General features: G+C 40.2%; 2 protein-coding genes and 1 long non-coding RNA gene across 3 annotated transcripts; 1 reads left to right on the top strand and 2 right to left on the bottom strand.

Moving 5' to 3' along the window:
• Positions 1 to 1,531: 1,531 nt before the first annotated feature.
• LOC124290814 (sushi, von Willebrand factor type A, EGF and pentraxin domain-containing protein 1-like) lies at positions 1,532 to 10,599 on the bottom strand. The gene is made up of 6 exons (XM_046727640.1): positions 10,432 to 10,599; positions 8,734 to 8,907; positions 7,246 to 7,419; positions 5,709 to 5,882; positions 4,043 to 4,213; positions 1,532 to 2,472 (listed from the first exon to the last, which is right to left on the bottom strand). The coding sequence occupies exons 2-6, from the start codon at positions 8,747 to 8,749 to the stop codon at positions 2,156 to 2,158; spliced, it is 852 nt and encodes a 283-aa protein (XP_046583596.1). The 5' UTR covers positions 8,750 to 8,907; positions 10,432 to 10,599; the 3' UTR covers positions 1,532 to 2,155.
• Positions 10,516 to 60,632, bottom strand: LOC124290811. The gene is made up of 12 exons (XM_046727637.1): positions 60,530 to 60,632; positions 35,229 to 35,402; positions 34,307 to 34,474; positions 32,622 to 32,891; positions 30,310 to 30,549; positions 27,883 to 28,068; positions 27,023 to 27,205; positions 19,083 to 19,328; positions 17,070 to 17,327; positions 14,226 to 14,465; positions 11,959 to 12,237; positions 10,516 to 10,604 (listed from the first exon to the last, which is right to left on the bottom strand). Exons 1-12 carry the CDS (start codon positions 60,591 to 60,593, stop codon positions 10,516 to 10,518), a joined length of 2,397 nt encoding a protein of 798 aa, XP_046583593.1. The 5' UTR covers positions 60,594 to 60,632.
• Positions 60,633 to 112,606: 51,974 nt separating this feature from the next.
• On the top strand, positions 112,607 to 116,162 carry LOC124290816. The gene is made up of 3 exons (XR_006902041.1): positions 112,607 to 112,759; positions 114,951 to 114,955; positions 116,150 to 116,162. It is a non-coding gene; the product is annotated as an uncharacterized LOC124290816 (long non-coding RNA).
• Positions 116,163 to 117,211: the final 1,049 nt, after the last annotated feature.

The raw sequence follows: 117,211 nt of genomic DNA, 5'->3' as shown, positions 1-117,211 counted from the left end.
TAACGCATACAACTTTATGGATTACAACTTCTTGTTTATTCTTACACCGTTATGAGCTATCTGCACCAAAATGTCGCTCTGTGCAATAAAACAAAAGATTGTTATCCATAAAGTCGTATGTTTTATTTTTAACTAGAAAACTACTGTGTAGAATCTTTTCAAACTTGGTGAAAACATTTCTGAAAATGTACTAAGTCACAAAAACCTATTTTAGAGAAAATCGACCTGGAAGTTTAGGACAACAATATCTTGTAAACTATTCCATCGATTTCGTTGGAATTTTGCACATGCAACGTGACATGTCAAACATAATCAGAAAATAGCAAATTATATGCCCAATCTATTGAAATAAATGAAGGAATTCATGAAAAATGATTGGAGATTGACCAAAGAAACTCGTGATTTTTCTCAAAAGCAAAGTGTTCTAAGTGTCAGAAACACAGCTAAATATCAGCCTTATTATAATTATATGGATATTTGATTGTTACCAGGTTGTTTTGTTGTTGTTTAAACCTTTTTTACTTTCATAACGACTATATTTTTATGAAATAAAGCAGAAATGAGAACAGAGTTAAAATGTTCCATTTCCATGATGAAAATCACTTCAAAATTGGTAAATCGCAACGTCATGTGATCAAATTGTGCTTGCTCATTGGTCAATTGACAACTTAGAACACTCGAAAACTAGTACCATGTGATTTTTCATGGAGATAGAACAAAGTTTGTGTTTGAAAAACCACTTTCAAAGCTAGCACTGTAAAAAGTTGCTAGAGTAATAGATTATGCTCTAAAACCTACCCCGAGCATACTAACTCTAATTTTGTCAAAAGTGGACTAAGAACACTCTGGTTTTCAGGCGACGTTTTTATACCAATTGGAGATGTGCAGTCCGAAATGCATTTTCAATATTTTATTTTTTTTAAAGTACATATTTTATGCTTTGAACTGAAAATGTTTTTATACTTCAACGTTTGTGCGACCTAGATTTAGGTCCATAGCTTATTTTCAAAAGTAATTAGGAAACAGTTCAAATACTACTAAAGGGGTTCTGTGCGAAGTACAGCAAAAATATGATCTTGAACTCATAATAATCTTTTCCACTTCAACATTTATGCGATCTATAACAAGTTTTACAAGAATAGGAGAGGAGCAGTGCTAAGTATATTTAGATAAGTGTATTTTCTGTGAAATAAAACGCATTTTTCGGGTTTTTCAAATAGAAATATAATTCTTCCTCGACCTACCAGGGTACATAGTTATACCAAGGAATTCTGTCTGCCTTCTTATCATGTTGAGAATTATACAGTGACCTGTTAGTCTGGTGTATAAGAAAATGTCATTAGTGACAGCCTTTATTGTGAGTGAGTGAGTGAGTTTAGTTTTACGCCAGACTCGGTAATATTCCAGCTATATGGCGGCGGTCTGTAAATAATCGAGTCTGGACCAGACAATCCTGTGATTAACAGCATGAGCATCGATCTGCGCAATTGGGAACCGATGACATGTGTCAACCAAGCCAGCGAGCCTGACCACCCGATCCCGTTACGACAAGCATGGGTTACTGAAGTCTCATTCTAACCCGGACCTTCACGGGTCTTTATTGTGAGAGTTAAACTGAAACCTACTTATATAATCTATGAAAGGCCGCCATCTGTGACTTACTTCTAATTATTCTGGGGAGAGCTTAACAGTAATCTGCTTCAATGATGCATGAGAAACCCTCATCAGTGAAAGCTGCTTTGCCATTTGGTGAGATATACAGTGACCTCTTAAACATGTATGAGAAACGCTCATTGGTTAGAAGGTACACTTGAATCACTCAAAAGTCAGAGAAACGTGTTATCTAGAAGATGTCACAAAAGTACAAATACTTATACAAGTATTATAACCATGTACATTCTTCAAAATAGCAACAGACAAGTGTACCGTACGGATCCGGCAAAGCTTGCAGATGATGCACAAGTTCTAATGCGAACCATGTTTAATTACATAAATATTTTATTTTAAGTGATGCCAGCTCCAATGTTAAGCATGAATGTATCTCCATATCAAATTTTAGCTGCTGTAGGAGACGAGGTCGGGTGTATTAACCCTCCTCACCTCTCCCCTTGCTACATAGGTGAATCTGTTTTCTTTAACGACTTCTTATTCACCCTCATCCACGAACGCTAAGATGTCTTTTTATTCCGTTTATGACGTAATATATGTCCGAAAAGAATACAACTCCGAATAGAGTTCCAATTACTGACATTGCAACATAGGCCATGCCATGAGATGACTTCCTCTCGTCCGGAAGGCTTTCCTTTGTCATTACGTTGGACAGCAGGCTCTTCGTGTTCAAAGTCAGCTTTTTGGATATTTCGGCCACAATGTCTTCTTGTTTTCGTTGAATTCTGATGCATCGACAGATACATTTTTCAGTGCGTGTTCTTCCGTATTTATCAACTGGTAATTCCTTTGGTGGCTCAACTTCTGGAATGAGAATTGTATTTTGGTGGTTTTTGTTTGGTACAAGTGCCTTATACATTCGGCTGGAAGCGTGGTGATCAAAATGGAACATTGGTTGTGAAAGAATCTGTACAAATGTTTATTTTGAGGCTAAACTATATTATTTTTTATAGCGGTATTTTGGAAAAGCCATTTACATTTCGGAAGAATGTTTAATTTGAATTATCATGAAACGACATTTATTTTAAGCATATAATTATAATAGACACTCAGGGCTCCAGATAACTTTTCAACATCAATAGTACGTACTCCTTATATTTTCAACAGAGGAGTACTGGAAAACCATTTAGAGTACTAGTTGGACTTACAGGAGTATCAGTAATCTTGTGTTTCGTTTCTTATATGCACCACAACATTGCTACTCTTATCTAAACAGGTCAATAAACAATAAAACAATACTATAAAAAAAATACGTCAGTAAATTATTCTAAGACCGTACACCATTGATGTAGTGCGTATCTGCAACGTTTTCTAAAATTATTTCCTACCGTATCGTGCATATTTTATCTCCGTACATACGCCGATACGGCCCTTATCTGGAGCCCTGGACACGTTTAAGCTGTGTTTGAAGGAGTATACTGCATTGCATATTGTGTTATGTGGTTTTGATTAGAGAGTTTCTACATTGCATACTGATAATCAGCTGTATTAACTGGAACATTGGTAATTCAGACATTAGCAGAATAATGTTTTGAAACAGGTTCAAGGAGGATAGCATCTGAGTGTCAGAATAGTTATCGGCAGTCTGTTAAATTGCTATTATAGCTAAAATGGATAGAATTTTCATTAAAACGCCAGCATGTTATCAGAAATGAGCGGGCCACTGTAACTTGATAACGCCCCAAAATTGCTTAACAACGGGCCATTATCAGGCCCGTTGTTAGCTGACGTTATAAGGAGCTCAGCTCTTGATGTTCAATCACCTACGGCTCGTTTGAACTTAGGTTCAATATAGACGATTGTTCTGACTCACATTCGTCACATGTACCTCTGCCATTATGCACTTTCTTGCCGGTGCTAACCTTAACAATTGTACCATAAATTACTACATGTAGCAATGAAAACATCGACTGGAACTCTAACGTTGTTGAGCATCGAAAAAATGGCGGCGGGTAGTATGGGCAAAGGTCAAGGTCAAATGTCGTCACTCAATAGTGACGTCATCAGTTTTGTTCTATGACGTTTCCATATTTGCAAAAGGGTGTGTCTGTGACCTCTGTCGTTTGTTGTTAGCAGTAAATGCTTCAAAACCGATACCGTTGTTTGTTGTTAATTGTTTATTATTCTACCCGCTTTAGCTATAATAACAGTGACCCTTTTTCAGGGCATTATCTTTTGCAGAAGCCCTCGGTTTTTTAATGAAATACCTCGGGCTTCTGCAAATGATAATACCCTGAAAAATAGCGTTACCCTTATAATAGCAAATCACGTCAGGGCCAGTCAGCATTGGGAATGGCTACCATGCACATATCGGAAGTTAATACACACGGTTATCTATCGCCATGGTTAACTTAAATCAATGATGCTCGTCTACCTTCACACATGTAAGACGGAGATTCCCAACTGCCGTTCTGTAGGCAAGTGACGAATGCTGACCCCAGAGGCAGAAACCCAACATGGCATGTGTACTGTGCAACGTTGCTCTCCCACGTGCCGGAAACAGTCATCTCGGCGTGAAGGACAGGAGGTGGGGTTCCACAGTCAACTGGAAATACATAGTAATGATTATGTGGTTATTGATCTGTGTTGTATAATGCCGCATTCAGCAATAGTCCAACTATGTGTATATATTCAATAATCAGACAATCCAGTAACTACTGCAATCTCAGTATTTGCAGAATTCGCAATATTCCAGTTGTATGACGGCGGTCTGGCCCAGACAATCCAGTGATCAACAGCATGAGCATCGATCTACGCAGTTGGGATGCGATGACATGTGTCAACCAAGTGAGCCTGACCACCCGATCCCGTTAGTCGCCTCTTACGACAAGCATGGGTTACTGAAGACCAATTCTAACCATGATCATCACGGGTGATGAAGTATATGACAAGTAAATAATATAATAACAATATTAATCGTATTCATAACTGGGGAGTAACCATGGATGTCATATTTTTGTATTCGTAGATTGATCAACCTACAGAGGGAGTGAACGATAAAATCATGTATGTAACATGGTAGCTTGTGGGTATTAATAAATTATGCATTCTACAGTGACATTTAAGTATGTTGATTGGCTGTTACTAAAAAAATTGGAAGTGAAAATTTTCAATAACCACTTCTGAGAGCAGGCTCACTGCGCGTAGGAATATTTTGCGCTCATTAACCCTTACAAAGGTAAACAACACTACGCAAGGGTAATGAGTGCATATTTAAAACGCGTTTTATTCATGGTGCATATGTCATGGTAGAATGGAGATAATCCTATTGCGTTTACAACGTGAGGTTTTAAATGAAACATTTAGCAGCGTTCAACCAGATATAATCACTTTCAAAATTTAAACGCAATAGGATTATCTCCTAATTTGACTGTTCATGACTGTCGGTTCAGGTGAGTATGGACACAACAACCATATTGTGTGTCTGCCAATTTTGCCACATGGGACAACGTTACGTTTGAAGAAAAAAGAGTATTTGGCCGACATGGCCATCAGGAATATATATATATATATATATACATGTATATAAAAACGCAAGTGATTTCTGCAGGTGTATAAGCAATAAATATATAAATTATGAGTCCAGATATTTCTTCTTGTCTAATCTCCTTTATATCTGCACAAGATCTTTCGCCGTTCAACGGCTCTTCAGGTGTACAATGAAAAACATTTTCATGTTTCTTTCAAAAAAATGTTTTCATTGTACACCTGAAGAGCCGTTGAACGGCGAAACATCTTGTGCAGATGTAAAGGAGATTTGACAAGAAGAAAAATATGGACTCATATTTTATATGATCAATCCATTTCGAATATCCCTTGCAATACCGAGGTGTAACATTTCTCATACAAACCACATCAACTCCGCTCTTATTGTAAATAGACAAATAAAGAGAACTAGCATGGAGGGATGTATATGTGTAGTTGGGTTTGTTTGTAAAACGCAGCACTCAGCTATATCGTCCCGCACTCAGACGGCGGCCTTAAAATAATCCAGTCTGGGCCAATCATATATGTTGTTATATATTGTTTTCATTATTTACCTTCACATGTCATATTTGCGACATCCCAAGCGCCAGTCTCGAGACACGTGATCTGGTCCGATCCCGACGTATGAGCATAACCGTCATGGCAGGAGTAATTGACGATCTGACCCAGCCATGTGGCGTTGACGTACATGTCTGCGTGGTCTACTGGCGAGGGATCGCCACAGTCGACTGATGAATACATTGAAGGGAATGAAGACAAGAAAACAACAGGCTTCAGTCATGGAACATAATTTCAAATGGTGATGAAACTCGCCTACACCCCCTTGATCAAGATACTGAGACAAATTGTGGTGAGGTTTATTGTAAGTTAGTCATAATAACAATATATATGTGGTTTTCCTCAAGATGTTCAATGTTTTTATACATAAAACTAAGTAGATTAAAGGAACCAGCTGTAGATTGAAGGAGAAAATGCAATGGTATTGCGAGTAAGCAATAACACTACAATGGAAAATTGCTGGGATGATGATGATGATGATGATGATGATGATGATGTGGCTGTAATATGCACAGGTATTAAATTTGACAGATACAACACCGTTACTTTTTGATAAAAGAGCAGTAAAGCCCAAAATGATCCTATAATGATTCCCTTATTTGCTTTACTTTATATAATAAATACTCAAATTACACACCAATGGAATTAATCGTGTGGACAATTGGACATGAACATCGACAATTTGCTCGAAAATAGAACTTCCATTTTTGCATGCGACAACCTGTATCACAGACATCCACGGATGCGCATTAACAAACGTTTTATAATTATTGTCCACGTTTGGTAGCTAAAGCATCCCTGTAACAAAGCATGTATTTCATAGCCTCCTAACGAATGATCTGGACATCAGAAGGTCGACAATCTATATGCATATATCATATTTTGAATCGATCAAATTGGCATTTCTCTTGCAATATTGATGGGTAACAAATTACAATTATCCAGAATATATCTACTTCACTGTTATTGTAGATAGACAAATAGAGAACCCTAAATGTAGCTTTATGTATTTGTTTCTTTTTGTTTAAGGGCACAACCAGCAATATTTTATGCAATAGGACAGCGGCCTGTAAATGATCGTGTCTGGACCAGACAATCAGATGATTGTTACTATGAGCAGCAATTGATGCCGTTTGGGGTTTGAGCACCCGAGACCCGTGAAGGTCCGGGTTGGAATATTAGAATTGGCCTTCAGTAATCCATGCTTGTCGTAAGAGGCGACTAACGGGATCGGGTGGTCAGGCTCGCTGACTTGGTTGTCACATGTCATCGATTCCCAACTGCGCAGATCGATGCTCATGCTGTTGATTACTGGATTGTCTGGTCCAGACTCGATTATTTACAGACCGCCGCCATATAGCTGGAATATTGCTGAGTGCGGCGAAAAAATAAACTCACTCACTCCCTCATTGAGCGCCCGATCCTCTTTCAATCAGCATTGGTGGTTGGGGAACAGCTATAAATCCTGAGTCTCTCTGATATACGAGACATTCATATATCATGGACTAATTCATAAATGTTTTCATAACTTACCTTCACATGTCATATCTGCAACATCCCAAACGCCAGTCTCAAGACACGTGACCTGGTCGGACCCTGACGTATGCACATAACCGTCATGGCAGGTGTAATTGACGGTCTGACCCAGCCATGTGGCGTTGACGTACATGTCTGCGTGGTCTATTGGCGAGGGATCTCCACAGTCGACTGATAAATACATTGAAGGAAAAGGAGGAAAAGAAACAAAGGCTCTTAATCATGACACCTAATATCAAATGGTGATGCACGTCTTATGAGACTCGCCTAAACGCCCTTTATTTAAAGATATACTGACGTGACTACTACATATCTTTATATTGAAGTAGGTTCTTACAGTTCCATACATAAAAATCTACATTTATCATTTTAAAACCGTTTTGAAAGCCCCGTGTCAAAACCCGATCACTCACCATTTAAAGGATTTCAAATGATTTGTAAATTCTGATATGTGTATTTGATACGGGGCTTTTTAACTGACCAATAAATATGCTTTCTTGATCTCAAATCTGCGACATGCTTATAAGGCGAATTGTATGATGATAATGATACAAGAATATAACAACCCACAAAAATCGAACAACAACGTCATGGTCTGTTAGTGGAATCCGAAAAACGGAGTCTACGTTATTGCTTTCTATCGGAACATAAGAAGGAAATACCATTTCCAGTTAGCATGTGACCGTGTGTGCATGAATCTCAAAATTGCTGGTCCGGGAACCGATGTCACGTCATGTCACAAAAGCAGCTATTGTTGCCATCACATGAATTTGTGGCTCACAATGAGCGGATCTCCCCCAAACTGATAAAAAGATATGTCACTGTCTCTAGCCATCTCTTCTCCAGTCACAGGCATCAGTACAATACTGCTATTACGACTAGTCAATCTTTGAGCATCACCTTCGCCTTCAAGCCACGTTCCCACCCACCCTCGTCCCTTACCATCTCTACAAGAAATTCTTCAGAAGTTACTCATTGTCCTCACGCAAACACCTGCCAATCCATATCACATGTAACTTCTTCGAGGAGTGAGTGAGTGAGTGAGTGAGTTAATAGTTAACGTCACATCGGCAATATTTCAGCCATATCGTGACGAGAACATTTTACATTGAAATGGAATATGTGTATATTATAAAACCTGTCATCGAAGGACAGTAAAACAACTAGAATATCACAATTAGATTTAAAACTAGTGTGAAAGGTTAAAACTAATAGCACTATTAGGACAATACAAGATAAAAATAGGCTATAGATCGCCAACAACTGAAGGTAGGATCACCATACTAGGAACCATGGGGACTTACATTACTTTTGCTACCTGCATGGACCCTAGCTGGATTTACACCATCCCTTCAGCCGCTGGCGATTGTAGGAAAATTTAGCCGGCAGTTAAAAGAACAAAGATACTACGTTTAAAATATGGTAAATTTACATTTTACTTTGAAAGTTTTGGGTCTTACGGACCACTTCTTCGAGGACATGTACCTTCACAATGTATCATTAGTTCCTCCCATGCCCCTGTTTCTTGGCAGCTGATGACGGTTGATCCCGATAGGTGTGAATACCCAGGTTTACACGTGTACTCAACAGTCTCGTTGACGAATCCAGTGGTATTTGAAGCCTCGGTCCTGTTATTTTCTGGCGGGTCACCACAGTAAACTGCAAGATGCAAATCAATTTAAGATGTCATGGTAACAAGTATTGACGATAACAGCCTTAGTCAGTCATATACGACTCGAAAGTTCATGAAGAGACAGCTACCACAAGTAACTCTGGAAAAGAACCCCATGGCACCTCTCTTCTGGATAAGTACCTCTTATCTTCTTACTTTCATTCGTGTTACATCAGAAAGTTCCGAGAATGTTTGCCCCCTTTCACGCAGTTCACAAGTTGAAAAGAATAAATCAAGGGCAATAATTCGATAAAGACTATTTTCAAATACCAATTTTCTTGCATATTCAGATCGTGGTCAATGCATCGGAATTTCTACAGGGATATGCATAAAACACATCAGGAATTTGGACAAGAAGTTTAAAGTTTAATAATCGTAAGTGCTCATTTCCCTCCACTGACTTTCCCCAACCCATCCTCAACCAGGGAACACTGAAACAACCTCAACTGTTTCATCTTTACATCTGTACATTAGGATACAGAGTAACAAAATAATGTGCACTGATGGGTTTTTCAGAGTGTTCACTTTGTCCCCAGTAATATTCCAGCAGCTTTTGTCTTGGCAGACTGTCGTTTAACCATCATCAGTTTTTTCTTTACATAAATTCCACATTCAGTCACACTAATATTAAATTGTTTAGATCATTTGCAACCTCTTTTCGTATAGATGTCGCCGGAAGGTGGGGTAGCCTAGTGGTTAAAGCGTTCGCTCGTCACGCCGTAGGCCCGGGTTCGATTCCCCACATGGGTACAACTTGTGAAGCCCATTTCGGGTGTCCCCCGCCGTGATATTGTTGGAATATTGCTAAAAACGGCGTAAAACCATACTCAGCCAGTCATATAGATGTCGCCGGACGTATTTCCCAATTCATTGCGTATCTCTTGTTTCATTTCTCTCTGCTCATTTACGAGCGCTTCTTGTCTCACCCTTACGCTGGTTGTAATATTAGTAGTATCTCGTGCATTACCTGTTCTGTGACGTAGGCATCTTCAAATTTGCCACTTCATGTCTCGTCACGGCCGAGTTGTTACACCCCATCTTGTACTGATGTCTTCTAATGTTTTACAGGTATGTACTTTTCACAAATACTTTCTTCGCTAAGAAACGTAAATCATAAAGGTTCGCCATATCTTGATATATCTAATATATATCTACAGAATAAACATCATTTTAACCACTGCGCCTCAGTCCAATTTATCTGCGGCCAGGACCCGCGACATAGAAATGCTGGTTTGCTACATTTTAAAGAAAACACGCAAAGTATTAATGATTGATACAAAAAATACGTTTCTGTCAATAAAGTTATATACAATTTGTGTTTCAAAATGACAAATAATAAAGAATGCCTTTGCATTTTCGAGCATTTCATGCAGACATTTGTGAAGTGGAAGCCGAACAGGCGATAGGATAGGGGAACATCAACAACAAAACAAAGGAATGCAAGTTGTGGGCTCAAAGTAAAGCCAGAACAAAGGTTCATGGTCCCCTATGAAGATACAACCACAACGTACCTTTACAAACTAAATCAGGAACCTCCCACAGACCCGATGAGAGACATGTGAAGTTACTTGAACCGGAAGCGCGCTTGTACCCTGTTACACATGCATATGTGGCTTTTCCGTTCCGAAGACTAGAGGATATGGACACGGTAGCGTTGTCAACTTCAGGGGAGACCCACAGTCCACTGTGGGGAAAAAGAAAAAAATGGGAATACTTACATCTTATACAGTATATGACTTTTCAGGCGACACTCAGAAGCATTTTTGATGCCTTCAAGTCAGGCATTGAGAACCAGTTTGGAACGAGAGAGAGAGAGAGAGAGGCAATATTTCAGAGACATTTAAATAGAGTATATACACAGATATTATAAAAACCTGCCGACGAAGGACAGTAAAACAACTAGAATATCGCAGATATACATGTAAAACTAGTAATTAAATCTAAAACATTTTAACTTTAGGGGACAGCACAATATAAAAATAGGCAATAGATCGCCAACAACTGAAGGTAGATCACCATACTAGGGACGTTTGGAACGAGAAGGAAAGAGAGGAAGAGAAAGAGAGAGAGAGAGATGAAAGCTGTAAGGACTCGTATTGGAGGTTCAATATTTTGGTTGAACCGACGTAAATGGGGTTGACCGTCAAAACTACAAATGATAACATGTACAAATCACGAGATAGGGGATCAATGTTTCTCCACAAATCAAATATCTGTGCTGTACATGTACAGGTAGTCTCCATGGTACACAGTTCATTAAACAACTATTCCAGCCATGTCTCATTCTCAGCTGTAGGATTCCTTTTTTGGATAAGGTTTCTTTAACCTTAAATTCCCGAAACTATAATTTCTCTACAGGCTCCCTAAGTCTATCCAGTTTCTCATGGTCTCAGATCCCTGTCTATCCTCCTGAGTCAACCCTCATACCGCATTCATCATCGTGTCACACTATTCCTGCGTACTAGTCCTGCCCAAGTTTTATAATATCTCGTGGAACAAAATATGAAAATATTAGGACTCATCTATCTTTCTCTGCACAATAAATTGCTAGACATTGTAATTTGTAAAACATATTACTGATTAATATCCTATTCGATCCGTTTTGATCTTAAACACTGTCATTACTCCTGAAAAAATGCTGAAATAGACTAGGTATTTAGGGTGAGTTGGGTGATGCTGGAATAGATTAACCTTAACACAAATAGCATACCGTTGACTTGACATGGGTGATCTGAAAAATACCTGTGGAGAGGCGACTAATTAATGGTAGGTCCTCCCTTTACCTCCCTTAATTACCGAAGAACACTTGCGTCCAAAGCAGGGTCAATGATATGGTTTCTTCATCTCACCATCTACATTGTAAGAGGGGAACTAATAAAACCATTCATGGTGCTGACAATTCAATACTATAGACATATTGGAATAAAATGGTGCTGTATTACCACAACAGAACAGTAACTTTAATCGTCACTCATACTGGCGATGCTGTTGGGACCCTTTCAGGGATTGTCTTTTAACTGTTTCATCATAGGACATACCACACTCTAGAACACCAGCCGTCCATATTGTTCCAGACTCGGTGAACTTGTAGCATAGGATGGATGTATTGAACGCCTTTCCCGTAACGCAGAAATCTTCAACAGCGAAGTTTCCCTCATAAGAAGTAGGATTGTAAGCTGAATAGCTGCTACCACTGATGGTACCGTCAGATGCGAACAGATCGTTCCACACAAGGCATTCGGTGGACAGTAGGAGATCATTAACAGTCTGGTCAGCGTCCACGAACCAGCGACCTTGTGTCACATCAGAGGATGTAGCTGTGGAGGATTGATTAAATGTGCGACTCTATTGGTATTTAAAATTACTGAAGATAATGTTTAAGAGTTATATTTGTATGACGTTTGAGAGAGATAGATATAAAAAATATATACGCACACATATGAGTGAGTGAGTTAATATTTATCGTCACATCGGCATTATTTCAGCCATATCGTGACGAGAACAAATTATAATTACGCACACATATAAATACAAATGGATATATACGTTACAGTATATATAGCAAGATATATGCTACTGGAGTAAAGTAACTGTGCATTGTTTGATTTCCCATTTTTAATGCAAAAAGCTAAAATAACATGATTGTGGTGTTTTCCAATATTAAAATGTGTATGATTTGAGGCCAGCCATCCTGACACACCGTGTGAAGAGACGTGGTGTCAAAAGCAAGTTCACAGATTCAGTATCGTGTGTGTCTACCATTGGGGTTTACAACGGCGACGCATAGACGACACTAAGCGATTGAAGAAAGCTTGGGGAATGTTGTTCCACATCTGAACCAACGCCTGTCCCAATTCAGCTGAGGTCAATGGCTGATTCATGATTTGACGTAAACGTCGCTCCATTTCATTCCAAGCGTGCTATAGAGGGCAGGTCCGGAGAAACTGCTGGCCACGGGAGTACCGGAATGTTCTGCTCTCTGAGAAAATCTGTCACAACACGAGCGACATGTGGACGGGCATTATCTTGCTGAAGCGTGAAGCTGAAGCGTCTCTGTCCCAGAATGAACGTCATTGCATGAGGCCTAATGATCTCATCCCTGTATCACGGACCTGTCAGATTGCCATTGACAATGACAAGTTGTGCCCGACCTTGAAATATGATGCTTCCCCGTACCATAACGCCCTCGCCACCAAACAGTCAACGTTGAACATCGCACGCGTCAGCATACCGTTCACTTCGCTGTCTGCACAACCTTGCCCTGCCATCTGAACTGGTCAGATGAAATTTCGACTCGTCAGAGAACAAAACACCATCCCAATCTTGTCCCCTGTACCGTAGATGCTGTCTGCACCGGCCAGGACGTGCGCGACTGTGACGTTGGAGCAAAATTGGACGAACTGCAGGCCGTCGGGGTCGGATGTTGTGCTCCCTCAGTCGGTTCCGTACAGTCCTGGAACTGATTGGATGTAAGCCAGGAATGGTCCGGGCAGTCAAACATGCAGTCTGGAATCTATTCCTTAGATGGATCAGTCGAATGTAGTTGTCCTGCTGACGTCACGTCACGCGTGGACGGCCGGTCAGAGGCAAATCTCCCGTGTTCCAATTATATTGAAAACGTCTCCATAGAGATGAGATCGTATTTCGATGGAGACCAAAATATCTGGCCATTTCATTTTGGTCCATTCCAGTCTCCAGCATACCCACTACGCGTAATCCATGGCATGACGTACGGGTAATTTAGGTTGAAATTAACGTATTTTCCACAACACTCAGAGGATGGAGAATAATCAACTGTTCTTCAGTTTTCAATATTATCAGGTGTGTGAACTTCAGGTGTCAAAAAGCATGCAAAAAGTAAGTTCATTGTGCACGAAGTGCACATGCCACGTGCGATACGCGACATCAAATTTAATGGAAAGTGCTTTCCTACATGTTTATTTAGGGTTATTTTTATAACTCTTAAAAGAACTATGCAAATTTATGTTATGCGCAGCTAATTTCTCCAGTCAATTAGTACAACAATCAACTAGTAAATACCTTATCTATGAGGTATAACAATCACTTCACATTCATATAAAATTTCACCGTATATGATTTTTACTGGTAAAAGGTATATCTGTAAAGGACCTATAAGTATATATACACACACACGTACACACACACACACACACACATCACACTCTTCATTGAACACGTGTGTGTGTGTGTGTGTGTGCGTGTGTGTGTGTGCGTGCGTGTGTGTGTGTGTGTGTGTGTGTGTGTGAGAGAGACACTCTTCACTGAACTTAGACTGAGAACTTACGGCACATTTTGGGGATGTCACAAAGGCCGTACTGACTTCCGTCCGTAGACGTGTAGCACCAAGGGCGACTCTGGGACAATATCGGGTTCCGACAGTTTGTGGTTGTTCTACCATTGCTGATATGACTTGTCTTCTTAAAGTAGGTGGCATCACTCCAGTTAATACAGCTTTCACCTGAAGACGTTTTCTGCATTGACCCCCTGTATGTTGAACCCTTACCATCCAGCAAACAAACATAATCTGAAAATATGATATATGTCAGATGCCATAATGTGTAGACCTTTGATATGCTTGGTATCTAAATCAAAATCTTGCAAAGACAAGCTATAGCACATTAGGCATTGGTTTTTGTTCTCCATAGTAGATAGTAGCACAGGATATTGCAAATGCTTATCTAGAGCTAAAGTGGAATAATGTTTCTGATGTTGCCAAGGTTTCTTTAACTATATCCAACAGGATGCTCTCAGCCTTGTGTGTCCTCTTGTAACAGGACGGCTACAGGTCCAATGTTACTCCTGCCAGTCTGAAGTGTGTGGGGTTTTTTTCCAAAACATTGCTTTGAGAAGAAGATAAATCGTAAATATGGCTTTGGTTTTCTCGAAAGCAGCCTGACAAAACAAACAGCCAAAACTATTTCAGCCTTTAACCCAGAGAAAATATATGAAAGATCAGTACTTTTTATATTACGAAACTTGTAACTTTGATCATCTTGGCCTATACCTGTGACATGACCCTTACAATGAGTTTCTGACTTTGCCAAATTCACATTTCATCAGTCGTATCTGACTTCAGCGAGTCTCCCAAAGAGTGAGTGAATGAGGTAAGATTTAAAGTCAAATCGGCAATATTTCAGCCAAAGCGTGACTACCGTCTCCCAAAGAAAGCACTGGTGGTCTTCCAAAATCAAAATCCATGGAATGAATGATGTCATCATCAATGTAGGCTCCAATACTCAAACAACTAAACAATAGCTGCAATGTCATGTGTAAGTTGCGTCCTTATCAAAAGAGTAATTACGTTGTGTTAATTAAGTCAGTCACGAAAGGTGAGACTCACTCAGAATGGTCAGTCAGTGGAATTTGCAAGTACCCCAAGAAATGATCAAACTTGCTGAGGTACCTGAATAATTCTGCCGATGCAGTCAGTGATTCCTGGTACTGAGTAAGAGTATGATTTAGAAACATCGTTTCCTGTCTACAGAGCTTCTGTAACTAGCCTAAGTCTACATCGTAAGAACGCAGGATGATCTTTCACTTGTGTTTCATACCTACGTTTACATGATGACACGTTATATCTGTATGTTCAGGTGCATTTGAGAAACATGTAATTAAATGCACTTCGCCGACCTAACCTAATATTCTGACACACATTGAAAACGCAAAACCAAATTCAAATGAGGAAAAATTTACAAACAATAACATTTGGATCAAAATTGTAATACAATTATGTTGAGAATTTCATTGTGTTTCAATTTCATGATTACAAGAGTTCCGCCAGTATGGCTGACACGTCAAGCTTCACACACAGACCCCCTCACGTCCGCCAGTAGCGAATGTGACCTCCCTGAACCTGTACACATTCACGGAGTCGACGTGGTATTGATTCGCACAAACGTCGAACAGATTCTTGGGGGATGTTCTGCCACTCCTGTTGTAAAGCCAGGGTCAACCCAGCGACGTTATTTGGCTGACGTTGACGTTGAAGAATTCGGTGACTAAGCTGATCCCACAGGTGTTCTATCAGGTTCAGATCTGGCAAAAAATTCTGGCCAGGGAAGCACATGGATACCTGCTTGGTGGAGGAAGTCTCTGGTAAGGCGTGCCGTGTGTGGTCGGGCATTGTCCCACCAACAGCATCCTGATAGCTTGTTCCCTCTGCTGTTCTTTGAGCCGTGGCATTTTGTGACTGCTAGTGAAACGGTTAAACCATAGTGCCTTTCGTGCGTCCAACACTTGGCTTTACATGTGCATGTCATGATAATCATGCACCCCAACAGGTCCAAGGAATATGCTAAAGTTGTGTTTTTCATGAACTGTATCAATGCCAGAAACACGAAAATGGTTTGAACCAAGATGTGCATATGGTTTTATTCGGCAACCTCACATCCCTATATTTTCGTGTGATAAATGAAATTGCTACATAAAACTTTGTTGGAAATTGCTAAAATGTGTTTTGCGTTTTCAATGTGTGTCAGTATAGATAAGTTACCTAAATGTCCGAATTGTTAACTTGGGGCTAGAGCAGTCAGCAGTGCCATCAATATTTACAATGTAACAGTATCACAGTCATATACAATAGCCAAGGAAAAATAGTGGCAGTGATCTTTAAATGAACTTGTAAGCGTTATCAACTTAAATAGGTTCCCAAATCAGATACAGTGACAGAATACAATAGAATGGAACCTGTCCATGCGAAGTTCGTACCAAGCATTATTGAAATCAACATACACCTCTGGCTTTTCCATTGAAAGTTCAAGAAAGATTTGTAAAATCCAGGATAGATTCATGACTTTGCTTTACATTTAGCTTTCTACTTGCATACATGGCAGATTCTGTTTTCCGGTTAGGAATGCTTGACCTTAATACTGGCATCAAAGACGTTTGCAGCGTGAGGTTTTGTTGACCCAGCGTCATGCAGCATCTCACTTTATAGCCGAGAACAAAACACAGACGGGAGATTTCCGTTAGAGTTATGTAGTTGGTCATATTTCTACCCTACTTCTTGGCCTACATTGGTTTCCTATCACAAAAGCATCTCTGAGTTCTGGGGCGGTGCGCCTAAAGCATGAATTACAGGTCACAGGTGGCGTAATGTTCGTTAGAAATGGACTATTAAAATACTCACCACAGACTCTGATGGGGCAATACTGCCACTCAACTGCCGGGTCGTTGGTGTAGCACCAGGGCCTGGATTTTAGGCCAGGGTTCCTGCAGTAGTTCTCAGCGTCCTCAAGTTTATCATCGGGGAAATATGATATGTTCGTGTGAACATGAGCATGCGGGCTCTGGGAATCCCATCTTTGACAAGGGATGCCTGTTACGGTCACGTTTGTTTGTCCTTTATAATCTCTCACTGTCCAAGAGTTGCGTGCACACTCAAGAGCTGGAAAGATCCGAAATAAACTTAGTTTAATCTCTGGCTTACTAAATTTGGATGGCCTGATTCTCGATTGATCTATCTTAATTTCACTTAACATTGTTGTGGTATACCAGACTCAATTATCTACAGGATTTAAGTAGTCACATTATGCTGAGTGAAAACAAAACAATCTAATTCCCTGCAATAATTTAAACAGCAGTTTTTAGATTAATTATAGACCAGGGCCATGTTTCATAAAGCTCTCTACCGACACTATCATATGTCTTGGATCAAACTGTTATGTTCAGTGACTTTCACCGACCCACTTCACTTTACAGTTTCGAGCATATGGTTTCCGACATTATGCTATGGGTTGTTTATGATGCTAATGATCACTTTCTGTCATGAAGTTCCTGAAATGGTGTTAAACTGGCGTGGAAGTGAAACTGGAAATATGATCTGAAATACTAATCTACAGTTTAAGCTTTTAGCCATGTTAGAGGGGCGCAACTCCCAACACAGGAATAGGGAGCGTCTGAGGTTGTAACTTTCACACAATTGAAGAGCTCAAAGGTGGACTCTGAGGGCCGTTTGTGTTGTTGCCACATTATAAACTTAATCATAAATAGATTTCAATCATGTATTTGTGACCAATGGAGGTGCTTCCCAAAAATGTCAGAGTTCAATGGGATAATAATATACTTTTATTCATTTGGTAATGTCATAAATAATTTTAATATTAAATTCAAATCTATTCCTCTGTTTTTCATTTGGTTGATCATGGTGATGCAATAGCCATTAATCTTAAAGTATAACAAAATATAACACATGAATTTAAACACATGGCCATGATACATACATGTATATTGTTATTTCCGCTTTGTTTGAGACATTCAATAAGCATGTTCTGAAAGAGCCAGCTCATGGAAAGGAAAGGGTGTGTTGTCGGAAACACACACATACATACACACACTCCCCAGTGGGGCTAAAGTTTGTCAAAGACATGTAAAGAAGCAGTTAATAATGTTTCATAATTGTCCATTTTCCTGTTGTCATAATATAAAAACTGTAGCTAAATCTGGAGTAAGGGTAGGGTGGGGATTGGGGTACATTCATTTTTTTAATCTGTTAGTATCAACATCACAATAGTGAAATGGTCAACAAATTCGGAAACAAAACCATTTTCATTTTGTTTTGCAAACCGATTGAGACACTTACTGTGACAACATTCTGTGAAAAAAAACAGATTACAAATGACATGTGGCAAAGTAACTCAAGATAATGAATATATTTTTCTGTATTATTATCTCACTGAGAGTCGACAAGCACGCCAAGAGTGAAAAAACAATGGATTGAACTTGATCAATCATGTCCGCATTATGTATTATAAAACAGAGTGACAAAATGACAAATGCTGTCAATAACACCATTCATATGGATCTATAAGATTTCCCCAGTTATTTCACTAGGCGATCGAAACAACATTTTCATTAAACCCACCATGTTACGAAGGAAGATGACACGGGACATAATCGGGCTGCGATTGTGCAGACCTTACAGGGGTCAATTTGGCATAGCGTAGTGCAGCGCAGCAAAACCCGGGAACCAGGCTTTATCCGTGTGGGAAATACGCAAATGTCGCAAAGCGCACGTACAATGTCCAATTCGTCATCATCATGAGAGTTAACAATGAGGTAGGTGGGTAGGTAGGTAGGTATATAGGTATGTAGGTAGGGAGGGAGGGAGGGAGAACGGAGGTAGGTAGGTAGACACACATACCTTCGGTGTACGGTCTCCCATAGACCATGATCTCACAAACGTTTAGCGTGGCAATGTTGTCGTAGTAGAAGTAAATGCTGACGTGTCTGCCTACAGGAGCGGGATAGCACCCGATCCATATCGTGAACTGGTACGCGTACGTATAGTAACCATAAAGCGAATTACTGTTCGCGCTACAGAGCTGAACACGGTAGCCATCACGCCACACAGATATTTCGATGCGGAGGGTCCTAAGTGCTGATACATCTGGAAAATAAAAGATGGTATTTTGTGCATCCATACAAAGTTAATAATAATAATAATAATTTGTCCATTTATATAGCGCCAAATTCCACACTAGGTATGCTCACAGTGCTAACAGTAAATAGTACACCACATTATTGGGAATAAAGTTCGTATTCTTGAAAAATATATTTCATAATGCCCCCTGATGGATACTTTACACGTATAAAACGTACAATACGTGCTCTTTAATAAGCGGGGGAAGATGGAAGTTGATTAATTTCAATGTACCCAGTGATTCACATATGGAAAACGCATACTCGTCATCTTGGTAACAGAGATCCCGTTTATATGTTTCATCTCCGCGATTCCAGCTCCTTTGTCGAACGCGTGACGCTCAGAATCAAAGCATTAAAATATAATGTCGTCAAGCGTTCCAATCTGCGGTTTTTAATGTATGGATAATGAACAACATATTACCAGGGAGACTATATAAGGGGGAGTGGTCACTCCCCGGAAAGCCCCTTAGCGTATGCCTCGGCTCGTCACGTGACCAGTGTAGCCAATATGACGGAAGCGTAGTTTTTAAGATTGAGCCCGGTTTATTTTCAACACCTGATTACACACGCTGAGTGTTGTGACAATTGAAAACCTACATGTAGAAGATAAATTACCTATTCTGTCACTTCATTTTAAGTCAAATAATTGTTATTAGTGTCAGTATTAGTACAGTAGATTTGTAGTAAAGTTTCAAGTCGGCATGTTGTAGCTCACTGGCTTCAATTCTCAGTACACAGCGAAGAAAGACTAAATTCTATCGCTAAAAACTTCTTTCACATATTCGTTTAATTTTTAGAAGGGAAATATACCATCAGGTGAAAGGTGTTTGCAAGTAATAGTGATAGTTTCATAATTTTAAAAAAATTGTTAGGGTGTATTTGAGGTGTGTGAAAATATGACATATCGCCGATCTGTTCTGAAACGCCATTGATGCTTGTGATGCTTGAGTGTTACAGTTCTAAAACTTCTTTCTTTCTTGTTGGTCTTAGTATTTGATAGTGAGTGAGTGAGTGAGTTAAGATTTTAAGTCACATTGGCAATATTTCAGCCATATCGTGACTAAAGCAAGTTATAAATATATCGACAATTTAAGTGAAATTATAAAATTCTGCCGACGAAGGACAGTAAAATAACTAGATTATCACAGATATAGATATAAAACTAGTAACAATAATCTAAAACATTTGAACTATACAAGACGATACAATATAAAAAACAGGCTATTGATCGCCAACAACTGAAGGTAGATCACCATACTAGGGACCATGGGGACTTACAGTACATTTGCTTCCTGCATGGACCCTAGCTGGATTTACACCATCCCTTCAGCCATTGGCGACAGAAGAGAAAACCTAGCCATAAATTAAAAGTACACATATTCTACGATTAAAACCTGGTACACTTAAATTGACTAAATGTTTTGGGACTTACGTACCCTCTCAGGAGGACAATAATTTTACGCTTACTTCTAACCCCTTTGAGGGTACAGCCACTAACAATATCAGTTACTAATTTAAACTACCAATACTAAAATATATATATATTTACAAATCAGTCAACAAATCTAATTTTTTTTAAAAAATGCAATAATTAAATGAGAACTGACATTATTAAAAAGATCCTTCAGAGTTTTGATTTGAAATAGACATCCCTTGTGATGGAATATTCAATGCAGTCAAGCAAGACATGCTTGACTGTGATTCTTTCATCACAAGGGGATGCAAAACGGAGGATCTTCGCCTTTAAGCAAATATTCATGGGTATATCTAGTATGGCCAATGCGACATCGCCGCATAATGACCTCTTCAAATCTGGACTGACAACCCAAGTGAGTGTAACCAATGTAGGGTTTTATTGCATGTAATTTATTAATACCTACTTGGGTGTCCCACTTCTTCTGCATTAGATCGCGGATGTATGCTCTAATGCTGGCTTTGTAATCAGAGTAAGGAATAAGAAGTGGTGTCACAGATTTGTTGAGTGCTGCTCTTAGCAGCAAGATCGGCCATTGTATTCCCAGAAATGCCAACATGGCTGGGTAACCAACAAAAGACGATGTCGCATTGGCCAGTTGCAAGCTCATTATACAATTCAATAATTTCTAATAAAAGTGGATGTTTACAAGAAATATTTTTAATAGCCTGAAGGCAAGAAAGTGAGTCAGAAAAGATGATATATTGTTGATATTTAGGGTGTTTTTTAATATATTTTAAGGCTGTTAATATGGCGTTTGCTTCTGCTGTAAAAATAGAGCTGTTATCTGGTAAACGAGAAGAGATTGTTCTGGATCCAATGACAGTGGCACATGCCACCGCGCCACCATCCTTGGACCCATCTGTAAATAAGGATTTATATGTATTATATTTACTTTTGAATTGATTATATTCTTGTTTATATTGCAAGTCATTAGTTTCGGATTTTTTAAATTGAGTGAGTGTTAGGTCGACTTGTGGCCTAACCAATTGCCAGGGAGGAGAAGAAAGAAGACGGGAAGGAGCTATATGTTCTAGCTCAATGCCAGCAGCAGAAAGGAAAGGTTTCACTCTTATACCAAGAGGCGGAACAAGAGAAGGCTTCTTGTTATACACAGATCTTCATATAGTGGATTAAAGACACAGTTATATGCAGGGTTTGACTCATTTGAATAAAGTTTTGTAATATACTGTAAAGTTAATTTTATACGGCGTTGTGTAAGAGATGGCTCATCAGCCTCGACGTAGAGGCTGTCAACAGGTGAAGTTCTAAAGGAACCAAGACATAGTCTTAGACCTTGGTGGTGGACAGAATCTAAAAGTTTTAGATTATTGTTGCAGGCTCCACCATACACGATGGAGCCATAATCAATTTTGGAACGTACCAATGATCGATATAATTGTAGGAGTGTAGCTTGATCCCCTCCCCACTTAGAATTCGAAACGACTTTCAACAAGTCAAGTGCCTTCAAGCATTTAGTTTTTAGGGACTTGATATGGGGAAGAAAAAGTTAGATGCGAGTCAAAAATTAAACCCAAGAACTTGGCTTCCTTTAACGACTTTGATGGGAGAGCCATTTAGAGATAGTTCAGGGTCTTTATGCGGTTTATATTTTCTACAAAAATGGATACAATTGGTTTTGGATTTAGAAAATTTAAAACCGTTTTCAAGACACCATTTATCTATTTTGTTTAAACACAACTGCAGTTGCCGTTCAATAGTATGCATACTTTTACCGCGACAAGAAATATTAAAATCATCCACAAAAAGTGACCCATCGATTGAATCACTTAAGACCTTGGATAAACTGTTGATCTTAACACTAAACAATGTGACAGACAAAATACTACCTTGTGGGACACCCTGATCCTGGTTATAATGGTCAGACAGGTAGAACCCACGCGGACTTGAAATTGCCTATCAGTTAAAAATTCGGATATAAACTGAGGCAAACGGCCTCGTAAACCAAAATCATGTAAATCTTGTAAAATGCCATGCTTCCATGTCGTGTCATAGGCTTTCTCTAAATCGAAAAATATTGACACTGCATGCTGCTTGTTAAGAATGGCATTCTTAACGAATGACTCAATCGCACTAAATGGTCAATGGTACTGCGATTTTTTACGAGAAACCACATTGGATATTTGTGATTAAATTATTGGACTCTAAAAGTACCAAGTTAATCTGTTATTGACCATGCGCTCCATGGTTTTGCAAACGCAACTAGTCAAGGAAATGGGCCTATAATTTGAGGGATCTGTATGATCACGTCCAGGTTTAGGTATGGGTGCAACAATGGCATCACGCCAAGATGAAGGAAATTGACGAGATGTCCAAATGTCATCAAAAATATTTAATAGTGTTTCTAAACAGGATTCAGGTAAGTGTTTCAGGAGTTGATAATGAATGTTATCAGCTCCTGTTGCAGTATTGTGGGCTTGGTCAAGAGCCGTATGAAGCTCGTGGATAGAAAGATTTTAAATTATAGTCTTCCCCATTATCTGAATGAAAATTGATTTGTTTCTTTTCTTGCAATTGTTTGTATTTTGAAATTTAGGAACATAGTTTGACGAGGAAGAATGCTTTGCAAGTGTTTCACCCAGTTTATTTGCGATATCAGATGTATCTGTTAACAATTGGTCCCCAGTTTTGAGATGATTAATGCTTGATTTGGTACCCTTTACCTTTAATTCTCTGGATCATGTTCCATACCTTGGACACCGGCGTCCGTGAATTTATTTTCGAAACATAATTTTGCCAAGATTGGCGCTTATTTTGCTTAAATGTTCGACGTGCTTTAGCGTTTAAAATTTTAAATTTATCTAAATTATGCACCATTGGGTGGCGACGGAAATAGTGTTCAGCTTTTTTCCGTGCCTTTCTAGCTTGTTTGCAGTCATTATTAAACCATGGTTTACGTATATGTGGATTTGTAGAGGACCTAGGAATACACTCATCGGCTATTTTGTGTAGTTCATCAGAGAGAATAATTGTACTGAATCAAGAGCATCAATAAAACGAGCAGGGAGTTAGTTTGTCAATACAGAGTAATTCAAACAAAGGCCAGTTTGCTTTGTTGAAGTTCCATCTTGATGATGGAGCAACATCAGCAGGAGTGATTGTTTTAAGAATGGTCGGGAAATGATCACTGCCACACAAATCACTGTGGACAGACCATTCAAATTCATTAAGCAGACCAGAATCAGTAAGAGATAAATCTAGACAAGAGTACGTACCTGTACCAGGATGTAAGTATATTTTTCGAATTATCATTGAAAATACACAGATCGTTGTTAGAAATAAAATCTTCCAATATGTTCCCATTTCTGTTTGTATCAGAACTACCCCAAAGTGGATTATGACCGTTTAAATCACCCATGATGACACATGGCTTGGGGAGCTGGTCATAGAGAGTCTGAAGATCAGTCTGCTGAAGAGAAGAAGATGGTGGTACATACAGTGAGCATAATGTGAAAACGATGTTTAGAGTCAGTCTGACAGCAACAGCTTGAAGACATGTAGTTAGGGGAACAGGGCTATGTATAACACCCTGTCTAACCAAAACGGAAGAACCCCAGTAGCTCTAGGCCCTGGAGGAGAAAAAAAGTAGTTATATGAATTATATTGTCTTACATCAAATTGATCTGTATTTTTAAGATAGGTTTCCTGTAAACAAAATGCCGATGGTTTGAAATCTTGAATCAGTAACTGTAAATCATTATAATTGTTCCTTAGTCCTCTACAATTCCACTGAACAATATTATTTGAGCAGTTCATGGAGGCTCAATGAGAGGTCGTACATTGGAGTGGGGTTTCCTCCCATGGCTAGGGAGCGAAGAATCGACCTCTATCTCCAAAGGTTCAAACTGATTTTGAACCTTTACGGAAGGTGTCTGAGAGGAAGGCACCTCCAAATGCTGGAGAGTTCTGGTCTTATTTTTTGATTGCTTTTTCTCTTTTCTTCCAATTTTTGATATGTTTGATTGTGCAGGTGTTGATTCCGGCACAGATACTGGTTTAGATGAATGATCCATTGAAAGTTGTGATGCTACACGTTCTGTCTGGGAAACTGAAGAAGATATATTTGACGGAGATGGAGTGATCTGATCATCGATAATGATTTTTTCATGAACCCAAGATAGGGATGTTTGACAGGCTGTTGAAGTCAGGGAAGGTCTGGAGGCAGTGGTACGAGAGGACACTGCATCTGAGTGCACAATATAGTTGGAAGCAGTTGAGAGAGGAACAAGCTTTTCCGCTTCAACATAGGAAATATTGTTCGTGTGTTTGATTTTTGAATTCTTGTTTCACGATCATATAATGGGCAGGATTTTGATGAGGCCAGGTGGTCTCCGTCGCAGTTCGCACATTTGATGTTATTGAAGGTGCATTCAGAAGACTCATGAGCGCCTCCACAGCGGGAACAGACCGTGTTGTTCCGGCAGAACTTGGACCCATGGCCAAACTTTTGACATTTAAAACATCGGAGTGGAGTTGGTACATATACCTCCACCCCAATGTTAAAGTATCCGGCTTTATACACTTCGGAAGAGTCGAAAGTGCAAATGTAAACAGATAAGTAGTAAAGTTTAGTAATACTGCCATCATCTCTCTTCTTGGTAAATCGCTTTACAGCGATCACCCCTTGATTTTCAGCTCAGCTGCAATGTCCTCCTCACTCATATCAGAAAGACAATGAGCCCTGTCTCTGACTATACCTCGGCAAGAGTTTAAAGTTCTATGTACCGAGACAACAACGGGTGTATTGACGAACTGGTTTAATAGTAACAGATTATCCGATTGTTGCTTCCGCAGACATTCCACTAACAATGATCCGTTCGGAGACGTGTCACGCCCTTCACCTCCCCACAGACACCTTGAATGCCCTTGGAAATAGCGAATGGGTTCAGTTTCAAAGGATTGTCATCTATAGATGAAAGCACAATGAATCTTGGCCAAGAGTCAACTGAATCAGGAGATCCTTCATCTGATGATGTAGATACTACATGTCTACGTTTGTGTTTTGATGAACCAGATTGAATGGAAAAAGCCATGGTGTAGGAAAAGTGTTCAACATCCCTGCTCCCCACCCGCCATGGAGTGTCAACAAGGACGGTGTTACAGCGGAAGCCAGGCTGTTCCACCAGGGCTACAGGGATGTTATACTCCAGCAAATAAAAACATAAATAGCTGTAGAATCTGAAAGAAAAAATGTCCGGCTGGTTCGCCCATGACATCATTCTGGAGAAACACAGAATTCAGCGGTTTATATTGCCAGATTGGCCCATGAGCCACCGCCTTCTGGCATAGGACTCTAGGCATATTAATCTATTAATAATTTGTACATAATAATGCAAAATAGCCAAGACCAAAATAATAAAGTTTGTGCAAAAAGATGAACCATGCACAGGGCTCGGCGTGACCAGCCGATTGGTAGAACCGGGCCCATTCTACCACCCGTCTAGGTGAAATAAGGGTCGAAGTGGTGTATTGGGCAAAGGAACACTGTTCCTGGAGCCCTTGCCCTCAACCACCAGAATCCCGTCCTCCACCGACACAGGGGCGCAACCCACGGCAAACAGGTTGGTGGACCTAATGTCCCCCCGGGTCCACAACGGGGGTTTGAAGGGCGCTTAGCGTTACCCAGCACCCACCACGAGGAGGTGGCCCTTCATGGGTGCCTAGTATTTGATAAAACTGGAAAGGTGTTTACAACGATTTGTGATAGTTCTAAACTTTCTGTTTTTGAGGGGTCTGTGACAGTGGCAGTTAACATTCTGTTAATGCCCATGCAATTCCACACATGCAATAAGATATCTGAATTAGTTACTAATGTAAAAAAATGTCTCAAAGTAGATTTTTTTTTAAAAAGGACAGCTGATGTTAACAAATGTTTTTCTACTTCCGACTGATACAATACACTGGTTGAAGTACTGGTAAACGCAGCCGAAGTTGCGCTGGGAACGAACCAAGTCACTCTGTGCGTTGGAGCATGACGAGGCACACGCTAATTAGTACAAATGGTAAAGAAAGCAAGCGAGTGACCTATCCCTGTCGTAGAGTATCCCTGATATTACCAAAAGTACATCAAATTTTAATCCCGCTTCATATCCCAAACTGCAACTTGCAGGTGAAGTGTAATGCACCATGATGACAATCTTCTCCAAGTCAGTATGTTTGCTCACCAATAGTTGTGATGGAGACATCTGTCACCTCCGTATCTTTGCCCAGATCAATGACAAACGTAGCCCCTTTAACATCCTGTATGCTGGAACAGGAAGTCATGTTGCCGTCTGTCAACGGGGAGACGTCTTTGGCGCCGTTGTCAGACAGAGAGACAGATTTGTTATGCGCGCGGTTCTCTTCGGCTATAAAGGTAACGAAAAACGTTGATATCCTCTCAAATGTGAACCAAAACACATTCCGTCCGGCTAAAAGGGTGGAACAATATCTCACAGGACCACGCTCGACAGCTCGACAATGAATGAACATTGACAAAATAATCATTGATGTGTCTATAAGCGAAGAAACGAGTGATTTACATCTAAATTGAGTTTATCATTAAATCCACATATCGATACCGTTGCATTGTGCAGGTGCAAAAACATCACGAATGTGTGCGTGTAAGCTCAGCAATATTACTGTTTATGTGGCGTGACCTGTTGATAATTGAGTCTAAGCCTAACAACCAGGAGATTAATATTACGTCGTCAGGATGCCAATAGTACCAGGATACCATTAATCAAAGAAGGAACCAGGTCACAGCACCTGGGTGATGTTTGACCAAGATTCTGAGTCATCTTCATTTGTTAAAAAGCAAAAGAAATCCATAACCATTAGAACTATTTCATTGCATAATCCCTATAACATCTGGAGAACCACTATAACATCTGGAGGAATGGGTACAAAAAATGTGAGCATATGATAGAATTTCACTACGATCGCTGACAACCTTTAGGCACATTGAAAATGGGTTCATATCGAAAATGTGAGCATATCATAGAATTTCAAACGTGACTGACAGACAGTACTGACTTTCAATTACCTGTACAAGAAAAAGACACTGACCAAGTGCCATATATTGAACAATAGCCTCTCCCGTGACCATACTTGACCGTGTAACCATCTATGCATTCGTATGTCACCTCATGCTTATTATTTTGGTAGTACGTATTTGACGGCGGGCTGGTTACCACGGCGAACGGGCGTTCAGGTGGCTGACCACAATCAACTGAAATGTGAGACGGGCTAAATGTTAAATATTTCTTTGCGGTTGTGTTTTCAAGTGCTACGTGCATCCCATGCATCGTCTGCCGTCAATCAGCTGATCCGGGACCCTTATTCTCGAAACGTTCGTAGCCCTAAGACTATTCTTTTGATCGTAGCCAATGTGTTACGAATGGGCTTAAGAAGTTCGTAGGGCTTCGAACGTTTCAAGAATAAGGACCCAGGTTCAGCTGGATGTATGGCGAGAAAAAGAGGAAAATTTGATTTCTTCAACATTTATTAACCATCATACAAGCTTCTAAATGCCACTCAAAGATATTATTCGTTATCCGAAGTTACCCGTCCTCATATTGACGTGACAATTACATCAATTGTTTGATAACGGTGTCAGCATATACACTATATGACATAAAGCGAGGAAGGTATTGTCGACTGAGAGATGTAAACTCATGGGCAAAAGAAAGTATAGGTCATTTTGAAGATCAGTAAAACAGAAACAACACAAGATTTGAATTATGTAATAGATGTAATTTGTAGCAAATTCATTTGCACTTTGCTGTGTGTACAAATCATTACCTGGTTGAAAGAACTGAAAGGTGACATTGACATTCAAACAGTCAGGGAGTAAATACCAAAGTTACAATGATATTCCTTTGACAAATTGCGCACACAAAAGACAGAAAAGTTTGTTCCAGAACGATAACAACGTCAGTAGCGTGTGTGTCCGCCAGCAGCCTCGATGCACGCTCGTGCATGTCGTCGCATCGATGACGTCAAACGTCGGATGACGTCATTTGGCAGTCGCTGCCATTCGTCCCTCGGTGCCACTTCCAACTCTTGTCTTGTCTGTGGAGGGTGATGACGACCACAAATTTGTCTTCCCTAATGATCCCACAAATGCTCGATCGGATTCATATCTGGTGATCGAGAAGGCCAGGGTAGAACATTAACGTTATTCTGATTAAGAAAGTTTCTCGTCGCTATTGCTTTATGGTGAGTTGCTGGTTGATTGTTCAAGAAAGGTAAGACAACAGGCTGCAAGATTTATTTCGGTACTCGTTAGCTTTGAGATTCCCCTGCATAACGACCAAGGGTGTCGTTTGGTCGCCAATAATGCCACCCCATACCATCACACCACCTCCACCATAGGCATGGACTTCTTGAATGCATGCTGCTGCAAAACGTTCACGCCATCGCCTGTAAATTCTCTGTCGGCCGTCATTTCTGTGCAGACAAAACCGACTTTCATCAGTGAAGAGGACCCTGCGCAGTCACGCACTTGCCAGCGCTATACTCGTCTTGCCCACTGCAGTCTTTCAAGTCGATGTTGTTGTGTTAGTCTCATTCCACGGAATGGTCGATAGCAACGTATCCCACCTGCTCTCAAGCGTCTGAGGACAGTCCTTCGACTGATGCGACGTCCCAACGCTGTTTCGGCCGTTGACGTTGCCGTAACAAATCGATTTCGGAGGTGTATCAGGCGTATATGGTGATTTTCACGTGCGCTGGTTACACGTGGACGTACACTCCTCGGCCAGTCCTGTGTTCGACCTGTCTGTCTGAATCGTTGGAGGAGTCTTGCTATCGTCAGTGGCGTACAACCAAATCTTCTTGCAATTCTGACGTTTGTCGCTCCCATGTCGGACATCCCTATGGCCCTCTCTCTCTGTTCTGGCGTCAGTCGTGGCATACTTTTCATGTGTTTTCAGCAGCTGTGATATGACGGGACCGATGCATCGCATTTATACCGAAACTTTGCACGTTTGGCATGGGACATGCTTTCCACATTTGTGACGTCATCACTCTCACCGTTCGAACGTGTTGCGTTTTGGCGGTGTATTTCCCTTCCCAGTAGTGGGGCCAACATTGCCAGCATGTCTAATTCTCATAACCAGGTCAATGACAGTGAAAATATTTTTTTCCAGTCCTATACTTTCTTTAGCCCATGACTTAATATCAACAGATGCATGAAATGATGCGAAAAGCGTATTGTACATTAAGATATAATTTTATATGTTTTAAAATACGATAAGATCGCACAGAATATCAGCTGACACCATCAGAGGTGCACAAAACTAATTGTGTCACTTGCAATCGCGGGTTTAGTACTGACAAATCAAGCACAGCCTTAAGTGAGCATCCAGAATTAGAACCCAAAATCATATGATCCTGTCTCCAGGACACGACACTTTATCTAAACCACAACAAATTCTTCTGAGGCGTTGGTAGTAATAGAACAACATACCTAATGTACGTGGATGGGCATACACTTCAACCTTGCAGATCTGTAACATGCCATGTTCGTCTCCAAAGTCTACTTCAAGATGAATATACCTTCCACCATATGGGTACCGTGATCGTGAACAGTTTGCCAAGAACCTTGACCCTGCGGGTATGGAGTCTCTGTGACTCAAACAGGTCGAGGTGTACTTTTCAAAGAAGCTATTGCTGGAACTCGACACTCTCAGATTTGGTATGGAAGAGACTGAAATATCAGCATCAAACGTAATGTTACACAGTAGGATGTAAAACTTTGCATGTTTGGATGTAAAACAATATAGGGCGTATTCGATTGACCTTTAAAAACAAGCTTTAACTGGGCCTGGATGCTCCATGATTTGCAGTTTTATGTTTAAGCGCATACATGAATAAAAACATCATGTTGAAACGTTGAATGCATTCTGTACGTGTTTCTTATTAATCATAGCATTATTGGTTGGTTGGTTAGTTTGTTTGTTGTTTTACGCCGCATTCAGCAATATTCCAGCTATAAGGCGGCGGATTGTAAATAATCGGGTCTGGACCAGACAATCCAGCGATCAACAGCAAAAGCACCATGCAAGTGGGATACAATCACATGTGTCAACCAAGTCAGCGAGCCTGACCACCTGATCCCGTTTAGGCGCCTCTTACGACAAGCATGAGTTACTGAAGACCAATTCTAACCCGAATCTTCACGGGTCTATAGCATTAGTGGAAAACGTAATACAAATTGTAGTCGAGAGAAAAACGTCCAAATATGGGTATCTACCAAGTCACAGAGTCTTGAGAGATGATTAATAAGGGCGTCATTTGCGACAAGCATTGGATGCCTGGGACCAATTCTAACCACCATAGGAGCATTTGTAAATATAAGATCAACATCCCTGTTCGTGTCATTATGGAACCATAATGTGTTTTACTCATAAAACATATCCCTCTTATTGATGCAATAACTCACATTGCCAATATAAACAACACTTGTACAGGGCCCCGTTCCCTAAAGCAATCGTAACCTTAAGACGATCGTAACTCCCATACTTTAACATAGACTTACGACAGTCGTAGCGCTAAGGTGATCGTAACTCCCATACTTTAACATAGACTTACGACAGTCGTAGCACTTAGGTGATCGTAACTCCCATACTTTAACATAGACTTACGACAGTCGTAGCACTAAGATGATCGTAACTCCCATACTTTAACATAGACTTACGACAGTCGTAGAGCTAAGGTGATCGTAACTCCCATACTTTAACATAGACTTACGACAGTCGTAGCACTACGATCGCTTTAAGGAACGAGGCCCTGGGCCCTTATTCTCAAAACGTTCGGAGCCCTAAGAATTCTTACTTTGATCGTAGCCAACGTGTTAAGAATGGGCTTAAGAAGTTCGTGGGGCTACGAACGTTTCGAGAATAGCTAGCCTGATCCTGATTAGTGCACATATAAGCATATATATGCATACACATCTACTGTAGTGATGTGCCAAAATGGACAAAATCTTAATAAGGATAGTCATTTTAAAATTATGATTAGGTTGTAGTAAGAAATAACTTTATATTCACTCATATAATACTAAAAATCCGAAAAGAACCTAAAAACATGAAACAAGGGAAGTAACTCTGGAAACTAATTATGGCACTATAATTTTTGAACTCAGTTTTGAGTAGTATCTCTCAGGTAAGCTTACAAAGTTTCGTTTATGACATTTTAATAGTTTCTGAGAAAACCTGTGCCCATTGCAGGCACAAGCAAGTTCTGTGTAAAAAATAATTTATTGCAGCAATTTTCGAACTTAGTCTTGAGTAGCATCTCAGATAAGCATTCAAACTTTCACTCATGTAAGTTCAAGCCTTCTGTCCCAATATCACACAGTAGGCATTATGTTTAAATTCCTGCCTTATTAAAATCATGAAATAAGGCACATTCAACAAGTGGAGATCCAATTTTCGAACCCATTTCAGATCGCTACCCGTAAGATCGGTGTGTAAACATTCAGTTCTCTTACTTAAAGGTGTTTTTGAGAAGCCTTTTCCAAATTTCAATCTATATATTTCAACTACCTTGAACAGCATGAAGTAAGCACAAGACACCAATTGTCGAACTCGTCAGATGACCACCAGAATCGGAATATAGAATGTGTTCTCGCGAAGTCAAACATTATTTGATAAAAAAAAGTAATCCCCATTAAGAAGCAAACAGACTGACAGACGGACGGACGGAAGTACTAAGGAACAAGTCAGTACTAAAGAACATGGTGTCTAAATTACTCAGTGTACGTGACTATTGCCTCACCAAAGTCATCATTCGGTAGGGTCACAGCTACTTGATATATGGTGTAGTAGTCACCGAGGTAGATGCTCATTCGAGGACGTTCCTCATATTTGGTACTGCTGCAGCCGCCGGTGAGAAGACTCAATCCCTGCTTTGTTGGGTCCACGGCGTTAGGAGCTATAAATGTGGCGCTGGCTGGTATTGAGACGGATGACGTTATGTTCCTGAGGATGTCGTCTGCAGTCGCGGTAGTCGTCTGTTTCGCAGTGAACGATGCAGCATCTAGACTGGCTTGATAGAGAAATGGTTGATTGGTTAAGGAAAACATAGCTCCAATGGCCTTGTGATATTCTGTGTACGAGCCGGCTGATCATCTGTTACCTTTTACATTCTCTGTCGAATATCCAGCATGTCAAATCACAAATATTATTGGGGAATACATTGCATTTTAGATTGGGGACAAATGTAACATACGTCAATCACACTTTCCCACTAAAGAACATATTCTGGTATTTTAAGGGGTAGCGGAAGTCAAATCCGGGAATGGACCACACTCTCAGAGCAGAGAGAGGCAATTAGTCGTCAGTACAAAAAGTCAGCGAGCTATTCCAGTCAGCCACCGCGCCTTCCACAAAAATATCACTTACATCTTACAGGTTTAATCGCTACTTTCTAAAAGGCCTAACGCATTTACACACGAAGCTCCAGTCATGGGAGCAGTGCTTATTTATGCTTGTGGGGTACACAAACTATATGATCTTGACTACGTAACATCAGACGTTCATTTCAGTGAAAGACGCAATGGCTCCATCTGCATTGAGAAAACGTAATCGCAAATATAACATATGTTACATCATATTTTGGTTTTGTTGGGCATGTTTTGGTTTTCTCTGGTTAACCGTGAATTTTCTTGTGGAACCCCGTAATAACAAATGGTCCACAAAGAAATAGATGCATATTAATATGTAACAATATTCATGTCCTACAGTTCGTTGAATTGCATTGATTGGAAATGACATGAGACAGGAAGAGGTTCACTTCCAGACTTCCGGTAAGATTTTCAAAATCATCAGTATGACTTAAGAATAAAGATTTATACTGGACAAAAATAGTTAGGGATATATGTAAATTTTGAAATTATGAATAATGATCTATTTATTCATTGACACACTGATAAAATATCAATCATAAAAATACAAATATCCTTAACTTATTTTTTCCATTATATTATAGTACTGATTGATTTATGCAACCGACAATGTTGTGTAACTGACTATTTGTTAGTGACATTCCTAACTCTGCAAGTATAATAATATCCCGAAAAACGTCTTCTTGGAACTTCAGGTGGTTACAGACTGGAGTGGGATTATCATATTTTTCTGTAAGGCATTTATCAAATGAGACTGTGCAACACTAATATAGTTCCTGAAGCTCAGTTGGAAGTATTGACGCAAAGAATCTTGAAGATTGAAGATAGTAGGTTTATCTCGATAACTCATCAGTTACCATCGGTGAAGGGCATTCTTGACAGCAATTGATTACCACATTGCCATATCTGAACAGTATACTCATTTATTGTTGTGACCTTTCTGGAGATATTCACCACAGCTTATCTTTAGGTTCAGTCACTGGATTAACCCTTATCAACTGTCTCAATGCATCCGATGTAGAAGTCTGCGTGATGTAGTGAATTCTGTAATACATACCAGCGCAGCTGCTCCCTTCTTCCCAGTATCCTCTGGTAGCGCTGCACTCGGTGACTGTGGAGGATCCAAACGAACCCTGGACACAATTGTACGTCACGTTGTCGCCTTCGTAAGTTCCCGTGATGTCAAAACTGGCGTAAGTGCTATTCAACGGAGGGCCGCAGTTCACTGAATAATGAATGTTTTCGGTTATTGTACGAATAGTTATAAGCCAAAAGTTAGATTTTCATATCTTTTGTTTAATTGTGGCATTGCTTCTTATTTTAATGTTTTGCTTTAGGTTCAGTTTCACGGATTTAGTTTAATGCCAACAGAGGCATATTTAGATGTAATTAGTTGTCCGTCCATTAACACTTGCGCAGTTTCAGGCCGCCATCTTTCTCTCGTTTTGGTGTTTGTCTTTTGACAATAAACAGTAATGATATATCACTGGTTTGTGTCTCACCCTGGGGTAATGTTTGATTTAAGCTGCTGCATTTGTGTATGATCCTGTTTAGTGACGGGTATTGGTTGTAGAATCCATTCTATGGTTTACAGCCTAACATTACGTTAGGGGATGGTCTATGTACTGTCCAAAGCATAGGCCCCCCACAGCGGGTCAGAAATCGATAAACCAGGCCCCGGTTTAGTATCCACACCCCGTACTATGTAATATGTAAAGGTCCATCACAGAAATACGGTGACATGATCGAAAACCGGACAATTGAGCACACGTCAATAAATATATCGTATTTTAAAGGTCTCACAAGTATCAAAAGCTTTTGTCCATATCTCTGATGTGTGTAGGGGGCATATACATGCGCTTTCCGTGGGGATGCATTTGATGGTTTTTTATGAAATCGCCAAAGACCTAGTTACGTTGTATAAAATGAATTTGTAAAATTACTTCGATCTAAACAAAAGAGACCAGAGGAGAACCTACAGATGCACAGGGGTGTGACCCCGGTGTACTTTCCATTGACACAGTTCCGGACAAGGTCGCCTGATGATAGAAGGTAGGTGTCTATACACCGATATTCCACAGTGTTGTTGTCAGGGAATGTCCTGTAAGTATTGGCACTCGGCGGAGGCTCACCACAGTCGTTGATTGGTAGGTCTGAAATAATAACGGTGGAACACCTGAAACTAACTTCCACAAAAATAACGTTTTTAAAAAAAATGTTCACTCACAGTTCTAATTAAAAAATACCTGGTTTTTTATTGTTAGGATAAGTTGAACAAATTACCTCAGACAGGGACAGCCTGGGTTTATGCAATTTGCGAGAGCAATGGCTCCGTGAACAATCAAATTGCCAATGAGAAATGTCACGGTTAGTTCCAAGAAATGAATTGGTTGAGTGAGCTATATAATAGTGGGACCAAGTTCACACATAAACAAGGGACATTAAAATAGTATATACAAAATTTCACACTCAAAAGCGTTTTGTAATATACATGAACACATTTTATCATTGCAAGATTACTACTTAAAACACGGCGATAACAATTGTATTTTACAAATTAAAACACGGGCGATAAACGCAAACAACAATTAAAGGAATTATATTGTTATGAGGCAATGTTATACCTTGTGCAACAGTATTTCAAGCTTTGCTTGTAGATTCAATAATGGACAGTCATGTGCTATATTTAGACAGGGTTCAAGAGGCTTCCACTGTGTTCTTACCCACAGAATTTTATAGAATGATCCGGAAAGGGCTACAAAGACTTTATTCCATAATTATCTGCTCTGAGAGAGGTATATAAGGGGAGCTAGCTATTGTCTCTTATCTCACACTGCCCTCAAGCCACAAGATCACTCTATACTCAAGGATTGGGCATGAGTGAGTGAGTGAGTTAAGATTTAAAGTCACTTTGGCAATATTTCAGCCATATCGTGACTAAAACTAGTTCTAAAATCATAATACAGACATATAATATATAAAACCCTGTCAACAAAGGACAGTAAAATTACTAGATTATCACAAAATGAGTTGAAACTAGCTAGCATATATCTTTAAAAGTAGAAAACTATTTTGGACAATACAACGTAAATATGGGCTATAGATCGCCAGCAACTGAAGGTAGATCACCATGCTAGGGACAATGGGGATAGTGCCTTTACTACCTACACGGACCCTAGCAGGATTTACACATTCCATTAGCGATTGTAGTCAAATTTAGCCATAATTTAAAATTACGAAAATGCTATGTTTGAAAAACTGGTAAGTATAAATTTACCTTGAATGTTTTGGGACTTACGTACCCCCCCACAGGAGGACAATAATTTTACAATACTTCAACTCTGTTCACTCTGTACGCTTTGAACCCTTCCTACCTAGCCCTGTCTTCTAAGCTGGATTAATGAATAATCACTGCTCTTGTGTTATATTACCTCTGAATTTGAAACTATTTTATACTGCTATAGTGATACTTTTGTACTCATTTGAATTGATTTGTGAACTTAGTTCATTTGAGAAATGTTAGTTAATGCACATTTCTTGGTTATATTTTGGTTTCAAACTTAAATGTTATACGAACTGAATATTTTAGTTTTAAAATGTGATTCCATTTCACAGGGGTTCACAGATCGTGCATATTTACTGCTTGATAATATTAAACCCTTACATAAAGCAAAATATACATGATGCTGAACCTTTAGCGACAACAGCTACACTTAGTCCACAGCTGGGTATGTTATGTTGTTGATCTTTATGAGTTGTTGTTGATCTTTATGTTTTGTAGATAGTCGTGAATTTTCTTGATTCCATCCTGCATGCTCCACATTGTCCGCATGAGACCCCAACTCTTCGTGTTGGGTTTGAAATCATAATCCGGGATAAGCAGTCATCATATAGGCGGATCCAGGAATATTTATATTTACATGTATTTATATATGTTTTTTATTTTATTTATTTTTTTTTTTTTAATTTTATTATTTTGTTTTTGGGGGTGTTAGACCCCCCCTGGCTCCCCCAAGGCAAAACATTAACTGCAATATGGTCTTTAATTGTTTTCAAAAGAGGGGGGTTCGAACCCATTGAAACCCTACCCCCATCCCCTGGATCCGCCCCTGGTGATAATGGCGGTTTGGCTATGGCTGTTTCACCTGCATCATCAGCGTTTGAGTCACCTGATATGCCAACATTACAACATGACTCGGTAACCACAAGAGGTAGTGTCACATTGGCCAGTAGATAGACATAGAGTGTTGTAATGTTCTAAAATTAATATAAAACTTTTTTAGAAATACAGGATGATGCGAGAAGATGTACGATTGAATGTCAGAATATGTGTTCCAAAAAGGTGAAACGCATGAGACTAGGTTTCGTCACCCTCGTCGTGCTGAGGCCCTCGTTTATGTCTTGCGACATGTACACATTTCGTTTGCTGATTCGATTCGCCCATCATTACAATTTCATTTGTTTTACATATTTAATTTATTACGAACCCAATCTGTGCCAAAATATTACTTTCCATGAGCATACCTTATCACATTTACTATTGGCAAGTTACAAGCAAATAAATAGTGTGACCCATTAGTAAATTAACATTGGTTGCTAAATGTATTTGGTAATTATATTTAACATAGCATTACTCGCAAACTAAACCTTATCACCAGCGCTAGACAAAGGCTCAGGGCTCAATGCTCCTAATGTTTATCGATCTTTGTGCTTCCATTTCAAGTCGTATAATTTTTAACTTAAAACTTTACTAAATGACACTGCAATATCCGGTTATGACAATACATCTCCCCTTGAAAATACCAGCATAAGAACGTTGTCGTGTCATACATCAATGAAATGGTCACAAAAGAACTCGTCATGCCATGATACACTAGTTTTTTCAAATGATTCTCGAACGGCGTTCATTGCTTCGATGTAGAATATCTATATTGAAAGAAATCGTTATCAGGATGTAATATACTGAAACTTTAGAATCCACTGAAAAGGATTTGTAAAAGGATTTGTAAGTCTTAGAGATCAATGCATCTCAAACTGTGCAATCAGAACAACGCTGCATTCATACTATTATATCGCTTGTAAATAATCGATTACAGACCAGAAATGACAAGCTACAGACAAAATAAACCTGAACGCTTGATCGATATTGCCGTCTTTTGCTGCGCACCTATCCGGAATTGTTCTGTCCACACTAGAACATTGATTAGAGTTGCGCCCCTTATGCGTGATAGCCCTAGAATCGACACAAGTTATTCTCTGGCTTTGAAGTATTTCATTTTGTCCTCTGCGGATGTAGATTTGTTTGATTTATGATATGTGAGTTATGTGTGTTTTTCTTTTCCTTTTTCTTTTTTTCTCAAGGGCTCTAAATCCGCTGGTGATTGAACACAATGAGTTGATTCCTGTTTACATGTATGTAACAGTTAGTCGTATAGGCAACAGCAATAGCATAGAAAGGCTTTCTCCGTTTTAGTGAGTGAGTGAGTTAAGATTTAAAGTCACATCGGCAATATTTCAGCCATATCGTGACTAAAACTAGTTCTAAATTTATAATACATACATATAATATATAAAACTCTGTCAACGAAGGACAGTAAAACCACTAGATTATCACAGATTGAGTTAAAACTAGCTAGCATATATCTTTAAAAGTAGAAAATTATTTCTGGGCAATACAATGTAAAATGGGCTATAGATTGCCAACAACTGAAGGTAGATCACCATACTAGGGACTTCTCCGTTTTAGGTTTATAAAAAGCTCCATATCAAGTTATCAATTTAATAGTCTTGTTGATGTAACAGTGAGTGAGTTCATACTTGTCGTCATATCGGCAATATTTCAGCCATATCGTGAAGCCAATTAATTGATGCAGTCAATAACAATAGTAATTAATACCTGTTGTTGAAGAACAGTAAAAGTACTAGATTTACATCACAGATATTTAGGTAAAAATATCTTAAAACGGCATTATAAAAGAGAACTGCCAATATTAAAATATAGGTCCAACATTAACACTGCAAGGGACGTGGGGATATTTCGTCATAGATAACTTCAGTCATGGCGATCAAGCCATTTGTCTGCAATAAGAACTCAGAGACAAAAGTCCCCATTCAATATTTCGTCACAGCTTTGATCCAAGCCCTGCCCAAGAATAGAACAAAAGTTCAATAACCGTTGTAAAACATTTCATCCTCATTTCAGATTCACTTACGCACACAATAGTGCCTCCTTGAGTCATCCAATAATCATTGACATTTTAGACCTTTACAACCTCCTACTGGAGAATAAACGATAACGATCTCAATACTGGTCAAAGTAACACCTACTTTGGCTGGCTACCATGTTATGAAAGCATGGCAGTAAACGCAAAGGACGATGCTGCAGTTAAAGCAGCTCTTGGCAAACTATTATTTCCACTACTTACCTCGTACAGCGATTTCAATCCACTATCAAAGTCCTACCCGGGTTCTATGCAAAACGGTTGAATGTCCAGGAAGGAATCAATTAACTTCATTGATTTGATCAGAAGCGACCAAAACCTTTCCATATCCATAAAAAATCACTGCTGAAAGCAGAGCTGATTGTATCTGACTATGTCATGAATATGTACTTCTTTTAGCAGAATCACAATCTGTCAGTTTCTTCATGAGTTGTCAATCATGACATTATGAGGTTATTTCACGACGTTGACGTATTGGCCACAGACGGTTTTCTTACAAAAATCTACAAGAAAAGCCATCCAAATGATGTCCCTTTGATGAATGGTTACCATCATACTTTGGCTGACTGTGTGGACATACCAGTTGAAGGTATTCACATTCCCAAGCACTAAATCTGAAAGATTTCTTCTCATCTCATGTAAAACTACTTGATATAAACTGGTATGTATCATAAATGTGTATTAATTGTTTGTTCCTAAATTACATAGCGTCCCTGGTATGGTGATCTACTTTCAGTTATTGGCGAATTATAGCCCATTTTTATACTGTATGGGTTTTTTTTTGTAATATACATATATTTCATTTAAATATCAAATGTTCTCGTCACGATATGGCTGAAATATTGCCGATGTGACATTAAATATTAACTCACTCACTCACTAAATTACATAGCAATAAAACACTGTCTAGTGGTCAAAACGTTCGCTCTTTACACCGAAGACCCCGGTTCGATTCCCCCTCATGGTACAATGTATGAAGCCCATTACTGGTATCCCCCGAAGTGATATTGCTGGAATATTGCTAAAAGCGGCGTAAAACTAAAACATCACTCTAAAGGGACTATTAGATCCGAAAACAGGTATGTCTGTAATAGGCTTTGAGTATCATTACTGAAGTGTATCGCCTTTAATTATGGGCAATTCTATATACTTTTTGAAACGTGTATATTTCAGTTTGACCCAGGTTGTTCATTGTCAAACATATATACTCGCTGTCAGAAATTGCGGCATCGCTACTGCATTAACATCAGACGGCAATCAAGCTTGTGCATGGATCCAATAAACTAAGTGTCAGTTGATAAATAAGTATGAAAAATCCGTCGCACCCGGCCAAATTAGAACAATGTGATTTGGACCAGACAATTGAGTGACTGGAATGACGGACAAGTATCCACGAAGTCGGGTACGGTGACACACCATCAACCACGTCGCCCATCCGGCTCTCTGAATCTATTTTCCTTTTACGACCCTCATAATCTCCCGAAAATAAAATCTAGCCAAAAGCTGACATAACTAATCAGTTACGGCTCTATAGGTTGCTATCGAAACGTGATAAAGGTGTTCTGAAAAGTTCATGCCTCCAAATGAGATGCAAAAAAATGAATTTATAAATATTTAAGGTTCATTAATGTATCGTATCCCGTTCTCTATGTTCACCATTCCGTGTGATGCAATGCCATCCGTGAGAGTTGATAGTTTAGTCATTTCACACCCTCTGCAGTTACACAAAACGTGGGCGTCATAAACGACATTGTTGTAAACTTCGCAATTTACAGCTGTCAATTGGGAATAATTGAATTTCCCAATAATTGGGGAAAATAGATTATTAGTTAATATCCACGAGTTCCGAGTCCTGTCATGGTCAGCTTGAAGCTCCAAACAATGTCATAGCATTTTCTTCGACCATGAGCATTTATCTTCTAAAGTCCTATGTCAAAATATTCTGGCAATTTTGACTTCCGGGTATCTGTTAGGGTTAGCCAGCCTGACTAAAGTCCTATGTCAAAAGGCAATTCTGGCAATTTTGACTTCCGGGTATCTGTCTAGGGTGGAGCCAGCCTGACTTACCTGTTTACCTGTATCGAACTGTGTCCATTTTGCTGGAGCCCTAGTGTCTGTAGTTGGCTTCCACTAAAACATCGTCCCTGTTGACACTTCATGGTGGGTGGGAGCATGGCTGACGAAACTATTTTCTTTCATCATTGCCACCCAACAATTATGTATTCAAGTACTAAGAGAAGGCATGTTGATACAGGTACTGCTAATCTTCGGATGAAGAACCCGTACGCAATTCTGACCACAGGCCAGGATTTCTGGTTGTAGAAGTTGTTGATGGTGAACACATCACAATCAACCCCTTTTGTAATTTCAAAATCAGCTGAAGGCGTATGTGGAAACGTACTCTTCTCTGCTCTGGCTTCTTCCTGGTGGAACGTGCACGGAGATAACAGTCTCTAAATCTGCTCAAAGCAAATCATTCAGCAAATTCAAAGATTGTTGTCTGAGTCCGCAAAACTTTAATAACTGTAGAGGCATTTACGCGACCATGCAAAGTGACTCCCAGTGGAGGAGTTTCCAGCAAAGCTTACGAATCAGGATGTAACTTCTGTGAAAAGGTTCACTGGGGAAAATGGTGACCGAATTGTACACAGAAACACTTACATTTTCACATTTGCACTCTTACTCTCACAAAACCTTTCTTCAGTCATGGGTTTCTTATAATAACGTCTCAATTATTAACATGACAATTACGGCAGCCTGACACGAAGCCGTTCTTCAGTCAAAGGTTTCTTATAATAACGTCTCAATTATTAACATGCCAATTACGGCAGCCTGATACGAAAACTATGACACAAGTTATGTGAAGTCAATAAATATTTATTCCCATCCTAGTGTGGAGCCAATGAGGAAAAGGAAAACACCCAGGTGACCCACCCAATAATGAGGAATATCAGCACGAAGTGACGTCAGTTACCACTACGTCCATTAGCAGGTGCACCCCAACCACCCACACACCTCACACCCCAACCCCACACCCCCTCTCCAATTGAAAAAATCTTTAAGGGGCTGACAACCATTATTGGCATGAGTATATATTGTTTACAGTGAATGAGTGAGTTTAGTTTTACGCCGCACTCAGCAATATTCCAGCTATATGGCGGCAGTCTGTAAATAATCGAGTCTGGACCAGACAATCCAGTGATCAATAGCATGAGCATCGATCTGCGCAATTGGGAACCGATAACAAGTGTCAACCAAGTCAGCGAGCCTGACCACCCGATCCCGTTAGTCGCCTCTTACGACAAGCATGGGTTACTGAATATCAATTCTAACCCGATATTGTTTACAGAGCGATCTCAGAGGAGCAGACTGATAATGTAGTGTGCTGCCTTTCTTAAGTTAGTTTGCGTGTGCGTGCGTCGACGAGATGGCGCAGAGCCCATCAATGGACTTCACACATTTTACGGTATCGAACCCTGGCTGGTTGCATGACGGACGGCCATTTTTAACCACCCTGTCACATAATAGATATAAGATAATAACACGTATTCACTTAATTAACCGCGCCTGACGCTTCTCTTTATCGGTAGGGAGTAAAACCCCAAACTTAGCAGTGCGGGGCGAGATGGAAATGGACGTCTTCGCTAACTAAACAATGGATTGAAATTCTAAGATTTTGGCGTAAGCTACGTAGTTGACCAAACTAGACTTATCCATGTAAATTCTTTTAAATTTAAAACTTCGTGGAATAACAAAGTTCTTAAGTTAGTCTCTGCATGGAATCTTCCAGTGTCTAGTCTTTCAACTATTTCCCAATCCGAATTTCAGATAGCAAAGTCTTGTTTATTAATATTTGATGATCGAGAATGGCTTACTCAATTATGGAACGATATAGGCCAGCCAAATGGCATAATCTCAGTACCGAGCCATATGTAAGTTCTACCATGGATCGATATCAACGCAGTCATCTGTAAATTGCATTGTGGGACCCTCCCCTTACATGTAGAATTAAGAAGGTTTGCTCGTTCCAAGGTTGCTTTTAGAAGAGAGAAATTGTCACTGCCGTAATACTCACAGTGTAGAAGACGAGGTTAATTTTCTCGTCGTTTGCCCGTTATGTTCAGACTTAGTTATGAACTTTGGCTGAAAATAATCATCCAGCTCAGACCAGTTACCCAGCTTATCTATCTAATGTCCTCAAGTGAATCATACAAGCCGCTTACTTCACTTATAACTCAAATGTTTAGACGTAGACACAATATTAAACCCTAGTCGCGTTCTCTCGCCCCACAGATCACCCCATTCACTCCCTCTTATTTTATGCATCATATAATGTGTATTTTAATGACAATAATTAGTGTCTCGTAGGCCTTGATGGCCGGATGCTCACTTTATGTATATATTTATATATTTTATGTACTTTTATTAATGATTTTATTGTAGAGCATGTGACACTGGAATAAAATATCTTCTACCTATCTATCTACTAATGTACTTTTATCACATGCGTTAGTGAGTGGAGTTTATTCAGCGCCTTTTAATGAAGGATTTAGATTGTAAACATGGCAAGTAAGTAAAGGTTTCATTAGATGTTAGCCTACTTTATCTATGTTATCTCCAGCTTCATGTACATCTCGGCGGTAATGAAGGTCTGCCATTGTATTCGTATACCACCGGAATAAGTCGCGTGTAAAGTACCGGACAAAAGAAAATATCCACTGAAGTTTGACGGTAATTTATTTACGGGCGCCAAGTTGTGCCAGCTATGTACCGTTTTGATAACGTTAGTAAGTGTTCGGTCAAATCCACAGTGGAGGTTGAAGTTTGTCGGGTGGTATAGCTCGTGCAACACTATAAGTGAGTGAGTGAGTTAATTTTTACGCCGCTTTTAGCAATATTCCAGCAATATCACGGCGGAGGACACCCGAAATGGGCTTCACACATTGTACCCATGTGGGGAATCGAACCCGGGCCTTCGGCGTGACGAGCGGACGCTTTAACCACTCGGCTACCCCACCGCTCCCAACACTTTAAGAGTTACAGCAGTTTGAGGATGTATCATGCCTCGTGTGAAAATCACGATAGTTTCACAACAGATCACTACTTTCTTAACACGGAGATTTCAATGTAAAATGTGATTAATATGTATCAGCACAAATAAAGGGTTTGTAGTATTTACATCCTGTTCGTGACTTCATCGAGTTGGCTCTCCAGCAATGAAAATAAGGCAACAATGATTTATATGCAACTGAAACGGGAAAGAGCAAGTTGGGCTCTTCCTTATGACAGTTTAACATAAGGTCAGCGTATTGTGCCGTGGTTATTTCCCGTAATCAGAGTGTGTGAGGGACTCTAGATTTACGCCGATTTTAGCAATATTCTGGCAATATCACGGCGAAGGACACCATAAATGGGCTTCACACATTGTGCCCATGTGGGGAATCGAACCCGGCGAACGCTTTAACCACTAGGCTCCAACGCCCCTAACCCTTAATCAGACCAGTGACTGGTATCAGGTACACATGATGAAAATATTTATGACCTTGCACAAACAGAATCCACAGCAACCCAGGACCCGGTTGATTGTGCGAAGGTCATACAGCTGGCACGTGGTGAGTGCGATGTGACTCGGCATACTAACAGATTTGCCCAACTGCTGACAATGTAAAGGGAAACGGAAAATGTTCATTTGTGTGAGTTTGAGGGTGTTGTGTTGTGAGTGAGTGAGTGAGTATGGTTTTACGCCGCTTTTAGTAATAGGGCCTGTGAGTTTCGCGAGGCGCTTCTTCCGGTATTAAGCTGGTTACCGACTCCCTTTGCGCGCGCCAATTTGCGATATGCCAGACTGAGTCCAGTTTACTTCCGGTACCAGATTTACGGTGACAAGCGTATATCCAAGAACCATTCGTTGTTTCAAATTGCGCGACCGCCAAATATGACTTTACTAAACCAAGTGTACAACCATCTTTGGCTGTCACAGCTGTTGACAGTCGTAATAGTTGGGTAATTTGGGGATGGTTAGATCGGAAATGTGTTATTCCTGCAAGGTTCCCTAGGCCTACTGTCAACTGACAACCATGAGACCACTGGAAAAGGTATGAAACGTTGTTTGTCACCGGAAGTACTAACGTCTCGAGAAGTGACGTGACCTACTTACGGGACCTACATTCCAGCAATATCACGGCTGGGGACACCGGAAATGGGCTACACACATAGTACTCATGGGAAGTCGAACCCGGATCTTCGGCGTGACGAGCTAACGCTTTAACCACTAGGCTACCCCTGTTGTGTTCTGAGAAAGATGGGGTAGGGTGATGTGGGGTTGTATGGTGTGAGACTGATGGGGTTGTGTGGTGTGAGTGTGGTTGTGTAGTGTGTGTTTTCGTGTGAACAGAGTGGGACGTGGCGGTGTGCGTTGGAGTTGGGTGGTTTGAGGGTGGTGGGGCGTGCAGGGTGTGGTGTGGTGTGGTGTGGTGTGGTGTGGTGTGGTGTGGTGTGGTGTGGTGTGGTGTGGTGTGGTGTGGTGTGGTGTGGTGTGGTGTGGTGTGGTGTGGTGTGGTGGTGTGGTGAGTGGGGCTGGGAGGGTTGATGGTGAGTGGGGCTGGGTGAATGGATGTGAGTGGGGCTGTGTGGTATGAAGTGAGTGGGGCTGGGAGGGTTGATGTGAGTGGGGCTGGGAGGGTTGATGTAGGTGGGGCTAGGTGGGTTGGAGTGAATGGGGCTGGGTGGTGGGATGTGAGCAGGGCTGGGAGGGTTGGTGTGAGTGGGGCTGGGTGGGTTGGTGTGAGTGGGTTGCGTGGTGGGTTGGTGTGGAAGGTGGGTGGGGGCTGGTGTGGGCTGGGTGGGAGTGTGAGTGGGGCTGGGTGGTGGGTTGTGAGTGGTCCTGGGTGGGTTTGTGTGAGTGGGACTGTGTGATGGGTTGTGAGTGGTCCTGGGTTGGGTGGATGTGAGTGGGACTGGGTGGCGGGATGTGAGTGGTCCTGGGTGGGTTTGTGTGAGTGGTCCTGGGTGGGTTGGTGTGAGTGGGGCTGGGTGGTGGGTTGTGAGTGGTCCTGGGTAGGTTGGTGTGAGTGGGGCTGGGGGGTTGATGTGAGTGGGGTTCGGTGGATGGATGTGAGTTGGACTGGGAGGGTTGATGTGAGTGGGGCTGGGTGGTGGGTTGTGAGTGGTCCTGGGTGGGTTGGTGTGAGTGGGGCTGAGTGGGTTGGTGTAAGTGGGGCTTGGTTGTGGGTTGTGAGTGGGGCTGGGTGGGTTGGTGTGAGTGGGGCTGGGTGGGTTGATGTGAGTCGGGCTCGGTGGATGGATGTGAGTGGGAGTGGGAGGGTTGATGTGAGTGGGGCTGGGTGGTGGGTTGTGAGAGGTCCTGGGTGGGTTGGTGTGAGTGGGGCTGGGTGGTGGGTTGTGAGTGGGGCTGGTGGGTTGTGAGTGGGGCTGGGTGGGTTGATGTGAGTGGGGCTGGGTGGGTTGATGTGAGTGAGGTTCTGAAGGCCAGGGTGGTGGGATGGGGTGGGATGAGCTAGGTAGGGTAGGTTGGTGCTAGGTAGGGTAGGTTGGTGGGGTGGTCAGATCGGGGTGGGGTGGGTTGAGTGAGGTTGATCGGAGTTGAGCGTAGTGAGTCAGTGAGTGAACGAGCGAGTGGAATGAGTCATCACAAACACTATATTTTATGTTTTTACATACAATGTTCAGCAACATATTTGAAATCTTTGTTCGTACCTACTGTCTGCTGTGAATGCAGAACGCCTTTCAGAAAGTGGTCAACATCGGTTGTGTTTGGATGAGTGAATGAGTTTGGTTTTACGGCGGGGGACACCAGAAATGGGCTTCACACACTCTACCCATGTGGGAATCGAACCCAGGTCTTCGGCGTGACGTGAGAACGCTTTAACCACTAGGCTAACCCACCGCCCTGTTATGTTTGGGAATATATCGGGCGTGACACACAGTACAATAAATCTTGTATTGTGAAGCATTGTGAGTCCCCCGGGGGGTCATCTCAATTTTTAATCTCAATCTTTAATCCTCGCAACGACATGACGGACTGTGGTGTGATACTGTTTGCTTGTGATATCATGGTTGTTGCGGCGGACATAACACTTACAGTACCCGGACCGGGAAGTTTTCAGCGCGTGTAGAAACTGAAACAACCGTCTATGATGTGTCAGCTTAACTCACGAAACATTCCTACCTTTTGTATATCATCCAACTTTTGTATATCAATTATTTGTTTGAATGGCATTTTAGAAGTTGGTGGTATAGGGATGAAAAAGCTTTATGGATGATCACCATGGGCTCCCCTCTCTCTCCCATCCTCTCTGAAATCTGCAAGACCTCTTTTCAAAAGCATGCTCTCAGCATCTCACTAATCCAACCAACCTGCTGGTTCAGGAAGGTTCACGACACCTTTGTAATCCTCCCTCAAAATAATGACTCCATTGCCCTCCTCCAACTCACAACGTCCCTTCCTCGATGTCCTAGTCACTCGTACTACTGACAATACTATCCAAACCTCTGTCTACCGCAAACCCATGCACACTGACCAGTACATCCACTTTGACTTTAACCACTCTCTCAGAACTAAAACCGGCATTATCTGAACTCTCGCCCGCCGAGCACTCAACCTATCCTCTGTCACCCCTGAACCTGAACTTAAACACCTCCGGTATGTCTTTACACAACTTAACAACTACCCCACTAAATTTGTTGACCGTGTCATTAACTCCACCCTCAACCCAGGGTATCCTCCCATTTGTTACACCTGCCAGTTGTTACACACCCCAATACACAGACCACTGCACACACTTGTTACCTATTAGTGAAGAATGGGATAGACCATACTCGTTACAGACATAGAAAGAGAACGCAACACAATTGATTAACACTACATATCATTTTATTGCATTTTATATGCATTTGTTTGCAAGTCCATGTATATGAAGTTCATCATTCTTCCATGTCTTTTATCATTTATTCCTAAACCACTGATTCATCTCAGCACATAGATTTCACATAACAAGAGTCTCAACCAAGCTTAATCAAATGTCCGATGGCATCAAGGCAGTCAAGTGGTGTCCTGGTACCCTGGTGAAGCTGGTCCTTCAGTCTCTGGATTCTGTTCTCCAACTCCCTGTACACTCACTTTCTGGTAGAGGGAGCTGCAGACACTGTTGACAGACGGCATCAAAGGGACTTCTGCTGCATCTTGTTCAGCGATCAACCTGGTGGTAGAGGTCATGCATGTGGGTTGTCTCTTCTTTTCCTAGGACTGCCGATAAACTTAGCCCGAGTGACATTTTCTGGTGGATGACTGTGGTCAGAAACATTCCTGACAAGATCTCCAACTGTTGTGCATTTGCCCTTGCAGGTCTTAACAATGCATCGCCAGTGCTGACATGACTGTCGTGTTGTGGACTTGTTGTAGAGGAATCCTTAAAAAAGAACTTGTGATCTGCCTCGGGGCGATGTGACATACTCTACTCTTTGTATACCAGCCATGGTTAATGTGCAAGGGTCATCCCCAGCCATTTATAGTAAATGATTTATTTTCTATATATAATTGAGTTAACTCAACTGCCTTGAGAAGAAGAAATCATCTCAAGATAAAAACAACTGAATGTAAATATTAAATGCTAACTATAAAAACATCTTTAATCAAACAAACATTTCTTGAGTAAAAAAACATCAAAACTGCTTGCTCTTAATCCCTTTGATCCATTTGACAGTTAAGCTGCGTTACTATAAATCCTTCTACTGAGCAGTTTGGGCTAGTCCATTATTGTTGTAGGTGTAGCAGTAATTAACCCCCAACCTGACTGTGTAACAACTGGCAATATTAGAGTGTGTAACAACTAGCATGTGTAACAAATGGGAGACAGCCCAACCCAGCACCCAAACCCACCACTAGCAAGTCCGACTCCGCTCCAATTCGCATCTCACTACCGAACATCGGCAACACATCACACCACACCAGTCGCTTATTTAAGCAGCAAGCAGGCACAGACACACACCTCTTAAAACTATCATTATGGCTAACGGTAGGAAACACACTACAAAACAACAACAACCTAAAGGCGTGGTCTACAACATCAGCTGCGACTGTGGCGGCAACTACATAGGTGAAACATCCAGACCACTCAACACACGCATCAAAGAAAATACACCCACAAACACCGCGGACACCAAATCAGCCATTTCGGAACACATCACCAAATTTCCTCAACACAACATCAACTGGGACACTGTCATCAAAACACCTACAAACAACAAACATGATTACACTCATTGGCCGAGGCATTACAAATACGCCGTTATAACCCCTCTATTAATAGGGATCATGGCAACTTCATCCAATCAGCTTACAACCGCCTAATCAACAAATAATTAATCCACACAACCATCTCTGGCTTCTCATTTACCTGTCTAACTCACAATCCTCACCACTGGTTTCCCTCTAATTAATCCCCAGCTCCTTGGCACTTGCTTTATTAACTTGTTCACTAATTGTCATGGTAATCCCACTCATCTCATTTATGTTATCTTAGCTCATCACCATGTTATTGTAGCTCATCATGTAACTTCCTATGATGCTTTGTTTTCCCACCTCTGTTATTGTTCAAACATTATCATATGTCCATGTATCTTGTATATAACCGGTTGTACCCCATCCTTCTTACATATGCTTGAAAACGGTATAAGAAGCAATGCCGAAACGTCGCTATTGGAAAAATAGAGACGTTGTCATCCGTTTATCAATTATACTATCAGGTACCCTTTTGTACATCAATCAGACTCAGTGGCGTCTATCACTTACCCACTTAATCCACTGTAACGACGCAATATCTGCTTTTGTATATTCTATTCTCTTTCATATTATAATTGTATATTGTACATACACGCTTAAAATCACTCTGGCTTCGTGTACATTACTATTATATATGTGTGTGTATATATGTATGTATATTTATATACATGTGTGTGTGCGTGTGTGTGTGCACGCGTGTGTGCGTGTGTGTGTGTTTGTGCGTGCATATCCTGTACAACTGTCATTATATTATTGTGAAAACATCTGTTAGTATTCCCCTGACGAAGAGAAAAAGAATAGCCAAGAAACGTTGTGTATACAATAAAAAAGAAGCTGACACCCATAATATTTTGTCTTAGACAAAGTGAGTGAGTGTGCTTAGTTTTACGCCGCATTCAGCAATATTCCAGCTATATGGCGGCGGTCTGTAAATAATCGAGTCTAGACCAGACAATCCAGTGATCAACAGCATAAGCATCGACCTATGCATTTGGGAACCGATGACATGTGTCAACCAAGCCAGCGAGCCTGACCACCCGATCCCGTTAGTCGCCTCTTACGACAAGCATGGGTTACTGAGGGCCAGTTGTAACCGAGACCTTCACGGGTGTCTTAGACAAAGACGTATGTGATAACAGCAGGATATTAATCATCGGAAACTGGGCAAATGCACATGGTATGAATACAACATACATCGGTCAATGTTCCTATTGTTGAGTGAATTCAATAACCCTGAAATAAGTGTAAACATATCCTAATCAAGTAGTTCTGTGTTTTTCCCGTTATGCCTCCAGATGAACACATACAAATATATTTGTGTGTGTGTGTGTGTGTGTGTGTGTGTGTGTGTGTTGTTGGTTTGTGAAATATCCCCTGGGAACTGTGTCCATGGTAGCTTCAAATACAACTGAAATAATTCAATCCTGTGTCGAACTAGACAAATACACATGATGTCGGCAAGGAAGGGCTCATAGAAACTTATGTTTTAAGTGACAAACAATGTTTTCCGACAAATATGTACCCTCAGTTCATCCCTCTGTGTTTATTCTCTTTGTACAGAAATATAGACACCCGTGATGGAATTGGTCTTCAGCAACACGATCGGGTGACAGGTGTCACGACAAGTCATCGTGTCGCGTCCTTTACGTAAATCCACGTGCATATGTCAATTACTAGATTTTCTAAGTCAGACTTCAAACTAAAATGCGAGGCATTAAATAACAAGAAAACTAATGACATTTAGATCTCATGGGACTTGTGTACCATGTAACCTATAATACAGGAATCGGTCTAGCGATGAACTATACAAACAGTCAAGTAATAGACTGTCACGCGTGACAGAGAGTCCTTTAACGTATATGTAGCTTTAATTATAAAAGCGGGTTTCGAAAAGAAATATGCATGGGGAGCTGGCTTTACAATTTCTTTGGTCTCTGTATATCCATGAAGAATTGAAAGAAATTGACACAGTCCCTTCATTTTGATCCTGAGAGGGTACGCAAGTCCCGAAACATTCAAAGGAAATTTATATTTATCAGCTTTTTTAAATGTAGTATTTTTGTCATTTTAAGTTTTAGTTTAATTTGACCAAAATCGCCATCTGCTGAAGGGTCGATATATAAATCCAGCTAGGGTCCATGCCGGTAGCCAAAGTACTGTAAGTCCCCTTGGTCCTTAGTATGGTGATCAGCCTTCAGTTGCTGGTGATCTATAGCCCGGTTTTATATTGTATTGATATCTATAGTGATATGTTTTTATGATAGCGTACTAGTTTTAAATTAAGAGCTGTGATACTCTAGTAGTTTTACTGTCCTTCGATAACAGCTTTTGTATGTTCTAAATGTATTAATTTTAATATTGATATAATTTAAATTGTTCTTGTCAAGATATGGCTGAAATATTGCCGATGTGACGTTAAGCATTAATTCACACACTCCTTTCATTTTGAACACATAAAATATACCTTTAGCTCATGAACTTGCGTTGCATTGTACATCCTAGAGGAATAGTTTTTAAAATACTAGTACATGACATAGCAATACATTTATAAACGTTGATATGGGCAAAGAAATATGAACCAACACATTATTTAACCAGCTACATTAACGAAGTTGAAAAGAGAACTTTCCAAATTTCTGTTTGCGAAGTCAAATGAATACCGTTCGGTAGATGTGTTATAAGTCAAGATGAATCTATACTGAACGTGAACAGACAGTTTACAGTATGTTGGCAGTTTCATTTGCAGCAGATTGCTTCATACATTGGATTTTGCAAATATACACGAGAGAATATATACATAGCCCTGACACTATTTTAATTATCAATATTTAACTTTTCATAATGAAACAGTAAAATACAAATTATAAGAAAATACGTATAATGAATAATAAATTAAGGTTATTCTGCGTTATCCATTCAATCATATTCAGCCTAATTTCATGTCCGTGGTTGTCATGGTAACATCAACATATGTGCAGGATAAACTACATTCATACTTTATGATACACATTTAATTTATGGCCTTATATATGAATATTATTGAGGTGTTTTGTTAGATGTCTGTTTCCATGGCAACATCTTCACAGTGTTTTGTTTGGGTGTTTTTTGACGTCCCAACTCAGCATTCATATCAAATACTTACGACAAATACGTACCTAAACTAACTGCACCAAAATACTGTTTATTTATTTTCCGTTTACAAACAACAGGTATCATATAAAAAGTCTTCAAAAATAGTTGTGGCCATGTCCTTTGTGAAGATTCCCAAAGCACTGAACGGCTACTAGAACATTCAGATGTCAAATCCAATCACGTGATGATTACTCCATAATCTTTATCAACATCGTATGTTTAGTTTGGTTATAATGGGGATTACATTGTAATCAACTTCTTCAGCGGAGATCCACTGAAATGAGACCTGGGCCCGGTTGTTCAAAATGCCGTTATTTTAACGTACCGTTAAACACTATACGACCCGTTAAATAGCTAACGAAAAGTTAGTTAACAGTACGTTAAAGATTTGGTTGCTGGAAGGTCTGTTTAACTCATTTATGCATGTCGTCCCTTTTTGGGGACGGGTTCTTCAGAAAAGCATTTCTCTCCTATTGTTGAAGACAGAAACTTGCAGTATAGACGTGAATGAAGCGGAGTAAATTGTTTAGTGGTTGAACCATTTACATTACTTGAAGAGTTTAAGTTCTTTAAGCATGGCCACTTCCAGTAGCAAGGCAGGTCCCCTGACAATTCGGCGAATTGTGAGGTAAGATGATTTTTTTATTGGTCTATATTTTAACTATATAAGTCCATTAGAATGCGTTTAAAACTCTCGTTGTTCAAACAAAAAGATATAATGAAAACGGTTTGCACTTTTTCCATACTCAATGTTCCACCAAAGTACCGTCATGGGCATTCTTGATCCCATAAAATGTTTTCTGATGAACTAAACATCATAGTTGATGAATGTAGCCCTAAGTCCTCTGCTGTTCCTCACATATGAAAACCATGGTTTAACGACAACTGCAAACAAGCGAGGAAATCATGGATAAAGGCTGAACGCTATTTCCGTCGCCATACTAAGGACCATAATCTAAACAGATACAAAATCTTGAATGCAAAAGCGAAGCGTACTTTTAAAAGTAAACGTCCAAAATTATGTGTTAAGAATAGATTCACATACGCCAATGTCCAAGGCATTGAATATGGTACAAAAGATCAAAAGTAAAGGCTCTAAAACTTGCATCCACCACCATAAAAATCTAAGACCCTATGCATATATGGGTTAACAGAGCGTTAACTAATGGTATGATTAGAGGTTAACAGCCTGTTAAGGACCTAACCATTACCCACAATTCTTTGTCACCATGGAGCTAGACCTAGAACTAATGCTAATGGTAACGTTAGTGAGCTAATGTACCCCCTCCCCTTAACATGGTCTTAACGGGCTCGATGAAGGGATCTGTAATGATCCCGAAACGTTATGTTGGAAAGAGCATAAATCCATAAGATATCTTGGTCAAGAAAATTGAGGTTTTGATAAAGGATGCGCGAGATTGTAAGTCAACTGCTGAAACGCTGATGACGAGGAACGTTGCTGCCCATATAAGACGCAGTAGTAGTGTTAGGGTCTCTACAGTTGCGTTCAGAGTCACCAGGTGTTACATCTGGTTTGTGAGTTGCTAAGTAAATGCTAGTCTGTGCAATCTCTGCAAAGAAAAGATAGAAAGACTACGGATCCTAAACCTCGTGCCTACAGCAGCCTGCATACAGAAATGTATCTAACTATAGTCACGACGACGTAGACGTTGGTTTTGTAGCAGTTGCCTACGAGAACAGCTGAACGGAAATTGCTTAAACTGATGGAGAGGAAAATATGCCCAAATAATCTTTTTGGAGAAGAAAAAGCAACTTTTTCAATGCCCTAAATGTGATGCTGTCATATAGGTGCCAAGATATGCGAGCCTGTTCCAAAAGGTAAAACACAAAGAATGCTGAAATTGGATGCTAGTGAGAAGCAGAGAGTGTTATATTTGTTTGTTCCGCAGTTACATATGGCATATGATACATTGATATAATTCTGAAATGTCCCATTTGTAAAAAAGTACAATTTCTTGTCTCTTGTATGCAAATACAGATGAAAGGAATCGGTTCAACGACATACTTAGACAAACATTCACGACTTCATTATTATACATACAAACACATACAAAGAGTGATAACGAGTGTGTTGTAACAAGAAAGAAGCTTTACTTTATGACCTTGTGGGCAATGGGTAGAAGAACAAAGATTATATATTCAGAACTTGTCTACTTAAAACAGGTCTTAGATGTCGATGTCTCCATGGAGGCTTGTGCACAACTCACATTTTCCTTTTGAACACTTACATTACGCTATTAGCACTAGCAAATTAATTACACGCTTGTCCACATTTGTTGAATAGTGCCAAAGAAATGTGAACCATGGTTACTGTAAACATGTACTCGTGAAAGTAATAAACTGAAAACCAAAAGAAACATTTCCAGTATAAAATAAAATTGCAAACAGTTTGAAAACGTAAGTTCAAATTAAACCAATGTAAAGCACTTCGCGTTGTTTCCATGCAGAAAGTGATACACGGCAGGCATGATGTTTTGTAGCTATTGCAGAAAAGTTAAAAACACGTGCCGCATGGGTAACCGAAACTACACGTGCATTCAGGTATATGAAACGGCACACTTATATATAAACAAAACTTAAATGGCACGACTGTCACTCGAACTACAATGGGTATGATACAAATAGGAGCCAGGCACGGTTACATAGGGCCCGTAAGTAGGTCATGGCACCTCGCAAGACTTCAGTACTTCCGGTGAGAAACTTTCATAACTTTTTTTAATAGTCTCATGTTCGTCAGTTGACAGTAAGGAACCGATAATCTTTGCAGGAATAACAATTTTCCGATCTAACCATCCCCAAATAGCCAACTATTACGACTGTGAACAGCTGTCACAGCCAAGCATAATTGTTTCCTCATGGTCCGATGTAGTAAAGTCGTAGGAATATTCCGGCAATATTGTGTATTTACTCCTCAAATAATACCATGACACGTTTGAGATTCCTGTTTCGAAGCTTGGAACAAATGCATCCAAAGTTGTGTATGTTTTTTTGTTGTTGTTTTTCACTCGATGCAAAATACGTGAGCATGTAAAATACCGGTGTTATGTATAGGGCCCGTAGGTAAGTCACGACATTTCGCGAGACCTTATTACTTCCGGTGACAAAAACGTTTCATATGTTTTCGAATGGTCTCTTGGTTGTCTTTTGACAGTAAGGAACTGATAATCCTTGCACGAATAACAAATTTCAGATCTTGCCATCCCCACATTAACCAACTATTACGACTGACAACAACTGTGACAGCCAAGCATGGTTGTGCACTTGGTCCGGTCTAGTAAAGTCATATCTGGCGGTCGCGCAGTTTGGAATCAGAACTGGTTCTTGACTATAGGCTTGTCACCGGAAATCTGGTACCGGAAGTAAGATGGGCACGGTCTCGCAAGCCCTATTGCTAGAGCCTTTAGGTAATCCCGTGTTGCTGTAAGTAACTTTACTGACAGACCAGGTGGACATCAGTCAGGCCAAAAACAAGCAGACCCAGGGAACCACTTCCGGTGAACACTGGTACTTGCGTACCTTGCACCTCCTGAATCGATTTCTGACAGTGTGGTCATCAGCGAGTATGACTTGGGACATATGGTTAGTCGACAGGCAGTGGCAAGGGGACTCAGGGCTCAGGAATTAGAGATTAAAGACATTAGAAAGGGCGGTTTGGACAACACAACATCGTCCTCAGAGATTTAGATGTCCCGTTCTGTTGGCAACGACGTGACTGACAGAAGGTCGTCTTTATTTTATGTTGAGAGATGTTGGAAGACAACGTCCTTACCATCTAATGGGAGGACAAACAGCCTTATGTTGCAAGTAATGGTTAAGATGGAAGTGGTACTACTGGTGGACCTTGTGGGCAAAGGAGAACACTTCTGGTAATTTTTAACGAAACAGATCAGCCTTACACGGGTGACATTCTGCGTCCATTTGTCCTACCATTTCTACAACAGCTGCAACATGATTAGGCAAACTCTATACTGCCCCATATGTGCAGAACGTCCTTGCAGCCCAACATGTCAATGTGATGCCGGAGCCTGCACACACCCCAACCCCCAACCCCAACACACAGAATACCTCTTGGATGTCATGGATCGTCTGTTCACATCCCCCAGCCATTTGTCAAGAACTGATCCCCGACGCCGATGTATCCCAATGACTTCATCAGACAACTCACCTTTTCTGTTGTTGAGTTGTGGGCAAGTCCGCTCTTGATGTGGCATGTCATTGAACATGCGCGTTTTATGATGTGTTTGCCCCAAATCCATTTAGTTGAAAGGGTTTTTTTTACTCCACCTCAATTCGGCAAGCGACATGGCAGTACCGGTTGTTGCATGACTACTTTTATGTGTTGAATTTTTTTTAGATTTCGATCTTTTATTTTTACTTCATACATCTTCCGTGATTTTTTAAGCTGGACTTATTTAAAACTATGATAAAGGTCTTTAGGTAGTCAATTTTTGAAACCCTTATGTTATTAGATTAACTACGGTGAAGAAGTCTACCTCTATTTCAGCTACGTTTGTATTTTCATTTGGATTGTTAATTTTCTTTCCATTTGACTTGCAAATATACGCAAGAAAGTATATGAATGGCCTTGACATGATTTAACGGTTTTGACCTGTTTTACACAAAGTAAACAATTTCCTTTTTGAAATGGAAACTGCAACATAGTCGTTATGAGTATATATTTTAAATGATTAATATGCACATGTTATTGAATAATACCCATATGTTTAGGTTAATTCTTTTTTTTCAACAATGAAAGTCATAATAATGCTTGCAGTATAAACAGACATTCTCATCTGAAGCTAAACATACCATTTATGCCCTTATAAATAACCATTATTGAAGTAACCTGTAAAATTAAAGGATAACCATGACAACACCATCGAGGCAGTGTGAAAAATAGTTTTGAAATTTTGCTTGCCAGTCGGACAAGCTAGGCTGGAAGTTACAAGGCCACAAAATAATTCACTAGCCCAAAATTGGAATGTAGACACGGGTTTCATCATTAAGCTGCTAATATGATGAACATTTTTATCAGGCCATAATCTTGCATGATTTAAAAGTGTATTATGTCTTAACAATATTTCAGTGTCATATCTTTTTTATTGTGTACATTATCATTTAATAAATGGTTTTTAAAAGAAATAGAATTGTTTTGATTATATGTTTTGTAAATATACCAATGGTATTTTATAATCGGTTTATTAAAGAAGCAACCGAGATTGTAGGTGGATGTATCCTCGAAGGGGGTTAAAGTATTGTAAAAGTCCAAAAACTTTCAAAGTAAATTTAACTCTACCAAGCTTTTAATCGTAGCATGTCTGTTGATTTAAATGATGACTTTTACTGTCCTTCGTCGACAGGTTTTTAAATGTATGTAATTGTCATGAATTTATAACTATACTGTCCCAAAAAAGAAACGCATATAAGAATTTCAACTGTATTTTTATGTTTATTTTGAAACATCTTGAAGGCTTTATGAGTCAATGAAATATAGCGGAATTGCACACTGGGAATGCAGACTTATCCATTTTTGGCACCAACTCGAGGAAGGTCAGTTTGAGTGTCACATTGAGACGTGTGGTGGCGCTGAAGTCAATACCTCGTGTGACCACCGTGGGCATCCAGAACTGCACGTCGCCTCGGTATCCAACGAATAAGTCTCAGAATCTCGTGTTGCCCAATCGCAGCCCACTCTGCCTGTTGTGCCTGTGCGAGTTGCTGAAGTGTCTGGGGCTGAGGGTTACGGCGTCGCACCCGTCTGTCCACAGACGTTCGATCGGGTTTAAGTCCGGTGATCTTGAGGGCCAGGGGAGCACATTGATGTTGTGGTTCTGGAGGAAGTCTCTAGTGTGACGTGGTGTGTGGGGCTTGGCATTGTCCTGTTGAAACAACTCCCTCTGGCGATCAATGATTGGAAGGAGGTGTGGGCGTAGGATTTCGTCACAGTACCGTTGAGCTGTCAGGTTGCCCTGGATCATCACCAAATCACTTCTCCTACGACAGGTGATCTCCCCCCACATCATAACACTTTCCCGGCCGAATCTGTCCACCTGGGGAACGCAAGCGTCGGCGAAACGTTCACGTCGACGTTTGTACACCCGCATTCTTCCATCGCGTCGTTCCAATAGAAGTCGTGGTTCCAGGCCTAAACGTTGGTGCACCATTGAACTCGATGTCGACGATGTTGTTGTCGAAGCACAGGGCCAAAATAACGTCTTCTGGCACGTAAACCAGCCTCTCTCAACCTGTTCCTGACGGTCTGTGCAGAAAGCCTCCTCAATCCGGGTATTTGTCGAGCGGTACTGGTCGCCGTAGCTGTTCGATGACGCAGGTGATGTACCCGGATGTAGCGATCCTGCGCCGCAGTGGTCGCACGAGGTCGCCCACTACGAGGGGCATCTGCTACCGCATTCTGGCGGCGATATCTCTCCCAGAGCCGTGAAATGGTGTTTTGGTGAACATTCATGCGTCAGGCAACTGCACGTTGAGACTGGCCAGCTTCAAGCAAACCAATGGCGATATGACGGTTGGCTTCACTTAGACGTGGCATTTTGCGTTCGTCAACAATATTCCAAATACAGTGAACAATCGACAGACAGCAATCAACCTTTTATATCCATCATTGAGACTATCTGATCCCCAACTTTCACTGTGACTTTCACCGCTGTGACTATAAACTTTAACTCACTCATTCACTCACTCACTCACTCACACACGACAAAACACTGCTCATACAAATAGCAGCAGAATAATTTATTCCTTGTATGCAAATAGATGTCACTTAACATACCTCAAATCAGGCAAAATGTAAATGCTGGATTGTCTCCAAACTTTTGCTTGGCCCTATCCTAAATAAGGACGTTTGCACTCTTTCATCTTTAACACAGGTATTGTTGTTTTATTGTTGTTATTTTAGTATATGATGCAATATTATGAGACGGTAATGCCTCCATGAATATTATAGCCGCATTTGACGCAAACGTTATTGAGACACGTTAGTGTTATATTGACAACGGTGACCTCCTTCCACCCCCTTTAAACCTACAAAAAAGTTAAGCATTGGAAATTTTACCCAACAATATTAAATGTATCTAACATGAACAGAGATGCCAAAATATAGATTTTGGATCTAAATTACTGTTTTCCACCCAAGCTGCGTACAAGATATAATTTAGGAAATTAGTCATAACATGTTCGAATATGCTCTATATATGACCATTACACATATGTTGGTTTGGTGGAAATTAAGAAGTTTCTCAATATCAAGTATTTTGATCAAGCTCTTTGCTTTTAGACCTGCTATTAAATTACCTCAGATCCTTTAACCGGAAACAACCGAGGCGATGAATCTGAAAATTCACACGTTTCTTCCCACTAACGATGACACCCTATTAAAGTTTACCGGCACAGTACCAGGTATTCTGTTTAAGACACTGATAACACCAAAATATTCTTGACATAACTGGACGGATAATTAAAACGGTTTTCAAATCTGAAAAAGATTCATGAACTGAAATAGTAATATGCTTAATACGTTTAATAATATACATAATGTATATTTATAATCTATAAAGTTATCTGTGGTAGCTAGTACCGTCATACTTACCAAAGCTGGCTGCAACCAGGTATACCAACAGCAGAAGCAAAGGTAAACCTCCACTCCAGAACATCCTGCTCTCTGTCTTCTGTAACAGTGTATGTCGTGAACTGTCAAGATATTTGAAACTCATCTTTCTAGCTGTGTCCTTCGGGAATCCAGCTTATTATTGCCAGAGCGATCAATACATGGACAGAACAAGTCTGTACATCGCTGTCTGACTGCATCGTTATTGATTCAGGTGTATTGGTCTGTGGCGTCAGACAACGTTTGTGCTATCAGTATGCCAAGGTGTGCCTACCCTGTTATGTAACACTTGGTGTACCCGTGAAGATCCGGGTTAGAATTGATCTCCAGTAACCCATGCTTGTCGTAAGAGGCGACTAACGGGATCGTGTGGTCAGGCTCGCTGACTTGGTTGGCACATGTCATCGTATCCCATTTGCATAGATCGATGCTCATGCTGTTGATCATTGGATTGTCTGGTCCAGATTCGAAAATGTACAGACCGCCGCCATATAGCTGTAATATTGCTGAATGCGGCGTAAAACTAAACTCACTCACTCACTAACTAACACCTAGTGTCCTCACCCACACTCTCAGTGATCCCTTCACATATAAATTTTTCAAAGCTATCCTGCCGTACGTTCACTGCCGGTATTGGCATATCGTCGAGGCAGGTTGTCCTTTGATGTTGGTGTTTAATATTACATGAAATATATAATATACAAAATGTTATTCTGAGGTAAAACTACAGATTTACACACCAATATCTAACGAAGGTAAGTGATTTATGTAGCAGAAACATTTCCGAAAACAATCTAAATCCAAAACACGACATAGTTGACTTTCACGAAGCACGTGACATCTGTGAGTACGTACCAGGGTGCCAGAATTACCATTTTATACTCAGGCTCGGTAGTGACACATTTGTTGTTGTTTTTAAATTCAACGCTCAAAGGCACATATGGAACACATTTAATCATTTAGGAAATAATTTTGTTGAGAACTCGACATAACGTGCTGAACGTTTACGTTAATTAGGCAACTAGCGTAAAGTGCATACCCAGACCGGGCGACATTGTCTACACAGATGGCATATACGCGCATATGTGTCATCCCAAAACAAGACGAATAATTGGAATCAGCGGTGCCAGCAGTTGGATGTCATGTTTTCGTACCAACCGAGGATCATTCCCATGATGAACAGAGGATCATTCCCACGATGAACGGAGGATCATTCCCACGATGAACGGTGGATCATTCCCACGATGAACGGAGGATCATTCCCACGATGAACAGAGGATCATTCCCACGATGAACGGAGGATCATTCCCACGATGAACGGAGGATCATTCCCATGATGAACAGAGGATCATTCCCATGATCGAAGGAATCACGGCTGGAAACGTCCTACTGACTGTTTTATGGACTTGAACATCGTACTGGGTGTGGGGTGATATCACAATGAATGGCCGAATTGCGTAAATATTGTCCACAGCAAAGTGGCAGATCAGTACTTTCGGGACATCACTATTGCCCACTCGAGGTGTCATTTCGATTACGTGTTGGACCACGTTCATCTTTCAAAATGCTAATGCACGTGCTCATAGCCAACAGCATGCCCTGACCTGTGACCTATTGCACATGCCTGAGACATCATTTGTGGACATTTGCGTCATCAAAATCTTCCCACCTCTCTCGGTGAACTCGGCGCTGTTCTCACTGATGAGGGGAAAAGAGTCAAGATGACATTGGTCGACTCATCAGAAGCATGCTTCGAAGGTTTCGTGCATGTCTGGCCATGGAATGTATCTTTTGTTCCGATGGCTAAGAAAGTGCAGATTCCGATTTCGACCCCCGAGCTCAACAGCGCCACATCTCATCTCATCCCTCCAGCCATTACGACCCATAAGCACTGATCGCCTTCCTGTCAGTTTGCCAATATCAGAATCTACATTTTAGGATTTCCACCATACATTATTATTAGGCTTAGGATATTTCACATTACATCAGTTACTGAGACTGAGTAAGTGATTTTTATATACTCAACAATATTCAAGCTATATGGCGGTGGTCTGTAAATAATCAAGTCTGGACCAGACAGTCCAGTGATCAACAGCATGAACATGGCGATCTACGCAATTGGGAACCGATGACATTTGGCAACCGAGTCAGCAAGCATGGGTTACCAATTCTAAACTGCATTTTCACAGGTCACTGAGAAAATGTAATGGACAAAGAAAGTAAACTGGATTGAGAAGAAACCCGTTTTCCAAAAGGTAACCGTTTCAGCGCCATGCTTATTTTCAAGCATCGGTAACCTTACCTCAGTCCATGGATCCTTTTTCTGTGATGCTTGCAGCCTCAAATCACCCGTCCCGTCCTACAGGTAGAGGATGGTTTGATGACCCCAGCTAAATGTGTTTATTGTATCGTCATGACAATGATATAGATTATTCGGCATTCAGCTTTTCAGTTATTGTATCTATTGTTATCATACAAAGAATCATTATAATAGAACTCAGGTGTGTTCTTTTCATGTTTCCTTTCGTTCTTTCTTTCTTTCTTTCTTTCTTTGTTGTTTAACGTAGCACTCAGCGATATTGCAGCTACAAGGCTTCGATCTGTAAATAGGTCTGAAACAGACAATCTAGTGATCTACAGCATGAGCATCGATCTACTCAAATGGGGTGCGATGCGTGTCAACCGAGTCGGCGAACCTGACGACCCGATCCCGTTAGTTGCCTCTTACAACAAGTATGGGTTACTGAAGACCAATTCTAACCCGGATCTTCACGGGTAACACAGGGTAGGCACACCTTAGCATACTGATAGCACCGCCTTTGTCTCAAAAGTTGTCTGACGCCATGAGTTACTGAAAAACAATTCTAAACTGGATCTTGAATCTCTTTTTCATATAAGAAAAAACGTTGACGTTGACACACTGGAATACAGATCGGGATCTGTCATTCGTTTGGCCTTTGAGGAATAGGGACTGTAACTCTCACGAACCGCTACTTCCGGTATTAAGCTGGTTACCGGATCCCTCTGAGCGTGCCAACTCGCGATATGCGAGACCGTGCCCATCTTACTTCCGGTACCAGATTTCCGGTGACAAGCCTATATTCAAGAACCAGTTCTGCTTTTAAAATTGCTCGAACCCCAAAACGACTTTACTAGACCGGACCAAGTGTACAACCATGCTTGGCTGTCACAGCTGTTGACAGTCGTAATAGTTGGCTTATTTGGGGATGGTTAGATCGGAAAATTGCTATTCCTTCAACGATTATCGGTTCCTTAGTGTCAACTGACAACTATGAGACCATCGAAAAGGTATGAAACGTTGTTTGTCACCGGAAGTACTAAGGTCTCGCGAAATGCCGTGACCTACTTACACGATCTATACATAATACTAGTAATTTGCATGCTCGTGTATTTTGCATCGAGTGAAAAACAACACAACTTTGGCTGCATTTTGCTTTAACACAGAAGCTCAACGTGTTATGATATTAGTGGAGAAGTAAAACCAGACACAACAACAACAGCTACAAGCTAACATAACGCATGATCACTCGATTACTTGCAGTGTTGTTGGTCACTCACAAAGTTTGCACTGTAGCCTTTTGTTTGTTGTTTTAACAACCTCGTGAATTAATTCAGTAATAATATATTTTCTGATTGAGTCAGCATTTAATATTGTCACGGCTTTGTGATGGTGTAGAGACAAAGAGTATGCGGGAAAAGATGTTTCCTGTTTTGGTTATAGCCTAAGACACGAGCATGGTCTCTGAGCGACTCACTGGTTCAGAATATTTTTTTCAGAGGATGGTGCTGACAAACAAGGAAACATCCTCAATGCTAAACCCAAGAATACACGGTCAAACTCTCCACAGATCGAAGTGGCTTAAGATCCAACGGGTATTCAAACCTAACATCATAGGGTCATACTCTCCCCAAACTGTGCAGTGGCTTAAGACAGCTTGGTCCCTATTTCCAACCGGTATTCAAACCTAACATCACAGGGTCAAACTCTCCACAGACTGCAGGAGCGTAAGACAGCTTGGTCCCTATTTCCAACCGGTATTCAAACCTAACATCATAGGGTCAAACTCTCCACAGACTGTGCAGTGGCTTAAGACAGCTTGGTCCCTATTTCCAACCGGTATTCAAACCTAACATCACAGGGTCAAACTGTCACATACTACTAGAGTAACCACAAACCCCAAATTTAAAACATTGATATGATTTATTAACTAAATCTACCTTGTTTACAATAGTTCATATAGGCTTGCATTTGCAACTTTATTCTCCCATCACCAAACAAACTCACACTCTTCTCCCTACACGCCCAAACATGCACATCATGCCTCACCATTCACATATACTCATATATACTCACATACACTCACATCAACGCTCAATTATCACAACACTACAAATGTCTTTTAAAGAAACACACAACAATTCATATCATTAAGTTATATACATGGAAGATGGGATCATTAAACAAATTCATAGAAAGCACAAATCAACTTTGTGTACAAATCACAGATGATGTTGTTATCGCCACATGTGGGATCATTAAACAAATTCATAGAAAGCACAAATCAACTTTGTGTACGTGATGATGTTGTTATCGCCACATGTGGGATGCCCAGACATTTCAGTTTTTCGTGGTAGGTTAGGGTCCTCCCCTGCATGTAAATTTCTACGCACTTCGGCGGCATATCACTCTGATCCCTGCTGATCAGTCGGTACACCCTTACTGGCGGGGCACGTCACCTCCCCAGACACAATACACAGATGTTCATTCACAATCACAGGCGCCCTGTCAGGATCGATCCCTGCTGATCAGTCGGTACAGCCTTACTGGCGGGGCACGTCACTCTCCCCAGACACACAGATGTCCATTCACAGTCACCGGCGGCATGTCAGGATCGATCCCCTGCTGATCAGTCGGTACAGCCTTACTGGCGGGGCACGTCACTCTCCCCAGACACACAGATGTCCATTCACAGTCACCGGCGGCATGTCAGGATCGATACCTGCTGATCAGTCGGTACAGCCTTACTGGCGGGGCGTCACTCTCCCAGACACACAGATGTCCATTCACAGTCACGGGCGCCCTGTCTGGATCGATCCCTGCTGATCAGTCGGTACAGCCTTACTGGAGAGGCACGTCACTCTCCCCAGACACACAGATGTCCATTCACAGTCACAGGCGGCATGTCACTCTGATCCCTGCTGATCAGTCGGTACGGCTTACTGGCGGGGCGTCACTCACCCAAGACACACAGATGTTCATTCACAATCACAGGCGCCCTGTCAGGGATCGATCCCTGCTGATCAGTCGGTACAGCCTTACTGGCGGGGCACGTCACTCTCCCCAGACACACAGATGTCCATTCACAGTCACCGGCGGCATGTCAGGATCGATACCTGCTGATCAGTCGGTACAGCCTTACTGGCGGGGCACGTCACTCTCCCCAGACACACAGATGTCCATTCACAGTCACGGGCGCCCTGTCTGGATCGATCCTGCTGATCAGTCGGTACAACCTTACTGGCGGGGCGTCACTCTCCCCAGATACACAGATGTCCATTCACGGTCACAGGCGGCATGTCACTCTGATCCCTGCTGATCAGTCGGTACAGCCTAACTGGCGGGGGCGTCACTCTCCCCAGACACACAGATGTCCATTCACAGTCACAGGCGGCATGTCACTCCTGATCCCTGCTGATCAGTCGGTACAGCCTTACTGGCGGGGGCGTCACTCTCCCCAGATACACAGATGTCCATTCACAGTCACAGGCGGCATGTCACTCTGATCCCTGCTGATCAGTCGGTACAGCCTTACTGGCGGGGCACGTCACTCTCCCCAGATACACAGATGTCCATTCACAGTCACAGGCGGCATGTCACTCTGATCCCTGCTGATCAGTCGGTACAGCCTAACTGGCGGGGCACGTCACTTCTCCCCAGATACACAGATGTCCATTCACAGTCACAGGCGGCATGTCACTCTGATCCTGCTGATCCGTCGGTACAGCCTTACTGGCGGGGCGTCACTCTCCCCAGACACACAGATGTCTATTCACAGTCACAGGCGGCATGTCAGGATCGATCCCTCTCGATCGGCGGGACAGACTTACGGGATGTAACGCTTACCCCTGACACTGGATTAAAAAGCACACCATGTACTTGGTGACTTTACATATACACAAGTTAAATACACACCTCAGACATAAAGAAAATATACATTACACTAATTGTGATCTTGACACAAACTCTTGCAGTGGCTTAAGACAGCTTGGTCCAAATTTCCTACCGGTATTCAAACCTAACATCATAGGGTCAAACTCTCCACAGACTGCAGGAGCGTACAAGACAGCCACGGTGAGTGAGTGAGTTCATATTTAACGTCACATCGGTAATGTTTCAGCCATATCGTGACGAAAATAATTTTGACGTTTTGAAAGAATGTATATATATTATAAAACCTGTCGTCAAAGGACAGTAAAACAACGAGACTATCACGAAGTTCGCGTTAAAACTGGCATGTGAAGGTAAAACTAATAGCACTATTTGGACAATACATAATATAAAGACAGGTAGATCGCCAGAAACTGAAGGTAGATCACCATGCTAGGGTCCATGGGGACTTACAATCTACTACTTTGCTACCTGCATGGATCCCAACTGATTTTACTCCATCCCTTCAGCCGCTGGCGATTGTGCTGAGTTTTAGCCATTATTAAAAATAACAAATATTTTGCGATTAAAAGTGTGGTAGAGTTAACGTGGGCACCCATGAAGGCCACCTCCTCGTGGTGGGTGCTGGGTCACGCTAAGCGCCTTTCACCCCCGTTGTGGACCCGGGTGCATATTTGGTCCACCAACCCGTTTGCCGTGGGTTGCGCCCCTGTGTCGGTGGAGGACGGGAGGCTGGTGGTTGAGGGCACTGGTTCCAGGAACAGTGTTCCTTTGCCCAACACACCACTTCGCCCCTTACTTCACCTAGACGGGTGGTTGAACTGGCCCGGTTCAATCAATCGGCTGGTCACGCCAAGCCCTGTGCATGGTTACTATTTTTGCACATTTTTGAGTATTGGGTATTTGGTCGTTTACACTGTCAGTGTATAAATTCTGTATCTAATTGCCTAGAGTCCCATGCCAGAAGGCGGTGGCTCATGGGCCAATCTGGTTATATAGACCTCTGAATTCCGTGTTCTTTAGAACAGCGTCATGGGCCGAACCAGCCTGGCACTTATTCTTTAAGATATCATGGCTTTTCATGTCTGTATTTTCTGGAGTATGGCATCCCTGTAACCCTGGTATTGTTGTCTGGTATCCACTGCAATACCGTCCTTGTTGACACTCGATGGCGGGTGGGGGGCAGGGTTGCTGAATTATATTATTACACCATGGCTAAAAACACTCAATCTGGTTCATCAAAGACAAATAAGCGGAGACATCTTTCTTCATCATCTGACGAAGAAGTATCCCCTTTCATGAAAGATTCTTGGCCAAGATTTTTGGTTATTTCTACTGATGATGGAAGTCCATTGAATATTAATCCTTTTGCCGTCTCCAAGGGCATCCAAGGTGTCTGCGGAGAGGTAAAGAATGTCACTCGCCTCCGAAACGGTTCACTTTTGGTGGAATGTATACGGCGACAGCAATCTGTCAATCTGCTGGGATTGCAGCAGTTTGTGAATAAACAGGTTGTTGTCTCGGTTCACAAGACGCTGAACACTTGTAGAGGTATTGTTAGAGACAGGTCACGTTGTTTATCAGACATGTCTGAAGAAGATATTGTGGCAGAGTTGACGGATCAAGGTGTTATTTCTGTGAAGCGTTTCACCCGGAAACAGGACTCAAACGTGATAAAAAACAAATACTTACCTCTTCACTTTTGGTCTAACTATGCTTCCTCAATCTATTAAGGCTGGATACTGTAATATCGGAGTGGAGGTATATGTACCAAATCCACTCCGGTGTTATAAGTGCCAAAAGTTTGGCCATGGTGCAAGATCATGTACTGGCAAGTCTATCTGCTCACGCTGCAGTGGAACCCATGACAGTACCGATTGCACTGGTAACATCAAGTGTGCAAATTGCAGTGGTGAGCATCTGGCTTCGTCGAAATCTTGCCCAAAGTTTGAATATGAAAGCCAAATTCTTAAAATCAAATGCATGAATAACATCTCGTACTTTGAGGCAAAGAAATTAGTTAACGCTCAGTCAAAATCTTCTATTGGTCAAACATATTCGGCCACAGTTTCTTATTCTGTTTCGCCATCTATTAAAAGAACAGTTTCAACTTCCTGTCAGACTGACTTATCCTGGGTAAATGCAACTCAGATGAACTTGAGTGACAATACTTCAATATCACAAGATTGTCAACGCTCATCAGCATCCCAGACTGAGGAATCACAGCCAGATGATATTAATTCAACACAGGCAACAGAGAGCGTTGTCCACCTGTCGAATAAGGAAAAGAAAAAAATTGAGAAAAAAGAACAGAACTCTTCAACATTTGGAAGATTCTCCTTCGTCGACACCTCCTGTGACGGTTCAAAATCCATTTGAACCACTTGATATGGAGATCACTCACTCACATACAGGGTGTAGGAGTTGCACTTCCATGCGCCCACGATCTCCAGTTGAACCTCCTTAAATTTGTTTTATGAAATTACTACAATGGAATTGCAGAGGCCTTAGGAACAATTTTAATGATCTACAATTACTATCGCAAGATATTAAACCATCGGCTTTTAGTTTACAAGAGACATTCCTGAAAAGTACTGATAAATTTGAATTGCGTCAATACAATTCCTTTCATTCATTCTCCCCTCCAGGTGATAAAGCAGCTGGCGGCGCTTCTATTCTAGTGAGGCAGGGTGTTATCCATAGCCCGGTTACCCTAAAAAAAGCAATCTTCAAGCTGTTGCTGTCCGTCTTACTTTACAGATAACCTTTACACTTTGTTCTTTATATATTTCTCCGTCTTCAACTCTTCAGCAGTCTGACCTCCAGGATCTTTTTGAACAGCTTCCTCAACCATTTATAATCATGGGTGATCTTAACGGACATAACCCTTTGTGGGGAAGTACCGATACCAATAATAAAGGAAAAATTCTTGAGGACTTCATTTCAAACAATAATTTATGCATATTTAATGATGGATCTGTCACATATTTACACCCTGGTTCGGGAACTTATTCTGCACTCGATCTGTCTCTCACAGATCCAAGTATTTATAACGAATTCGACTGGTCAGTTCATGATGACCTGTGTGGAAGTGACCATTTTCCCACAATACTTTCAGCTATAATCCCGACTGATGACCCACCTGCAACAAGGTGGAATTTTAATAAGGCCAACTGGCCATTATTTCAGACACTATGTGCTGACAACTTGAAATCAGAATTGTTTGTCAATGCTCCAGATTCGATTCAGCTGTTCTCTGATAAACTGAATAATATTGCCGATGAAACTATTCCTAAGGCTTCTGCTAAGCCACACATTCGTAAACCATGGTTTACTGACGATTGTAAACAAGCTAGGAAGTGTAGGAAGAAGGCAGAGAAATACTTTCGCCGCCATCCTACAGTCCACAATTTCAATAATTTAAAAATGAATAATGCCAAGGCTCGACGTACTTTTAAACAAAGTAAACGTCAGTCTTGGAAGAACTTTGTATCAAAGATTAATTCCCGTACACCAATGACGAAGGTATGGAACATGATACAGAGAATCAAGGGCAAAGGTAGAAATTCTAGTGTTCATCATCTCAAAGATGGCCACGATCTGTTAACTGATAAAATTGATATTGCAAACAAGTTGGGTGAAACTTTAGCTAGACATTCTTCTTCATCCAACTACAATCCAAAGTTTCAGAAATATAAAGATCATCAAGAAAAACGTAAAATTAACTTTCATTCTGATAATGGTGAAGATTATAATGAAGTATTTTCACTACATGAGCTGAATACTGCCTTAACGCAAGCTCATGATACGGCAACAGGTGCTGATAATATCCACTATCAGCTCCTGAAACATTTACCTAATGCTTGTCTTGAAACACTTCTGAACATTTTTGATAATATTTGGACGACAGGGCATTTTCCTCCTTCGTGGCGTCATGCCATTGTTGTACCAATACCTAAGCCTGGCCGGGATCATACAGATCCATCAAACTACAGACCTATTTCATTAACTAGCTGCGTTTGCAAGACCATGGAACGCATGGTCAATAATAGATTAGTGTGGTTTCTAGAATCCAATAATCTAATTACTAACATTCAATGTGGTTTTCGTAAAAATAGAAGCACTATTGACCATTTGGTTCGACTAGAATCATTCGTTAAAAATTCCATTGTAAATAACCAGCATGCTGTATCAATCTTTTTCGACCTAGAGAAAGCTTATGATACAACATGGAAACATGGTATTTTAAGAGATTTACATGACTTTGGTTTGAGAGGCCGTTTGCCTCATTTTATATATCACAGTTTTTAGCTGACAGGCAATTTCAAGTGCGTGTTGGATCAACCCTGTCTGACCATTATAATCAGGATCAGGGGGTTCCACAAGGCAGTATTTTGTCCGTTACTTTGTTTAGCATAAAAATCAATAGTCTCTCAAAAGTATTAAATGACTCAATAGATGGGTCATTGTTTGTGGATGATTTTAACGTTTCATGTCGTGGTAAAAATATGCATACAATCGAGAGACAATTACAGATGTGTTTAAATAAAATTCATAAATGGTCACTTGAGAATGGCTTTAGATTTTCACAGATAAAGACCAAATGTATACATTTCTGTCGGAAATATAAGCCTCATAAAGATCCCGAACTGTACTTGGATGGCTCTCCAATTAACGTTGTAAAGGAAGCCAAGTTTTTGGGACTGGTTTTTGACAAGCATTTGACCTTTTTACCACATATTAAGTATTTGAAGACTAAATGCCTGAAGGCATTAGATCTATTAAAAGTCGTGTCCAATTCAAAGTGGGGAGGGGATCAAACTACTCTCCTTCATTTGTACAGATCACTCATCCGGTCAAAACTTGATTATGGCTCCATCATATATGGTGGAGCCTGTAAAAGCAATTTGAAACTACTGGATTCTGTCCATCACCAAGGTCTACGACTTTGTCTTGGATCTTTCCGAACTTCTCCTATTGATAGTATTTATGTTGAAGCTGACGAGCCTTCTCTCAACCAACGCCGTATCAAATTATCTTTGCAGTATATTACTAAACTATCTTCTAATCAGTCGAACCCTGCATATAACTGTGTCTTTCATCCTCTCTATGAGGATCTGTACAACAAAAAGTCTTCTCTTGTTCCGCCTCTTGGTTTAAGAATTAAACCATTTCTTTCTGCTGCCGGCATTGAGCTGGAAAATATATCTCCTTCCCGTCTTCTTTCTTCTCCTCCTTGGCAACTGGTGAGGCCTGAAGTTGACCTAACTCTGACAAAGTTTAAGAAATCTGAAACTAATGAATTACAGTATAAACAAGAATATAATCAATTAAAAAATCAAATATAATACATACAAATCCTTATTTACAGATGGGTCCAAGGATGGTGGCGCAGTGGCATGTGCCACTGTCATTGGATCCAGAACAATATCTTCTAGAATACCTGATAACAGCTCTATATTTACAGCAGAAGCAAACGCCATCTTAACAGCTCTTAAATATATTCAAAGACATCCCAAACATAAACAATATATAATATTTTCTGACTCTCTTTCTTGCCTTCAGGCTATTAAAAATCTTTCTTGCAAACATCCACTTTTAATTGAAATAATCGAATTATATAATGATCTTGCTACTGGCCAATGCGACATCGTCTTCTGTTGGTTACCCAGCCACGTTGGCATTTCTGGGAATACAGTGGCCGATCTTGCTGCCAAAGGCAGCACTCAACAAATCTGTGACACCACTTCTTATTCCATATTCTGATTATAAAGCTTGCATTAGAACTTACATCCGTGATCTGATGCAGAAGAAGTGGGACAACCAAGTAGGTATTAATAAATTACATGCAATAAAACCTTATATTGGTTACACCTACTTGGGTTGTCAGTCCAGATTTGAGGAGGTCATTATGCGACGAAGTCGCATTGGCCATACGCGATATACTCATGAGTACCTATTGAAAGGTGAGGATCCTCCGTTTTGTATCCATTGTGATGAGAGAATCACGGTCAAGCATGTCCTGCTTGACTGTGTTGAATTTTCCATCACAAGGGATAAAAGTATTTCAATGTCAAAACAATGAAGGATCTTTTTAGTAATGTTAATTATCATTTAATTATTGATTTTTAAAAGAATTAGATTTGTTAATGAATTTGTAAATGGTTTATAAATATATAAGGTTTTAAGATTGGTAAGTTTAGATTAGTAACTTAGATTGTTAGTGGCTGTACCCTCAAAGGGGTTAAAGTACTGTAAAATTATTGTCCTCCTGAGAGGGTACGTAAGTCCCAAAACATTCAAAGTAAATTTCAACATACCACGTTTTTAATCGTAGAATATGTGTTCTTTTAATTTATGGCTAGATTTATCTCAATTCACCAATGGCTGAAGGGATGGTGTAAATCCAACTAGGGTCCATGCAGGTAGCAAATGTACTGTAAGTCCCCATGGTCCCTAGTATGGTGATCTACTTCAGTTGTTGGCGATCTATAGCCCATTTTTATATTGTGTTGTCCCTGTGGTTAAAATGTTTTAGACTCTATTACTAGTTTTATTGATATCTGTGATTATCTAGTTGTTTTACTGTCCTTCGTTGGCAGGTTTTATAATATACATATATTTCATTTCAATATAAAATGTTCTCGTCACGATATGGCTGAAATATTGCCGATGTGACGTTAAATATTAACTCACTCACTCACTCAGTTCATTGTGCCTAGATGCAATTGTCAAAAGCACTTACCACGAAGTGCCAATAATGCACCTGGTGCATAGTACTAGTACTGTTTGAAACATAAGCACTAAACTCGCTTCATTAGCTGTCTGAAAAACAACGCACACCAGAACATCTGCATCAATCGATGTTTAAAAAGCAAACAGGTGCTCGAACAGATCAAGGGTGAAATACGTACAAGTGCAGTGCGAACGGGACACAACTCGGAAGTTCGGAAGGCGTTGCAGAGTCAACTGTGTGAGGTTGGTTGTTTGGCTGTTTGATGCCGCATTCAGCACCGTCGTCATCTCAGGCCATCCGACTGTTCATCATTGTCACCATCTCAGGCCATCCGACTGTCCATCATTGTCAACTTCTCAGGCTATCAGGAATGTTCACCATTGTCATCATATCAGGCCATCCGGAATGTTCATCATTGTCATTATCTCAGGCCATCCGACTGTCCATCATTGTCACCATCTCAGGCCATCCGACTGTCCATCATTGTCACTATCTCAGGCCATCCGACTGTTCATCATTGTCACCATCTCAGGCCATCCGACTGTCCATCATTGTCACCATCTCAGGCCATCCGACTGTCCATCATTGTCACCATCTCAGGCCATCCGACTGTCCATCATTGTCACCATCTCAGGCCATCCGACTGTCCATCATTGTCACCATCTCAGGCCATCCGACTGTCCATCATTGTCACCATCTCAGGCCATCCGACTGTTCATCATTGTCACCATCTCAGGCCATCCGACTGTCCATCATTGTCACTATCTCACGCCATCCGACTGTGCAGTTGTCATCATTGTCACTATCTCAGGCCATCAGACTGTCCATCATTGTAAACCATCTCAGACCATCCGACTGTTCATCATTGTCACCATCTTAGGTCATCCGACTCTCCATCATTGTAACCATCACCAGACCATCCGACTGTTCATCATTGTCACCATCTCAGGCCATCCGACTGTTCATCATTGTCACCATCTCAGGCCATCCCACTGTTCATCATTGTCACTGCATCTCAGGCCATCCGACTGTTCATCATTGTCACCATCTCAGGCCATCCGACTGCTCATCGATTGTCACCATCTCAGATATCCGGACTGTTCATCGATTGTCACCATCTCAGACAATCCGACCGTTCATCATTGTCACCATCTCAAGTCATCCGACTGTTCATCATTAATCAGGCCGTCCATTTCAGGCCATCATTGTCACCATCTCAGGCCATCCGACTGTCCATCATTGTCACTATCTCAGGCCATCCGACTTTCCATCATTGTCACCATCTCAGGCCATCCGACTGTCCATCATTGTCACCATCTCAGGCCATCCGACTGTCCATCATTGTCACTATCTCAGGCCATCCGACTGTCCATCATTGTCACCATCTCAGGCCATCCGAGTGTTCATCATTGTCACCATCTCTCGGGCCATCATTGTCACTCATCTCAGGCCATCCGACTGTCCATCATTGTCACCATCTCGGCCATCCGAGTGTTCATCATTGTCACCATCTCGGGCCATCCGACTTTTCATCATTGTCACCATCTCAGGCCATCCGACTGTTCATCATTGTCACCATCTCAGGCCATCATTGTCACCATCTCAGACCATCCGACTGTCCATCATTGTCGCCATCTCAGGCCATCCGACTGTTCATCATTGTCACCATCTCAGGCCATCCGATTGTTCATCATTGTCACCATCTCAGGCCATCATTGTCACCATCTCAGATAATCCGACTGTCCATCATTGTCACCATCTCAGGCCATCCGACTGTCCATCATTGTCACTATCTCAGGCCATCCGACTTTGCATCATTGTCACTATCTCAGGCCATCAGACTGTCCATCATTGTAACCATCTCAGACCATCCGACTGTTCATCATTGTCACCATCTTGGGTCATCCGACTGTCCATCATTGTCACTATCTCAGGCCATCCGACTTTCCATCATTGTAACCATCTCAGACCTTCCGACTGTTCATCATTGTCACCATCTCAGGCCATCCGACTGTTCATCATTGTTATCGCCATATATCAGGCCATCCACTGTTCATCATTGTCACCATCTCGGGCCATCCGACTGTTCATCATTGTCACTATCTCAGGCCATCCGACTGTTCATCGTTGTCACCATCTCAGGCCATCCGACTGTTCATCATTGTCACCATCTCAGAGCCATCCGACCGTTCATCATTGTCACCATCTCAAGGCATCCGACTGTTCATCATTGTCACCATTTCAGGCCATCATTGTCACTATCTCGGGCCATCCGACTGTCCATCATTGTCACTATCTCAGGCCATCCGACTGTCCATCATTGTCACCATTTCAGGCCATCCGACTGTCCATCATTGTCACCATCTCAGGCCATCCGACTGTCCATCATTGTCACTATCTCCAGGCCATCCGACTGTCCATCATTGTCATCATCTCAGGTCATCCGACTGCCCATCATTGTCACTATCTCAGGGCCATCGAACGTTCATCATTGTCACTATCTCAGGCCTTCAGGCTGTCCATCATCATTGTCACCATCTCAGGCCATCCGAGTGTTCATCATTGTTGTCACCATCTCGGGCCATCATTGTCACCATCTCAGGCCATCCGACTGTCCATCATTGTCACCTTTATCTCAGGCCATCCGAGTGTTCATCATTGTCACCATCTCAGGCCATCCGACTTTCCATCATTGTCACCATCTCAGGCCATCCGACTGTTCATCATTGTCACCATCTCAGGCCATCATTGTCACCATCTCGGAACGGCCATCCGACTGTTCATCATTGTCACCATCTCAGGCCATCCGACTGTTCATCATTGTCACCGTCTCAGGCCATCCGACTGTCAATCATTGTCACTATTTAGGCCATCCAGTGCGAATAGGACATAAAATCAAGTTGAGTTTCGTAAGGCGGAATATTCTCGTAAGAATATGTCATCGAATCCCGCACTTGCTAAGATCGATGCTCTTGCTGTTGATCACTGGACTGTCTGGTCCCAACTCGATTATTTACACACAGCCGCCATAGCTGCACTATTACTGAGTGAGGTGTTTAACAAGAAACAAAAAAAATAATCACCTTCTTATACATGGGCGAGTGACTGACTGACTGACTGACTGAGTTTGGTTTTACGCCGCTTTTAGCAATATTCCAGCAACATCACGGCGGGGACACCAGAAATGGGCTTCACACATTGTACCCATGTAAGGGATACGAACCTGGTCTTCGGCGTCACGAGCCAACGCTTTGACAATAACAGAGTTACTCCCACCGCCCCACATGGGCGAGTGTGGAGTGTTTACGCCGCTGTGAGCAATATTCCAGCAATATCACGGCGGGCGACACCCAGAAATGGGCTTCACAGATTGTACCCATGTGGGGAATCGAACCCGGGTCTTCAGCTTGACGAGCGAACGCTTTAACCACTACGCTAGCTCACCGACCCGCCAATACATGGAAAGCCCTTGAAAGGATCAATTATTTGGACGTTTAAGTGTCCATTTGTTGTGTGGTACGCACATTAGCGTAAACACAAGGCTATACCATTGTCCATATACAGAAGCGATGTATTGTTATGAAGCCCTATGATGTAGGTGTTTGGTTTTAGGTCTGCTGCGGCTGTACGCACTGATGCTTTCATAAGCATGGCGACCCTGTACTAACCTTTTCTTTTTAAAATGAAGTAATTATACTGTTCAATACGATGCTTGTCTTGTTTATTGCTGAAGTGTGATCTCGTTTCTAAAGAGGCAGTAAGTGAGTTGAGTTTTACGCCGCACTCGGCAATATTCCAGATATATTACGGCGGTCTGTAAATAATCGAGTCTGGACCAGACAATCCATTGATCAACAGCATGAGTATCTATCTGCGCAATTGGGAAACGGATGACATACGTGTCAACCAAGTCAAGCGAACCTGACCACCCGATCCCGTTAGTCGCCCTGTACGACAAGCATGGGTTACTGAAGACCAAAAGGCACCCGTGAAACGCCATCTCCTCGTGGTGGGTGCTGGGTAACGCTAAGCGCTCTTCAACCCCCGTTGTGGACCCGGGGGTATATTTAGTCCACCAATCCGTTTGCCGTGGTTGCGCCCCTGTGTCGGTGGAGAACGGGAGTCTGGTGGTTGAGGGCACTGGTTCCAGGAACAGTGTTCCTTTGCCCAACACACCACTTCGCCCCTTGCTTCACCTAGACGGGTGGTTGAACTGGCCCGGTTCAACCAATCGGTTTGTCACGCCAAGCCCTGTGTGTCCTACAATTTTGAATTGTCACACAAAATTTTGATATATTTTAAGTCTTGGCCAATTTTTGATCTCAGAATTTCAAATAAACTATTTCATGTATGTTTTGCCTAGAGTCGTATGCCCAGAAGTCGGTGGCTCATGGGCCAATCTGGTGGAAGAATAAATCTTTTACTTTCTTCTGCTGGAGTATATCATCCGAGTATCCTTGGTGCTGCAAGTTGGAAACCCACTTGTTTTTTAGCATTGTCTCTCATGATACTCCGTGGTGGGTGGGGAGCTCGGATGATGAACCTTTAAACACAAACCATGGCTTACGAAACCCCTATTACGAAAAAAAAACGTCCTCTTGACACAGATCCTAATGTTAATTACCAACGACCGTCCACGTCTATTCAATACTGGCCACGTTTTATAGTGCTTGAGACTGTTGACAAGACGCCTTTAAAACTGAACCCTTTGCCGTTTCTAAAGGCATACAAGGCATTGCAGGAGATGTAAAACACGTTAAACGTTTGCCGACAGGTTCTCTACTTGTTGAATGCAGTAAGAGACAACAGGCAAAATAACCTCCTGTCAACTTAATCATTTGTCAGCATTCCTGTATCAGTCTCGGCTCACCGAACGCTTAACACAAGCAAGGGTATTGTGAGAGACCGAGACCGACTTTTGCTTGATATGCTAGAAATTGATATTGCATTAGAGATGAAGGAACAAGGTGTGCTATACGTGAAACGTTTCACTACCCGACAAAACAATGAGATCCAACAAACGAACACCTATTTGTTTTCATTCTCCACTCCAACTGCTCCTGCTTCCTTAAAGGCTGGTTACTGTCACATCAAAGTGGATACGTACATTCCGAATCCACTGAGATGTTTCAAGTGCCAGAAATATGGCCATGGTGTCAATATTTTTCAGACATTGTCTGTTGTGTGTGCTCACTGTGGTGAGAAGACACACACAACAGAAGATTGTGAAAGTAATTTTAAGAAATGCACAAATTGTTCTGGAGACCATTCCTTTTTCTCTAAAGACTGCCCAATTTGGAAGCTACAGATGGAGATAAATAAGATCAAATTCACTCAAAATATTAGTTTCGCTGAAGCCAAACAGCTTGTCCAAAGATCTGAACTAAAAAAGAAACGCATGCTTCTAAAACCAGGACTCCATCTGAGGCAACTCCTAAAGTAACTAAATCATCTTCAAGCTGCCAAACAAATTTGACTTGGGTGAAAACCACTTCTCCGCAGATTTTCTCCACTGCAATATCCATTGCAAACAGTAGAGAGTCACTTCCTGGCAGGTCCGACAGTCAACCAGAGCCAGATCATGATCATGGTACATCATCTCAGTCTACCACAAGGTCTCAATCGCAATCTAATGTACATCACATTACTAAAGGCAAGAACAAACCTAAGCCTGACTATTCGAAAAAACAAAGTGGCAGAGCCCTTAAAGGGTCTGAAAATACAATTAACCTTTACAACAAATATGGATCACTTGATGACATGGACGTGTCCGAAAATGTCCATTCTAGGGCACAAAGCTTGTCTCCCTCCAAAACAGTGCGGGTAGATCCACAATAAATCCCCTAAAAGATAGTTTATTCCAACAACATCGTACAGTGGACTGCGGCATAATTACAATGAGTTACAGTTATTAGTCCAGGATTGTATGCCGTCCGCATTTTGTCTGCAGGAGACTTATTTAAAGCAGACAGATCCTTTTGACCTACGTCATTTCAATGCTTATCATTATTTCTCACCTCCAGGTGACAGGGCCACTGGAGGATCTTCAATCCTAGTCAAACAGACTGTTATCCATAGCCCTATTACACTTTACTTCTAATCTTCAAACAGTTGCAGTGCGACTCACTTTACACGTTGCATTTACATTATGCTCTTTGTATATCTCACCGTCTTCAATCATTCAGAAGACTGATCATCAAACTCTGTATGACCAACTACCTAAACCCTGTATTATTATGGGGACTTAAATGGCCACAACCCACTTTGGGGTGGTACAACTACTAATGCTAAAGGTAAACTGTTAGAAGAGTTCTGTTCAGATAATGATTTATGCATATACAATGACGATTCCAACACCTATTTACATCCTGGCACTGGAACTTATTCGGCGCTTGATTTATCAATCATGGATTCAAACCTATTGAATGAATTTGAATGGTCAGTTCACGATGACCTCTGTGGAAGTGACCATTTTCCTACAATTCTAACATCCGTGAACCCATCTGTTATTACCCCATCTTCAAGATGGAATTTTAAAAGGCTAACTGGCCTTTGTATGAAGCTCTGTGTTGTAACAGACTTAAACCTGAACTTTTTATAGAAAGTCCTGATCCTATAAAATATTTCTCTGATGAACTAATTAACATTGCTGATGAGTGTATCCCCAAATCCTCTGCAATTCCACACATACGAAAACCATGGTTCAACAATGAGTGCAAACAGGCTAGGAAGGCACGGAAGAAAGCTGAGAATTATTTCCGTCGCCATCCTATGGTCCATAATTTGAATAAATTTAAAATATTAAATGCTAAGGCACGGCGTACCTTCAAGCAAAGTAAACGTCAATCCTGGCGAAATTATGTATCAAAAATAAATTCACGAACGCCGATATCAAAAGTATGGAATATGATCCAGAAAATAAAAGGTAAGGGTTCTAAATCTAGCATTAAGCATCTTAAAGATGGAGACGAATTATTAACTAGTAAATCTGATATTGCAAATAAACTTGGAGAAACTTTGGCCTAAACACTCTTCCTCATCGAATTATCTACCTCAATTCCAAAATTATAAAACAACAGGAAAAGAAAACTATTAATTTCAATTCAGATAATGGGAAGGTTACAATGAACTATTTTCTATTCATGAGCTTCAGACTGCTCTTGACCAGGCTCACGATACTGCTACAGGGGCTAATAACATACATTATCAGCTTCTAAAGCACTTACCGGAATCATATTTAGAGACCCTCTTAAACATTTTTGATGATATTTGGACATCTGGAAAGTTTCCTTCTTCATGGCGCGATGCTATTATTGTTCCCATCCCTAAACCTCAACGTGACCATACTGATCCTTCGAATTATCGACCGATCTCACTAACTAGCTGTGTTTGCAAGACCATGGAACGCATGATAAATAATCGACTTGTTTGGTACTTGGAAACCAATAACCTTATAACAGATATTCAATGTGGTTTCCGTAAAACAGAAGTACTATCGATCATTTAGTGCGTTTAGAGTCCTTTGTTAAAATGCCATTATTCAAAAAAACAACATGCAGTGTCGATTATTTTCGATTTAGAAAAGGCATATGACACTACTTGGAAACATGGGATTTTAAAAGATTTACACGATTTTGGATTGCGAGGCCGTTTGCCTCAATTCTTATCCATTTTTTTAACTGACAGGCAATTTCAAGTCCGCGTGGGTTCTACCCTGTCTGATTATTACAATCAGGATCAGGATGTTCCACAAGGCAGCATTTTGTCTGTCAGACTTTTAGTATCAAGATAAATAGTTTGTCCAAAGTTTTAAATGATTCAATCGATGGGTCGCTGTTTGTGGATGATTTTAATATTTCATGTCGTAGTAAAATATGCATACTATTGAACGGCAGCTGCAATTGTGTTTTAAACAAAATAAATAAATGGTGTCTTGAAAACGGCTTTAAATTTTCTAAGTCAAAACTAATTGCATACATTTCTGTAGAAAATATAAACCACATAAAGACCCAGAACTAAATTTAAATGGCACTCCAATCAAAGTTGTCAAGGAGGCCAAGTTCTTGGGTCTAATTTTCGACTCCCATTTAACTTTTCTGCCGCATATTAAATCCCTGAAAAATAAATGCCTGAAGGCCATTGATTTATTAAAAGTAGTTTCTAATTCAAAGTTGGAAGGGGATCATACTACCCTCCTACACCTATATAGATCACTAGTCCGCTCAGAAACTTGATTATGGCTCCATCGTATATGGTGGAGCCTGCAACAGCAACCTAAAACTATTAGATTCTATTCACCACCAAGGCCTAAGACTTTGTCTTGGGTGTTTTAGAACTTCTCCTGTTGACAGTCTCTATGTTGAGGCAGATGAGCCATCACTCAACCAACGTCGTATAAAATTATCCTTACAGTATATAACGAAACTCTATTCTAACGAGTCTAATCCTGCATTTGACTGTGTTTTCAATCCTCTTTATGAGGATCTGTACAATAAAAGTCTTCTCTTGTTCCACCTCTAGGACTAAGAGTCAAACCTTTCCTTTCCGCTGCTGGCATTGAGCTAGAAAATATATCCCCTTCCCGTCTTCTTTCTTCTCCTCCTTGGCAATTAGTGAGGCCACAAGTTGACCTAACACTGACAACGTTTAAAAAATCCAAAACTAATGAATTACGATATAAACAAGAATATAATCTACTAAAAGTAAATATAATGCATATAGATCCTTATTTACAGATGGGTCCAAGGATGGTGGCGCGGTGGCTTTGTCATTGGATCCAGAACAATATCTTCTAGAATACCGGGATAACAGCTCTATATTTACAGCCGAAGCAAAACGCCATATTAACAGCTCTTAAATATATTCAAAGACACCCTAAACATAAACAATATATAATCTTTTCTGACTCTCTTTCGTGCCTTCAGGCTATAAAAATCTTTCTTGTAAACATCCACTTTTAATAGAAATTATCGAATTATCTAATGAGCTTGCTACTGGCCAATATGACATCGTCTTCTGTTGGTTACCCAGCCATGTTGGCATTTCTTGGAATACAATGGCCGATCTTGCTGCCAAGGCAGCACTCAACAAATCTGTGACACCACTTCTTATTCCATACTCTGATTATAAAGCCGTCATCAGATGTTATATCCGCGATCTGATGCTGAAGAAGTGGGACACTCAAGTGGGACTTAATAAATTACATGCAATAAAACCTTATGTTGGTTATACCTACTTGGGTTGTCAGTCCAGATTTGAAGAGGTCATCATACGACGATGTCGTATTGGCCACACAAGATATACTCATGAGAACCTATTAAAGGTGAGGATCCTCCGTTTTGTATCCCTTGTGATGAAAGAATCACGGTCAAGCATGTCCTGCTTGACTGTGTTGAATATTCCATCACTATGAAGGATCTTTTAGTAATATAAGTTCTCATTTAATTATTGCATTTTTAAAGAATTAAACTTGTTAACTGATTTGTAAATAGATACATATTTCATTTTGGGCCTTTAGATTAGTAACTGAAATTGTTAGTGGCTGTACCCTCAAAGGGGTTGAAGTATCGTAAAATTATTGTCCTCCTGAGGAGGGTACGTAAGTCCCAAAACATTTCAAGTCAATTTAAGTGTACCAATTTTTTTTAATCGTAGTATTTTTGTGTTTTTAATGTATGGCTAAATCTCAGCATCAACGCCAACTAGGGTCCATGCAGGTAGCAAAGCAATGTAAGTCCCATGGTCCCTGGTATGGTGATCTACCTTCAGTTGTTGGCAATCAATAGCCTGTTTTTATATTGTGTTGTTGTGTATATAATGATATATTTTTATGATAGTGTGCTAGTTTTAAATTAAGAGCTGTAATATTCTAGTAGTTTTACTGTCCTTCGCTGACAGGTTTTATATTCTCAATTTATTGTTTTTGATAGTGATATCAATTAAATTATTCTCGTCACGATATGGCTGAGATATTGCCGATGTGACGTTAAATTTTAACTCACTCACTGAAGACCAATATTCTAACCTGGACCTTCACGGGTCGTTTCTAAAGAATAAAATATACTACCCACCAAAAGTTTAGACTCACCTAAAGAACTCACTATATGTCATAGATATATGGTTACATCGAAGATGAATTTCTCCAGCTTGGGGGAACCAACTGCAAACTTTATGCAGATGAAGTGTACGAGGATCATGCATCAAATTGCTAAAAAGAATGTGCAAATATCGCCTATGTGAACAGCTGCGTTTTGGTGTAAAGCTTTGTTAATTCGCCAATTTTCACTGATTTTCATCATTTACTGAACTCATGACAATCTTTTCAACGTTTAGAATTTGTTTTACAACATATTTAGTTCATGTGTAAACACTACCTTTAAACCGAATGGAATATTTTGCAAAATCGAGTTTAAAACAGTTGACTGAAGAAAGTGGCTACATTTACACTAGCGAGTCTACACTTTGATGGGTAGTATATATTGATGAATAATTTTTCATACTCTTCAAGTAGCTGTTCATTCCTGTCCCATACCAGAACAGAACAAGGGATTACAAGAGTGAGTGAGTGAGTTTAGTTTTACGCCGCACTCAGCAATATTCCAGCCATATGGCGGCGGTCTGTAAATAATCGAGTCTGGACCAGACAATCCATTGATCAACAGCATGAGCATCGATCTGCGCAATTGGGAACCGATGACATGTGTCAACCAAGTCCAGCGAGCCTGACCACCGATCCCGTTAGTCGCCTCTTACGACAAGCATAGTCGCCTTTTGTGGCAAGCGTGGGTTGCTGAAGACCAATTCTACCCCGGATCTTCACGGGCCAGGATTACAAGAAGCATTTATATACAACCCACCGTGTACATATATCCTTATACATGTCACAACAATCAAACCTCACTCACGCACACACGCCCACCCGAACGCGCCCACACACACGTTTCAATTTGATACTCCGTTTTAAATACTTATTACTAACACAAATTAAAGTTAATCAGTAAAATGGGATATCTGCCTACTGTCTGCAGATGTCTACAATTCTTTAGCCGAGTCCAACAACCTCGTGATAGCACAACTTCAATCAATCTCACGTCCATTTTCCACTGTACAGCTCTCTTCATCAAACCGACCACCACTGTCGCCATCTCAGTCCATCTGCCTGTCCATCAAGATGATCACGAATATTGCCTCCTGGTAAAATTATAACAAAACCACAAATAGACACTGTTGAAAATAGATTTTATTCAGAAAAAAGCATATACGCAAATTATGGTAGTTTTGGAATTTACTATTAAACTGAAAAGGAGGAAGTAACGCAAGCATCTGTCTGTTATAGTGGGCTTATTCACTCACCTGAAAAGAGGCTTTTAAATACTGAATTAATGCAATTTATATTTTCATTTGGTAAGTTTTCACCTTCCTAAGCAAAAAAGAAATTAGCCTGATTGCCATAATCGTATAATACTATTGTTTTAGCAAAAATAAAACCTAACACATAATATCTATGTTTATTCAGTCTTTATTTTGTGTTACCACTGATATCAATGATGAAAATAAATCAGATTCATATGGACCATCCCAATATGTCATATGTATATGCATATATGTAATTATTGATAACAATCACATTGCAAACATATGTGCACAGTAGGGAAGAGAGTTTCATGGCTGTCAACTTCTTTATTATGAGATACACATCGTTCTGGAATACATCCGGAGTTCATTATCTGTATCACTTCTAAATGGCATACAAAGAGTTGAGGGTGAAATGGGCTTCAACGTTGTACTTAAGTATATGTCGCTCATATGACGACGTGCATGCGTGTGTATGTGTGGCTGCTTGTATTGGCCAAGACGTAAAGCTGGTTTCATATAGCCCACTGAGATACCATGCCGCAGTTAAGCATGAGGTGAGGTGAGGTGAGGTGGGTGAAATTGGGTTTAACGTCGTGCTTGAGAATATTTCGCTCATATGACGACGTGCATGCGTGTGTATGTGTATGTGCGCCTGCCTGTACTAGCCCAGACTTAAGCTTGTTTTATAGTGCTAGCCCACTGAGATACCATGCCGCAGTGAAGTCATTATACTGACTCCGAGTCGACCAGTCCTTGTTGTACCCATTAATGTCGAGCGCCACGCAGGGACCAACAAGTACCATATTTTAACGTCTTTTGGTATGATGCGGCCAGGGATCGAACCCGCGAACTTCCGCTCTCCGGGCAGACGCTCTAACCACCAAATTGCCAGTCATATGCATACAGAATTTGATTAATCAGATAAGCTGTATATAATTATAATTGCTACCTGCTGTGGCAAATATGCCCCACAAATTCTATTGATATTCAGGTTTAACAAATAACATCCAGGCAAAAGCCCATAGATTGGAGCCTGTTTTTGTTTTAAAATCGGATGCAGAAAAGTTTTCAAACATCTAAAACAAGAACAAGTCTGACATTGCTGATATCATGAAGCACCACATAGAGACATTGGGGAAACTGGGGTCAGAGAAGGGAGCCGATCGTTTGACGGTTGTGCTGCAGACGGACATCCTGCTGGGTACAAAGACATTGTACATCAATTTTCTCCACAAAATCCAGGAGAAACTTGACATTGTAGGGTCACCTTCTTGTGCGGACAAAGGGAATTACTGTTCTTACATGGTGTCTGTCGCAAGCCTGTTTCTGAATTATATGACATGTTCATGTCCAAGTGACACTATCATGTTTGCATTCATATGACTTCTAGTGGATACTTAGTTCAACATTGTCTCAGTTCCTCCAGCTGTAACACAGGTACCCGCGAGGATGTGCTGCTACTGTCACTGTTTAGTTACTTGCGCATAACAGGCACAGTGGCTGTATGTTCCCCCAGGGAGTTGTGAAATGTGTAGGTGAGTGAGTGGGTGAGTTAAAATTTAACGTCACATCGGCAATATTTCCAGCCATATCGTGACGAGAACATTTGACATTGAAATAGAATATATATAGATATTATAAAAACCTGCCGACGAAGGATGACTAGATAATCCACAAATATGAATATAAAACTAGCGAACAAAGCTAAAATATTCAATTAAAGAAGACAATACAATGTAAAATGGGCTATAGATCGCAAACAACTGAAGGTAGATCACCATACTAAGGCCCATGTAGGTACATACGATAGCGTCGTATTAATGGGGAGAGTCATGTACGTAGCGCCGTGAGCAGGCTATGTGCACGTCTCTCAGCGCCATACACGGGGACTAATCCTATTCTAATACTATCGTTATAACGTAACAATATCTATATGTTTCAGGTGACGATTCTGATCAGTAACACCGTCCAGATTGAGGTGAGTTATTGTCTGATTCTACTGATCTTTTCATCTACAGTAACATTTAACCATTGGGTAATTCCATATATATGTGATTAAGGGCAACTATTTAACATATTCATCACACAAACCATAGTCATCTGTGTTTTCTAGTTTAATCTTTAAAGTGATTTACACAATAAAATGGGAATTTTTTCATGGCCGTAAACTGTCGGGTGCTCAGTCTGAAACCGATGCATTTCACATGCACCCAGTGGGTGCAGTTTTCGACTGCGCACCCAATCCAGTTCCCACGCACCTCATCCTCCGGTGTGTCATACTCACCACTGCATATTCTGCATATTCTGCAGTGGTTGGCATCGCCGAATTTAAACATGGACTCGTCGGTTTGACAGTGTTTATTTCCTGTCTTTTGCGCAGACCCCGGGGACGGAAAGGGCGCAGATGTCGATGGTCCCGGTGCCATGTTCCTCATGTCGTGTTGCAGGTTCGTCATTCTTCTGTATCACAAACAACGATATAACACGTGGCATTTCAATGTTTTCATATGCATGTGCAACATCATGGGTGAATAGTGAAAAGCATATGGCAGCACAGGTTTATTTTGCTACATTACATGATATCATTCATATCACTGTGTTTATATCCAATTTGAATGAGTTAACCAGTAGTGTCAGTGATCGATATGAGGATGTCCTGCTATATTGGTATCAATTGTCATTCTCATATTAATGTGGTCATTGCCTGCGGGTGAGATATTCTGACTAGTTTCGCGTACTTCCGGTGATTGATTGCTGATATTTTTTCATCTGTCAATTATCCTACCTCATTCGATGACCAGTGATAACGGCCTTTGATTGTGTTTGGACCTTCACATCAACTTCTGCACCAGTTATGGTCGCCAGTTCCCTTGCCTATGAACATATCACTTGGTATGTACATATATTCAATTCAGAAAGAATACTCATTTTACATCTTGGCAGCTGATATTATCATTACGCATTAACCTTCTTCATTTCGATGGGCTATATACATTATTTCACAATGTTTTTAGCTGTACTTTCTTGAACAGTGTCGACATTCGGCGGTTCAGGGAATTTGCCCTGTCCGACACATCTTCTTGTCCTGTATGGTGGTCTTTGTATGTGGGTTTTTGCCCTTTCTTTTGCTTTCCTGGGTTGCATGCTTTCTTAGATTTGAATTGGTACTGAAATTTTATTGTCAAATGTGTTTTCATCACATGACATTTATTCCTTATTGCTTTCAAACATCAACCCAGAGTTGCTTTCGCAATCATCGACATACCTTCGTTGCTGTGGCATCCATGGTGGCAGTGAAGTGTTTGTCACCGTTGGTCCCTTTTATACTCAATCGGTGGGGATGGTACAAAATCCATACAATCACGTTTTACACCATTCATAACAAGTTTCAGCTGTTTTTCAATGTTATGAATTAATACAACTTCATACATGGGAATCGCTTCTTAATGTGGCATTTACAGACCTCCGTATCTTCTTCAGTGTTTTTATTTATCTTTCAGAAAAAGCGTCCGAATAAAAACGTCCGGTTCACCATGTGACATCACAGTTCACGACAGCCATTTGCACAGCGCTACCTCCAAGTCTTTTTGCAGCTCAGATGCACCCCAGAAGCATCTTTATCCACATTTTCGTGTATGTGTCATGGTGGGTGGTTGTTGTTTATTGCCTGTGCATGAAATACAGTATCTTTTCAAATTCTGACAGTTATGTGTATGTGTTGTTGTGCTGACAGAACATTGTCTACCGAGTGACCGCAAATGCGGTATTTTGGCTACGCCGCACACGAGTCGGAAACGTGACATTATAGCTCGTTCGGCTTATTTCGTTATCGGTCAATTGGGCTATAATAGGCCAAACGAGCTATAATAGGCCGTTCGGTAGGTTTCCCCGACCTGAGTAAGGGATGTGCTATTGTGTGGGTACACGGAAATTCTAAACAAACACTCATAATAGGTATAAATCAATAATCCAACAATACCTGTATCACACTGTACAGTTACCAACGTAATGTCCTTCACTAAATACATGTGACAAAAACAAAATGTTGTACCATTCACCAAAATAACAAATGAAATGATCAGTGTCAGTGAGTGAGCGAGTTAAAATTTTACATCGCATCGGCAATATAACAGCCATATAGCGATGAAAACAAGGTAATCAATTTAAAATACCTGTCGAGAAAGGACAGTAAAACCAACTATACTATCATAGATATATATTTAAAAGCTCAAAGGTCAGGAGAGGGGAGGATAAAAACCATTGCAAACACTGCTTTGTCTGCCCAACACTACACAAAAGGATGTGACAAGGTGCAAGAATAAGGACATCAGGGGGTTACCGGTTGGGAATCACAACTGCAAAGAAAATCCACCTTTACAAGCTTGGAAATGTTTTGGAAAGATGATGTTTCCAAAACATTTCCAATTTTGGAAAGATGATGTTTCCAAGACATTTCCAATTTTGGAAAGATGATGTTTCCAAAAATTTCCAATTTTGGAAATATCCGCAAGGGGAGATAACTGGTGGGGTGATGGTAAATGATTGTTCTGCATGGGCTAATTGCTATAGTGGCATGGGGGCGGCATGAGTGTTTCATGGGGGCGACTGGCGGTAGTCTTTGATGTTTGGTGTTGTTTTAATGATTGTTTAAGGGATTAACGAAATGATTATCGACTTGACTGGTCAAAATTGCAGTGGTGAACACATTTTAAATGTTCAATGTTTTGGGTGAAAAGTGAATTTTGTCACGTTTAGTTTAAGTGTGTGTCATCGTAAGCTTATATCTAGTGAGTGAGAGTTAATTTCGTACAAGGGCCACCGACCCGTTATATAATTATATAGATGACAATACAATCCAGCGCCATATATAATATTAACCACTTCCGGTTGAGGCCTCATGGTGAGAGGCGGGTGATTTTTCGTGCTCTCGGCAAGCTGCGAAAAAACCTACAAAATGTCAGTAAACAGAAGACGTGGGGGAAGCCGAAGTAAGCAAACAGAAGATACGGCTTACGACACACAGCAGAACGTCGACAGCAACATAAATAAAACGCACAATTCTGAAGAACCTGCCAGCGAAAATCTTGTCTACCCTGCCGGCCAACCCGACAACATGGCTACCGACATCAAGCAGTTCGTCGCGGCCTCGTTCCGTAGCCAGTCTGAAGACATTACACGCCAGCTGAACGACCTGAAAAGTGACTTCACAGAAATAAAAAACAAAACTCAGGAAATTCTGACATCTGTAGAATTCAATTCTGTGCAAATTGAAACGAACAAATTGGCGATACAGCGAGCGAGTGACGAGGGAGCGAGTTTTCGCGACGACGTCGAGAAGAGATTCATGACTCAGGAGCTTATACTCAGCTATACAGTAGGAAGTTAAACCTGCTTATTTACGGAATACCGACATCAGAAGACCCAGAAGAGTCTGTCAGAGACCTGTTCAATGCCATAGGAATTAACAACGCAAACGACATGTTATTTGTGAATGTTCACAGACTACCCCGGCTGGGTACGGATCCATCATGGCCGTCGTCCGGACCGGGCCCAGTTATCGTAAAGTTTGTAAGGATGACAGACAGACAGGAGGTCTACAACGCGAGCTTCGAACAAGGTGGAGTACTCAGAAGTCTCAAGAAATCCATCCGCACAGACCTTCCCGTCAAACTGAAAAAATTGAGAAGTAAACTCGTCGCCAAAGGCAAAGAACTACGTAATACACACCAGGTACAGACCCGCATACTTGAGAGGGAGATGGAAGTGACTCTACAATACCGCCTCTCGAAAGAGTCACAATGGCAACCTATCGGTCTGGATGAAAACTTTCACCATTAAATTCATGGAGAGGCCAGTGATTCTGTTTTTGAGCCTTTCTCGGATTATTGTTTTTGTGCTTTCTTTGGATGACCGCAGATTCATGTAAGTCTATCCAAGTGCGACTTTCAGCGGGGCCATCGACTTTTCTCGTCACACCTGGTATTGTATGTTTCTGCCAGTTTCAAAAAAAAAAAAAAAAAAAAAAAAAAAAAAAAAAGGCAATGTTAATCGTGTAGCGATTCACGGGACAACCGAGTTATTGTGTTGACGATTCAAGCCGCTCACATTGTGTGTGGCTGCTATCGCTTGTATTCACTACGTAGGATTCGCTCTTTGTTTACAATGGTAATGTTCAGAGTTTTAAATAACGTTGAATATGGCATTTGAAACTCCACTGTCAGGAGCTGTCAGAGAAGTATTCGACTTCCGGTTACACGGTTGCCAGCGAGATGTCATTTCTCTCCATATCGACATGGCTAGATCTATTAACGCTCATATCTATACGGAGGATTAGCCGTTTCTGTATGTTTTTCTTTTTGTAATACTTACAACTACTATGGCAATTGAAGTTCCACTGGTAAGAGCTGTAAGAGTAGTCTTATAACCTCCGGTTCCTAGATAGATATTGCCAGTTTTTACCTTGTTTCTTACAATATTGACATGACAATAGCTTTTTTGACATTCTTTATCTACTCTAATGATTACTATCATGACGCAGCCTTGCAGGAGCAACGTCTTCCGGATGTGTTCTGCATATTTTTTTATTTTATTTCCTTTTATTCGTCAGGTACGTATGGTGTGTGTGTGTGAATGGTGTGAATGTGCTCCCGCTAAGTCAGTTAGACTTATTACAAATCATGAAAGATATAGATAGCAACTTCTCCTGCGGTTCCTTCAACTGTCGAGGTCTTGGTAATTTAGCCAAAAGAAGAGATGTCTTCAACTTTCTGCGTTCCAAGAACTTTTCTCTTTACTTCATCCAAGACACACATTTTACCTCTCAAGAGGAAAAACTTATTAGATCCATCTGGGGTCATGATATTATTCTTAATTGTCATTCAAGCCAGTCTAGAGGTGTGGCCTTTCTCTTGAATAAAAATACTGAATATAAGATCCATCAAGTTTATAAACATGAATCCGGTAACTTTCTTTTGATCGATATCACCCTTGATGGCTGCCGAATGTCTGCAGGTAATATCTATGGTCAAAATTCTGATTCACCAGATTTTTACAAAATGATCTTAACAAAATTAAAAGAATTTGGTAATGAACCCTGCATCCTTGGAGGTGACTTTAACCTTGTTCTCGACCAAGATAAAGACACTAATAACTACAAGAATGTTAATAATCCAAAGGCTAGAGAACAACTATTAGAACTTATAGGAGAACTGAACCTTATAGATATATGGCGTGATAGTAACCCCGAATTAAAGCAGTACACCTGGCGGCGTACAAAACCTGTAAAACAAGCCAGATTAGACTTTTTTCTTATGTCAGAAAATCTTTATAGAGATGTATCCCAAACCAAAATAGAACCAGGCTATAGAACAGACCACTCACTTCCTAGCTTCCATTTGAACATCGAAAATACAATAAAACGAAAGACATACTGGAAGTTCAACAACTCCTTGTTGCAGGACACTGAATATATTGAGGAAATTAAAAATATTATACATTCACTAAAAAGGGACTACGCTGTTCCAATATATAACTTTGATAACCTTCAACATGTTCCTAATCTTGATCTTGAACTCTCAATCAATGACCATCTCTTCTTGGAAACACTTCTAATGACCATTAGAGGAAAATCAATCTCGTATGCTTCATTCAAAAAGAAAGAGTTAAACAAAAAAAGAAGAAAAACTAAAAATAGATATCGAAAACTTAGAGAACAAATTTGGAGAAACTATTATAGAAGAACTAGAAACTAAAAAACAAGATTTACAACTGTTACGACAAAAGAATTAGATGGAATCTTGGTAAGATCCAAAGCCAAATCACGCCGAAGACCCGGGTTCGATTCCCCACATGGGCACAATGTGTTAAGCCCATTTCTGGTGTCCCCCGCCGTGATATTGCTGGAATATTGCTAAAAGCGGCGTAAAACTAAACTCAGTCAGTCAGTCAGCCAAAGCCAAATGGATTGATGAAGGGGAATGCATCAGCAAATATTTTTGTAATTTAGAGACAAAAAATGTTATAAGAAAAATATGAAGCAAATAGAAACAGCTAATGGTAAAATATTGAATAGCTGTGATGAAATCATAAATGAAGCTACAAACTTCTATCAAGCCTTGTATTCATCCAGAGAACACCTAGTGAAAGATATAAACCTCAGTAACTTACTTAGGGACCAAGATATTTGTAAAATCGAGAATCCAAATAGCATCGAAGGCCCTATTACTAAGGATGAACTTTTAACAGCATTAAAAAAATCTAAAAACAATAAGAGTCCAGGCTCAGATGGTTTTACTTATGAGTTCTTCAAATTCTTTTGGCTTGACCTTGGTGACTTTCTGTGGAGATCTCTAAACTATAGTCTTGAAGTTGGTCATCTGTCTATAACTCAGAGACAAGGAATAATAACTTGCATCCCAAAAGGAGATAAACCGAAACAATTTCTTAAAAACTGGCGTCCAATTACCCTACTGAATTCTACTTATAAACTTCTATCGTCTGTCATTGCAGACAGATTTAAAAAAGTCCTCCCCAACATCATTAATGAAGATCAAACAGGATTTATGTCCGAGAGATATATTGGAGATAATATTCGTATGATTTATGACCTTCTTTTACATGCAGAATCGAAGCAATTACCAGGAATGCTGTTACTCGTAGACTTTGAAAAGGCATTCGATTCAGTATCTTGGGCCTTTATTTTTAAAACATTGAAATTTTTGGGTTTTGGTGATGGTATTATTAAATGGGTTTCTGTACTGTATGAAGATACTAAATCAAGTTTAGTCATAAATGGTAAAATGTCTCCCTGGATACCTATTCTTCGCGGCTGTAGACAAGGCGACCCTTTGTCACCTTATATCTTCCTACTATGTGCTGAAATACTATCAGCTCTTATTAAAAAATAAAAATATAAAGGGTATAGTGGTAAATAACATAGAATACTTGATCGCTCAATATGCAGATGACACAGAATTTATCCTGGATGGCTCAAGGAAATCGTTCGAAGGGGTCATTGACACACTAGATCTGTATGCACAAATCTCTGGACTTAATATTAACTATGATAAATCAGAAGTGATTTGGATAGCAAGTTGTAGAAATAGTAATGCTAAATTCAGACCAGACCTGAACCTACGTTGGAACCCAGAAAACTTTAAGATTTTGGGGATAATTTTATCGACTGATGTTAACAAGATGATTAAGCTAAATTATGAAAGTAAGCTATATGAAATTGAAGAGATTATTAAACGATGGATGAAGAGAACTATAACCCCTCTAGGTAAAATTGCTATTATCAAGTCACTGCTCATTTCCAAATTAAATTTCCTTTTCCTTACTCTGCCCAATCCACCTAGTGTTTTCTTTAAAAAGTTAAATAGTATGTTATTTAGTTTTCTCTGGGATAACAAACCTGACAAAATTAAACAAACAGTAGTTTGTAGACCAATTGCTGACGGTGGGCTTGGCATGATCGACATATATGCCTATGTCGATGCCTTGAAAGTAACATGGATTAGAAAACTACTACAACAAAACTATGATAGAAAGTGGAAACACCTACTGATAGAAACACTTCCACAATATTTAAACCTTACACTGTTTGGTAGCGACTTTCCACACAAGCTTTCAAAATCTATACAGAATATTTTCTGGAAAGATACTCTGAATGCGTTTGCCATATATAACTATAAAAATAAACCAAATACCAATGAAGATTTTCTTAGGGAACCCCTTTTGTATAACAGATACATAATTATAGATGGCAAATCTTTCTACAGAAAAACATTTCAAGAACATGACATTATTAATATTCATTGTCTACTGAATGATGGTGGTAACTTTATGACGCTTGTACAGTTTTGTCATAAATTCTACAATATAAATTTTACTGAATTTCATGGAATTCTAAAAGCAGTTAATAAGTACCTCAAAGCTACGGGGATTAAAAAAACCTCAAATGTGATGTTAGATAACCTTATAAACATTAATATGAATAATCTTTTTTCGTGTAAAAAAGGATCAAAGAGCTATTATTTTAAAATCACTGAAGGTGAAGAAAAATTGAAGATCATCGAAAAATGGGAAGATGAAACCTTGATTAATATTAATTGGAGCTATATTTTTATAAAACCCTTTAAGACAAGTCCCGATCCCAAATTAAGATGGATGCAATATAGGTTGCTTCATAGAATATTTCCAGTAAATACATACTTGATTAAAATGAATATTGTTAATAATAATCTGTGCACATTCTGTGGGAGTGAGCCTGAAACTATACTTCACCTTTTCTGGAACTGTAGAATAAGTAAACATTTTTGGCAAATGCTTTCTCAGTGGATTGAACAAAACTGCTCACACACAGGTAATATTAATTTCCAGGTTGATCTGATCCTTTTTGGTTGTTCATCCACTTTTCAAACTGATGATATTTTTCATCTCATTTTGCTACTTGCCAAGTATCATATATATAGATGCAAGCTGCAAAAGAAATCACCAACCCTATCCCATTTTAAGAAAGAATTAAGATACTATTATTTGATAGAAAAAGCTAGACATTGTAAAAAAGCTATGCTTAATGACTTTGAAAGGAAATGGGCCATTTATCGAAACTTAATTAATGAAGAAATATCTATTCAATAATTGGGTATGTATGTTGTGGTGTGAATGTGTGAATGAATGAAGTATTATTATTAAGCTAGGCACTCTTTTATTTAGCTATTCATTACATATGTGGTTTTTGTTGTTGTTTTGGTTTTTGGTTTTTCTACTTTATTTATTTACTTATTTATTTTTAATTTTCCTACTTTTATTTATTTTTTATTTTTTATTTTCTTTTTTCATACCTATTCATTAAATATATATATATATATATATATATGTGTGTGTGTGTATGTATGTATATGTATGTATGTATGTGTATGTATATATGTATGTATGTATGTGTGTATATATATATATGTGTATATGTGTGTATATGTATGTATGTATGTACCATGCTACCATGGTTACCATGCAACTATCCTTGAAGGTCCTCCTTTGCTCAGTGTCTGTTCATTGGGGTGATCATGGGTATCTCGAACCCATCACAGTTTCTGTACCAAGATATCTCATACTGTTGTACATTTTTTGAGTTCATGTATTCAACAGCAAATAAAAAAAAAAAAACAACAACAACAAAAATATATAATATTAAGCTGTATGCTAACATGTACAATGTGTCATTTAATCTTATACTCCATATTCAAAAACTTCGCTCTTTTTGTCAATGCAAGAAATATAAACTTAGCAAGATTGTTAACAGTTGTAGAATTGCAAGACAATAATAAGTTGATAAATTTAGTTTCACATGAATTATTTGTGTAGTATTGTGGGAGCAGGCTGTTTCTCAGAGCACAGTAAAATGAACATTCATAAAAGAATTGGTACTCTGATTCAATGGTAAGTACAATACACAGAGGGCAGAATCGCTCATGTTGTTTTATATTGACTTTTCGCCCATATTCCAACATTAAAGGATGGTCTGAACAACGAAACCTACTCAAAGCAAATTTAAACGAATCGTTGCGTTGCCGTCAATCGTTGTGTTGCCCTCCTAGGGGGTCGAGTGATGGTGTCACCATGAACTAATTTCCACCGGACCCCGTAGTTTGTGCTGAATGGGTTATGTTTGTGAGTGCGAAGCGAGCGTTGTGGAAGCTTGGAACGATATCTTAAATGTGTTCAGATCGCTTCGCGGAAGTTAAAGAATAAAAACTACTTACTAGTTGTAGTACAATATATCTATGATTGATGACCAAAAAGATTTTCCATGACACAACTTGAAGCATAACGATTTCTTTCTCGGAAGCGAGGTTGTGGTGGAAGTGACAATAATATTGTAAGTAGTGTTATATTGACACCCACCTCGCTTCCACGAGAGAAATTGTTATGTTATAAGATATGTCATGCAAAATCCTATTGGGCATCAATCAAATACATATTTTACTACCAGTAGAAAGTAGTTTTGATTTTGTAACTCGGTGAAAACAAACCGAAATAGCATTTATTCTCAGACTGGCGGATGTTCGCGACAGGGCGCTGCCATTTTTAATAATCGTAACATCACGGGCTAAAGTCTGTTAAAGAATTAATGAGATTATGGTTTGTTTTCATCAAGTTAGAAAATCAAAACTACTTTCTACTCGTAGTTAAATATGTATTTGAATCATGGCCAACTGGATTTGGCATGACACAACTTGTAACATAACGATTTCTTCCTCGGAAGCGAGGTGGGGGTCGAAGTGACAATACTGCGCAATAAATTTCTTGCTACATTCACGTGGTTAACGTCCACTCACCAGTATGTAGATTCTAGTCAACGTGCGTCTTTATATTTGGTCTTATAATCCTAATTAGTTTATTATCATACTTGTATGCATTTTGAAACGAAATAAAAATCAGGCGATCTGCCTTTTCTTATAACTTGAATATCTAGACATTTTATAGTTTGCCAATGTAAATCATAATTCGCACACACGCCCTAGTGTATGTTGTCTGTCTCTTTACTTCACGACGAAAACAATGATTCTGTGGAATGCTACGACAAATGAATAAAAACAAAATGCAATTATTTAAATTAAAACAGATTAGAGTTATAAGAACAATGTCAGGCTATTACTTTGTTTGAGGAATGTATCCGTCAATATTCACAAAAACGAGTGATATGCGATTCACCTGCAGCTGTTCCAAATGATGTGTCTTTTAACAGTCTCATACATGTTTATGAAAAGTGATATATCGTTTCAGGTATTTCACATTGGTATATAGTCTCATTGGTCACCCAAGATAGCATACCTGGGAACTAATGGCATAATGTCCGCCATTTGTTACAAAAAGTAATTTAGTTAGCCAATAATGAGCAATCAGTCAATGTCTTGGCGGTTAATCATTTTAAAGATTAAAACCTTTGACAGTAAAAGACTAGACTATTACAAATCACTTAACAAATCTAATTCTTTTAAAAATGCAATGATTAAATGAGTACTAACATTATAAAAAAGATCCTTCAATGTCTTGACATTAAAATACTTATCCCTTGTGATGGAATATTCAACACAGTCAAGCAGGACATGCTTGACTGTGATTCTTTCATCACAAGGGATACAAAACGGAGGATCTTCGCCTTTCAATAAATATTCATGAGTATATCTGGTATGGCCAATGCGACATCGTCGCATAATGACCTCTTCAAATCTGGACTGACAACCAAAGTAAGTGTAACCAATGTAGGGTTTTATTTCATGTAATTTATTAATACCTACTTGGGTGTCCCACTTCTTTTGCATCAGATCGCGGATGTATGTTCTAATGCTGGCTCTATAATCAGAGTATGGGATAAGAAGTGGTGTCACAGATTTGTTGAGGGCTGCCTTAGCAGCAATATCAGCCATCGTGTTCCCAGAAATGCCAACGTGGCTGGGCAACCAACAAAAGACGATGTCGCATTGGCCAGTAGCAAGTTCATTGTACAATTCAATAATTTCTAATAAAAGTGGATGTTTGCAAGAAAGATTTTTAATAGCCTGAAGACATGAAAGGGAATCGGAAAAGATTATGTATTGTTTATGTTTAGGATGTCGTTGAATATATTTAAGAGCCGTTAATATGGCGTTTGCTTCTGCTGTAAATATAGAGCTGTTATCTGGTATTCTTGAAGATATTGTTCTGGATCCAATGACAGTGGCACATGCCACTGCGCCACCATCCTTGGACCCATCTGTAAATAAGGATTTGTATGTATTAAAGTTATTCTTTAATTGATTATATTCTTGTTTATACTGTAATTCGTTAGTTTCGGATTTTTTAAACTTTGTCAGTGTTAGGTCAACTTGTGGCCTCACTAATTGCCAAGGAGGAGAAGAAAGAAGACGGGAAGGAGATATATTCTCCAACTCAATGCCAGCAGCAGAAATATATTATTGGATTCTTATCCCAAGAGGTGGAACAAGTAAAGGTTTTTATTATACAAAGTCCTCATAAAGAGGATTAAAACGCAAGTGTGAGCAGGATTGGATTCATTAGAATGTAACTTTGTGATATATTGTAGGGACAATTTGATACGGCGAAGTTTTAAAGATGGCTCATCGGCCTCAACGTAGAGACTGTCAATGGGAGAGGGTTCTGAAAGACCCAAGACAAAGTCTTAGACCCTGGTGATGGATAGAATCAAGTAGTTTGAGGTTGCTTTTACAGGCCCCACCATATACGATAGAGCCGTAATCAAGTTTCGATCGGACCAGTGATCTATACAAATGAAGGAGGGTGGTTTGGTCCCTCCCCACTTTGAACTGGAAACGACTTTCAACAAGTCGAGCGCCTTCAGGCATTTGGCTTTTAGATTTTGATATGTGGCAGAAAGGTTAAATGCGAATCAAAAGATGAGACCAAGGAATTTAGCTTCCTTGACAACTTTGATGGGTGTGCCATTTAATGATAATTCTGGATCTTTATGGGGTTTGTATTTCCTACAAAAATGTAGACAGTTGGTTTTGGATTTCGAAAATTTAAACCCGTTTTCAAGACACCATTTATGAATTTTGTTGAGACAAATTTGTAATTGTCTCTCAATAGTTCGCATGTTTTTACCACGGCAAGAAATATTAAAATCATCCACGAAAAGAGATCCATCGATTGAATCACTTAAAACCTTTGACAGACTATTTATTTTAATACTAAAAAGTGTGACAGATAAAATATGCTGCCTTGTGGGACACCCTGATCCTGATTGTAATGATCAGACAGGGTAGAACCCACGCGAACTTGAAATTGCCTGTCCGTTAAAAAAACACAGTGAGATAAAAAGAGGCAAACGGCCTCTCAATCCAAAATCGTGTAAATCTCTTAAAATACCATGTTTCCATGTGGTGTCATATGCTTTTTCAAAATCGAAAAGATCGACACTGCATGTTGTTTTTTAATAATGGCATTTTAATAAAGGATTCTAAACGCACTAAATGATCGATAGTACTTCTGTTTTACGGAAACCACATTGAATGTCTGTTATAAGGTTATTAGTTTCCAAGTACCACACAAGTCGATTATTTATCATGCGCTCCATGGTCTTGCAAACGCAGCTAGTTCATGAGATTGGTCGATAATTGGAAGGATCAGTATGATCACGTCCAGGTTTAGGATGGGTACAATAATAGCATCGTGCCATGAAGAAGGAAATTGTCCAGAAGTCCAAATATTATCAAAATGTTTAAAAGGGTTTCTAAGCATGAATCTGGTAAGTGTTTCAGGAGCTGATAATGTATGTTATCAGCACCTGTAGCCGTATCATGAGCTTGATCAAGAGCAGTATGAAGCTCATGAATAGAAAATAGTTCATTGTAATCTTCACAATTATCTGAAATGAAATTAATAGTTTTCTTTTCCTGTTGTTTTTTATAATTTTGGAATTGAGGTAAATAATTCGATGAGGAAGAGTGTTTGGCCAAAGTTTCTCCAAGTTTATTTGCAATATCAGATTGACTAGTTAATAATTCGTCTCCATCTTTCAGATGCTTAATGCTACATTTAGAACCCTTACCTTTTATTTTCTGGATCATATTCCATACTTTTGATATCGGCGTTCGTGAATTTATTTTTTGAGACATAAGTTCGCCAGGATTGACGTTTACTTTGTTTGAAGGTACGCCGTGCCTTAGCATTTAAAATTTTGAATTTATTCAAATTATGGACCATAGGATGGCGACGGAAATAATTCTCAGCTTTCTTCCGTGCCTTCCTAGCCTGTTTGCACTCATTGGTGAACCATGGTTTTCAGTATGTGTGAATTGCAGAGGATTTGGGATACACTCATCAGCAATATTAATTAGTTCATCAGAGAAATCTTTTATAGGATCAGTACATTCTATAAAGAGTTCGGGTTTAAGTCTGCTACAACACAGAGCTTGGTACAAAGGCCAGTTAGCTTTTTAAAGTTCCATCTCGAATATGGAGTAATATCAGATGGGCTTACAGGTTTTAGTACAGTAGGAAAATGGTCACTCCACATAGGTCATCATGGACTGACCATTCAAATTCATTTAGTAATTCTGAATTCGTGATTGATAAGTCGAGAGCAGAATAGGTTCCTGTACCAGGGTGTAAATACGTGTTGGAACCATCATTATAAATACACAAATCATTGTCTGAACAAAACTCCCAGTTGTTTACCTTTAGCGTTTTGTATTTATGCTACCCCAAAGTGGGTTGTGGCCATTCAAGTCCCCATAATAATACAGGGTTTAGGGAGTTGGTCATACAGAGTTTGAAGATCAGTCTTCTGAATGACTGAAGACGGTGAGATATATAAGGAGCATAATGTAAATGCAACGTAAAGTGAGTCGCACTGCAACTGCTTGAAGATTAGAAGTAAGTGTAATAGGGCTATGGATAACAGACTGTTTGACTAGGATTGAAGATCCTCCAGTGGCCCTGTCACCTGGAGGTGAGAAATAATGATAAGCACTGAAATGGCGTAGGTCAAAAGAATCAGTCTGCTTTAAATATGTCTCTTGCAGACAAAATGCTGATGGCATACAATCCTGGACTAATAACTGTAACTCATTGTAATTACGCCGTAGTCCTCTGCAATTCCACTGTACGATGTTGTTCGAAGAAACTATCTTTCTGGGGGATTTATTGGGGATCTACCCGCACTGTTTTGGAGGGCGACAAAGCTTTGTGCCCTAGAATGGACATTTTCGGACACGTCCATGTCCTCAAGTGATCCATATTTGTTGTAAAGGTTAATTTTATTTTCAGACCCTTTTGGGGGTTCTGCCACTTTGTTTTTTCGAGTAATCAGGCTTAGGTTTATTCTTCCCTTTAGTAATGTGATGTACATGAGCTTGCGATTGAGACCTTGTGGTAGACTGAGATGATGTACCATGATCATGATCTGGCTCTGGTTGACTGTCGGACCTGTCAGGAAGTGATTCTACTGTTTGAATTGATATTGCAGTGGAGAAAATCTGTGGAGAAGTGGTGTTCACCCAAGTCAAATTTGTTTGGCAGCTTGAAGATGATGTAGTTACTTTAAGTGTTGCCTCAGATGGAGTCCTGGTTTTGGAGGCATACGTTTCTTTTAATTCCGATCTTTGGACAAGCTGTTTGGCTTCGGCAAAACTAATATTTTGAGTGAATTTGATCTTATTTATCTCCATCTGTAGCTTCCAAATTGGGCAGTCTTTAGAGAAAGAGGAATGGTCTCCAGAACAATTTGTGCATTTCTTATAATTACTTGCACAATCTTCTGTCGTGTGTGTCTTCTCACCACAGTGAGCACACACAACAGACAATGTGCAAGTATTTACACCATGACCGTATTTCTGGCACTTGAAACATCTCAGTGGATTCGGAATGTACGTATCCACTTTGATTTGACAGTAACCAGCCTTTATGGAAGTAGGAGCAGTTGGAGTGGAGAATGAAAACAAATAGGTGTTCGTTTGTTGGATCTCATTGTTTTTTTCGGACAGTGAAACGTTTCACGTAGAGCACACCTTGTTCCTTCATCTCTGATGCAATGTCAATTTCTAGCATATCAGCAAACAGTCGGTCTCGGTCTCTCACAATACCCTTGCTGGTGTTAAGCGTTCGGTGAGCCGAGACTGATACGGGAATGCCGACAAAAGATTTAGTTGACAGAAGGTTGTTTGCCTGATGTCTCTTACTGCATTCAACAAGTAGAGAACCTGTCCGTAAACGTTTGACCTGTTTTACATCACCTGCAATGCCTTGTATGCCTTTTGAAACAGCAAAAGGGTTCAGTTTTAAAGGAGTCTTGTCAACAGTCTCAAGCACTAGAAAACGTGGCCAGTATTCAATAGAAGTGGTCGGTCGTTGGTCATTAACCTCAGGATCTGTGTCAAGAGGACGTTTCTTTTTGGTAATAGGGGTTTCGGTAGCCATGGTTAGTGTTTAAGGGTTCATCATCCGAGCTCCCCACCCACCATGGAGTATCATGAAGACAATGCTAAAACAAGTGGGTTTCCAACTTGCAGCACCAAGGATACTCGGATGATATACTCCAGCAGAAGAAAGTAAAAGATTTATTCTTCCACCAGATTGGCCCATGAGCCACCGCCTTCTGGGCATACGACTCTAGGCAAAAAGATACATATAATAGTGTATTTGAAATTATGAGATCAAAAATTGGCCAAGACTTAAAAATAGCATTACATAAATCCCAAAATTTTGTGTTACAATTCACAATTGTAGTACACACAGGGCTTGGCGTGACCAGCCGATTGGTTGAACCGGGCCAGTTCAACCACCCGTCTAGGTGAAGTAAGGGGCGAAGTGGTGTGTTGGGCAAAGGAACACTGTTCCTGGAACCAGTGCCCTCAACCACCAGCCTCCCGTCCTCCACCGACACAGGGGCGCAACCCACGGCAAACGGGTTGGTGGACCAAATATCCCCCCGGATCCACAACGGGGGGTTGAAGGGCTCTTAGCGTTACCCTGCACCCACCACGAGGAGGTGGCCCTTCATGGGTGCCAATCCTTTGAAAGAAGGAAGTTGTTTTACGCAGACACAGACACGACAGAGGGTGGAGCGTACTAATGCCTACAGTGAATAATGCCTACAGTGTTAAATAAACAACTTTACGCACCAGTGCTGCTGATTGCACCTGCCTTCAACCTTTCAATAAAGTGGCATGGTCCTATTTCAAAGTGCACTAATGCCTACAGTATATAGAAAACAGTAACTTTCTATGTTGAGAGACATTTTATTTGGTCATTCATATACATATGTACATTCATATACATATCTTTCACATTGTTGTCATATTTTTCTTAATTTTCTTAAACTTTATTCATATCTTTCACATAGTAGTCAACTACCACATTCATTAATAAAGTCATTGTGGTAACCAAAAGTAATTTACATGTATACACACAGTTTCACACATTCATCAACATAGTCATTTGGTTTTCAAGCTAGCTTGATCAAATATCCTGCAGCAGTCAGGAATTCCAGGGGTGTCTTGATACCAGATGTCAGCTGGGCGTCTGGGGAAGTGGCGGCATCATCTTCCGTCTCTGCTTGTAGAGTCCACTCTTCATAGAATGGAACGACTTGACTGTTGCTGCTTCACCTCGGTCAAGTCGGGAAATCTCCTCATCGTAGATCACCTGAACTGGCGTCGTCTCAGTCTGTACCCGCTGCCTCAGGGAACTGGCAATCTTCAGGGCTACCTGGTCTTCTTGTGGGTGGTTGTGAGGGGTCTGATTCCGAACAAACTGTCCGACTGTCGTACACTTGCCAAAGCAGCCACCTTGAACACACTTCCAGTGTACACACGTCTGTCGCCTGTTGTTGAGTCTGTAGCGGTATCCTTCCAAGAGTACCTGCTGTCCTCCTTTCTGTGATGTGAAGTATTCGACTTTCTTGGGATTTGCCATGATTTGCAATGAAGATTTGTATCACAAGCATTTTAAAGCAATACATTTCCTTCTCCCTTTAATAATCTCTCTATTAATTACTTTACTCTTCAATTTCCTTCTCGTGTGAGAACTAAATGCGTATGGAATTATCAAAACATAAGCTAGCTAACGATTTAATACTCTTGATCTTACTCTTTACTCTCCTTGCTGGCCTCCCCCTAATCCCTTTGTAGGCAATAGTGCACACTAAGTGGAACAATCTACTTGTGTGCAGGTATGCGTATCGCTGTCACTGCAAACGTTGTAGCTATTATTCCCTGTAGGCATTATTCACTGTAGGCATTAGTAGACCTAACCCGACAGAGTGTATTCAGTATAGATTAGTAAATCTACATACATAAACACTACCTTTTGATAAATCCGCTGTATAAGATAAAAGTAATTAATCAATCAGCGTTATCAGTTAATCCTTTGATAGATGTTTATAATGTTGAGTATTTACTCCAGACACAAGAAATGCCAAATGGGAACCTTTGTCGGGTTATCTAAGTGGTGTTACCACTAATTATACCTGTTTTAAATTCATTAACTGACCATCAAGTGAATGATGACAAATAACATGTGTAGGTTTATACCACCTAACACGGGTTACAAGAAGGGAGTATTAATTGCTTCATTGCATGCAATTTTAATTGCATGTGAAAACCTATGGGCCAACACTATTTTGAGAATACGGACAGAACTTCATTGTTGCATAAGAAATACATATAAGCATTTGCTGTGTGCTAAAACTGTATGTACCTATTTACCTAAGTAAATTTTCAGAGTCTTCTAGCAATGGCAAAGTGGGGTTGTTTATAATAGTTTACGGATTCAAATAGATCAAATGTCATTTTTTAATATTATACGTCATATTTTTACATGACGTGAATAAATATCGAGGTAAAAAAAAAGCCCCACAGAAATGGGATCAGTCATTATACCATCCAGGCATTAGAAAACCTGCAAAAGCCCACACTGCTTTGATACTTTAATACAATCAGACAAGAACTACCGGGGAAATTTTCAAATAACGTCGCACTGTTTAGGTTGAAGAAATTAACCGTAACCGAGATAAGCGAGGCTGATCATAGTTTTCACTATCACTAGTGGCTGGCTCGAACAAATAAGGCCCAGCGACACCAGGCAATTACGACAGAATCGTCTATGAAAACAAAAAACCACCCGGAAAAATGCCGCCCAGTTATTTTACCATTACAGAGAGGACAATTACCACCCATATTGATTTTAATGTTGATTTTGTTGTAAAATTATGTAGACTTTGATGAATAATTTGGTTTCTTAAAAAATATATATTCACTTTGCTAAAAAAGTTGATTTTCATGTAGAATTTTGATTTCATAGTAATGTTGACTTTTTAAAAATGTTATTGTGTTGGTGGTTTTTATTTTTATTTGGGTGGCATTTGTCCTAGGTGGCATTTGTCCGGGTGGCTTTTGTCCGGGTGGCATTTGTCCTAGGCCCACTCGGAGGCTAGGCAAAGCAGGAGACAAAATTAGATGACAGCAGAACATATAGCTGTGAGAACATATAGCTTTCATTTTTCACAACAATTGTCACGATTTCTGTTCCTGCTGAGCTGTAGGCTCGTTCAGACTCAGACTAGTTTATTCAATACTACGGGCCTTATGACCTAAGGTACAATTACAGCAGAATATTATATTTTGTCACGTGGATGTGATATAATAAACAAAACTTATAATTAAGAACGGCGTGGATTAAATACATGCTTCAAATATAATGATAGTAATTTGATTGTTTGTGGATTTTGTGAAGAAATAAGTTTGATGAAGTTACATTTGTTTGGCACAACAGAGGTTAACCAAAGTAAATATTTCATTCGAAGTGCAGAATATTTTGGACAGGCAAATAGTATGTGAACTTCATCTTCGATGTTGAGATCCATGCAATGTTCACAGCAGATGGTATAGTCGTACTGTTGTTTCTCCTTCCTGTATGCATTTACTTTCAGATTGTTCAATGCTATTCTGAATTTACAGAATGCACGTACCAAAGACTTGTCTTGGAGACAAGTAATATATGTTTCTGTGTTAAAATCAGTTTTAAATCCAGAGTATAATGACAGATAACTTGAGGTAGAAATAGACAAATGCCAATCCTGGATAAAGATATCCTGTAACCTTTGTCTGAAAGTGCTGATAAATAACTTCTCGTCCCCAACTTGTTGTGATAACCAAGTCCATGCGAAACCTGTTGAAAAGAGCAGAGATCTAACCTCTGACACCCAGTTATGTCTTCCATTATCGTCTAAAGATTTGAGAAGAAGATAGCTCTGCCTTGGATATCTAGAGGAGTTCATTCGTAGTAGTTTCAACCAGTATTTGATTACTCTCATTCTGGTATACACAAACACACTGCAGCGACCTGTTTCATCCAATATTGCTTTGTTTGATGCAAATTTCCCAACAGATATAAATCGTTTAAGGAAAGAGGTATGGACCTTTTCAATTGTTTCATTGTATAATGTTCCCCATATCTCGGAGCCATAAAGAAGGATTGGTAAAATCTTTTAGTCGAAGATAGTCATTGCTGTAGAGAACGTCACTGCTTCGTTACGTTTAAATAGCTGGTATACTGGCCTTAATGCTTTCGATGCCTGTGATGCGAGATTGCTACATGCAGCTGACCATTTTAGCCTAGATGAGAATAGTAGACCAAGATACTTGTAGTATGTTGTACACTTCAATTGTTCACCCGCATAGAACCACTCCTCCTTCTTGGGTTCGATATCTCGCGATGTCATTATCGCGATAATGCACCGAGGAGATCATCAAAGGAGTGGATTGCAACCATGCAACCAAAAAATCAAACATAATTAAAACACAGTTATCACTTATTTATGACATATAATATACAATGCTGATTATGAAAAAACATATAAACAAAATTAAAAGCGTACAATCGCAAATCAAAAGTGCAATATTTTGTACTTGGGTTTACTTCCCTAGAAACGAAGCAGCCGGGATACCGAACCCAGTCAGAGCGGGTGGATGTGCACTCAAGTGTAACGGCGGGTTCATTGTGTGTGTATATATAGAGATGTTAGGTTTTGTAAATACGGTGTCGTACCGGGAAGGCTAAAATTTATTTTTCAGATGTCCCGGGAAGGCTAAAATGTATATTTCGGATTTCCCGGGAGAGCTAATTAAGGGAGTACCGCCAAAGCTAAAGACACGGGAAGCATAATACACGCCGGGAGTAGATACAATAGTAGGTTATATCACATAGTGCTATTTCGAGTTGACCAGACGTGTTATCAATAGCGTGCATAAGTTGAATGGCCTCACCGCTCTTTACACCCGGAAGCGTAATGTACATATTTATGTATTATATAATAATATGTATAAACCCGAAGTACGTTACCCCAAAAACGACAACATGAAGGCTTATTGACTTCACACACATAAAAAAAGTGGTTGACACGGCTGGTTCGTACTTCAAAACCCAGTTTATAGACGTGTTTAAAAATTATAGGTTTTCGGTCACTAATGTTAAAACGGTTCACGATTGGTTTCACAACCCTATGCAGTTCTGGCAGAATCAATTCAATTTTGCCGTGTGCTGTGCGACAACTGGATGTGGTTTGACATTAACCGACACTAGGCGTAATGAGCTAAGTAAATCTGTTTTCACTTTCCACGTGTATTACCAGGTAAGGCGTATCCTCAAAGAAATCAGCGCCCCAGTCCCACAGGACAAGGCATGGGATGCAGTAAACAATCCGTACGATCGACGTACGTACGAACGGATTTGTAATGAATTCGAACTAAACCCAAAGACGGATTGGCGTTTGACGGGCCCAAACCATGGGTTGGGTATCCCTATCGTCCACAATATGCCCCTCGTGGAAGCCAGCAAAATGCTAAAAGAATGGGGTGGTAAAACATATGTGAATGCTTACGTCACGATTAACGAGTGGAGAGATGATCTCATGTCTTTCGACGGCAGCAAGGATTACCGAGTATGGAGGTTCGAGCAGGGTCCGGATGACTGGAAAATATTTATGCTGGACACGTCGAAGGGTTTTACTCGTGCTGGTGTTATCAGATTGAACGATTCGATTCGAACGTACGTGTGGGCTGGTCTAGGGTCTCAATCACAGACTCATTCTAATATTATAGGTAAGGGAACGGCTTACGATTCTCAAAAACAGTTCGTGGCTAATATTGAGGACGCTATCGCATCACCAGTAGCTTTACCCAGTGCTATAAACCGATATCAGGATACGTTGCAATACGCCAGGTCAAAAGTCGACTACGTGTTCGGTGTTGGATTGTACATGGCTCCGAGTGATATGCGTCTGAGAATCAATAAAATAACAGGCTACAACAATGAAATAATCATCGCCACAGCCGACCAAAAATTGGGTGTTAACGCCGACGTCAACGTCTCCCATGTACCACCACCCACGCATACTGGTGAAACTGGTATAGTGGCATCACCCCCAGAGTCTAGGGTTAAGTCCACACCACCACAACCCCAACCACCACACGTGCAGGTGTCTAATCAGCAGCACATCGACCGTAAAACAGTGCTGGTGGTTGTTGGGATCGCGGTTGGCTTTGGTTTCATCTGGTTAAATATTCCTTAGCGACCACGTACACCAACCCGGCAACAGCGACGATGAACGCCCACAGGTTTTGACCTAGCCACGTGACTGTTTTCGAGAGAGTGCTAAGCAACCACGAGACGATGCTACCCAGGATACCTGGCAGGGCTTTGGCGGCTTTACCGGAGAGTTTAGCCAGAGCTTCCCCTAGTGATTTCAGATGTTTTTATCCATTCTCTGACGTCACCACCACTCGGTGGTTTTGGTGGTGTTGGTGTTCCTCCACCACCCGTCAGCGATACGACTAGGGTCGATATGATGAAGCCAAATGCTGTTATAACGCTTGCAATGGTGATGCCTTGCTCTCGGAACAATATTCGGATCCTTTCAGCCAACGTGGTATCCTCGTTCAGTACTCGATCGATGGTTTCCCGCACGCGGCTGATCTGAGATCGAAGCTGTTCTCGATTAGAGGAAGCGGATTCCAATCGGGTCTGTCTCTCATCTTGTAAATTACGTAGTCGTTCTATGATACAACGCTTAATATCATCGTCTTCAGTTTCGGTGAGTTTGGTTTTTTCACTTGCGATGTGCTCGTCGAGTTCGTTCAGTTTACCCATGTTCGTTGAGTTTTCACGAGTTCTCCACGTACATGTTTCAAGGCTTCATCTAAGCCGTACAGTTCCCTCATTGGAAATTTAAAACCAGGCAATGGTTTGTCCCAGTACGCGCCCAACAGTTTTTCGATGCTGTCCGACGCTTCTGTAGCACGCTGTGTCATGTCACCACCACTACTGAGTTCGGACCTGGTAGCTTGCAGATCTTGAACTACCTTCGGAGGAATCTTAGGTTTTGCACCACCATAATCCTGCATGTTTAGTTTATTACGGATAAATTCGGTACCATGGCGACTGGTTAGCGTTGACAAGGCAAGTGGTTTTCTAGTGCGCGTGTTCATGATATTAACCTCCGGGTTATCCTTAAGGCGTAGAATACCTTTATCATCTATATAAAACTTTGAATAGTCTTTGTATTGATGCTCGACGTAGTTTCTATCGTTTGTTAATCCATCGTAATAATCGTCTACTGTTGTTTTAAGTAGTTGGCTGCTCAATGATGAGTTAGTAAACGAAATGTCTTCATCGTAATCAACATCATCAGAGGCCATAGCTCCAAAATCATCCATCGGAATATCATCCATATTTTTGAAATTATATTATATTAATATAAATATATAACAATGTCATATGGTAGAAAACTAAATCCTTTTCGAAGATTAAGAGAACCACTAGGCGTCAAAGCCGTGCGTCAGTCGGTGACTATTACAAACAACCCCAGCAAGATAGACCAGAACCAAGTACTGTTGGTTAGATTCCCCAACTTGGGGGAGAACGACGTAATAGTACCAGGTACGGTACGATTGGCATTTAACATCACGTTGAAATCAGACAACGACAAACGTGAGCTAGTGAATAATGTGGGTCGTGCTATAGTCAAGAGGACCTCCATAAAAATTAGTGGTAACGAGGTGCTTAGCATAGATGAGAGCGATGTATATTACTGTTACACAGACCTATGGACAAGTGAGGGAGAACGCGCCAACGACGTGTACCAGGGAACAATAAACATTCCGTTGATTGGTTTGTGTATTTTGTCTTATTTACTTAGCAGGAAGTCCGCTTAGCCAAGCGGTGGTCTAGCGGTGAACGCTTATTTACCTTTGATGCGACTAACACCAATTGTAAACTATAATTGAGCCGATCATGTCAACTCAGTGTCAATGTCACTATGCATTTAAGATGCCATCAGACACAGTGTGATATCAATCAGTTGTAAGAAGCGATTTTATTGGATAAAGATTGGTTTCTAATGACGCTTTTTCGCCACAGTCTGCTATAAGGGCCGTGATTGGTCAAAATCAGACACATGACCTAGGGCAGCCAAAATTATATTTCTATTAATATATATTATGTCTGAGGGAAAAACATTCGTTATTGATGCATACCACGCCTTAGTGGTTTCCGGATTATGAATACTACGTGCTAACAGGTAAACAACTAGAACCATTAGGCAATGCACCAAGGATTTCTCAGTATTACACTCCTTCCCATGGGCAAAAAGATCGTGGGTTGGTATTCGTGGCACTGGGTTTAGCATCGATAGTGTTAATTGTGAAACAATTAGACTAATCACACAAATTATTATATCAAAAAATGAGATACGCACCATATCTTTGTCAATGGGTTCTTATGGGAAAACTGAAATTTGTGGTAATAAAAGCCACATTGAGGGTTATTGTTGTTTTCACCGTAAAGGAGTTAAAGGTCATTACCGATTATGTAAAGCCCACGGCGCGGATAAATTACGATTTAAACTTATTTATGATAAGAAAAAAAGACTACATCTTCGAAGTTAAACGTTTGTTAAAGATAATGGTATAAGTATATATTTTTTTATCCCTGTGGTATGATTTGTAATTCCTCACGTACGAATCCTCTACGTGGTCCATCTTTCAAGAAGTATAAGTTAGGTTCCCCGTCTTTGATATCCACTCGACTGATATTGTACGTTTTCATAGACCATATAGGATCTGTAGCACGTTTACGGGTGTCTCCCTCGTATTCACCTGGTTGATATAAATATCTAACAAGCGCGCGATCTGGAAATTTTTTTTCTTTCCCTTTTTACGACGGGGTGCTGCTGCCTCTGATACAACGGATTTCATACGGATTGCTTCGACTGGTCTCTGATCAAGTAGTCTTGTTATTTCATGATTCATGAAGTCAACCACCCGTGGAAGTCGTTCTACCCATTCAGTGTTTCTGTTATTAGGATCCGCTAAATCACGTGAATATTGGTGTGAAAACAAACGGTCAGCTATGGAGCGATTGAATCTCTCTACTATAGCTTGACTTCGATGGGCACCTACCTCACCGCGTCTAACTTCGATACTGATCCCATGAATTCCCAGCCTGGATCGACTTGCAATAAATCAGGCCATGTAATCCAATCAATAATTCAATCATCCTTTTTATTACCATAAGTTTACAAATACATGCAAAGCATCATGGGGGTATTTTTCAAAAATATATCACTTTTAGGCTATGGCTTGAAACAAATCCAGCAATTATGTACAGATAAATTAATCATGTCATGTTGACAGACATTATAATGGAAATAAATTTACATAGATTTCTTAATTGCTTCATATTATGAGTTTCAAATAGGGCTGACATTTTGTAATAGTTAGGGTTGTTTACAAAATAATTCTTTAAATACATATTTCTGGGAGCAGTAAATTTATTGCATTGAAATAAATAATGAAATTCATCTCCGAGTTGGGAGGGACATGACGGAAAGAATCGTTTATTTGAGGGAATATTTTCCCAGCGACCTGTTTCAATAGGTAATTTATGGTAAGCGGTTTTAAATTTGATTCAAATATTACAGTGCTTTGTTCCTAATTTACGTTCCAGTAAGGAGATATCATAATGAGATTTCATACATTCGTAGATAACAGCTTTAGAGGAAGATGTTATGGGGTTGTTAAACAATTGGAGCGATTGGTCTGAGATTCTAAGTTGGACAGCATTTTTGAACCCAGAAAAGGAAACTATATCTTGAGAGTGCCATATATTGGACATACCAATATTATCCGACTACGCTTGTATATTCTCTTAAACGCTTGTGCTACTTGATCCGAGTCTTTCGTGGTTAATAGTTCAGCTTCCTTGTAGCGGCTGGCTACGTCTACAACTGTCAGGGCGTACTTACAGGTTTTACCTCTAACCCTGTCGTGTGGAAGAAACAACAGGTCGGCCTGGTGAACTTGATTAGGTGTATGTATACCGAATTTTCTCCTCGGTATATATTTTGGTGCTGGTAAGTATATTTGCCATATAGCTTGTTTTTGTAACCAGGCTTTGGCTTTTTCTTCCGAAACACGTGTGGCTTTAGATAATTTTGTAATAGCGTCTACCCCTTTCCAATATCCTCGCGGGCTGTAGTAAATTTTCTCCATTATATATATAATTATTTTTTTTTATGACCGTAAGCAAAGGTTTTGACACCATCTGAAGCTATCCATCGTTTTGTATCCATTGGTGATAGAGATGTCTTATTTATAGTCATCCCGTATATCTTGTGCCCGTCACTACGAAGTATGTTCATCTGTTGTTTGAACGTTTTCTTCTCGAACAGGGTCTGTTTGTAGAGAGTATGTTTAATATGTCGTTTCACCACGTTCTTTTGCACACCTTTAGCCTTTCTTATTTCAGCGTCATCTGCTTTTTTAATAGAATACATCTTAGGTCTCAATCCAACGTATTCGGTGATTGGTGTGCCAGCACTTTCATCCTTCATCTTACCTAACACCTTTTTGTTGACTTGGCTATGCATAGGGTGGTCTTTTGGGTAATCACTGGTATCGTATAGGTGTATATTGTTTTTAATATCCTCGTACACGTCCTCGGTTTGAATTTCCATGAGTAATGAATCCGTATCCGTGTAACACCTCACACCCTTCACCGTATTGTTTCTTGAGCTCGTTATAGTAGAAGTCATACATGAGATGTTTTGTTAGGTCTAGAATGCTCATACCAACATAAAGCGGTCGATTAAGTATAATGTGGCTCTTTTTCATATGTATCGCAGGCAAGTCATCATCGAATATAATACTTCTATTGTACGCCGGGTTGGATATCAATTTCCTGAGTTTGTTTTCCTCACTCGACCGGACTAGCTTCACGTTAACGCGTTTTCGTAAATTCTCCATCGTTTTACCAAATACAGAGTTGTTCATGAGTTTGTACAGGTTTTTCTCGAAGTCGCTTGTGGCTATCTTACGTAAATCCGTGTTCATTCTGATGTACGGTTCCATGCACTAACTTTGATTGAATTTTAGTACCCTATGTATTTTAGTCAGCTTCATACCCAGCGACAGATATAGTTGTAAATTGCGATAGTGAATGATGTACTTAGTTTTATTCATCAAGTTAGGTACAAGTTTTTCAACGTTTACCACCCGTCCTGTAGGACCCAGCAAATTTCGTTGGTAGTCAGACATCCATTCCATATTCACCTTCAAACGCTCTGGAGCCAGGGGATAACTGTTGTGTGAGGTGTGTAAATCCTCCGGATATTCTAAATCCACTTCGAGTATATAATATTCTTTATTCCTCCATCGGAGAGTACAATAACATGGACAGGCAGAAAACGTACTTTAAGTAGGAGAGGTATTTAAAAAGGAGAATACATTAGAGTTATTGGAGCAGCACTAGATTAGATGAGTTTGGTTTTAAGTCACTTTACGATAAGGTAAATCTGGTGTATTTACACAGTCTATACAATCCTTGAACGACCAGAGAAGAGTAGATGGTGTTGTCAGTGTCATCCAAAGGGACACATGGAGTGCATGATAGAAGACAGCATACCACATCCGGTTTATGGACAAGAAGTCGACCTTTTGAAATTTCGCTATGGACACGAAGTCGACCCGCGGTAAACTTTGATGTTGAAGGCGTTGCTAGAGTCACGCTAATCCGCTAGTAGGTGTTGTTTTAAGATTTTCCATAACCGGAGCATCGTGTAAGGCGTGAACATAGTTCACTCAACATGTCATCAATGTTATACATATGAGAGTGAATTCACAATGATGAACATATTTAAGGAAGGAACACGCGGTAGATTGCATTCAATTTCGAAATGGCAAATACACAGTTACATCTCGTGGTGGAAGATACCTGTGTGTTGGTGGATTTATGAGTGAAGCGAAATTGGATATCCTGGAAGTGCACAGAAAAGAAGTGTAGTTTCACTGCGTCAACTGTCAATGACATTATGACGATGATGAAAGGTGACCATGCTCATACCCGTGTCCAAGTAGACATAAAGGTAAGCATCTTGTCAATGCCTGATATCAATATATTACTAAGGAAAATATAAAAGTAAAATAGATATATCAAATCTGAATAAAGTACGTGACCATATTTTGCATATCGTTTAATAGATTTTGTTTACAATTCTAACAATTTATATATAGCAGTAGAGTGGTGTAACGTGGTCTGTGTAAAAGAATGTGTAAAAAGAAATAATAAATCTACTTTTGCTATCTTTCAGATGAACCAGTTTGCAAATGGTGCATTTCACCTACTTCATGTTGGATGATTTTGTATACGAAATAAAATGGACGAAATATAGTACTTTACTCCTGTTGTCTGTGCTCTCAACCGCAAAATCCGGATTATCGCCTTGTGAAAACACTGGATTATTTCTCTGCCTTTTTCTAATCCCCTGTTAATTGGTATAAGGTCAAATGGACAGGACGAACCGTGACGTTTCACCCAAGGGTCGACGTCCTGTGCAGACACCGGGTAGATACCCTTACGTAACAGCAAAGCTCGAGTTTCCTCTTCCTTAGTTACAGCTAAGTCATTCGGGTTATTAGCTTTGACCAAGCTGTCTAGAGACGACAACAGAAACTGAACACTATCTATGAATCTCAACCCATTTAGCGAAAAGGATATATATCTTTCCATATTGTTTCTCCCCTACACCTATGCAATCAACCCTGTGCGAATCTAGCAGATCAGCCCTAGAAAACCCGTGAAGGCACCTTTCACAAAAGTGTTTCTTTTCCCTGTGTTTCGATTGATTGTACAACAGTCGGCTGAAATTCTTTATCCATGTGTAGTGATATTTTTCACCTTGTTGGATCATAAATATATTGATCATTTTACGACAATCCTTATACAATATAGGACTTACCCTGTGTACTATTACGTTTTTACCTTCGTGTCCGAAAACGTTTATGGCTAAGTCTTGATTCTGTTGTTCTATTTTTTGGATCTGAGAGATGGGGGTGGGTTCGTTTATACCTTCCCAATTGAGCCCGTCATCTTCTGGATAACTGGAAAGTCTATCGGAATGTTTTTCAACTGGAAATTTAGGAGATGTTATCGCTATCCTCATACAATTGTTGTCTCGGTTTTTAACGTTAACCATAGCTTGTTTTTTCTTCAAATACTCAGAATGGGGTAAGTACGATCCACCTTTCAACGGTATAGAGTTTGCTATATCCAGGTAGACCATATTAATCTTGTCAACAACCCAACCAGAACCCATATTAGTGTAACGTTCTAGTGTTTCTCGCATTTTTTCTAATGATCTGTCTATAGAAGAGTTGATGGTGTCTGGTTGCGTTGTAACTTCTTGATTACCTCCGAAGTAAACACTGGTGTATTCAGTTGTTTCATTCGACTGTTGTTTCTCTAGTGTCATGAAGAACTTAAAGATTTAAGAGGTATTAAATTTCAACTCACGTTAAGTGAGTTGAAATTTAATACCTCTTAAATCTTTAAGTTCTTCGTTTACTTTGTCAAATACCAATGGTTTCATGTCTTCAACATCTATGTTTCTTTAAACTTCCATCATCCAACCTCTCAAATATTTACCTACAGCATGCTCAGCAGGTGTGAATTGTAATTCTATAGGTTTTTGTTCTTTCAGTAATTCAATTAGCTCAGATTTCCTCATACGAGAATAACCTCGCATTCCACGTTCACGAGCTTGCTTTGTTAGTTCTTTCACAGGTGTTTTTGATATTTAAAACCTAATAAATCTAGTAATTCATGTTTTCTCATACGAGAATAACCTCGAAGTCCACGGTCTCGTGCTTGCTTTTTCAATTCATGTACTGTAAACATATCATAAAGTTACAAACACAGCAGTGTTGATATTATATGTGAAAACAATTCTCTAAATAGACAAACATCCTTCATGTTAAACATAAGATGATGTAATAGATATAGGATTGTGTAATCTTACCCGTAACATACACCTTTCATACATCGAGGGACTTGATACGATTTGACTTCATTAAATGTGACACTCTAATGGTGATAGAAAAAATTAATAGATACTTATTGATTGATTGCCTTATATAGGATGACCCCATACTCCATAGTCTTACACTTTCGAGTAAGACTATGGTTTTTTTATCTCCCCTGTACCATAGTCTTACTCTTTCGAGTAAGACTATGGTTACTTTTTACAGGTCAGATAAAACGTATTTTTGTATGGGTTTATGGTCCTGTACCACATAGTCTTTCGAGTAAGACTATGACTACTTTTTTACATGGGAGATGAAAAGTAGTTTGCGTTATGGTTTTTAAAAATTAATATGAGTTAGGAATAGATACTTATTGATTCCTTGCCTTATATAGGCTGGTCCCGTACCCCCATTGTTTATAATACTCATCACAAGATGAAACATATCATGTGAAATATATCTCAACTACCATTTGGAGGGCCTTTTCAACGATCTTCTTAAATCTG

Source organism: Haliotis rubra, unplaced genomic scaffold, assembly GCF_003918875.1.
Source record: "Haliotis rubra isolate DU_JTF1 unplaced genomic scaffold, ASM391887v1 Scf475, whole genome shotgun sequence".
In the NCBI taxonomy this organism is placed as follows: Eukaryota; Metazoa; Mollusca; class Gastropoda; order Lepetellida; family Haliotidae; genus Haliotis; species Haliotis rubra.
This window is presented reverse-complemented; position numbering and strand designations above follow the sequence as displayed.

Excerpts from the sequence above, each read along its gene's own strand:
- LOC124290814 (XM_046727640.1), bottom strand. Across the intron at positions 4,214-5,708 it reads CGCAAATATGACATGTGAAG|TTGACTGTGGAACCCCACCT; the intron begins GTAAATAATGAA and ends ATGTATTTCCAG. Across the intron at positions 2,473-4,042 it reads TCCGTCTTACATGTGTGAAG|AAGTTGAGCCACCAAAGGAA; the intron begins GTAGACGAGCAT and ends TTCTCATTCCAG.
- LOC124290811 (XM_046727637.1), bottom strand. The coding sequence starts at position 60,593 with ATGTTCTGGAGTGGAGGTTTACCTTTGCTTCTGCTGTTGGTATACCTG. Across the intron at positions 34,475-35,228 it reads GGTCACACCCCTGTGCATCT|TGAACTGCGGCCCTCCGTTG; the intron begins GTAGGTTCTCCT and ends TTCATTATTCAG. Across the intron at positions 32,892-34,306 it reads AGAAGGGAGCAGCTGCGCTG|CCAGTCTAGATGCTGCATCG; the intron begins GTATGTATTACA and ends TTCTCTATCAAG.